The sequence below is a fragment of the Myripristis murdjan genome, chromosome 4, assembly GCF_902150065.1.
Source record: "Myripristis murdjan chromosome 4, fMyrMur1.1, whole genome shotgun sequence".
In the NCBI taxonomy this organism is placed as follows: domain Eukaryota; kingdom Metazoa; phylum Chordata; class Actinopteri; order Holocentriformes; family Holocentridae; genus Myripristis; species Myripristis murdjan.
This window is the reverse complement of record NC_043983.1, coordinates 11,234,821-11,339,490: the sequence shown is the minus strand read 5'-3', so window position 1 is coordinate 11,339,490 and position 104,670 is coordinate 11,234,821. Positions and strand designations below refer to the sequence as shown.

General features: G+C 41.7%; 3 protein-coding genes across 5 annotated transcripts; 2 read left to right on the top strand and 1 right to left on the bottom strand.

Moving 5' to 3' along the window:
* Positions 1-875: 875 nt before the first annotated feature.
* Positions 876-5,504, bottom strand: cdkn2c (cyclin-dependent kinase inhibitor 2C (p18, inhibits CDK4)). Its single transcript, XM_030049704.1, has 2 exons — positions 5,344-5,504; positions 876-1,241 (listed from the first exon to the last, which is right to left on the bottom strand). Exons 1-2 carry the CDS (start codon positions 5,359-5,361, stop codon positions 876-878), a joined length of 384 nt encoding a protein of 127 aa, XP_029905564.1. The 5' UTR covers positions 5,362-5,504.
* Positions 5,505-6,862: 1,358 nt separating this feature from the next.
* Positions 6,863-77,424, top strand: faf1 (Fas (TNFRSF6) associated factor 1). Its single transcript, XM_030050087.1, has 19 exons — positions 6,863-6,922; positions 12,271-12,339; positions 15,308-15,354; positions 19,193-19,458; positions 19,591-19,682; positions 20,527-20,618; positions 28,245-28,350; positions 34,020-34,106; positions 42,611-42,706; positions 42,962-43,085; positions 43,270-43,333; positions 43,451-43,532; positions 49,830-49,984; positions 58,007-58,143; positions 58,294-58,382; positions 64,091-64,171; positions 64,936-65,013; positions 69,390-69,605; positions 76,253-77,424. Exons 1-19 carry the CDS (start codon positions 6,863-6,865, stop codon positions 76,334-76,336), a joined length of 2,025 nt encoding a protein of 674 aa, XP_029905947.1. The 3' UTR covers positions 76,337-77,424.
* Positions 77,425-92,353: 14,929 nt separating this feature from the next.
* Positions 92,354-95,153, top strand: dmrta2 (DMRT-like family A2). 3 transcript variants are annotated; one of them, XM_030049864.1, is made up of 3 exons: positions 92,354-92,483; positions 92,657-93,146; positions 93,899-95,153. In XM_030049864.1, exons 2-3 carry the CDS (start codon positions 92,687-92,689, stop codon positions 94,780-94,782), a joined length of 1,344 nt encoding a protein of 447 aa, XP_029905724.1. In that variant the 5' UTR covers positions 92,354-92,483; positions 92,657-92,686; the 3' UTR covers positions 94,783-95,153. The 3 variants fall into 3 exon arrangements, with proteins under 3 accessions (XP_029905724.1, XP_029905726.1, XP_029905725.1); XM_030049866.1 differs by lacking the exon at positions 92,354-92,483 and adding an exon at positions 93,561-93,563 and having other exon boundaries at positions 92,544-93,146; XM_030049865.1 differs by lacking the exon at positions 92,354-92,483 and having other exon boundaries at positions 92,544-93,150; positions 93,906-95,153.
* The last annotated feature ends 9,517 nt before the right edge of the window (positions 95,154-104,670 follow it).

The following is a 104,670-nucleotide window of genomic DNA, read 5'->3' as shown; positions in this document are numbered from 1 at the left end:
TAGTTTTCGTTTCAAAGCATAAAGTTGCTGGTTGCAGCAGGCCTACAGCCATGCGCTATGCCCGTTTTAATAGGCCAAACCAGCTCTGTCAGTTTTTCCCCTCCAGAGCTCAGGCGTGATCAGGTTACATGTAGTGACAGAGTACCAAAGCAACAGGCAACATTTCTGAGTGTCAAGATTGAAGAATAAACTGGAATCAGGCTTATTAAAACGCGCTTAGACTTGACCACTGGAGCGTCCCGCAAATCAGGATTAGGCCTACACAGGTAGATAGAAAACCGGGGGAAATACTCTGCAGTCCTGGTAAATCTGTAAAACTGGTAGACTAAATGTTTGGGAATATGACTCTGTTTTGTTCACTAATCTGCTAACCCTTTGTAGAATCTGTTATCCTGTCATACTAAATATAGCCTATGCCACTCTTTTCAGGGTTTTTTGAACCCTAATGTGAAAATAATGCCATTACAGGATCATCGAAAATAACACATGGGTCTATTTTGCAGTCTCACCGAAATACCACAAGACAGTTACATTAGTCTTAACTGTTTATTAGTACTAAATGTTAACACACATAAAAAGACAAATCAAAGAAACGCATGTCCGACTTCACGTCCAATTATTTAGGAATTGGGCACGAAACGAACACTTTACTTGATATTGATAAAGCATGTGGCACATTAAACCAATATCATTTTCACATTAAAATATGAATCATATTCACATATTTACATGAAGCGTAGCCTATACACTTAAAGGTATAGAATAGGCTAGCTGCTCGCAGTTATAACCGATTATAGTTGCAGGCCTATATATTAATATATTCTGACATACTAAGATAGAGATATACTGTCAGATTTAAGCCCATACCATACAGGTTAGTGATATGCGATCATGTACTCGGCGATGTAATTGGCGGTGTCCGTTTTGTGGTAGGCGTGCGCGAGGTCCCAGGCCGTGTGTCCGTGTCCGTTGCGCCTGCCGGGCTCCGCGGTGAGGCCGAGCAGCAGCTGCACCACCTTCAGATGGCCCTCCCTGGCGGCCAGGTGCAGCGGCAGGTTACCGTCAAAGTCCACTGCGTTCACATCTGCCCTGTGCTCGACCAGCACGTGCACCATGTCCAGGAAACCTTCACGCGCGGCGTCGTGGGTCACGGTGAGACCGCAGGTGGGGTCCCGCGCGTTGGGATCGGCTCCTGCCGCTAGCAGGGCCCGGGCGACATCCGGGTTCCCCAGTTTCACCACCTGCTCAGAGATGAGGAGGAAGAGGGGGAGAGAGAAGCTGATGAAGAAGGGGCAGATATAAAAATGAGACAACAGACATCAACATTGCTTCGATAAATAAAGGATAAGGTTATTGATTTATGCATAAAGGCCCAAATATGCGCAACCATTAACGCCTACTTGTATTTGTATTGCCTTGATTTATTCGCACATGCACTGAATAGGTTGAAAAGACATAGAAATAGAGAAAACGTAGGCTATGTGCCACAAACCCCAGGCAGGCGCTTTATCACAGACATTCTCCGAGGCAGGCTACCAAAATAGTCATAATATTTCCTAACAAACGCCATCAAACCAGCACTCATGCATGCAAATTCACAGCTCTCTCTCTCTCTCTCTCTCTCTCTCTCTCTCTCTCTCTCTCTCTCTCACACACACACACACACACACACACACACACATACACACACATACACACACACACAAATAAACATCACGCATACTCTAGGTAAAAAAAGACATGTTGGAATATGTTGGTTGGAATATGTTCCAGCCCGCTTCAACATGAAAAAAAAAAAAAAAAAAAATCTTGCATCAGATAAAAGATACACAGGGAGGAAAAAAAAGCCTATTTAGGGCATGACATGGCCTACAAAGGTAGTCCGTTAGATGAATTATGGCTGTTTAGCAGAGGTGATTTCAGGGCTCTTTTCAGCTGCTTCAGAGGTGGGTCTATAAGACTGAGAGGTGGTGAATTCCACCTCTAGTCATACTAAACTGAGATTGGCAGCTGTGAGAATTGATAAACCTAGTTTTTTAAAAAAATAAAGGCTGGCAAGTATGACAGTAAAAATGATCAGAAATTTAGATTTCAGCCTTTAGCCTATAGAAAACACATTACAGTGGCTCATATAGGGCGTACAGATCCTATTTGCAGCTTAAATTAATACATGAAGATAACACACCACTGCACTCTCGCCTAGGGAAAATTCAAATCCCACAGCAGCAATTAAATAGGCCTGCATCACGGCAGCAATAATTAAAAGAAAGACACCGAAAGGTAAAATGTGCAATATAAGGTGGACTAAAGATAAAAAGATAAGGTAAAATGGGATGAAAATACAGCCAAACAAATGTATTATAATGTAAGGTAATGAATAAATAAATATCATAATGTGGTAAGGGAGAATCATTGCTTTTTAAAATCACTTTTTATGAGCTTGAGCCTCCATTTCCTGCTCCTCCACCATTTTAGGACTGAGCCTGCTAAGAGTGCACTAACTGTAACCAGAGCATTTCACCTCATGGTCTTACTTCCTTGCATAGGCTACATTTCCCTTTCTTTTTTCAAAAACACTGAAATGGGCTTATTATTTCATTAATCTGCTTCATTTAATGGATAATTTGTCTGTCCTATAAGCAAAAGTGCCAAATCCATGCTGAAACTGAACCATAAAACTAAACTGTAAACAAGATTTTTAGTTTGCAGTTTAGTTAATAATAATAATTATGATAATAACCATGGTTGTTTTTGAATGTTTACTGTATAAAAATGGATATAATTGCAAGCCAAATTCTTCCAGCACACAACAAATATATGCTACAGTGTGGAGTATTATGTTATAGCCACAAGTAAGAAATCCATTTTAGAGCAACATTATTTGAAAAGGCACAATTTAACCACATTATTATATACTATTTTGGTAAACTGCCCCATGAAAACAAAGAAGCTGCAGTCCAAACTTTGTTTAAATATTGCTTGTTGTATAGTGAGGCAATCCCTCTTGATTTTCTGGGTGTAATTTTCCACAGATTGTTTCAGCTGAAGTTAGGCAGTAATGCTATTTATTTCTTCATGACAAATATTGACTGTTTGACTTTTGAAAATGAAAAAGATGAATTTTGTTAATTCATATTTTGCCTAATAAGACAAAAAGAGAAATTTGAGCTCTCACTGTGTTAACTTTTTCACACAGGCTATGTTTGATAAGCTGCATGCAGATCCATAGTCTACCAGGATGACCTGAACAAGCTCATTTGACGTCCACTGAGACACAAATGATTTTGAAAGAGGTACAGGACTACTTTATACTGACCTGCAATGAAGTTCTGCCAAATTTATTGCATCCATTAACGTCTGCTCCATTTTGCAGCAAAAACAATACTTCAGGAAGGTCTCCCTTGGCAGAAGCACTGCACAGCTTGTCAGTTTGTGAACCTTCAGCCATTCTTATTAAGTAAAACAAAACAAAACAAAACAAAACAGTTATAAGATAAGGCGTTTGCCAGGCTTCGTGGTCAAAAGCCATTTCCAACATGCCAGTTATATAGATTTCTTTTGTTAGGCCTCAGAGCTCAACTGAAAGAAGAAGTCCCACCCCCTCCCTCGCATCATCTATAACTCCACAATCCGATAGGTTAGACCTGTGATATCAATAATAAATAGTGTGTCAGCACTGTAATGTGTTGCTATGACAAAACTTTAATCCAAAATGTCCTCAAATGCCCCAAAGGAGCTCAAAAATGAGTAGTGGGGCTCCATGGACTTTAATCCTGTGGGCTGCTGCATATGTGTGACGTTTCTATTTTGCGCAGGGCTTTACTCTGATTTCCCCAAGTTAGAGGGTGTCCTCTTTTTAGTTCGATAATATAAAAGGTTATAATTCATAATAATGCACAACTATTTTGAATACACACACACACACACACACACACACACACACACACACACACACACACACACACACACACACACACACACACACACAAGAAATAATTGATAGCATAACTAAACAGGATTCTTGTCTTTTTTTTTTTTTTTTTTTTTTTAGTGTCAGGATTCTGTCCCCATAATTTATTTTTTATAACCAATGGGCTAAATATAGGTTTCAGCTATAACAACAACAACAACAACAATAATAATGATGATGCATAAGTATATTCACTTTCATGCTCGACAGGCGTATATATACTGATAGAGCTAGGGTAATTTCCTGCATTGCTGCAAAAGTCTAAAAATATTTAGACCTACTGGCCAAATAAGGGCGAATACGATAGATAAAATTTATTTTTTAAAGTTTAACCAGGTCCAACTCATGCAAAAGAATTTATAGAGATGCAAGTTTCACAGAAAAATACCATTCACTGCTCATAGCCATATATGATATATAGGATCTATCTATTGGATCCATAGGATACGCATAAACATAGTATATTAATGTATAGCACATTTATTACATACACATATTGTTATATATAAACTGTGGATGTTATTAAATCCATTTTTTAGTTGCTACTGAATCAGGGACCAGAAACAGTGAAACGGCTGTGTTTATATAGTGCGATGATCTTACATTTTAACTCGAAATACTATGTAATCAGTAACCATTTACAGAAAAGCTTGTCTCCTTATGTTATTATTATCACTGTTATTATTGATGGCTCTAATTTCTTTATCTAGTAGCGCCACATAGGCAGGGACGCAACAATAATTAGTCAGTGCCACTGTACTGATCGAGCACCTTGGCTGTCAGGTTTGACCTTATTTGTAATGTTAATAATATATTTATTCTACTGTGGATCAGAGCGACGGCTATCGCTTAAATAATATAGTTTTCACAACAGTATGTGTTTATTTCTATTTAGCGTAATAACCACAGATTGACCGTGGCTAGTAGCCTAAACCTTATAAAGGTTTATAGTGAAATGTAGCCTACTGATATAACACCAGCTCGTTTCCATATAAGTCTCGATCGTTCACATGCCTGCGTAAATGCGGTCCAATAAGGACATATGCAACCATGCTCCATTCTATGCTACTTATCTGTGATCTGAAGAGGAAAACCAAATCATTTTCCCTAAAAATGCATCTCAATCTACAGGTTATCGAAAAAAATCGGCGACAATCGCGCCCACTTCCCGCTCATTTTCAAAAGATGTTGCCAAAATGTAAGTGCGCACATGACAGTGTGTTGCAAAAGCATCCTGTTAAGCCATTCAAAACCAAACAGTGAGACTACACGAAGGAACAGCTGTTTGCCCGCAGCGATCAACAACACTCATTTCGAAAAAAACATCTAGTTTTTCATCCGGAAAAATAATAATAATATATACATACTCCTACCGAATTAAAGATGATCATCGAGCATCAAACCATTGTCATTACGTTGTCCGATCCAATTTCTTTCCAGCTCTAGCCCAAACATAGCTTATTATCGGTTGTCGAAATATCATCAGCAACATGGCAAAGATCGTTCATTTGATGGGTAGACACGGGGTTGTATAGCCTGTAGGCTGCTTGATGTGCAAAGCCCTGTCAGCTTAGTTTTTAGTGAACAATTTTTGAAATAGTTACCAGAAACTGTGAGGTGAGGTGATTGGACCAGAGCTGGAGTGATAGGCGGGACTCGGGGGCACTGGGGCTTTAGGAGAGAAGCCATTGGTGCTGAGGCAACGTCCGCCTGGATGAATATGTATGCGCTGCCTGCTCCCAGCAACACAATGCATGAGCTTTGGTTCAGAGAGCACAGTCTCACCATGACACCAAGAATATCATCTGCTCAGGCTTTCGCTGTGACACTGCGCGACAACAAAAGGGAAATTAAAAGAGCTGTGTTTTATTGTGTCGTCTGCTGGCAGCACCAGGCAGCGTGTGGTGCCGCTTTCCCTTCACCACACTGCCCTCTAGCGTTGGAAAACCCCGCTGTCTGCTGCAGCCTTCATCCAGCAGACCTCCTCGGTACCCTCAGTGGGTCCCAAAGCGACCACCACGGGTCCTGGAGACGTCTCCAGCGGGATCCCACCAAAATGAGGAGTATAATTGCCCTTCCTCGAGGGAAGCACAAGAAAAAAATATTTAAAAATGTGTGCTTGGAGGACTATTTTGATAACAAGGTCCATCCCTACCCGTCCTCACATGCAGAACAGATAGCTATGCAATAACTCAAACAATAAAATCCTCATAGAAGTGGTGCATCTGGAAAAAAATCATATCAAATTCAAGTCTGTGGCTGCTTATGTGTTTGGGGGGTCGTGCCAGTGAATGTCAATAAATCCTTTAGATCATATTATTTATAGGCTTATAAAATCATGGAGTGCTGGTAAGTTTGCAAAGGCTAAACTAGGCACATTAAAACGATTTATGCACTTGGCTGCTGATCTTTAGGCCTACTGTACTTTTTTATATCATAGATGAATGATTGGGACACAACAGTTTGGGCATTTTGTTCAGGGAGACTGAAACAGCATCCATTATCTGTCTTATTCATTTGTGTGAACATGAAAAAGAGATCGGTTACTATTTAAATACAAACAAAAGCAGGCTGCAAAACATCCCGATCGACTCCTTTAACACAGCTTGTGCCGTGTGCTCAGTTTTCACGGCACCTGCTGTCACTTTACGTTCGCCGTAAAGCGATGGGCTAGCTGAGAATAATGATAGGAGAGAACTGAGTACTGTAGTTGACAGAATTGTGATTATCTGAATCTGGTTGAGCCCGGTAAAGTTTAGTATCTGCGGTTTGCGAAGGCCTCACACGTCGCCAGGTCTGAGTAAAAGTATTTTTGTGAATATCCAGTCACCCTCTGTGAGGCGAGAAGGCGACGAGAGCCAGTGGAAGAATCGCTTTTAGCCAGTCATTGCCATGGCCTCCGATAGCGGCGATAGCAACATGGACAGAGAAATGATTTTGGCTGACTTTCAGGTGTGTCCCCTTTTTGTGTCCCTAATTTTAACAGCTAGGAAACAAACATCTTGAGCTAATGTGTGTGCTGTTGTTGAATTGTCTCGGTGTCAACAACACACCACCTGACTCAGGTCGTAAACAGTGGAGCCGAGCTTTCTTCGGCTAGCAGACGAGCTAGCAAACTGACAGCTTACCGGTTAGCTAGCTAACTAGAGGACCATTATCCACAGCTAGCGACCTAGACAGAGGCTAGGACGGTGTTTTCTTGCTGGGTGCCCGTGTAGTAACTTAATTAACAGGATTTAACACAGCTCAGTGGTGTCTGTGGCGCTGACGGTGACTGTCAACTTGTTTACCCAGTGCCTTAACATTAATTTGTGGTTTAAGCTTAACAGTTACATAAGTAGCTCCCTGGTTTAGTTTGGCTTCAACTCTCAATAACGGCAACATTAAAGGGAGCCCAGATATCTATATTAAACGTCAACATGGAGGTTAAATGTCGGCCCTCTCGCTGGCTTTCCCTTCGTCGACGTTTCACTTTACTAAAATAATGTGTATTAGCAAGTTAAGTAATAATTAAAAGGCCCATAACCCATATAAATGTACAGCATATCTGCCCTAAATTAACTGGCTCCAGCAACTTAGTGCGTAGGCTGGTTGGCTACCCTCCCAACGCTAGCTGCTGTGCTGTTGTTTAGGTCACAAGCTAAACAAGACATAAACTATGTTTAGTAACAAGGGCCAAATCACTCTAGTTGATGCTTGTAGTTGGTCAACAAGACAAGTTAAACGCCAAGCAGCACACACACAGACTGTTTAATGTCATGAATTAAAATAAGCTTCAGTTAAATAAGCCACAATTTGTACTTCTGTCATGTAGTAGTGTGTAGAACATGCTGTCCCCTGAGCTGTCAGTGTGGGGCTCTGTGGAGGATTCTAGTTTTGATTGAGGTGCAAAGGTTGAGTAGTACTGGAAATGTCACGGGCTAACCAAGTTGGATCTGCCAGCACAGTGTTTTAGTTGAGTTAGGCCCACGGCATCTCCAGGTGGTAATGCAACCCTCCACACATGCTTGCAATATTGTGTTTAGCAGTTTAGGAATCAGGTTAAAATGGCAGCTTACTCTCCAAGCTTTAAGCAGCCTGTCAAGCAATCAAGACAGTGGTAAAGAAATGTGGCACTTTTTTTTTTTTTTTTTAACCAATAGTTGACTTTGGCACCATACTAGAAGTATGTCATGATGTAATATATATTTTCTGTTTTAGTTATGGGACAGTTCTCCATACTTAAGACCCCAAGTGGTATGTATTTTTCAACCACAGTTACTGGCAGCTCCTCAGGTACTTCACGGGCTGCCGTTGCAGCCTGTTTGTACTCCTGACTATCTACCCCTCACTGCTGGGGTGCCCTGGTAGTGAATAAGGCTGTAAATCCAAAACACCCTCCTTCTGCAGGGTTTATCTTAGCTGTCTGGCTTAACTACCCAGTCCAGCTGCTACCTCACTGTATCTCCTGCTTTCATATGCCTCACCTACCACATCAGTGTCAGTAAGTTGTTGGGCTTTATTATATTTAGCAATTTCAAGCTTTCCATAATCACTCTAACTTGTACTTATCCAGTAATAATTCTTTATTCACTTGTTTGCTTTGGCAGTATAAGTCAAAAGGCTCACTGTTGTAATAGTTTAAGGATTAATCTCTGTTTACACTTCATTGTCTTTCTCAGGAATCAAAGATTTAGTCTGACTTGTACCTCTGATTGCTCCACCCACTGTATCATCCTTGGTCATAACGGCATTTTCATCCTGACAGCATATAGGCTGTCTGAGTCTCACTGCTTATGAACACAGAGGATATGCGAAATCTTCATCTAGACAGGGAGTGAGGTTTTGGGCACACACACCTCCATAAGCCACTGCTCTTTCTTGCGAGGCCTCTTCTCTCAACTCTTTCCCGTTTCATCCAGTGTCCTTTCTTAGCTTGAGAAACTGTATTGACACCTCTGCCACCTTTTTTTTCTGTCAGTGTATTTGTTTCATCCCCAGTTTCTTCTTTTCTAATGGTGTTGTTTTGTCCTGTGCCATCACCAAGGCCTACTGCTTTTTTTAGGGACCATTTTCTGCCCAGTTGCTGGACTCTGTGCTTCACTTCTTACTCTTGTGTCTTAAGACTCTTTTAGTGTCCCCTCCAGTATTACTTTCACCCATCTAAATTCATTTGTTAGTTTAGACGGAGCTGATTTAATGACCCCCCCTCTCGGACAGTACTATACTGCCTAGACATCAAGGGATTCTTGGTAATTTCCTGATGCATGAGCAAATCATTCTCTTCAGCATTCACAAGGAGTGTTTTAGTTTCATAAGGAGGTTGTCTTCAGATACATGAGATCAGATAAAAAGAGAAAATTGGTCTCAGTCAAATATAGAAAATGTGGCTTCTGTAACCTTCATGAGTTACCCTAAAATACTAGTGAGAGTGCTTTTTTGCATGTTTTGTGATCACTGGAGTCTGAACAAGCGTGGTGTAAAAGTTACACCATATAAAATGGCCATAACACGTGGAACAGAAACTGGAACAGAAAGAGGTAAATGTGTCACCTGATGTACAAGCTGGTTCTAGACTATTGCAGAGTTTTACAAATCTGAGTGAGTGTGTTGACTTTTTCAGTCAGTCAGGTATGGTAGCCTGACCTCTACAGAGAGGAAATAGCTGGAGAGAATGATTAACACTCCAGCCCAAATAATTGGACACTCTCTAGCATCTCTCCTCAGTATATGAATCTACCACAAATGAAAAGGTATTAAGGTCACAGGTGATCAGTCTCATCCAGTTTTTCCTCCCTTTGACCTCTTTCCTTCTTAAAGGAGATTCAGACAGTTCAGTATGGAAGAGTCTTCCGGAAATTATTCCTCTTTGCCATGTTACTGTACAAACATTATTGTCACATCTTTGGTTTTATATTTTGAGCAGCATTGCTAGTGTTGAGTTACCTTCAAACGATGTTAGACAATGGTGAAATGTTCATATATTTAAAATGATGAAAAATGAAGATAATTTAAAATATTGTATACAGCATGCATATAAAATGATCACAGGTAGTTAAATTACTGCTAAGCACTATTAAACAGGCTGTAAATCAAAATTAGACTGAAGTTTTAAAAATTATAGTCTTTTTCAATCCATTTTATTATTGTAATGAGCCTTGATCCAGGGTATCTTAATGCTACATGCATTTTTAACTTTTTTATGATGCACTTCAGAGATTCTTGCATTGCTGTTTTCTTTTTTTTTTTTCTTTTTTTTTTTTGTACGACTAAGTTCATACTTTTATTCTTAAATTGAACTGGGATGCATGGTGTGTGTTTGTGTATGTATTAAGTATTCCTTGAATTATGTGTTTTTATGTTTCAGTATGCTGGTATCGGGAGCAAGACATAGTGCTTGTGGCTTGATCTCATGGTGTATCACAGAATTTGCCTAATTTCACACTGCCATACTCAAGATGTGCCATAGATATGAATAATTGAACCTGTAATTGGAATTGGTGCATCCTGACCTACTTTGCAATGTTGCAATCTCTTTGGCATTATGAAGGACTTTACTTAGCCTAGTTTGCAAAGGTCAAAGATGACAGTTTGTATAGTGCATGAGGCTCAGCAGTAGGCTACTGCTAATTTAGCATCAGTGCTGTGCTTTCATGTTCTTGTTAATAACTTGTAGAGTTTGGTGGGTCTGGAGGTCAGACAGGCAGATCTGATGGCTCTGGGTAGCACAGACCTTGCTGTGGAGCCACACTTGCTGGATAGGGCCGATATGTGCACAAGCTGCAGAGGTATGGAAGTTTAGGGATAGACTATCAGCCTCTCCTAATGAAGCAGGCAGAGCACAAAACCACAGGTTTCCCAGAGTCAGTCCCCAGGGCTTTGTGCCTGCTGAGGCATACATTTGTGGAGTACGCAATGCCTTGGCATGGGTATGGGTGGTGGCTCTCTTCTGCAAGCTAGTGTTTCTATTGGAGACGCTGTGCATGTGGTTGTGCCGATTCATACACTTGTGAGGGCTGGCATCATCCAGCTGGGACATTGGCTATCCTGTCCTGGTAGTAAACACCCCAGGGGCTTGCTCAAGAGGCTGGGTTTGATGTCCATGAGACAGCTGGAGGGGTGCATCAGGGAAGTGTTGTGTTGAGTGGGAGGCTCCTGAGTTCCCTGTATTGAGGGTGTCAGCAGAAACCTGGCACTGCTAGGAAGTGGGGAGGCTGCTGTCCTTTGTTAGTCTGGGATGAAGCAGTATGGTTTCCTATTCAGTTTGTGTTTGTGACACTAAGGACAGAAACCTCAGCATCTAGAGATAGGGCTGGGCAATCTATCGGTATTGTGATATAAGGCTAGAAATGGTCTGGGATTTTGGATATTGTAATATTGTGATATGTGATAGTGTTGTCTTTTCCTGGTTTTCAATGCTGAATTATAGTAAAGGGATGCAGTTGTCTGAACTTAGACTGTTGTGGCTGCTCTGTTGTTTGCCTCTATCTGCTTGGTCATTATATCCACATTACTAATAACTAAAAATGTCATCGTGTAAATGTTGTGTGAAAGCGCCAACAGTCATCCCTACAGTTTCATCACAATATTGACATCAATGTATCTGGTCAAATATATTGTGATATTTGATTTTGTCCATATCATCAAGCCTTATCCTTAGAGATACCAGTAACACCAGTTGCAGGAGGTGCTAGATAGAGAGGGCATGGTGAATTGGGATCAAAACTCAGGTCTGGACTGACCAGAGCATTTTTACTGCATGCATGCTGTAACCACCACCACCTGCTCTGAAATCACAAAGCCTCGGGGCTCAACAGAGTTATTAACTAGAGTCACTCATGTTATGTGTTTGCATACATATGCATATTTAGAGGATTGATAACAGTTGTATGTATGACTGAGTAACACAGCTGTTTTCAGTTATAACACTGAGCATCAAATGTAAAGTCCCGTCCATGCACGCACAGCCGGGCCAATTTGCATAGCAACCGTTGCAAGCTTTAATTGTTGTGTCTTGTTTTGAGCAGGACTTGGTACTACCAGTTGTTACTGTCATTAAGTATTTATTTTGATTGTATTTTTAGGACTGCTAGCAAAATATTGTTATTTTGGAATGTTGGTGGAGGTGTGGGATTTGCTGAGTTTTCAAGGTGACCTTAGTTCCTGTGTGAAGTGTTTGTTTTTGAGATGTTTAATTCAAGGAAAATCAAAAGTCTAGTTGTCCATTGTTCATTAAACTTACTGCAGCAAAAGCTTGTCTAATGTATTTGACCTCATTCTCTTTTCTCATTCTCCTTTCTTTGTGTTTCCCTTCTCAACAGGCTTGCACTGGAATTGACAACATTGCAGAGGCAATCACTCTGCTAGAGCTTAATAACTGGGATTTAGTGGTAAGTTCATTATCTGTAGGCTCTGACAGCCAGTCATCAAGAGCACAAGCATATGACTGCCATTAACATCCTACCATTCATACTATGCAGTTATGTAATGGCCTCATTATTTCTGCATTCTGCTCAGTCTCTCTAGTTGTTAAGCAGACAGCATCTCGGCAGGACTAACACCTGTGTTTGGGTGGCTGTGAGAGATGATGTGGGCATGAGAATGTTTATCTCAAAGAAAGATGCACTGTGAGAAAGAATGTGTCCTGCCAGGTTTGTGTTAAAACATGATGAGAGGAAGGAGCCCTTAATTTTTAAGAGCATATTGGAAGGGGGGCAGATTATATTTAGATTGGTGCTGTTCAAGAGGCTGGCAGGAATTCAAAGCAAGCAGCAGCAGCAGTCCAAGCAGTGGCATGACAGACACTGGGGGCTGGGCTCACTGCACCTGTAAATCTGATGACTTGCAGTTCCTCTGCGGTAGCTGGTGGGTTGCGTAAACCTTGACAAAAGAAATCTGGTATGGCAGGAGAGCAGTTTGGGTTCCAAAGTATCATAGGTATTGATAATCAGTGAACTGTACTGTCTAACAGAAATACCTTTCTCATAGTTTGTGTTTATGGTGGTCATAGCATTTAAATACACTGCAAGTACATGCAGTGAGTGGTTATAAAAAGCACTCACTCCACTTTTTAGTTTTTACTTATTTGCACAGTGATAATCAATAGATATAGTGTTACAGAAATTGATAAAACACAATAGAGAATAAGGAACAGGAGAGGAACAATTGAGTCGTTTGTGCGAGAGGGTAAAGAAACCTCGAGGTTAGAAACATTTCTTGCCTCCTAACAAATACCCAAACAAGAAAATAGTTAGCAAAACCCCATGTGCACCTGCATTTAACAGAGGAATCTGAATGGCATCTGAAGACAATACAGTTAAAGGGGAATTAAATGACCCTGATGCAGAAAATGAAATCAAGGTGAAGAGAGAGACTTTGGGTATGTGTATGAGACAGTTTCATTCTCACTTGCATTGAAAAGGTCTTAAAATGACTTAAATGCTGTTTTGGTTTCATAGGTTCACATAGTTTTTCTGAATTCTTTACACTTTGGTTGGTTAGAGTATTTAATGGACACTGTAGACAAAGAAAAACAGGATAAATGCATTTTGAATTCTGTACGAGCACAAAGTAATCTAATTGTACTGCTACTTCATAATCAGAGTAGCAAAGAGCAGCCAACTTATGTTTGCGTTTCTGCTAACATGGTGGAGGTATGGAGAGTGTTCGGGAGCACTCCATTCAGCTGCCAATTCAAACAAAAGCTCAGAACAAACTGACAGTGGTTACTGTCATGTGTCTTTTCAGCTCTCTTTGTTTTGCATAGACCTCCCTCCCTGAATATCCCCATTCCCTGTCGCATTTTGAGACTTGTTTTCTTCTACTTCCCCACTGCTTACAAAAAGGATACACTCTCCTTGTCAGTCTGACAAATGCCACATCATTGCCACGCAGGGTGCTAGACTCACATGATCCACCAACAAATTTGGTACATTTTTGGCATGTGGCCAGTTAGTTGGTCTGTCCAAACAGTCATCTTGTTATGTAAACAGCTAATTTTTAGGGGCAGTTTGGAAAAAAAAAAAGAAATAATAAAATGAATGAATCAATAAATAAATCAATGGACGTGGCAGATTAATTTTGAGAAATTGTTACAGAAATGTCATTTGTGAAATTGTGTCTGGAATTAGCTTCTAACCCTTTTTTTTTTTGCAGTAGATTGATTTATTGGAGACTTCATGATTGTGATGTTGATTATTAGAGCTGCAACTAATGGTTATTTTCATTATTGATTAATCTGTCAATTATTTCCTTGATTAACTGATTAGTTGTTCAGTCCATAAAACGTCAGAAAATGGGGAAAACTGTTGATCACAGTTTCCCACAATCCAAGGTGACATCCTTAAATGTTTTGTTTTGTCCCAACCAACAGTCCACAACCCAAAGATATTTAGTTTACTGTCACAGGGGACTAAACAAACCAGAAAATATTCAAGTTTCAGAAGCGGGAATCCAAGAAATTGGAAAATGTTCTTCTTAAAAATGACTCAACAATTAATTGATTATCAAAATAGTCGGTGATTAATTTAATAGTTGGCAACTCATTGATTACCTGACTAGTTGCTAGAGTCATTATTGCGCAGCAAATTGACAATATGGAACTGCACAAACTGTGTTAGGTAGCTGGTCAGCATTACAGGTCAGCACTTTCTTCAAATCATGGGTAAAATTTCACTGTCATCTCTACAGTAGCCAATGTTTACATTTTGCGTGTTGGTGACGGCAGTCAAGATCCGCTTTCATAGGAATATCTTTGCATACACATCAAGCATGGCATGTCCAAATGTAATGATTGTTTTAAAAGGTCATGCTGTTTCTGTCCTGAGGATGCCATCATACCAGCATCCTTCTTTGCTGATCAGTATCCTCAATTCATATCGAACTTAAAAGCCTGGTGGAAGTTTCTCTGCCAGAGATTCTCATTATCACCATTACCCTCACTGAATACCAGTGTTATAAGAATGAATGATTTTGCATCCTTTGCGATATAGATGTTTGATTGCTGACCATGACATGAGGATACCCACCAATACAGTCACTCAGACTACATTAAGAGGTTTAGTCTCAGTCTTTCTCTTCGAAACATATTCCCTATGTATTGGCAATTAATTCATTTGATCTGATATTGCTGTCTACTCATGGTCAGAAATGTACTTGAGATGGCTGAAAAATATATCAGGCGGGAGATAAACTTTATTGATCCCAGTGCAGAATCAGTGTTTTGCAGTACTTAAGAACTGGGTTACGTTAACATTGATAAAATTCAACAAATGAAACATGAGAATTACACAGTTGTACTTTTGTGACGGGTCCTGTCATCATGAAATAAATGTCTTGATTTTTACATTGTCATTTCAGGCAGCCATCAATGGAGTGATACCACAGGAGAATGGGATCTTACAAAGGTAATGCAGTGTTGCCACACATTTGCTATAAATCACAGACAGAAGCATCAACTTGAAGTTGTGCATGTTTGTGTCTCCAGAGACATGTTTGTGGCTTCAGAGAAAAAAAAACCATTTTATCATTTTAAATAAATGGGGAATGTTTTTGTGAGATTATTGAGCTGTGTCTGCACATTAGTCTGCCTATGATCAGCGGGTAATAAAATGAGACACAGGGTCGAAAATGTATTCAGTTGTTTCCTGGCAACAAGATGCCAGTGAGACTGAAGCAGAGATTGTGAGGTAACTCCTCAAGCACTGTTGCCCATCTGTTTCCCAGAACACTGCCCGGTGTAGCTCGGCCCTTAGACTTTGCTGCTCAGGCTGAAACTCCAGTCTCTGCATTAATTTAGAGGATCAAAGTAACAAGCAACCAAAAGTAAGGTGGGCCAGTGTCTGGAAGAAATGAGAACTAAGGAGAGAGGAAGATGGCGTATTTTTTTTTGGTTGATAGAAAACAGCATATATAATTCAGTGAGGAAGTGGTGACTTGAATTACTCCTTTAAAATATTGTTTCCAGCCTCTTAAAGAAGTATATCAAATAACCAGAACCAATAGAGTAAATATGAAAACTTCAGTGCATTCATTGCATCAGTGTATCAGGGTTAAATTGGGCCCATTCAGCTGTGTAAATCTGCTGGAAGAAATTAAATTAGACAGTCTGGTTTTGGCCTGAATTTCTGTGAAATGCTTTAAATTGGTTCATTCATGAATCATAAAGAAATATCTATGTGTGTTGTGTTTTTTTTCTCCAAATTTCAGAGGAAAAAGGATAATCTTATTGTTCGTGTTTTTTTAAATGGATTTAATATTTTGGCTAAAAGTGCTGAATTGTTGTCTTCAATTGCGATTTTCAAACACAAATCAAACTGAATCATTCCAAAACATTAAAAAATCATTTTACGGTAAATCAAATTGCCAACCTTGTGAATTGTGCCTGTTAAGCCAAAGATTCATACCACTAATGAAAACAAATTAAAATGGAGGTAGCACTGTGTAACACCTTCCAGACTATCTCTGCTCGGTTAGGTTTACTACTTTCTATAAAATTAAGCTTGCCTAGAGACCTTATTTTGCTGATAAGGACAATGAGTTTGTGTACTAGTTTGTTTTGTGAATATGTAGAATAGATTTTCTAGACTCTGTGTCTTTATGGTGAAATAGCATTTGCCCTAAATGTTCCAGTCTTGAAAATCACTAGTTGATTGAATTTTTAGGTGTCCAACTAGTAGCACTGGATGACACCAACTATGTGTTATGAAGAGGTCAATATAGTAGATTCTACTTGGCTGTGTGGAGGTAATTGTTGCTGCTATGTTTTCTATTCTGATGTTGAAGAGTGGAATAACAAAAAGACATTGCAACTGCAAGGAAACCCATCTGCCAAGAGCAGAGTTGTACACAGTTTCTAAAGCGAAAAGGTTTCTATAAGAGGCTTTGTGCCCTTCACTTTCCTTCAACGGTTAGTTGACACTCATGAATGCACTGAGCTGATCTGAACCCACTCAAGCTGGGGACGTTCTGTTAAACCGTTTTATTTTGTGTACACACTTGCGTGCATGTGTGCGCATGCATGCATGTGCTTGAGTGCGGGTCAGGCCCTTGGGCCATGAGAAGATTGCTGGTCTTTCGTAAGGGCACACATCGTTATGAATGGAGGCTGGTTGGCAGTGTGACCAGCAGCCAACACATTTACTAAGTGGCTGGCACTGGTATGAGTAGACTGGCATTGCCCAGTAAACAGCCCCTGATGACGTGACCTGAGCTGGAGCCAGCTGGAGGCTACAGCGACGTTCCAATCTAAAATGCGCTCCCCCTCCTCCCCCATGTCCTCTTTAGTTAGTGGGTTGAGAATTTTAAGAAGCTTGTTTTATTGATCACTCACCAAGACTCCTCAGGACGTCCACAGTGTTTTCCTGCCAGGACCTAATAAAAAATGCTGAATCCTCTGTTGAATTCATTCTCTGACAGTTTGTACCGGGTGAAGGGCTCAGCAGCTGTGCCTGCATGGGAACACCTCCTGGACTGCACAGGAGAACAGTGCCATCTAGATGTAGGGCAGTATGGAACTACGCCCAAACAGCAACAACGGCCGATTTAACGGCCCTCAGAGTTACTGTGCCAAGTTTTGGTGAAAGTGCCCTTAGGATCTCTCTTGTTGTTGTGAGAGTTCACACCATAAACCAAACTATTTTAGGTGCTTCCAGGAATCGGAAAAATCCTGTTAGCCAGATCTTCCTGTCCCCATTTTTTCTTTTCTGTCCTTTTCAAATGCAGTCCTTTTTTGTCTCACAACTGCATTTGTACATCATGTCCTCCTCTCTGCCGCCTGGAAGTTGATAATAAGATTTCTGACAAGGTTGCATTTGTTAGCTGCAATAATCCTGGTCCTTGTGTGTGTGTGTGTGTGTGTGTGTGTGTGTGTGTGTGTGTGTGCCCTTGCCACCTCTTACAGGTTTGCCACAGTGCCTATAACATGATGGGATCTTTTGAGTTCATTCCTCCACTTTGGGAAGCGTCAGTTAGCAATAAATTTATTGCATGGAGGTTGTAGAAATAGAGATAGGATGACTTGTTTGTAAGGGGTAGCTAAATATACAAGTGACACTTAAATCTGTCTCCAAGTCCATTAAAATTGAAAGTATGTGCCTCATAATTGTGCGCAAATATAGTACTGAAACATCTGTATGTAACTGCATGTGGTTTAGACAGAAAATTTGTTTCCTGGCTCACAGCCTGTGCTGTGCCAGCAGTGTGTTTAGCTCATATTCTTTTGTGTCAGAGAGACAGATTAAGTAATACTATCATAACCATTAACTCTGACTCATGGGTTTATAGCATAAAACGTAATGTTTGTGAGACACCATTGTATGATGTGTCTTTGGGGTTGTTGTAGTCTATTTTATATTTTTCTACCATATTTTTGCAACGCTAAGCAACATTAACTTAAGTACTATATCAAATTTGAGCATTAACCAATAGGGCAAAAAACTGTTTTTTTGGCTTCAGTGGCTGCTATGTTTCAAAATATTCCAGACACTATTTTAACGTTCAGCTACATTTAAAAAAGGCATGGCTCGTAGAGCAGACAGTCATAATATACCACCACTTAGTGGGTGTTAATTTCCCACCCTGTTGGTCTAGCCTTTTTTGAAGGCTACGCGGCTGCAGACAGTCAGACTGTTTCCTCTGTAATGTGGTGACACAAATGAATTTGGCCTTTGTTTAAGACCTTGAGACTGGCACTCACCTCTCCTCTTGTTGGAAGATAGTTGCTGCGTACAATTCAAGAAACAAAGAACAAGCCTTGTTCATGGTGAGGAGAGAAAAAGACATCACTTCCTGCTGTGTGGGTGAAGGAGGGGTCATACTCTAAGCATGGAGCACTGGTGGAGACAAACAAACAGAAAAGCATGAGATAGAGAGGAAAATGAAGAGCTGGTGGAGTAACGGAGGGAGGGAAACTTTTCGTTGCAATTCTGCAGTGATAAAAAACCCACAATATTTTTTGGTCTTACAGAAAATATAGCTTCTGTTGACTTTTGCCCTTAGGTCCCAGGTTAAAGACTGTAGCTGATTTTTATTGGACAATATGACAGCAGAGACCTGCAGCTATTGCTGAGTAAGCCTGTGTGTCTGATACTGTCTCTGATTTCATCTTACATATTTTTACCCATATCTTCTCTTTCAGTCCTTCATGATCTTCCATGAAACGCCGACCATGAGAGTTTTGAGCTTGTATTTGAAGGTTCAGTCCTTAGTGCTTCATCTTGTGTATTGCTTTTTCCCTCTTTTCAGTAATTTCTCCAGTGAAGCGAGCCAGGCCAACCTCTTTGGACCTCCTAACCAGTCAGAAGCAGCTGAGGCCGCAACAGGAGTTGTGGCTCCTCCCCCTTCCTCTTCATCTTCGTCCTCTTCTCCTCCATCATCCTCAGGCTCCGCTTTCTGCCCCATCATCCCCTCCTCCCGACACATCGTGGAGCGTCAGCCCAGGATGCTCAACTTCAGGGTGGAGTACCGGCAGCGGTCTATAGAGTTGGTACTGGAGGAGGGCAGCACAGTTGGTGAGCAGCACACACCCATGTACATTACAGTGTGTATGCATTTACACACATAGATAAAACATGTTGCATACTGCCATCTTGTGGATAAATGTTAAGCTGAAAAGTTAATCTATTTTGTATCTGTCCTCACAGGAGAAATCAAACAAATCCTTGAGACAGAGCTTGGGGTTCCAGTATCCAAAATGCAGCTGAAAGGCTGGAAGAGTGGAGATGTATCTGACAGTGTGAGTTTATGGCCTACAGAGATGATTTAGTCACAAGATTACAGTCACAGTAAAATCAAAAGAATGCAAAGAATTTACCAAATTATTTTTTGGTATTTTTTTAATATATTAAAATCCCATTAGTTCTACATCCTGGAAAGTGGTGACATGATGCTGATCCAGCATGCATAAGCAAAAATTTACATTACCCTCTACATTACATAAAACCTTTTCTCCCTAATTGACATTCAATTGGTTTGTGCAAGATGCTTCTCTGTGTCATGTCCTGTCCTAACAACCTGTTTCAACAGGAAATACGTCAAATCAAAGAAGCAAGAAGGTCTCAAAATGCATTTTCATCGAGACTTTAAAGGCACAAATACAAAAACACAAGGAAAAGACACACTGATGATAACATGAGCTAAAATGGTTGCATGTGTAGAACTTTTTGCTTTCTCTCTTCACTGCTAAATTTTGGAGTAAATTTTGTGTGGAATCTCTTGCCTTTTTTCTTAATCTGATCAACAGTCTGCAAATGGTATTCTTTTGTATTTAGAGGTAATTATAATATAAAAAATATAATATATAATATAATATAAAAATATTTTTTTCTAGTTGTGATGGCTAATGATTTTATAAAAGTCTCCTTTCTGTAAAGGGTGTTGAGTAGTTTTCTGTTCTGTAAAATGATAGTTCTACAGATGTCATGTACTAATTCACAACATAATGTGACACTGCAACTATAGAGCTTGACAAACCAGCTTCAGTTGTACTGAACACAGATTTAGTCCCAATGAATCACTGAACCTTTGCAGTGAACTGAACTATTTTAAGTGTGTTGTTTTGTGTTTGTGTGTATGATCAGACCGTGCTGAGAAGTTTACACCTGCCCAAGAACAACAGCCTGTATGTCCTGACCCCAGACATTGCCCCAACTGCCAGCACCAGCCAAAACAGGTATCTGTCTCAGGACTTTCTTCAACTCTTTTCTTTATGTGCATGACTCCTCCTCTTATCATACTTCAGCACACACACAAATAGATGCACATGAAATATAATGCCATTTATATGATATGGTCACTCATACTGAACACCAGGTGGCACTCTATATCCAGTTTTAAATTTTCTTGAAGAACCCCACTGACAAATACCATTTTCATTTGAATATTAGGAGACATTTGACCCATTGGTGCAAATGCATTTTCTTGCATCAATTGTGACATTTTGAAAGGAAACCCTTTTGCCGCAAACTCTGAGTGTTAGGTAAATAATAATTTCACCTGCTTTATTTGTATCTTTACGCCTGACACTGGTGATTGCTGAAGACTGTTGTGCTTCCTACTATTCAGCGATTGTGTGTGTATGACAGCCCTCCTACATATTTATTTATTTATTTATTTTCGTTTTCTAAAATATTTCAGTGTGTCACACTGGTGATGATACCTAGTGGCAATAGAGATTTGGTGAGAAAGCTCCATTAAGCCTGTGTTCTCCCGTCAGGGGTTACTCTGCTCATCTCAGTACATACGTGGCAGTATTAGCAACCTTTCCTTCTGAAATGTCAGGCTGCTCAACAAGCAGGTATAGCAGTAATCCAATCACAGGTGGCAGCTGACTCTGTGATCTTTCTTCCATCAGTATCAGGTAAACATTATCCCATGGAAATCTCTGTTATTATCACATTCCTGCTCCCATTGCATCTGCTTGTTTTAACAGTAAAGACTATATTTAGTTCAGTTTATGGATAAGAGTATTGGACTAGTGAACAGAGTTGTATTTGATTTTTAATATGAATACGTGTTGGTTTACATCTGAGTGAAAGATTGCATGTGGGTGCATACGTGTTTTGTTGCTGCTACTGCTTTTGTGTTATGTATTTGTATTATTGGGGTGTGTGTTTTGTGTCCAGATATGCATACTGGGTGTTAGTGTGTGTTGGGTGTCATCATTCATGTTTGATAACAGAGACACTACGAGGCCTAGTGAGGGGCCTGAGGAGGACATGTGCTTTGTCTCCAATAATTATTGAAGTTTTGGCTCATGAGTTTAAGAAGCCTGTACTATTGACTGATCAAGCTCCCTCTGAGAACTTTACATTTTTTTCCGCACCATTTTTGCTTTTTTCTTAGAAATTGGTACTGGCCTCTTGGGCATTTATTAACAGTTCTAGTGCAAGTCAAATGAAGAATGAAACTACTTCCCCTTATAATTGCATTCAGTTGCAAATGTTGAAATTTATCTTCTAATAAATATAACTATAGCTTGTTGAAGCTGATCAATTGGGTTTCGTATAATTTTTGAGAAATGTAGTTTCAAAACCATTTCACTCATGAGTGAGAAGGTTCATAAGAGCCTAGTGTCAGGTTCTCAGAAATATGACCATGAGCATGAAAATTTCTTGAATGAAGTAACAGGTGTAGTTGGTTACTGATCAATAGGATAGACTTCAAAAGTTTTGATTTCCTACAATTGGAGACCTTTTGACAATCATCTCATAAAGATGTAGTAGTTTTATTGTCAGCCACGTCACAGATTTACAAAAGACCGTTGAAGCATTGACTGGTATTGTATATGATAAAAAGAGTAAAGCCATTAAAAGCAGCATCTTCTAAAAATAAAAAAAACTAAAATCCTTTTTTTTTTTTTCAGGATTATTGCCAGTGGGGTAGGAACGACCTCTGGTGCCGCTTGTTGTGGCATCTTAGGATTGTCAGTTTGATTCCTTATATCTCACTGTATGATAATCATGATTGTACAGTGATCTGAATTGTAATGTCATCTTGTAGATTTTTCAGTTAAATGGAATTACTCACATCACAGAAAAAAAAGTTTATCTAGGAACACACTGATAGATATTTTAGCAGATTTTAGTGGTATTCCTCTCAGACGTTTCACCTTTATGGGCCAGAGGTAGTAGTGCATAATGTGTCTGGTGTGCTTGCGTCAACCTTGGACATTGTATTCAAACTTAAAATGGCTTCACTCTTGCTTTTCTTTGCTTTAATGTTACCAGCCACGCAAGGAACCACACATCACCGGAACAGTTGACAAGCACAAGTCATTTGGCAGTTTGCCGTTTTGCCTGCTAGTTATACTGTGTTGGCAGCTAATAGCCTGTGTTTCCCCAGTCCTCCCTCCCTTGATCGCTCCTCGCTCTCCTCTTGTCTTCTCACTCCCCCAGTAACTGCTATGTCTTTTTAGCAGCACCATTTCCATTTCTCCAAGTGTCATCGATATCATTTTGGGTGTCAGAAGCTCATTATTCTGTGTCAACTACTGTGGTCTTTGGTGTAGGACAGTTGGGGTTGAAATTGATGTGTGTGTGTGTGTGTGTGTGTGTGTGTGTGTGTGTGTGTGTGTGTGTGTGTGTGTCTGTGTGTCTGTGTGTCTGTGTGTGCAGTGACCCTGTTGTCATACAGGGAGAGCCTAAGTGGCAGAACACAGAGCAGGGAGGAGCAGTCCCCTGTAGAGGGACCAGACAAGCTGTTGGCATGCATTAAAAATAAACCCTGGTCACACCATATGCCCACAATACACACAGTCTGTGTGCAGTATGTGCAAATTTGTTGCAGTAGATGAAGCTCAGTCCCAGTACAGGGCTACAGCCCCAGCCAAGCTTGCAGGTAAGGATGCACAGGTAACACTTCTTCATTGTGATACCAGTACAAGGTACCAACATGTTATAATAAAGTTGTTGACGGTGACTGATCTCATCCATTACCTTTACTTAGAGCTCCACTGCTACTGCAAAACTGTTAAATCCCCACTATTTTCCTAAAATGAGATCACAGTTATTTGTCTCGTTTCAGAAACTTATTTTATGGCAGTTATGCCCCATAACACATATTTTCATTATTTCAATACAGTATACCTTGAAGTATTAGCAGAAAGTAGGACGTCTGGTTTTCACTTTTTACTGTCTTACTCTTGTTGTGCCTTTATTAATAAAATTAAAGTAAATTATTACCACTTTGGTATTTTGGAGCACACCATACAATCCCAAGACTTTGTCCAGAATATGGACTTGGTTGTCAGGGTCTGTGGTTTCTCCAAGTAACAGACATGGATGGACTTTGATTAACTAAAATAACATTTTCACATCCAGACTCAGGCCAGTCCATTCTTTTCCACTTTGCTCATCACTATGTTTTTTCACAGCAGACCCATATGAGATTTTCTGTCTTTCTCTCTGGCTGGAACAGTGTATTGCTTCATTTTAAGCCTCTGTTTTGGTCACATCGGTTTACTTTCAAAGGTTGTAAAAGACTATTGTTAATAGAAACAATTTATACACCACACTGGGTTCTTCGGGGGAATTAACACCCTGTCAAACATGTGTGTATGGCTAAATTACATGATTGTCAATCATGGAAACATAAGATCATTTGTGCATTTGTTCAACACACCAGAATTTTAAGCTAAAATGATTTTCATAAATTAATTATATATTTTGAATTAAATTGTAAAACTATGAAGCTGTTTTATCTTACTTGATTTTGAAAGGAATAGCTTTTTATCCCCATCAGTTGCAGTATCTGCCAATAATTCTGACATATCTGATATAATATAACCTAATACTTTATGTAGAGCATACCCAAGTTCATATTTGTTAGATTAGTTACAGACGGTTACCCACCCAAACTTTATTTCCCCTATTCATATCTACCTGCTTCAAATTGTTGCTGAATAAAATAGTAAATGTGCCATGGCTGATAATACCCCTGGCAATTACTTTGTAGAGCTTGTCTCATTCGGCTCACATACCTAAACCAAACTTACTGATTAAATAGTGATGCATTATCGTTATCATCCTGCAGAGTCGACTCATCTTTGCTCGCTTGTTTGATGAGAAATAAATCTCAAGGCTTTGGGAGATTTTCTGCTTTGCACCAATCCATCCCAGGTAGTTATTTAGTTAGCGATGTGAGGCGCAGTTAGTACTGCGGCGTTAAAGTCTGTTCTAAAGAAGGTTTTTTTTCTCTGTGGCCATGTTCACGACTGCCTGCGAATACAAGAGGGTGTTGAGGAGGAGCTAATCTCCTGCATAAATGATGAAGGCCTGATGAATATTTTAATGGCACCCTCTTTGCTCCTCGTTTATTCTCCGCTCCGGCTCTCAGGAAGCGTGTTTGTTTAATGAAAGGTTATTTTAATTTGAACTCTCAATGAAATTTGAAATTGCAAAATGATTCATTAGGCGTTGGGTGTTTGTCTCGCGGCTTCCTGTCCCTCCTCTCTCCCTCCGTGTGTCAGTTACCTTGTACTAGAGATACAGATGCTTTAGGGAGTTAGCTAGCTGGCTGGATAAAGCAGCACTGATGGAAAGTGTCTAACAGTTAGCATGCTTATTAGCTTTGGGACAAGATGGCAGACCAAAACAGAGCAGATCCAGAACGATTTCGCATCCGCCTGCTTTGTTGTGGATGCAAAATATGGAGGAGGTAAGAGGACCTTGTGTGTGCCTACTGATGAGACCTCCAGTGTATCGGAGGTTGGGCTCAGGCAAAGTGTTCAGTCAGCATGTATTCTCCTGGTTTGTTGTGGGTATGTGTTTTAACAGGGCTGATAAAGTCTATGGCTCTGTGTGTGTGTGTGTGTGTGTGTGTGTGTGTGTGTGTGTGTGTGTGTGTGCGCGCGCGCGCGCGAGATTGAGAGTAAGAGTGTTGTGCATGTGAGAGACTGTGTGTATGGGTATTTGTGTTTTGCAGGCACATGTCACTGTGTGTGTGTGTGTGTGTGTGTGTGTGTCTGTGTGTGTGTGTGTCTGGCAGTGCTAGTTTAATAAGGTCTGGAGTCTGCTCTGTGCCGTGGGGACCCACAGCGGAGGCGATGGGCTTACCTCAGAATGAAACCAATCTGTTTAGCCTGCTCTTCTCCCCTGCAAAACGTTCCATTTTCTCTGTCCATAAAGTTAAATGACATTTTCCTCCCAGCACCCTTATGCCATGTCAAGTACCTCCAGAGAGGTTGCAGGCCAGCCCAGATGTCGCTGTGTGTGTGTGTTGAGAGAAAGAAAGAGAGCTCTGGAGGCAGAAGCAAACACTGAGACATCCGCCCTGCAACCCTGCACTGCTTGAGGAGCCTGCTACTATCAGAAGACAGATGCTTTGAAAAACATCAGGGAGGGAAGCAGAGTGGATATTCTACCTGAAACATCTTTTTATCTGTCTTTTTACCCAACCATCAGAGATCCTCAGTCAGATGGGGACTGTGGTGGAGCCTTATGAATGACTTTTTTTCCCTCACATTTGATATATTGAGTAGCTATATTTGTACTATAGAATACGATGAGTGATCCAGTTTTGAAAGTAAATATTGAGCAGAACTCCACCCAGGCAGCCACCAAATGGTTTGTCAGCCTGCCATAAATGACTGATAAGATGTTCTTTTTTTCTTCTTCTTGCTTGCAAGGACAGAGTAACACTTCCACTCAGTTTACCCTCTATCTTTCTCTGTTTAGGAGTCTAGTTGCCTGCCAGCAGCAGCCCGGGACTGTGTCCAAACAAATCATGATGATATTAGCTAGATCCTTATTTATGTGTCCCTACTCCTTCCTCCCTCCCTCCCTCCCTTCCTCCAGCTCCTCTCTCTCTCTCTCTCTCTCTCTCTCTCTCTCTCCCTCCCTCTCTTTCTCTCTCTATCTCTTCATTACACACATATACACACACACACACACACACTCACACACACACAGATATTCTCTCTCTCCTCCCTTCTGCTCAGCCCTATTACATATGCATCCATCCTTCCCACTCCACACATTTCCAATCTTCCCCAGTTAGCTACAACAAACATTACATTTACATATTGATTTCGTAGTTTTAGTCAATGTAAATATGCTGTCATTACAGTAAATTTGAGCTTCTGTTAACATAAGCTCGTCCAGATCTGCGCAGATTAAGGCTGTGATTGCATAATTAATGTGTGCGCTACATATTAATTCCCCCGTCCCTCTCTTTCTCTCTCCTCTTCCTCCTCTCCTTGGGTTCTGAGCCCTGATTAAGTGCCTGCCTCGGCCCTTAAGCCTCCCATTGATATTCAGCCTCACAGACCCAGCGTTTGCTCAAAACGCTACTTAACCTCACAGCTTATTGTAAATGAAGCTTCCAAAAGTTGATTCCTCCCCCCTCCGCCTCTACGTGAAGCACACAAAGTGTCTGCTTTTGCATTGTTCACATCCTCTCCGTCACAGCTCTAATCTGCTGCTAAATCTAAGGTACCAGCCCAGAAACTCTGCCCCTTCAAGCCCTATCGGATAGGTCCTTCTCCAGCGCCAGGCCTCTCCTCAGAGAAATCAATGCATGACATCCACTGTGAGCTTGTTGATATCTCAGAGTAGCTGTTTCATGAATTACTAGCAAACTGAGTGTGAGTGTGTGTGTGTGTGTGTGTGTGTGTGTGTGTGTGTGTGTGTGTGTGTGTGTGTGTGTGTGTGTGTGTGTGTGTGTGTGTGTGTGTGTGCCGTGTTTGTCCACCAAGGTTTGTTAATATACTGTAGTGAAAAATATACCGTAGCTCTTGGTATCATATTAAATATATGTAATTGGTGTGTTTTTAACACCCCACCTATATTGTTTATCACTGTGGAAATCCACTAAAACTTAAAAAAAGACAGTTTCGCCATGTAAAATGTGATGCCTGTGGAGGTTACTGTAGCGTAGCTTAGTTTGAAGGGGCATCAAGTAATGTCTGATTTATTGCCCTCTGTCAACAACCAAGGAATTACAGGAAGCTCAACAACAAGTCTTTGACACAGCCACGTTAAGCTCCAGTCCTATTTTTACAGTAAAGTAAGCAGAAACATCTAGATATATCTAGTAATATAACACAATCCACAATAATACTGGTTCATCTTTTTTTTTTTTTTTTTTGTCTTGAGAATTAAATGAGATGCCAGCCCCTCTTTCACATTGCTGTCCTCCATCTTTGAGCACTTGTTTTGAAAGCCAGACATCTCTGCATCTGGCAAAACAAACATTGAATCATCGATGACAATCACAACAACCTCATTAACCCCCTGCGGATATCATCGGTCATTTTGTGCTGTGGGACAGTAAAATCTTCCTGAGCACATCTTCAAGGTTCAGAGTTGGGAGGATCTTGGAGCCTCCACTGGGTTTTTTCATTGCTTGTTTCATAATGATCAGGTTTGTTAGCACTAATAGCAGATTGTTGTGGACTCCATGCTGTTAGCGTGCAGGTGGTCATAGCTATGGTGGCCTGCTGTGCTGAGCGGAGCTTTAGCTAGGCTTGTTAAGGCACAGCCAGTCGAGTGGGCTACTCACCCCCAGAGGAGGCACAGCAGTCAGCCACCTCCTTGTGGCCCAGCTGGCTACCGCTAGCTGGCTAGTCTCAGCTTGCCCTTCACTTGACTCCACTGCTCTTAGTAATAATGTTTGTGTTTTTCTTTTGCCCCTTTTGTTTGTTCTTTCTTTCTTTCTTTCTTTCTTTGTGTCACTTCATTATTCTGCCCTTCTCTTCCCGATTTCCTCTTCTCTTTCTTTTTTACTCCTTTCTCGTTATTTCCTTTGCTGTGTTCATCCTTTCCTGTCATTTTCTGATCTCTCTTCTCTCTCTGTACAGCGCTCTCCAAGAGTCATTAAACCAGAACTTCCTGCTGGTCATCAGTCACCGCGAGGCCCAGCGGGACTACAGCCTCAACTTTCCTGGCTCCAGAACCATACAGGAGGTCAGTGACAAACAGATAAACACATACACACACACACACACACACACACACACACACACACACACTCATACACGGGGCGGCCTCAGTTCCTTTCCATTTCTCCTTTCTGCATAGGAGCTATAGGCCAGCATAACACAGGACATTCTGCAGTCTGTCAAAATTAACTAACTAAAGTGTCCACATGTACAGTCATTACACCCCCAGTCTGTCAGTCACACACTTTCCCTTCCTCACAGGCTCTCACACATGCCGTAATATTATTGTACCTGATTCTACTTTCCCATTATGCAGCTTTCATTCCACTTGCCAAACATTGCTAGTCTATCTCAGCCATCGATTCATTATTCATCACAAATGATCACATTTCCGAGCACATAATTACTCTCACAGCTGCGGTCTGGTACGCCCCCCTCTCCTCTCCGCCCCACTCCCTCCACCCTGCCTCTCACTCTTTCTCCCTTTCCCTCGCTCTCCATAGTCTCAACAGTCTAGGAGGCGATATAAATGACTGAACACTGTTTGATCTAGACATGTGGGAGCAATGGAGAAAGACTGAGAGTCCATTCATTTTTCTTCATCTGAAACTAAACAGTGGATTTGGTAGCATATGAAATATTCATACTTACTCATACTGGTCTCACTGTGAAGGCAGTCCACCCTCTTGTCCATCATTTATTACTGTCAAAGCAACTACATAACAGGTTTGAGGAGCGTGCATGTCTTTGTGCATGCATGTGTTTGTATCTATGGGGCAGCAAGTGTGTGTTTGTCCAATTGTTTGGTATTGTGTGTGCTTCCAGAGCTTATGTCAGCACAGCCCTTACTTACACGTGAATTAAAATAAACATCCTCATAAATGTATGTAGCCTCAATCTCTTGCTCTGTACCTTCACACCTTCATCTTTCTTCATACCTCCCACCCCTCCACCTGCGCTCCTACTCTTTTCTGCACCCTCCTGCCTTGTCCTGCCCTGTTCCAACCCCCTGAGTAAAGAGGGAGACCTGAGCTGGCATCATTTATTATTCACAGTGGGTAGCCTGCTGTCACAGGTGAGGGGAAACAAGCTCCCCAAGGACTGAATTGGTAGGAGATAGAGAAGTCCCTGTCCTGATCATATCTCACAGGCAAATGAAATGATCTCCCTTTGTACTTAATGCATGGGATCTGTTCAGACTGAAATATCAATTTAGTTGTATTCTTCTGTGCAGTGGTTTTAGATCACTTGAATTTTCTGTTTTTTCAGATTGTATTTCTTTATAGACTGTGTGTGCTACATCAGGGCTAATTATTTCTTCTGTCACTTACTAGCAATTTGATTCCACTCAGTTAAATAGGTTTGTCTTAAGCCGTGTGGCTTTGTCCCCTGTTCCCTACAGCCGCTGCTGCCTGGGCCTGGCTCCTCAGCGCTGGTGACCATTACAGTAATAATAATCAGGCTAGTAGCAGGGCTTGTAATGGTGCTAATTGAACAGATTAGTACAGCCAGCGTCTGAACTGGAGGAGGCAATCTCCCTCCTCCCTCACTCCTTTTCTCCCTCTCTCCTCCATCCTCATCTCTCCCTCTCTCTCTGTTCTCAGGCAGATGGTTTTGATGAGCACCCACTGTGAACCTTAAGTGTTTCTGCTGGGATTACAAACACTGGGGAGGGGTCCCTGTGGTGTGGGAGGGGGGGACCAGGGACACAGAAAGGAGGCAAAGGACTGCCGGCTTGGTGGGGGGGCTGTCAGGGGCCATAGGGGATGGATAGAGGACAATGTGGACTCAAACAGGCCTCCATGTCGTGGTCTTTTCCTTACGCATGCTTGTCTTTAGGCATCCTGAGGCCCCCTGTGGTGAAAATGAGGCCCAGAACTTTAACCTGCATAGATCTGAACTCTATTTGCTCCATGTTGACCATACTCTTCATATATTTACTCTTTAGTCAGGGCCTGGCTTCACTCTGTTTTTTTTTTTTTTTTTGTGCGTGTGTGTGTGTGTTTTTTAAATGCTGGAATGTATTAGGACATAGTACGTCATTGCAGCATATGCACACACCATCTAGAGGCTGATGAAAAAGTTCAATAACTAATTTGGAGAAGTACAGGTACAATTGGCTGTATGAGCAAAGGCAATCAAATAGTGTTATAATTGTGGATGACCTCACTGCATTGGTGTAACATTTAGCGCTCATAGTAAGGGCTAGGAGTGGTGAGTGGAGTGGTGAAATAAAGACATAAAACAAAGCAACAAACAAGAAACAAGCAACATTTTTTTCTCATAAGATGAAGACCTGAGAGTGCAACAAAGAAGTAACACCATATTCAGCCAGTCTGCCTCCCCTTTTTGCTCATACTGTGTCCACTCACAGACGCATATGGACTCCACTACAGAACACCTTTCTCTCCCCGGTCTCGCTTTTGTCTTAGCTGAAGACTAGCCAATGGTCCCTGCTTGTGCATATCAATAGGGATAGAGTCCTGTCTTCTTGTTTGTCTTTGCCAAAGGCTCTGGCTTTGCCTTGTGGCTCCCAGGGAACTGCCCCCCCCCCCCTCCTCTATTCCTTCATTCTCCATCTCTCTCCCAATGTCTCTTCTCTACCCTCTGCCTCTCCATCTCTACAACCCAGGGCTGTGTGGACTCTGATTGGCATTCCCAGACAAGAGTGTGGGGGTAAGTTGCTGGCTAGCTTGTGGGCTAAGCTGGAGAGCAAATGTTTGCCAGGGAAGTAGAGGGTAGAATAGGGGTGGCCGCTGGGTCCTGGGCCGTCCGTGACCAGACCAGTTGTCCTGGGGATTTCTCTCCTCCACTGCACCCTGGGGCTGGGCCTGGGCCCCGTCCCTACCCCGCAGCTGGGGGACATATAGGAACCAAATGCAGGCGGGACAACAGAGCAGAAAGAAGGAAGGATAGATAGAAAAATAGGAGTGAAAGAAAGGCATCTGGTGCCTAGGGGAGACAGAGAAAGAGAGCGAGAGAGAGAGCTTGTGACTGTTTAACGGCAACCTTTTCTTCTCTTTGATTTCCTTCCAGCCAGGGATTACAGGCACTTGGCATTTACAGTGATTGGATCATTAATTTTGCCGTGAGGGGTATTGCCCAGCAGTTCACCACCATAGCCAGTCTAGCTAATGTGGTGTACAACTGGCTCATACACCCTGCCTCATCACAGCCTTAGCAACAGCTCATGAAACAGCAGCATTTTATGTTGCTGATAACACTTTGATTTAAATTGTGTTATTCATATGGACATATAGACATATGTAGCCTTTGTATAATCACTATGCTGTATGTAGTTCAAACTCCAATACATAACATGCCATTTTGGTTGACACTTTATGAATTTCCAGATTCTTTCAGTGTTGGTGCCATGGTCTAATAATGAGCTCTGGAGCTCGGTATCCTGCAGTGATATCCAAACAATGGTGTAAAATTATGTGTAAAATGCGTCCGCGACCAGACCAGTTGTCCTGGGGATTTCTCTCCTACAGGCAGTAGCCTAATGGTAAGCTACAAATTATGTCAAATTTAAGAATCCTAAAATAATAAACATAATACTTTAATTTGTTGTAATATAACTTCTCACAAGTGAAATCATTTTTTTGGCAGATAGGGGGCAGCATTAGACAGTACTGGTCCCCATAGTATGGCTGCTGTGGCCAACATGTTAACACGACCGGCTTTTGTAACTGAGGGTTAGGCACTACAGCCAATACTTAGGTTACATATAGAATCCAGGAACAAGGCATTGTGTCACCCTCTGTCCAGCTGCTGTAATTTTTTGCATCACTAAATTTAAATGCTCTAAGCTACTTTGTTCTCCAAATTCAAGTCATTGATACTATTGCATCAGACACTGCAAATAATGAGACTGCCATCCATTTCAATCAGTTATTCAGGAAAAGCCTTGGCTGCAGCGTCTGGCTGTGTAGTGTCAGGTGAGAGGGCCGGCTGTGTAGCTGTGTTATTTTTCTGCAGTGAGGTCAGGTTATCCACTGCCAGGTGGGCCTTTCACTGTCGGGCTCCACTCTCTCCTCTCCCCTCCTCCTTCTCCGCCGCCTCTCACCTTCACTCTCTGTGGTGGGCGTTAGTTTGTTGTTTCTCTGATGCTGCTTTAACCTCTGACTGCAGCCTCTTCATTACTAGTGTTTATGCCTCTCCTCTCCTCTCTTCTCCCCTCTATTCATCGGCTGGCTGGCCGGTCAGTCAAATCCCTGTAGTGCGGCTGGTCAAACATAGATATTACACTCTGTAATAACACTGGCCACCCGGCCTGACCCCAGCCTGCTGTCCTGGCCATTGCTTCCTTTTATAAGGATAGGCACCGAGAAGTGTGATGTGGGATTTAGGATAGAAGACACAGGATGGACTGTGTCACTCATTTATTATTGTTCTGTTAATGGTTTTCTCAGTTTATTTGTAATGTGAATTGCTTTGTTGTGCCAGCCCAAATAAAATATTATTACTTTGAGAGTTGTGACTTAATAAAGAACATAATTTTGTATGCTTTGACAGATGGATAAATGCTGATTTTGGCCATCATAATCCTGATGGTGTTATAGCCACTTTGTATGTGTGCATGTGTGTGTTCTCAGACACACATACATACACACACATTACACACACAAAGTGCAGTAATGTTGAGTACAATAGGCTCAAGTGTCCAAGCAAAGTCCGCCCCCACAGTTTTCATAGTTCAGTGTTTTGCAGCTTCTTTGCTGCTTTGCTTGACATTGGCTTTGACTTTGTGTTTGTAGCGTTCTTGAAGTTTCCACCTCCGTGACCAGCAGCCCTGCGTATGCCCAAGGATACATCTCTCCCCAGTGCTGCTTCCAAAGACAGGATTTGACCTGTGTGTGGAGGGAGCTTTGCTCCACAATAGACAGTTTTCTCAGCATCAGTGTCCAGCCCCGCGGGCCTACAGGGCAGCATTCTGCGGAATTAATGCACTAGAATCCACGGCCGCCAGCACTCAGACGCCGACAGAGCTTTGATCACCTTCGGCCGGCGCACATCAGGCTGGCGTTAGGGCTTTAAACCAACAACCCACTGGACGGTGTAACACGGCACTCGGTGGGACAGGCGCTGCTGGCTGCTAACTGTTTAAAAGCACGGAATGTTATTAAGTGATGCAGATACAGGGTCCGCGCATGAATGGGAGAAGAGAAATACTGTTCATTTCAGAGCGTGGGGCTGTTGTTGCTGGGCATTAGCCGAGGCATCCAAAGAATGCCGATAACACTGGCTTTTTTCCCCCTCCCCTCACTTCTTTCGACTCATCTTCTCCTTCCTTCTCTCCTCTCCTCCTTCATCCTTGTTATTCTCAATGTTGCAGAACAGCGGGTACTACCATCTAGCTTTTGCCATGTATTAAAACATTGTAATTCCTATATGAAATTAATTCTCAAATTGCAGCAACTCTGCTTATGGAAACCTACTCCACACGCATATTTCAGCTTTTTATAAATATCAGTGAGGCTTAGTTTCTTCTGATTTGACTAGTCCCCTATTAAAGACAGAATTACTTTCACAGAGGGCAGGATGTTAAGGGGAGACACTTAGGGGTGACTAGAGATTTATAGTCACGCTGTTTCTTTTTTGATTTACCCTTTTTACTCATTTGTGTTGAGAATGTAATGTCTACATCATTGAATATGCAGTAATAGTTTTACCTTGTCTTTGTGTCTGCAGGTGAAGCGGAACATTTCAGACTTGACCAACATCCCAGTGCGGCACCAACAGTGGGAGGGATGGCCTGCCTCAGCGTCTGACGACTCTGTAAGACACACATGCAAACACACACACGTAAATATATATTCATGAATGAAACACTTGTGAGCCAGATATATAACAGCTCCACAGGAAAAATCTGGACATCTGTCTTGACTTTGCTATGGAAATCTGCCTATAGCACATGCTTCCATGTTTGCATTTGTCACTACTTTACATAGCCATCACCGGCTCTTGGATCAAGGACATCCTTAAAGGTTGTTAAAAGCCCAGCACAGATTCAAAGCTCATGGTTATACAGCTTAATGATTTACAATATGTTAAGGATAGTAAATTGCAGTTGAAACAGTTCCACACTCCTCTAATCCATACTAAAACCATCTGTCAAAAGCAGGAGAGTAAGATGTTGAAGCTAATTAAGATGTCAAAGAGGGTTCCCATCCCATGTCCTCTATCTGTGGACATTAAAGCTCACATCATTGAGTCTCCCTGACCTCTCCCGCCCTAGGGTCGCTCTTCCCAGCCATTCACTCAGCACACAGTCAAGCTGATCAGAAGCGGGCCTCATACAGAACCTTGGGGAACCCCTGACCCCTTTTGTCTCACCCCTTCTTTGACAGCATATGTGTTCCCATGCTAATTGTATGGGATGGTTTATTATGCTACATTTTCGAGCTGTTGTGCACACATTCCTGTGTTAACCCCATAGCTAATGTTTTTTCTTTCAAATCTCTGTGACTAATTGTTTGCTTTGGAATATTAGTTTTTACTGTTATGTTTTTTCTTGGTGTCATTATATTAAATCATACCTAAACTGGCTCTATCCCATGGAAGCAATTAGACTACAAAGTTTCAATTTTAGGTTTCAAATAACTGCATACATTCCTGTTTGTGGTCACTAATAACCAGTTATATGTATACACTATTTGATGCATACACTGAATTCTGTTTGACACCCATTATCCGTCATACAATACTCAGAACAATAACTGCACCTGTTTTACGGTTTTAAGTAAAGCTTTTAAGATTTAATGGTTGAAGCAAATAGATTTTACCCATTATTATGCCGAAAAGGCAAAGGACAAAAGGCTATGCGTCCTCTCACTGTAGCAGATTGTTTGCTTTATTTTGTCGTGTTATAACTAGGAGCAGAAAATTCTAAAGCCCTTGATTGCCTTGCAAACCATACAGCTATAATGTGGATTCATTATTGTTAACAATATCTTTGTAGAGCTCCAGTTAAATGATCAGTAACAACCTGGAACTGTAACAGAAATAAAGCTCATTCCTCATACATGAAAACACTATGTGGGCATGTGGTGCAGTCACTAGCCTAGTACTGTTGTATTATGGCACCACATCAATTTCTTTCCCAACTTGTGGGCATAACCACTGGCACTGTGACCTTTTTATTCATACTAATACTGGCAGAGTGCTCAGAGGATATTTGTGGTGAGAATTTAGGTACGAAATGTTTCCTCTCTTGAACAACGCAGCTTTGAGATCACATCAATGTGGACCCTACTTTATTAAAAATATTATAAACTGGATATGACAAAAGCATATATTACTATGTGATTTTCTTCATCTTTCTAATTTAATTTCTAATTTAATTTCTTAAATATTTATATAATCAAATTGTATGGTTCATGAACAGAAATTTCAGAAATTTACATTTCAAAACTGCACTTCCTATTTGCAATTTGAAAATCCCAGGTACACATATTTTAAGTAGATTTTTTAAATAAATGACTATTTAGTACACTTGCTAAAGCAGCTTGATGTATTTGGTCTATTTCTATTTGCGAACATAGAGATAACCTTCCCACTCAACAGTAAACCAGCAGCATGCTGAGTGAGCCCTCTCAAAAAGAAAAGAAAGAAAAAAAACATGCTTTTTCCCCTTTTCTTTGTGCTGATTGTCAGTGAGCCTCAGCCAGTCTCATTGGTAGCTGTAAATATTATGGCCATGGGATCATGAATAGATTGCAGCTCATTGTGGCATCACGGGCCCGTCTGCAGCGTCTGTGTTTCCTGGATGAGGAGATATTAAAAAGCACAGACACAGAAGTGTAATAATGGCCTGTGCTCGAGCCCTAGCCCTCTTATTGAAACGTCTGAAAGTATTAACAGAGAAAAGCCCAGGGCCCAGCAGGCCTAGCAGGCGCCTAGGCAGGCAAGGAGGCTCTGTTAGTGCCTCGCTCATTAGCCTAGTCTCATCTCCTGGGGTTTGGACCAATAAATATGGCAGCAATGGGCCTCAGATTACATTTAGCTCTGCAGACCAGCCCGCTCGCAGTCAGAATCGATTACTACTTAGCTCTGCTTTGCCTCATAGTGTGTGTGTGTGTGTGTGTGTGTGTGTATGTTTGCTTGCTTCCATTTGCCTTTGTATGTGTGCGCATATTTGCGTTTGTGTGTTTGCGTATCTGCCGGTCTATAAGTGTGCACACTGTGGTGATCACACTGCAGTTGCTTCCTTCAGGAAGCAGTTGACTTGAGTTGGTTGATCCAAGTTCATTTCTCAGACCCAGCTGGATGCCATCTCGGCCTGCCTTTGCTGCACAGGCTGCTATATGGCACCGCAGTTGCTGCAGCACACTCCTGTGGAGGTAAAAGTAGATCAGTTCTTCACACCTAGGAGCACAAATCTTTCTTATAATAGTTGTGCTAATTGATTAACTTGCTTGGGCTGTCTGTTTCCCTTGTTAATTGTTCCTGTATTCTGGGAAGGAGAAGAGTTGAGTGGGGTTATTGTTTGTTGCATTATATTATGTCTGGATCCAGTGTTGGAGAGTAGTTTGTTGGAAAGAAATTCTCACCTTTGAGAGAAACTAGCGTTTTTGTTTTACGTCACCCTCCCTGATACTGTCCCGTCAATGTGTTTCATTGTTTATTGTGCTCTGAACAATTCAAGCCCACAGAGAGAGTTGAAATTGGATCAGGATGGATAATACTCAAGTAGCACTGAACAACAGTTCAGTTTATTCAGTCCGCTGGGTTATTGTATGAGGTATAAGACTAAGGAGGTTGAATGAAAAAGTAAGCAGGAAGAAATAATAAGTCTAAGGCATGGCAAGATGAAGTGATGCTCATTTCTAGCAGGCAGATTGAAGGCCTGGTTCAGGTAGTAACTGCAAACATCTCTCAGCATTTCTGTAGAGTCACCATTGTGTCACCGTCGTAAACATTCAAATATACAAGCAAGATTTGATCTCAGTAATACCGCATTTATATTGATGTCCACAGCTAAGACTTTGCGAACTTGGACAGTGCAGCTCTCAGGCTGAATGCTGATTTCTCTTGTAAACCAGTCTTTCAAATGAGGCTGCTACTGCGAATGCCTTTCCTTTGCATATTCAAATGGAAGTGAACATGTTTCTTTTTTAGTTTCTTTTTTTATATGAAAAATCATTCATTCATTATCCATACCTGCTTATTCCTGTTACAGGGAGTTAGAACCTAACCTAGCATGTATTTGGCAGGAGCCAGGGAAACACCTGTGTTCAGGTTGCTAGTCAGGTTACAAGGGCCAATACATAGCTAGAGAAATACAGATAGACAAACACAGTTATGCTCATACTGAGGAATAGTCTTGCCATATCTTTGAATATTTTTGAGTGCTACCATGTGTACCATGTACCATGTACCATAATTTAAAGCCAGTGTGTTGTAAGAGTACCCAACTAAAAGGTTATATGAGAAAGCATACTGCCATCTTGTTGTGTTTTATTGGTATTTATATAGAGTATTAAATGATCAGAGTTCATTACATCAGAAATATGCCATTAAGTGTTTAATCCTGTGTTGCAAGTCTGATACTCCAAGTAGATTAAAACAAATACCTGTCAAACCTTGTTCTGACATTGTATCCCTCGCAATTCCTGTGGTTTTGGCAACACTTGATTTGAGAGTTTCGACAGAACATTAACTTCCCATGCTACTTGAAATATGCTGATTGAACCTCTTCCTCTGCCTCTGCCGTCTCCTTTTCATCCTCCTTACCTAAACATCCAGGGATACAGCCTGAAGCGTTCCAGGCAGGCCTCATCTCATTCAGACTGTTTTGATTGGCAGTCTTTCCTCCACACCTGTTGGAGTGATTGGCAGGCAGTGGGACATCCTTATTACATCCTCACATCTCTTCATCGCTCCCCCCTTTCATCCCTTCCTCCTACCCAGTAATTGCTGACATTTATGCAGTGTTTCATGGTGTTTGCTAATGTATTAATGCTACGGAGCCTCAGAGGTGCCTTGCCTTGTGGGCCGGTGCCTCCCTCCGTTCCCCAGCTTGCATTAATGGAATCGTCCTTTACCTGTTAGGAGCCTTTGGAACCGAGGGCTTATTGAGGGGGCCTGGTGGTTGCCATAGCAACAGGGCTCAGCATTAAGCTCAGACAGCCCCCCCCCACCCTGGTGTGATTGGCTGCCTTCAGGTGACATTCAGCACAGGAGTTAGTCTGTCTGTCTCATGCTCTCATTTTATCTTTCCCTCCTTCTGTTCTCTTTGATATCTATAATTGTTTCTGTCTCTGCCCATCTTTCTCTCCCTGTCTTTATGCTTTCTGTGAAGCTTAGTGAGGAGGTGTTGTTGTCTTTATATGTGTAGGAATGTTCCTTCTCATTAGCTTGGTCACCTTTAGACCCTCCTGCTGCCTGCGAGCACAGAGGCAAAACACCACGCTGAATGGAAGACATAGCACCATAACACCCGCTGTTAGGTATCCCACTGATCCAGCAGTCATTTATGCCTACCTTGGCCTCTAGCTCTCTGTGTGTATGTGTGTATTTGTGTGTCAGCGTATATACATTGCCTGGCTGAACCCTAACACACTCTGTGCAGGACCCCACAGTCTAATCAGGAGTGACATATCTTCAGAAGGCGCAGAGGAGCCTGAATCAGGGAAACCAACAGGTGTTGAGGGTGGGGCGTGCTCCGTCTTTCTTCTTTTCTTCTCTCCCCTCTTCACCTCAGGTCTTTATTTCCCAAACTTTCACAAGAGCTTGTGTTTTTCTCAGCTTGTGCACCATCTCTCAACCCCCCCCACCTTCTTTCTCTCTTTCTATCTGCTCTCCCCTTTCTTAATCACTTTCTGCTCCCCTAGCCCTCTTTCTCTCCCTCTCTCTTCTTCCCTTGCTCCATCAGAGAGAGAGTTGAGTAAGGTAGTAGTGGGGTTGTGGTCGCTGTCAGTGCAGCTGTCAGTAGTAATTATCTCACACTCACAGCCAGACACCTAATCCAAACACTGCCCACACTAGAAAAGAAAAAATGAAACACAGGGAGAATGAAGGGAGAAAAAGAAGGGGAGAGAAGGGAAGAAAGGCATAGAGGGGAGAGGGGAAGGCGAAGGGGGTGAGGGAGAGAGAAAATTCTTTCCCTGTATCGGCCCTTGAATGCTTAGAGCCTCAATGCAAGTGTTAATTAAAAGAATCCAAAAAAGAGGAGCCAGTTCCTTTGTGTGGAGATGTGGGAGAGGGTCATTTGGGGGGGGTTAACCTCATCTCCCGCCCAGTGCCCTGCGGCACTTGAGCCTTGTTTCCACGTTTCACCACTGAACCGCCAAGCTGCACTTATGCACCTCAACATCAGGAGAAGCCATCGGGTCAAAGCGAGGAAGAGGATTGAGAGACGCTCAACCTATTTATTTATTTTTTTGCTTTTCACCTCCCCTCTTTGCATCCATGTCAACCCAAACCCTCCAGGCTGCCAATTGACAGGGGAAGTGATCAACTTTATTTATACACTTAGGCCCTTAGACGAAAACCTCTCATTGTGACTATGGGAGGGGTAAAGGGTTTGTGGGGGTCCTCTCAGCAGCCATTATTAAGATTCTCACGTTTGATTGCCACTCGATTGGGGAATAGGCAGAACGGAGTTGGGGCTGTTTCTTGACATTCCTAAGACTCACACCCAGTATGTCTTTGTCTGGCTCAGTACACACAGCTCTCTTTCTCAGCACTAAGTCAGTCCTCAGAACTGGCACCCATCATTTCTCAAATGCACATTCCTTATCCACAGTTGTTCTGCCTCTCAGTTAACAAAAAGCATTTAAAACTCATCTTTTACTCTTAGGGAAGTTTTGTTTTTGTTCCATTTCCATTCATTTCTGAAGGTTTTTTCCTCTGGAAAGATATGAAGAACACAACAATATAATGGACCCGTCTTCCAGTGCTAAATTACCCTGGTCAGACTTAAGTTACATGAGCACGGAAAAGGCAATTCAGTTAAGTGTTCTTCCTAGGTGTTCCAGGGATACTCGGCTGTCCTTGCTCTGACACTTTTAAACTTCTCATTGCCATAAGTACATTTGCTGCAAATTACTAGTAGACAAGAAACACAATCTGTTTCTTCTGTAATCTCTGTATATGCATGCCTGTCTTACTGTCTGGGCTTATTGACTGTTTGGGGCCTCATGGAAATAGTTTTAATTTAGTCAGATAACAAAAACGGGGGGAAAATATTTCTCTTTGTCCATTTTTATTTCTGACACTTTTAATTTGATTTTTAAATTTAATTTTGATAGTGTGCTATGAGGCATTCTTGCAAGAAAAGCTGATGTTTCCAGCGTTCTGTTATCACTGATGTTATTCCCTTCTTTGCATAGTTTCAACCTCGCGTCTCAATCTAGACGAGGCTTTCTTGGGCAGCTTTCTTTACTTAAGACAACAGGGAGAAGGAGGAGTCAGGACCTAGCAGGATATTATTCATTCTCAATCTGTCAGGGGAGATACTGTATTTCTCATATCTTCTCCTCAGTTATTGAGCTGGTGGGAATTTAAAACACAATTGTCAATATTATAACCTATTTCAGTACACCCCTAGCCTATGTTTTTTTTTTTTTTTTTTTTTAACGTCCCAGTAAATGAAAAAATGATTGCCGCTCTCTTGGGTTACAATGAGACAGGGTTCATTATCTTCTTTTAGTAAAGGCTCTAAGTAAACACTTGATATAATTTAAAGTAAAAAGTGCAGGTATGGAGGTCCTTCGCTTGGTGGCAAACGCAGAACAGATCTTTTGAGAACAGACCTGGTCATACATTCAGCACAGCCATTATTCTACAAATATTTTAGATTTTGGTTTGTTGCTGCTTTGCTTTCCCAGATAAAAAGTATAAGGTATTGTGAGAAGATAGAATACAATCAACAGTGCTTTACTTTGTCAGACGTTTTTGTGCTTATCAGTAGTAGCTACCCAGCAAGTATTCACTACTAAGTCTATGTTGCTGATAAGGTCTAGTGGTTTCATCATCCTCTCCTGCTATATAAGCTAAGGCCAGCATGAAGAATCACTCTCCTTTAAGAGACGCAGAGAGAGAGAAACTCCAGCAGTCTGTGTCGCCCCTTTTCAGACTCAATTGGCGTTGCATGTAATCGTCTCCTGATTCAACAATGACCAGCTGCTCTTTGTGTGTGTTAGCACCTGACAATGGGGCAGATCACAGGACCTCTGCGGGGGACGTGCAGCTTCTCTGCCCCTTGTCTCGCCCAGCCTGCCTGCGCTGCCTCGGTCACGTTGTTTAGAGGTTCAGTCTTCCAGACAAATGTTTGCATCTGTCGTTTTCTGCTTCACTCTGCCCAGTTAGTAGTTCATTGAATACACTGTTGCACTTGTGGAACAAGAATCAGGACATTCAGGGTAGAAGTTGACGTTGATTCACCAATCATGTTTAAATGCCTACGTGAATAAGCAAATATAACCTCATGTCCAGAGAGGATAGACATTTAGACACATCTAATTGAAAATAATGAAGTGGTATTATAAAATAGGCTACACATATGGCAGGAATAAATCCAAAATTTGGAATGCCACTGTGTACAAGGGAGGTATCTTTGCTTTCTCACTGCATCCTGTCACAGTCTTGCCTGTATTTGCTGCTGTCCCTGGTGTCGAGGCCTGGAGAGATTGGCTGTAATGAGTCCCTGCTGAACGCTGACATTTCCAGTCCTGGGTTTGGGTTTGGGAGCTCATTAGTCAGGTGTTCTCTTACTACAAACCACCACCACGCTAACTGCTACTGCAGGTGAAGGCAAACCTCATCAGTGTTCTCTCCTGATTAGAGAGATGGGCGAGCCTTTGTCTGAAAGTCATATTTGCCAATATGGACTGTTCTTGTGCCAGCTGGGGCATCGTACCTTGGTTTTAAATGGATTTAAATGAAGACCCTGGGCAGCTACTTTGTAGCTGACAGGTCTTTTTGAAACAAGCAGTCTTGAGTGATCTTTTTTTTTTTTTTTTTTATTGATGTCATTGATGAGCAGATTGGATACAAACGTATTTGCTGTGAAGCTCAAATGTAAGAGTAAGGTTATGCCAAAAAACAAAGTCTCATGTTTCAAAACCTTGATTTATTGGTCTAGCTTGTAAGACTTGACTAGCTTGACTGGAATAAGTGTTGATTTCTCTCTTTAGTTGAGTTCGAACCTGCACATAAGTGGGAATGAGAGCATTTCACCCTTGTCTTCAATCATTTTACATGCCTGTATTGGTCTGCTCTGTACTGAAGTGAACTGAAATTAAACAGGATGTTTGTGTGTTTTTCTCTGTCTTTAGATGACACTAGCTGTCTCTGGCATCAGTTATCCCTGCCATCACCTCAGTGTGTGTCGAAGGTCCTCACCAGCCAATGCACAGGAGCCCACAGAAGAGGTGCGTGCACTCACACACATACACTTCATGTCTCTCTCTCTCTCTCTCTCTCTCTCTCTCTCTCTCTCTCTCTCTCTCTCTCTCTCTCTCTCTCTCTCTCTCTCTCTCAAATACTTTAGTTTTGTGCTGTGGATTACTTTCCCCCTGGGCCATGTAAAAATATGTCTTAGCTAATCAAATATGGTAACAAAATACTCCTGTTGAATGAATGTGTGAAAATAAGTCTGCAAATAAATGAATGATTTATGTCTGCAGTGTCCAGATGTCCACATGATCAGTGATAGTGAGGGGGATGATTTTGAAGATGCGTCAGAGTTCAGTGTGGACGATTCAGAGATGTTCGGAATGGGCTCATCAACCTGTCGGAAATCACCCATGAGTACGTAAAACAGTGTTTCAGGGACAGATTTTGTCATAAGAATTATTACTTTAATGTTTTTTCCTTAGCACCAGCCATATATATTTCGATGCTTGCTTATTTGTTTTTATGTTTTGTAACTATTAATTAACACATATTACACATATGGCAAGTTTAAGCATTGACTTGTGTTGTCCCCTTGCAGTGCCAGAAAATAGTGAGAATGAAGGTGATGCCTTACTGCACTTTACTGCCGAATTTTCTACAAGGTCAGTAAACCATCGGGTACTGCTGATGTTGTTTTAAAGAGCCTTGCTTCCACTGAGGTTTAACAATGTGTATTATATTGCTTGCCTGTCGTGTGCGTGTACATGTGTGTCTTGTAGGTATGGAGACATCCACCCAATGTTCTTCATTGGATCTTTGGAGGCAGCATCTCAAGAGGCCTTCTATGGCAAAGCTAGAGATGTAAGTAGCACACTCCCACACCCCCCAGATCTATATTTTACTCTGCTGCGGAGGCCTCAGAGCCACCATTTCATATCATTTCATCGAAACCCTCATCAAATTTTCACCCTGACAGCTGAGGCTTTATTTTTAGCCGTCCAGTTTTCCCCTTGTTTCTCGGCTTTTGTCCTTTTAAGGAGGCTTGTATCAACTGACAGCTTGTGCGGATTACAGTCTTATTAGACTGTGAGGACACAGCAAGATGTTAGGGGGGTTCAGATCACCAGACACAGGGAGGGAGGGAGCGATCGAGGAACAGACAGGAAGAGCAGAATAGCAAGAACGTGGTCAGAATGCCGAGAAGGAGGGCACGAAAAAGTAAAACTCAGAGAGAGAAAGACTTTGGTAAAGGATAGAAGAAGAATGGGAGGAATAATAGTATGAGAGAACAAGGGATGGAGAGAGAGTGATAAACAGATGAAAACAGAGAGCAAAAAAGGAGCTTGGCTTCCTGCCTGCTTCCCAGCTGATCTTCTCTCCTAAGCCAGCACAATATGGCCAGTGTCTCCCTGGTGTTCACACTCTCTGTACTGTACCACTGTACACTGCGCAGCACAGGGGGTCAAATAGCATTCATTTTCATTTTATTTAAATTTATTTTATGGTGAGCTTGATTTAATTTTTATGGTGAGCTTGATTTAATTCATGTTAAATGAAACTTGACAAAGACTTGTATAACAGAAAACATTTGATCTGTCATAACCATCAGACCAAAATATGCTGCAACAGTTTTATTAAACAGTAGCATATGGGAACACTGTTACACACTTCCATCTATCCATCCATCTCCACTTCTGTTCTTCTCTTCCTTTTGAAAAGAAGTCTATTTCTTTCTGTTCTCACAGAAAGCCAAGAGCCTACCTCATTAAGTGTATATTGGAATAGGACAGATTTGACAGGAGGGGGAGGACTCATTGAGTTTATATACAGGGGAATCAGTCTCACTCTCTCAAAGCCTGGGAGAGGCTAATCACTAAGCAAAACACTACATTTGATGAAGTGTTTCTGAAGGTGTGTGTTGGGGGCTGTGGAGATGGACTCAATCCATCCTTAATGAAAATGCTTTGGGCCGTAGAGCTGAGCTGAGCTCAGCTGAACCCTCTTGGGGATCAGTGGTTAGTCAGAGTGTACAGAGAGATAGGCCACCCATCACTAGCCACGATCCTCACTAAATCCCCATCAACGCAGCGGTTAATCGCACTAACCCCACTCTCCTCCGCCCTGCACTCCTCTCCTGTGTCTGCCACACACAAAGACACATCAAAATTCATAGCCTTGCTAGAGAGGGGAGATCAGGGGTTTATCACAGCCAAGTATGCGCTTTAAAGCCCAGTGACAGCGTCACAGAGTCAAGAGGAAAGAGCATCATTGAAGAGAGAGTCGGTGAAATGGATACCAGCAAGAAGAGCTGTTGGTCACTTCATGTCGACCGTGACTCTCAGGGTTGTTGGCTTTTGCTGTGTTTATGCAATACAGTGTTCATCTAGAAAACATGAGAGAAACTTAACTATTTGTCAGTTTCACTGAGCAAATTTTTAGTGGCTGAATTAAGCTCAAACATAATTGTAATTGGATTTATGTTTTAATAGAGAGAGTTAACTGAGCCTGCTTGCTCTGTCCCAGTCTCTGTTCACATTCATACAGTCCTACACAGTCACAGCTGGGAGCTGCCCAGTACAGCCACAGTCTTTCACTGTGCTGCTGGCGACTGAGCATTTCCACACCAGCAGCTGGAGGTGAATTGCTCAGCCAGTGGCATCTGCACAGTAGTTACTGAGGGAGAGAATTTGATCATGTCATTTCATGGTCACTAGGCCGTTTCCTGAAGCTGCAGTTCTTAAGGAATAATATATTAATTTGTGTTATTTTTTAAATCAGATTCTTGTAAAATACGCAGAAATTTGCTCTAGAAACCCCCCTCACAGGTGGCAATATGGAAAGTTCACGTCACCCCAACTTGGATGCCATATGGCATTTTGATGTAAGTCATCAAGATCTAATGCTATAAATCACTGGGAACACTGACTCATGAGTTGCGGGCTGCACCCACCAATAGATAAATTAAGAATGAAGTGAAATTATTGTGCCATCTGCTCAACTTTAGCTTTTTGGGGTATTTGCAAAGTGCAGTATGAAAGATATTTTAACTATTTGTTCAATCGATAATCAGTGTCATCCATACACAGATAACTGTTCGGCTTTAAACATGTAATGGAATTTGATTCGTTTATTCACACTTAGGCAACTGTCCGAAACAGGAGGGGTCATTCTGAATTTGTGTTTCTATGTTAAAAAGGGGAAATGTGTTTTCAGTGGGGTGTTGAGAGCCTCCAGTGTGGTTGAGCATTGATCTGAATGTGTTTTCCCACTGTGTGTGGGAGGTCACCGGATCAGTCATTTGAGCTCTTCATTTTGATGTGTTTGTTTTTCCAGACTGAGCCTGCCATCCGTGGAACAATCACTTTCTCAACTTCTCTCCTCCTCTGTACCTTTCTGTCTGTGCGTGTATCTCATTCACCGCTCTCCCTGTGAAACATGCTTACGATTAAAAGCTTCCCCTCAATGTTTCATAAATAACATCCACTGAATGTTAGTTCATTAGGACTGTGCCCTAATTAAAACCAGTGGCCACTGTATCTGTCACAGGTGACATTCTTTTCACTGTGTGGTCTCATCATCAGATACTAAATGGTGGAGAGTGATAGCAAAGATAAGAGTAAAGGATGTTTGTTTTAAATTCGTAATGTATTGGTGAAAATAAATAGAAATGTTGTGCACTGTGATACGTTAAATTTAATGCAGGTTACGATATTCCTAAATGAAAGCGCATCATAATGCATGATGGGTGTTATTTTCTTAGAAACTTGTATTTGTGCCACCTACTCAATTTCCTTAATTAAAATATCTATAAAGAATGTGTATAGAATCCGACATTTTGAGGTGGTTCAATACATGTTGATTACATTTGATAAATTTTTGATTACATTGTAATATTTTATTTTTATTTTTTTGGTGATGCAGAGTCTTAGTCGTGAGGTGGTTTTATATGCTGATTACTAGACAGTGCAGCATACCCTGGATTACCCACAGAGCATAACAAGAGCCTGTAAAGTTTTCTTTTGTGTGACACACCGAGGTATCTGTTTGTGTGAATTGTGTCTTTATGGGTGCATGTCATGGAAACGGGAAAATAACACCTGCCTGTCCTAATGACCTGCAGTACAGAGATTCATTTGGTAGAACCAGCCAAACACTTGTTTCACAAGTGTCATGTTGCCCCAGCAAAACAAACCAGCCATATCGAAGGAAAAATGATGTGCGCGTGCGTGTGTGTGTGTGTTCTCAGACTCATCTGATTGCAGCACAGACAGAAGAGAGAATTGATTTTCATGTTACAGATAATAGCACAGTCCAGAAAATGTCCCTTTTGGGTTCATGTTCAGCTGTCTTTTCAGACAGTTTACATGGAGTAGGACAAAATTACAGTTGAGCTGTTGTGAGATGTAGCATGAAAGAGATTGCTTTTGCCATGAGGGCTACAAAATTTTTTGCCTCACTTTGTTTTAGAATGATTCACAAATAAAAAGGAATGGTGTGCTTTCCTAAAGCATATCTGAGACAGTCAACATATACCATATGCCAGATGTCTTTAAAGAATCTGTATTGATGAAACGTTAGATAGTAAATCATTCGGATTTAACAATTCATTCATTGCATTGAGGCATCAATTATAAATACTAACGATTCAGCTGAAATCTTTCGGCCAAAAACATAAATGGAATTAATCACTCTGACTTTGGTCGTCATCTATATAAAATGCTTTGATTCAAGTCATTCACAATTCTTAGTAAAAAGAAAGACCTAACATTGCGGTGAGTGAGCAGAATACTATATACTACAACTTTTTTTGGTTAGCTGTGTTTTTTTATGTAATAAATAATGTTAATAATTCTGTTTTTTTTTTTTTCCAGAAGAAAAGGGGTAGTCGTACATTATTGCCCGCATTTATTTAATAGATATACAAATTTGGATAAAATCAAATCATGGTGGTTTTGCAAACTTGAATTGAATTCAGTCATTCCAAAAAAATAAGTCTAGCGTAAGTTAGACTGCCAGCTAGTGAATGAAATAGAGTCAGTGTTAAGCCAAAGATTCTCACTGTTGTACATCATGTGTTCAGTGCTCTCTGGGTCTTCTAGTGTGTGTGTTTAGCCTGATAAGGGAGGCCCACGGCTTCCAAAGATGTGAGTCAGGCTTTGTCACTTGGTCAGGATACGTCCTGCAAGACCAATAAGGGGCAGTTCGAACCGGCATACTTGATACATGATACAAAACCAATAGCACCATCAGTGCTGTGTCAAAAGCGTATGTGCAAGATCCACTCTGACTAACATGGGAGTTTGGGCAAACAACACAATGAAAAATCTTCAGTGCCTCTGCCTCATTTACACACAGGTCAATTTTGAAACTTTAGAAAAATGTTGGTACCGTATGAATGGGAGGCTCTAAGATTTATACCAGATGTGGGATTGATGATTATACAGTGGGAGGCCCTGAGCCACGTCAGAGCTGACAGTATTCTGCTGTGTGCAATCTGTAGTCACACACACACACAAAGCAAGCTAAGTTTTAGGTGAACAGGTGTCAGGAAGGGCTATGGGGTCACTATCTCGCTCAGGTTGGACCTAGTAATTTAGCTGAACTGGGGATTTGCTCCTCCCTGCTAAGAAAAGCAATACAAAAGATCTGACTTGAAAGAGAGGAGAGAACAGAGGGCTATGGACAGTTTAACTAAGATGAAGGAGCTGATGTTATTTGAACCTTCAGTTGGCCAAAATGCCCACTTTGTTTAGTCTTTACACTTGCTCTAATTGAGCATGTATGCGAGTATGAGTCCTTCACTTACCGGTACCACACAGCCGCATTTGTGCGTCCGTGCATGTGTGTTGCCGTTTGTGTGTGTATGGGGTTTTTTTTTTTTTTTTTTTTTAATGCTCTAAAACTCTCCCTCCCCTCTCTCTCACTCATTCCTCTCTCAAGACTGAATTTGCTTGTCTTCTCAGCATGAGTGTTTAATCTTTTCAGGCCGTTGAATCGGTCCAATGAATGAGCCCCCAGCTCCTTCTCTCTAGGAGCCCGGGAGATTATTCTAAAGCACTAATCGTTGAGCAAACACAGCAGTGCTCTCCCACTCCTATTCTACACAGGCCACAATATAGCACAACTTCTTCTTTCACTTTCTCTCACTTTTTATGCCCTTTGTAGATTTTCTGCTTTTTTACGTTTGTAGCCTAGTTTACTGCTCCCGAGAAACAGACCCCTTGAGTCCCCCTTCAAAACCATTAAAAAAAAAAACAAAAAACAGCGAAGTGGAGACTGAGAGAGAAGTTTTTATTGTTGATGTTGTTTTTTTTATAGCAAGAGAAGTCACATGTAATTTAGAGAGCATTATTTCCTACATCGCCCCCTGGAACCTTTTATGTTTGTGGGTGTGTTTGTTTTTTAATTAGTTTGTCAGTGGGGAGAATCTGCCAGGCTTATATGATGGTGTCAATATCCTTGGATTTGGAGCTTCGTCAATATTGTCTGGCCCTGCCGCTACTAACCTGAACAGGCCGCTGGCATTTGGTGTAAAATAAATAGAGTGATTTGTCTGTTTTGTTTTCTCCATATCTTCATCGCCTCCAAGAGAAGTTTTATTTACACCGCTCTCCATTTGATTTTGTGTGGTATTTGCTTTTTTCGCCAGTTGTGGCCCTGCTTTGGTCTATGGGAGCAGTGCTGCCTCTGCTCCTAATGGTGTCTCGTGTCATTTTATGGTCATGTAGTGTGGAAATATCTCTCAAGTTATGAGACACACGGTTCAGAGATCTCACGCTACAGGGACATACAAGGCAGTGCTGAGAAGGCTGGATTTTTTGAGAATATCAAATTGTTTAAAATAGCCATTTGTTTCTGGTGGGAGATCCTAATTTTCCAGATGTTTCCCCGTGTTTCTGTCAATTTTCCTATTTTGCTTTACTGAATTAGAAAATAAAATATTTACTAAAGGACCTCTAAAGAAACTTCAGTTGTGTTGGTTTCAGTAGAGTTTTTGTGCCACATGTTGTTTTAGTGGCTGTTCCATCCTGTCAAGAAAATCATCCAGAACGGAACCACTTGTATGTTGACCTCACGTCTTTTCCTTCTCCATCTTTCTCTCTTTCTCTCTCTCTCTCTCTGCCTCCTTTTCTCTCTTCTTTCTTTTCCTCTCTGCAGAGAAAGCTGCTGGCCATCTACCTCCACAATGATGAGAGTGTCCTCAGCAACGTCTTCTGCTCCCAGATGATGTGTGCTGACTCCATCGTCTCCTATCTGAGCCAGAACTTCATAACATGGGCCTGGGACGTCACTAAAGAAGCTAACAAAGCCAGGTACGGCAGACAGCCAGCAGGATCTTTGATTATTTGCTGGTGGCCTACTGTGAATGGAGCCGCAGAATTTATCAATAATATCATACTGTTTTCCCCTTCAAAATGAATGTGAACACAGATTTTTAATGTAATCTCAGTAATTATAATTTAAAATGAACTTTTTCCCTAATTCTCCCAAAGATTTTATGTGTGTGCGTGCGTATGTGTCTCAGTAAGAAACATACACTCTATGTCCACTATATTAAGTACACCAAGCTGCAGCTGCAGCTGCAGTGCAGGATAAGAGTCCCTTTCATCTGTAGAACAGGCTCAATTCTGCAAGGTATAGATTCAAGAAGGTGCTAAAAAGGTCCCATAGGGAATTTTCATCCTGTAAGCATCCCTTTTCACTTCATCCCAAAGGTGCTTGACACGGGGTCGTGATCTCAGGACAGCACTGGAGGAAGCTAAAGTCACTGTCTTGTTCCTGGAACCATCTAGAGTCGATGATGTATTTTTCATCTTGAATTATCCCCTTTCAAAATGGTAAACTGTAGCCATAAAGGGAAACACCTGGACAGCACAGATGTTTAAATAATAAATGATGCTCACTTGATAATAATGGGCCCGATGTTTGCACAGAAAACATTCCAGAAGTATCCATAGATTCAGGTTGGTCATGCCAGTTCTGATTCTGCCATTTGCACATCACAATATTTTTCTACTCCTCTGTCATCTGATTATCACTTGCCCGCTGTACCTTCATCTTGCTCCAAGCTGACAGGTGCAGATCTTGTTATAGTCTTCTGCTGCTAAAGACCAACCACTTTAAGGTTCAGTGAGCTGTGCGTTTTGAGAGGTTCCTCTGAGCACCGTTGTTGTGTTGAGCTGTTATTCGCATTCTTGTGGCCCTCCTGTTAGCTTGAACATGTCTGGCCATTGTCCTGATCTCTCATGAGCAAGCCGTTTCCCATAGTATTGCCACTAATGTTTTGTTAATAGCATCATTCTCAGCCAACTCTGGGCACTGTAGTGCATGAAAATCTCAGGATAGTGGACTTCTCTCAGATACAGGAAACAGCACATCTGTCACCACTGATTACATAATGTTCAAACTCACTTAAATCCCATGTCTTGCCCACTGAAAAGTTTAGTTGAACAGTAACCAAGCTTCTCATCCCCAACTACATGCTTTATACCTTTGCTTTATTTATATGTGGCTCACTGTCTGGAGGAGCAAGCCGTTTGCATAAATAGGGAGCTCTGCCAAATAAAGTGGATATTGAATGGCTTTCAATAAATGATATTCCCTGAGTCAAGAGTCAAGATAACTTTTATTATCTCTGAAAGGGTAAATTTGGTTGGCAACAGGAACTTCCATTTAAATACCCATGTAGACAGCAGAGCAATAAAGACAAAGGTATACAGACCTTAGAAACCATAAAGATCAGACAAAAGCAGAGACATTAAAAGAGATATTAAAGATGGAAGGAAAGTTGAAAAGATAAAATCAAAATAATGGAAAGGTAAAAAATGAATAAAACATTAAAATACAAAATAAGAAAAATACTAAAAACCAATAAGAGCCTCTGTGTTTATTAAAGTGTCTAAGTACTGTGGTGGTCCCTTAGTCTGAAGTGAAGATGAAACCTTAGGGCAGCTGTCATGAAACGGTTGCTAAAGCTTTGGGTGAATATTTTTTGCTCTAATGGGTGCCCGCTTCCTCACTTGCTGTGCTTACATACACTATATTACCAAAAGTATTCGCTCACCCATTCAAATGATCAGAATCAGGTGTCCTAATCACTTGGCCTGGCCACAGGTGTATAAAATCAAGCACTCAGGCATGCAGACTGTGAAACAAGACATTTGTGAAAGAATGGGCCGCTCTCAGGAGCTCAGTGAATTCCAGCGTGGAACTGTCATAGGATGCCACCTGTGCAACAAATCCAGTCGTGAAATTTACTCGCTCCTAAATATTCCACAGTCAACTGTCAGCTCTATTATAACAAAATGGAAGCGTTTGGGAACAACAGCAACTCAGCCACGAAGTGGTAGGCCACGTAAAGTGACGGAGAGGGGTCAGCGGATGCTGAAGCGCATAGTGCAAAGAGGTCGCCGACTTTCTGCACAGTCAATTGCTACAGAGCTACAAACTTCATGTGACCTTCAGATTAGCCCAAGTACAGTACGCAGAGAGCTTCATGGAATGGGTTTCCATGGCCGAGCAGCTGCAGCCAAGCCACACATCACCAAGTGCAATGCAAAGCGTCGGATGCAATGGTGTAAAGCACGCCGCCACTGGCCTCTAGAGCAGTGGAGACGCGTTCTCTGGAGTGATGAATCACGCTTTTCCATCTGGCAATCTGATGGACGAGTCTGGGTTTGGAGGTTGCCAGGAGAACGGTACATTTCAGACTGCATTGTGCCGACTGTGAAATTTGGTGGAGGAGGAATTATGGTGTGGGGTTGTTTTTCAGGAGCTGGGCTTGGCCCCTTAGTTCCAGTGAAAGGAACTTTGAATGCTTCAGGATACCAAAACATTTTGGACAATTCCATGCTCCCAACCTTGTGGGAACAGTTTGGAGCGGGCCCCTTCCTCTTCCAACATGACTGTGCACCAGTGCACAAAGCAAGGTCCATAAAGACATGGATGACAGAGTCTGGTGTGGATGAACTTGACTGGCCTGCACAGAGTCCTGACCTGAACCCGATAGAACACCTTTGGGATGAATTAGAGCGGAGACTGAGAGCCAGGCCTTCTCGACCAACATCAGTGTGTGACCTCACCAATGCGCTTTTGGAAGAATGGTCAAAAATTCCTATAAACACTCTCCTCAACCTTGTGGACAGTCTTCCCAGAAGAGTTGAAGCTGTAATAGCTGCAAAAGGTGGACCGACATCATATTGAACTCTATGGGTTAGGAATGGGATGGCACTTCAGTTCATAGTATGAGTAAAGGCAGGTGAGCGAATACTTTTGGTAATATAGTGTAGATAGCTGTGGAATGGGTGATTGTTGTTCTTTATCTGTCATTATCTCTAAAATTTTGATTAACATTTGTTTATACAGGTTGGACACAGATTTTTGACTAAGACCAGGTGGTTTACTGGTATAGCAAACTGCACACTCTAATTTGTGCCTGTGCATGGATCTGATAGGACAGACAAGGCCGAGGGTTTGTACACTCTGCACAACAAATGAATATAGTAATGACGTTAGTCCCCGTCTGACATTAAAATACTTTCAATCCTTACAAAATTAAACTGTTCTTGCGTCCTCCTGTACATTGTTGCTGCACATGCATCAAATTTTAATTTGCCATCTGCCTCAATACCAACATGTTTGGAGAGGTGTAGATTTTCTTAATGACAGACACCACTGTGTAAATGAGAGAGGGACTCGTGTTGATGCAATTAAAACTGATCATCATATCTTCGGTGTTGCTGACATTTATCTCAAGGTGCCGCTGGTTACACTAGTTGGTGAAGTGCATGATTTCATTTGTAAAGCTGTTTTAAAGCACTGGTGGTAAAACACCACCTCGGTGGGGTCCTGTGTTAATGGGCAGTCAAGTCGACCTGTTTGAGTTCTTTATGTCTGGAAATTGTTGATGTATTTGTAAGTCTAGGATTTTACCCAAATGGAATAGCTTTCTGGCCATCAGATATGACTGTTTATCAAAAGCTCTACTGAAATCATTTAAAATAACATTAATCATGGTGTAAAGTGACTGAAGGCATGCCAAAGTAAGATGTTGTGATCAGCACATGTAGGGCGATAGGCAAAACGAACCCCACCAACCTGCTACTGATGGGTGTGACAGTCTTTGCAGTTACAGTCTTTTGTGTACATTTCATTGGAGCAGAGGTATGTGCGATAGATCACTCATCTCCTCTGGACAGGCTTTCTCTGACATGCAACTAGATTTGTGAGAAAGGAGCTCTGCAAAGCATTAGAATGGAAACTGTCTGAAAAATCTTCTGGCTGAAACATCCATACCTGGTTGTAGAGCTTCCACTAAGAGAATTTTAATGGCTATGGAAATTCATGTAGACAAGCTTTCAGCAGTGCCTTGCTCCATCCACCTCATACTGCAGTGTAGCTGCCGTAAATTTCAATTTGAAGAAGAAAAAAGTGACTTGAAAGCTTGAAGATGACATCTTAATTGCCGGCATTCAGCCCCCACATTAGTGTGCACACACTTTCTCTGCATCTTCAGACACCCTTTTGAAGCAGGGCGGTGGCTTGCTAACAAATGGTGGTGTGTTTGCATTATGAGGCCCCTGATTTGGAGATCTTGTCTAAGCTGTCTGGACAGAGGGTCAGTGAGAGAGATACAGGGCACTGTTAAGAGTCCAAACATCTCTATCAGTCTAGCGATAGTCACAGTATCAGCATGTTGCAAATTAACTCTCCTGTGTTGGTAGTGAAATGGTCTGTATACGTGTACACACACATTATACACGTTATACGAATTTAAATTCAGCCTATGCTATCAAAGTTTCAAATCAAATCATACCCAGGTTTAGCTATGGTGAGGTTTGACTGTGCCAACTTATTAGCCTCAGCTCTGCTCTGTTTCCCTGTTCCCCTCATGTTGCCTCTAGCTTTTTCCTCTCATCTCCTCCCTGTTCTCTCCATCTCTCTCCATTCCCCCATCTTCTCTCTGTCTCACCACCTTCCTCTCTCCCTCTCCCCAGAACCTCCCGAGTTAAGCCTGCCCCCCTGCTAGGAGCCGTTTAACAAATACTCACACCCTGACCTCACCCCACCATTATTTCTTTTAAGAATATTCTCTCATTCCCTCATTCTGATCTCCTTTCTCTTTCTCTCCCGTTCGCCTCCTTTGCTTTTTGCCCCAGCTGAGCCTTTTTATTGCACATTAAAAAGCAGGCAACATCTGGAGCTTTTCATGACACACAGCTAGTCACAGCTTTGCTGCTAACACATGCATGCACATGTGCACACTCACTCGCACACACTATTTCTGCACATTCTCACGCTCTATGGTCGATCCAAAGTGACTAGTGATTGGCATTAATCACAGAGACTTTTAAGGTATCCTGTGTGTGTGTGTGTGTATGTGTGTGTGCGTGTGTGTGTGCGTGTATGCGTAGTGTGCCTGTGTGTGTGTAATTTTGCATGTTTGTGATGAACCTGCTGCTGTTGGAATGTGCCTGTTGCTTTGCCTCGCTGCATTCTCACAGTCCTCCCAGTTAAATGATTAATTATGCATAAAAGGAGTTCCGCTGATTGCATGCCAGTGTAATTGTCACCCATGGGAAATGAATGTGATATAACATACAGGAACTGTACTGTCTTGGCACATGGCAAACACTGAAACTATCAGTAGATAAACACTCTTAAATCATTTTCAGAGTGCAGTCAGTGCTCCTTCAAATGTCTTACACGTTTGCTTCCATGTGAACACGGCTCCTGATGAGTTTTTTTTTTTTTTTTTTTTCCCACGCCAGTCCAGTCTTTCAATCTGCTGGATTGTAGAGTTCAGTATAGTTTGTCTGTGTAACAAAGTATTTTAGGGCTGTGCCAAAAATCTTGTCATGATAAAATGTATCATATCAGGCTATCAATAATTACCTACCTATAATTATCAGATAATTATTATGTCACATTTAAAGGCTACTTTTGGCTTCTCATTGAAATCAGAAGAATTCAGAGGGCTTTTAGTCTTTTAGTTAACCAAAACAATCCAGCATGCAGTTTGTGTGTGCTGTGTGTGTCTCCCTCGTAACCGGGCATGCAGCTGGACCGTCCTCTATCCCTGCCACGTGACTGACAGTTTGTCTGCCATTTGCGTGCCTGCTATCTATTCTTGCCACGTGATTGGCTGTTTGTGTGTCTAGCACAGAATATAATTATGTTTAAATTCATTGACATTTTTATTGAATGTTTTTTAATATTTGTACTGATGAAAAATACTGTATATTGCAGTCATTTTTGCAATTGTTTTATTGCCCAGCTCTAGTATATTCATACATGCCATTTTGGTTGACCTTGAAGTGCAACTTAGTGTCTTTATGACTAAGAGTGGAAATTAGCTATCAGGTAAACCTTCTCTGTACGCTTGACTAGTCACCTTGACATCCTCAGAGCTGAAAACATGATTACCGTTTGAGAGGAAAAAAATGTCATTTTCAAATCAAAACATGTCCATGTTTGCTCTGAAACAAAGTGAGTATTACATAGTGAGCAAGCAGAGCATCCGGTTCCCATACATATTGCCATACAGGTGGCTGGCAAAAATATTCCCTGGAGTGCTACTGTACAAGCCTGACTCATCAGCTGCCCAGTGAAGCAAATGGCAGGTCCAACCATTCCATTCACATCTTCACACACTACTTTGACATGAACAAATTCAACTCGACAGTCCAGGGAAACATTAACTATTTTAGCTACCTGGATGTGCAGTGAGAGATGGAGGTGGGGTGGGTGACAGATTAGAAGCTGTCAGTCATGTTAGCCAGCCAACCAGAGGCTCACAGTAGTTGTAAACTTCATGCAGGTGTTTCCTCTGCACTGGTTTACCTCTGAAAGTTCTCTAAGGGCTTGGTGTATAGGCTACATTCTTTACCATGTTATGTTATGGCTGGATGAAACTCTGCTGAACTGTTCACCCTAGCTGCCGGGGTAGCCTGACTTCCTCCAGTACCTCATGTTGTGTCAGTACTTGTTCTATAGGTGGATTTGTATCGAGTGCCTTATGTCCCAATTACAGCAGTTTTAACCTGTTTTTGTGACAGCTGAGTACACGTCTACTCTCGTTTGTGTTTCCAGAGAGCTCAGTTTGTTTTTCTTGTAATGATGAATTTTTACTGACTCTTTAGTCTTTAGATTGATCCGAAGGAGGTTGGCTTGTGCTTGATGGGAGAATTAAGATTGGGTTTCCCTTCAAGTTAGTGTCCATTGTTCCGTGGTCTTTCATTACAGGTTAGAGTTTCCCTGTGGGCTATGGTTATGGTCTGCCTGGAGTTAGGTCTTTACAAGGACAAGTGTCAGGGACAAAATGATCACCAGGAATTAAGGCACCCTACCCCTTCCTTCCAAGATGTAGGTCACACAAAGTTCAACGTTTTGGACAATTTTCATTTAAATCAAATTCCTAAAGCATCATAGCATTCATTCTACTTTTACCACAGTGTCTTCTTCTAGCCCAGGGGTTGCAGCTATCCCTTGAAGCTCACTGCTCTATCAGTCTGCCGATATTTTCACCATGCACTGGAGTGATCATAGTGTAAATAGTACCACAGTGAGCTGATGTGCTCCACTTTGCAGTTAGGAAAGTCTGCAAGTCGCTCTCTCAACTTTGAATTCATGTTTTAATGAGTTACACCCCCTCACAGACCACATCCCCTCCATTCATCCTTCTCCCTCTGACCCTCCATCCCTCCATCCATTCCATTACTTCTCTATTTTACCAGCAAGTTATTAAAGTAGATCTTATTAAAAGGTGGGAGAAAAAGCTAATCTATATTTGCATTCAGTCTATAGCAATTCATTAATATTATGACATTTACAGGGAGCTCGGCAGGGCCCCGGCTGCCTGCTACCCTTTTCCCTCCCTGAAATGTTAATTTAAAAAGTTCTGTCTTTGTAATGGAATAAGAAATCCTCTCTTGCCCTATCAATTCTGTGCGTCTGGTGAGGAATACTAATTCATCTGCAGTTCCAATTTAGACAGCATGTCACTCTGATGGAATAAGAAAAAACAGAATTGGTTTTAAAGTCCTTAATGCCATGAGTTGTGTGTATTTCTCTTTTCTGCTGTGCATGGGAAATGATAGAGCTCTTTTTCCATATCTTGGGAGAGTGTTGGTGCGCGTGTGTGCACGTGTGTATGCGTATGTGGGAGTGTGTGTGTGTGTGTGTGTCTTGTTGCCTGATGGCCTGTGTATTTTCTGTTGCTATATTTTTTTAAACTCCAGGCTCCGAAGTATGTGTTCAGTGCCAAGAACAACAATCAAGCGATTTAAATAGAATGAAAAATAAATTTGAATTGGATTGATTCCTTTGTCTTCCAGACTACTCACCATGTGTACGAGGCACTTTGGCAGCGTGGTCGCACAGACTATACGGACATACAAGACAGACCAGTTCCCCCTGCTCCTCATAGTCATGGGCAAACGCACATCCAACGAAGTTTTAAATGTTATTCAAGGTAATTATTTCTAAGTTAATGTAAAAAGCAAAGTATAAAGCTCAAATCGCATCACTGTGTCCTTTCCAGACTGTATGGGTGGGGTTTTTTTTCAAGTTGTTTGGTATAATTCTCTTAATTGTTTTGTTTGTTGGTTTTATTCCTTATCAGGTAATTCGACAGTGGATGAACTCATGATGAGGTTAATGGGAGCGATGGAGATCTTCACAGCACAGCAACAAGAGGACATCAAAGATGAGGTGAGGTTGGAGCTCAGTTCTACATCAATGACAAGCTCTGTCTGTTAGAGATGTGGAAAGTTGTTTGGATTAGTTAAAAAAAAACATGCAGGTTGATTCTGTTTACCGCTGGTAATGTTTTTTTCTGTTATGGATGCTCTTTCATTTCAAATGAAAATAATAAGAAAAATAACAATAAGAATAATTCATTACAGATTATTTGCAGTAATTTTAACTTTAGAAAGTTTTATATTGATTTCTAACACAAGGAGCATCTTTTTTTTTGCTCATTTTTTGGTGATTATTTGGTACCGAGCTTGTAGAAGTGAGGGTGACCTTCTCTGTGGTTGTGTTTTTAACTGAAAAACAGTATTTCTGTTATTGGGCAGCTATTACGTTTTGGAACTTCATGAACATTTTGGTTACTGTAGTTTGGCAAGCACCTGCCTGTGGTGTACCTCATCATAATGTTGACCAATCAAATTGTCTCCATCAGGAGATACACTGGAGTTTTAAATCTGTTGACAACCAAAATGAGAGTTTTTCAACTTTCTGTTATGATAACACAATAATTTAGGCGACTTTACATCCTGCATACATCAGGTCCTTTGTTACATTTGTTAAATCTACAACTGAGAAATCAGATTCTCGGTGCAGTGTACTTTTCTGATGCTGCATTTAGGCAACTTTATATGTTGGAGTCTCTGCTGGACAGTGAGAGATAACTGTATAAAAAATTGTAACTTTAATGTGCAGAAAGTGTGTAATGTGCTCCTTGTATAGCTTGTATAGCATTGTATAACTCTACACAAGGTTTGCAGGAAGACAAATGCTTATAGATTAAAGTCGTCCTTCTGCTGGCTACATATTTTCTAGACTTAAAGTGGCATCAGACCCTTACAAATAGGGTGTGTAAGCATTAGCCACCACATGCCACTAAATCTTTGGACATGGTTTGTCAGATTGCCTGTTCCACCAGACACTTAAGTGGGTAAACAATCTCAAAATTTTGACGTCCAAAACTTGACTTTTTATTTTTGCCTTTATTTGATTTTTAGCAAGTCACCATGGCCTGAAGAATAAAAATGTTTGCCTCCCTTCCTGCTTTCAGAATCAGGTGTACATTTTCTCTGGTCAGAGCCTCAAACATTTAGCTAAGCATTTGAAATTCCACCCAGAGATGTGAAGCTAAATGGGAAGAACATGAAAGTGGTTTAGACAGTCCTCCACTCTTGGGTTCCCATCCAAACCACCTGTTTTTGGGTTGAATTTAAACATTCACATTCTGTTTTTGCTGGCCCCACTCCACTGTTAATAGACTTCAAAATGGTTACCACATGAAGTATTGTAATGCTAACATGTAGCATTTGTATTGCTAAATGCTAAGCTAAGGTTTTCTAGACAGAGTCCTAACAACCCAAGCTGCACCCTCAAGTGCCTGGACCGGTCATTTGTTTCTGTAACTACAGTCATAAAACATAACCTGTCACTTAATATGAGGTTGGGAAGACGGCCTGTGGTTGGGACAGCTGAGCTGCTCTGGTACTCTGGGTAATACAGTGGTCTGCTGGAGAGATTCATGCTGGGACAGATCAGAAGGCATTGTTAGACTATGGCCTATTTGGAATGACAAGCAGAGAATACATACCATTGTCGGAAGCAGAGAAGGCCTACCGCACAATTCACCTCGTTTCCATTTAGTTTTAGTTTACTGTGCCAGCTACAGTCTTTGGTCTTTGAATAGGCACAGGATACAGACTCCGCTCTCATTCAGTCTAGTGTGTAGGCAGCGCTGTGCTGTGTCTGTCAACTGCCTCCGTTAATCCAATAGAAAGTGGACAAACACCATTAGGGCTCACACTCCATAGAAGAAAGTCAGGGAAAAGTGGTGCTAGTCTTTCATGTCGGAGACAGGAATCTGGGACAGTACGACAGGGAGGTCCCCTCTCTGTCAAAGACTTTCACCTGACCCCCTGAACCACTTGTCTTTGTCACAGTCAAACAGTCAGCTCCTCCTTTAAACAGATGTTTACTCAGTGACATCAAACAAGAGAGACAATACTCTGTATGTTTTTGTCCTATATTCCACGCAGGTTCTCTGTAGAGTTTTGTGAGTATTATAGTAATCATGCTCTGTGTCTTTTTCTATATATATGAAATTTGAATAATTTGAGATAAGAGGTCTACAGGTGACTGTTTTGTTCGGTAGCTGCAATAAGAACCATATATGTTTCTATTCTACTGCATTTGCATTTCAGCTGACACGCTGCCGAGTTGCTTGCAGTCAACTAAGTGCAGTCCAGTTAGATCTGTAGATCATTCCTAAGACTCCAGTCTTACTTCTCACATCATATACTACATATGAATACTTTGACTCCAACAGTGCGCAAGTGATTAAATCTTGCTCATACTCTCTTCTGTTCCCACGCTTTTCTGTTAGCTTTCTATCTCTTGTTTGACTACAGTAGCTGTTGTAGGTGTGTGTCACACCATATTACGAGCTGAACAGTTAAACAGTCTGCCAGCCAGCTAGCCTGTCACAGCTGCACAATCTTAATAATGCTGATGTGACAGTGGCCATAGCATCTCAATCATGGGAACTGTGGTTGAGGAATGAGTGCTGTCACACACACAGCCTGAGGGTTAGACTTGCTCAGGTGGGTGTGTGACTCTTGAGTGACAACTATTCTGTTTGTCATTATTATTGCTACTTTATTCCAGCTTTATATTGGATTAGTCACTCTCAGCACACGTCAAATAACCATTAACTGCAACAAGCAGCAAGTGGTATTCAAACTATGAGCAGTGGTGTCAGCTCAGGTTGTGTCAACTGTACGTTCAGTACTTTCTTACAGATATACACTACTCATAAAAAGTTAGGGATATTCGGCTTTCAGGTGAAATTTCAGGATGAACCTAAAATGCATTATAACCTTTACAGGTGAACTTAATGTGACCTTCTGTAAACTTTTGAATGCACATATCCAACTGTTCAATGTTTCAGTACTTTTTGCACAAGTTGCTGTTCTCTAACAAGGAGTTTAACGGCAAAATTCACATCAGGTGTTTGATGTTCCAGCTCATCGAGGTCGTATCATTAGGGAACGGCTGCTGGAGACTGGGGTACCTCGAATGGAGTGGCCTGCACTTTCTCAGACCTGCATCCCATAGAAAACCTATGGGATCAGCTGAGTCGCCGTGTAGAGGCTCGGAGCTCTGTACCCCAGAACCTCAATGTCCTGAGGGCCGCCCTTCAAGAAGAGTGGGATGCCATGCCTCAGCAGACAATAAGTCGACTTGTGAACAGCATGAGACGTCGTTGTCAAGCTGTAATTGATGCTCAAGGGCACATGACAAGTTATTGACACTGACATTTTTTGTTGTGGTATATCCACCACTGTTGTTGGCTTTTGTTTCAAGAAATTGTTTGAGATGAGGAAATCACCAGTGTATGCTCCAGTGTATATAATATCACTGTAGCGTGAACTTTTTACATTTTCCATAAATTTCACCCAAAAGCCAAATATCCCTAACTTTTTGTGAGTAGTGTATATACATATATAAATCACTCGATAATTCTGAAATACCTTTATATCATGTTGTTCAGGGTAGATATGTAAATATGAAGCCCTCCATCCAGTACCAGCCTTTCATAACTCTGAATAAAATGTTTGTCCAAGGTTATGTCCCAATGAATTCCTAACAACCTAAGATTTGTTGTGGTGTTGTGTTTAGACAGCACCAGACAAAACCGTCACTTGTGTTTTAGCAATATAGTTTTAACACTCGTTTTTTAGCACTGTTAAAACATTAAGGGATGAGTCAGATAAATAAGAAATATGATTTGGACCATTGTAAGGTTATACAGGTTGTACAGCTGCTGAGGAAGGATATGAAATCTGTCACCACTTCACAATGAGTGAAGTGTGTTAATTTCCCAGGCGTGGCCTGGCAGAGGCAGAGGGAAATGGGCTGTGATAATGTCACAAGATGCAGCAGAGAGTATAACTCATGATGAAAACATGATTTACCAGTCTGATCATTCATCATTAGTACTAATAACCACAGTAATTTCAATATATCCTAAAGCTGACCAGACCTATCCCGTCTCCGGGGTTAAGTCAACCATAAGACTGCACTAATCTCGTCTTCAGTGTACCGTTCTCAAGCACTGGTGAACTTACTTGTCTCCTGTCCTTTCCTTCACTCTCTGTCTCCTGTCTTTCTGCTCTTCCCCTCCTCTCCTCTCCCAGCACAGACTCAGACACGACCACAGACGTCTACCCAACTCAGACATTCCACTTTGACATCGACTTTTGTGTCTGTCTGGAAACGCAGCAGCTGGACAGCCACATTCCGACCAAAACCAACCTCACTGACTCCTCAGTCATTCCTATGGTTGTCTGTATTTTAGCTTAGTAGTTAGTAACCGGCTGACTACTCACAGCAGATTGCTGTGAGTGTGCTGAGTGTGCCCAGCCTCAAGGGCCAATTTCAGGTCACTTCACATGCACTTCATGTGAACAGCAGCCTTGTATACCCCCAAGCGTGTTAAAAAAAAAAAAAAAAAAAAAGTGGAGCTAAAGATATAGAAATAAATAATACATAATAAATAAACATAACATAAAAAATAACATTTTATCTAGTTAGAAATTATATATACTCTGGTTCAATACAATAATGTAATGTAATAATTAGCAGCAGTTAGATTCCAAAACACTGGATATGATTTGGACTGTCCAATGTTAATATTCAGCTTAATATCAACTGACAGAAAGTTGGTAAGCTCAGGATTTTCATTGGACAGTCCAAATAAAGTGTGATGCAGTGCCTAATCTATTTCTTTATAATGAGCTATTGAGCGGATTGCCATGAAATTCTCCCATAATCGCTTGCATTCCCCCAACATGAGCCAAGCCAGCAGGGCAACACTGTTGGAGGGTCCATGTGAGTTTAATAACTTTTCATACATTAGAATCGTACAACAACTGTATCACACACAACTTTTTCTCACCAACAAGTGTGTGACCTTGTTGCATGGCTCAGCAGCTGTGCATTGTTGATGGTCACTTTGGTGCTTTTGTCCCTCTCTGCTATTCTTTTACTGTTTCCTTTCAACAGTCACCTATTATGTGAACCAAAAGCACAAATGTATCCTTTGCATTTTCAGATTCAGTATAACAATACACACTGTCCTTTCGTTTAGCACCGGCCTCACTGCGTGTTCGCCCTCTGATCACTACAATACGCTTACCTTGCCACATCCTGACTGGCGCACAGCATGGGCTTTCAGAATATAGGAAACAAATGACTGTGTGCTATTAACACAATGGGCACACTTGTTTAGTCCCTGTCTTTCTAAAACACTTTGTAGCCACAGCAGGTACAAAGAGAAAAAGCGCCTGTCCCCTTCCCTCTGTACAAACAGGAAGAGAGAGGCAGCGTGAATAAAAGAGGAGGGGACGGTGAAATGGAGACGAGGAGGGAGAGCATAAAGGAGGCTCAGGGTCTGGTAAAGGAAGACCTGGGCAGAATGGATTCCTCTCTGGTGCTACTCTTTCATACCTGGTGTTTGTACATAACCACACATGGCATTCTGGGTTTTCTTTTGTTTGGCTCTTTCTGGCTCCCACGCCCAGCCCCTCAGCTTAGATGTTTTGTCCTTGTGTATTTTTTTTTAATGGTGTCTGCTAATGGGCCCCCTTTTCTTTCTGTCTCCCTCTACGCAGGATGAACGTGAGGCGAGAGAGATGGTGAAGAGAGAACAAGATGAGGCCTACCGTCTGTCTTTAGAGGCTGATCGCAAGAAGGTACATAAATTAGGGCTCAAATCTGCCTCTACTGTATGGCTGGCATTTGATCTTGTTGATAAAGTACACAATGCATGTACACCATGTGCTTTCCTGATTTAAAAAAAACAAAACAAAAACAAACGTTTGGGGTTGGTATTGACACTATTGCTTCTCTTTGGTAGGAGTTTTAGCTTAAGTGTGCCTCTTGTAAAACTGTTTCCCATACAGTGGAAAACAACAACTGTTTGAGTGGCCCACCAGGGTGAATTGCCATCCCCTCAAATAAATATTTGTCTTGGATTCATTTTGGATGTTTCGATTCATGAAGTAGTCAGTTCTCTACAGTGTAGTTTTCAAACAGTCAAGATTTAATGCCACGTAGCACTGATGGCATGTTAGTAAACTGCATTGATTACTGTTCATTACACCTATGAGGCATTATATCTGTGATCATTTGGCCTGTGGTGTTTTTTTTTGTTTGTTTGTTTTTTTGTTTGTTTGTTTTTTGTTTTGATTTTTTTCCCAATCCAAACATAGCTTTGATAATCAGAGGGAAGTATAGCAGGTAATGTTGCAATGCCATTACCTCATACTTGACTGGGACACTTTAGTAGCACTTTTACTACCCCATTCACTGAACAAAAAGAAAGTGAAAAGACACCCTGAATGAAACATGTTAACAGTAATAAAGTATTGCAGTCCAAAAGGCATTTTGACTTGGACTCTGTTCTCAGATCCCATCTGATGAAATTCAGACATACTTGAACTTGATTCTGTTGCAGAGAGAAGCCCAGGAGAGGGAAGAGGCCGAACAGGTGCGCCTGGAACAGATGAGGAAGGAGCAGGAAGAAGAGAAGGAGGTAAGGACAATTACCTCCTGTCAGCTCAAACTCACACTGTACAAATTAGTCCAAATAATATTTAATCTCTCTGTATTGAGATATAGATAGATAGATAGATAGATAGATAGATAGATAGATAGATAGAGATGTGTGTGTGTGTGTTTTTTTAATTTTTATTTATTTATTTAATTGTTTTTTTACAAAGAGCACATGTTCTCCAAAAGAGGCACTCTAGGAGCCTAGGGTATAATATAGGCCAAATGCAGAGGCATTATCTGTGAACATAATTGAAACTGACAAATAAAGTTTTAAATGATAAATTTCACATGCTCTATTTTCAGTTTTATTAGCAGCATGAATGCATTTTAGGAGCTAGTTAAACAGGAAGACTGCAGAACCCAGCAGTCAGTTGTCCCGCTGTCACTTCAAAATAATGAGTCAATTAGATTGTGGTATTGATAAAAGCTGCCAGGCAGTGAAGCATGCTGTACTGGAGTTGTGTGTGTGGTGTAGGGGAGCACACTTCAAGCTGTTTTAGATCTGAAAGGCCCTAATTACAGTGAAGCCCATCCCCGCAAATACCACCTTACATACACACAAGTTATTGTTCCATTTGACTTCCATTTAAGTTATAGTGGTACAGCACGCAGCCTCATATTGAAATCCAAATGAATAAAAGACTTGGGTAAATTATACACACACATACACATATATGCACGCACGCACACACACACACACACACACGGCCTGAGCAAACACATATTCACTTGAAAACAATTATTGTATGTGAAGAGGGGGCCAACACACACACTCTCTCTCTCTCATGCACACAGGAAAACAATAATTGTCTGCGAGGATGGCACCAGTGTTGTAATATAGTCCATAGTAATACAGTGTAGTGCCCGCTGATTGTTGTTTACTCAGCAGCAGTGAGCCTCGGGGCACTGGGAGGTATCGGGTGACCCGGCTTGCTCAGGTGATTTGTCACTTAAGTTAAACAGACAACAACAAAAGAGCTGCAGGCCAGGCCTTCTTAATTATATCACTGTAGTCCACTAACCAAACCATGTGTGCGCACATGTGTGTTTTAAACAACAAAAGCCATCATGACCCTGTCCTTCTTAATTATATCACTCCTGTCTGACCGCGCTTCATGGTTTCCATGCTTTCTCCTGTGCCAACAGACTAGCGTTGTGCTACAGTCGAGATAGTCACAAATATGAGACCCAACGGCAGCTGATTTCTTAAACTGTCGGTCAGGACTTAAAATGGTATTGCATGAAATCTGCGCACAAAATAAAGCTGATGAGGTGTTGATCACCGGCACAAAAAACTCTCACCTCAGTGAAGAGTTTAATCATGTTGCATGCGTTGCTAAAATGTAAACTGTTGCCATGTATGTTGTCATGAGCTGTCTTATGTTTTCATTTGACTGGGTAATTGGTCATCAGTTTATAATAATCACCAGATGCACAAACCTCTAACTTATAAGTACCTGTTGTGTTATTCTCATGTCGAAGACCAAGAAGAGGGTTTTATACTGAAACATCAGTGAAGAAATCAGGCATTTGGCAGGAGTTTATGATGCTTTTATCCTGCTTTTTTCGGGACTTAAAATGAGTCAGAGGTACAGATCTCCTTTTGTCCAAACTTGGCAAGATTTGTTGTCCTCTGCAGTTGCAGTTCTATCTGTTTGATAGACAATCAAACAGATAGAAAATTACTAACTTTATCTATCCCTGTGTGGCTTTAGGAAAATTCTGTTGTCATGATACCAACAAACAAACAAACAAACAAAACATTAAAATGCTTAAACTTCTAAAAAAAAATGAACAAAACAAATGTTGAATATATCACCCAAACTTCTGACATATTAACATATGACCAGTAATCACAAAGGTGGTGCTGTGGTTAATCATTTTTCCAGTTGAGTCCCTTGCAAAAAAAGAATTCATGTTAGCTTTTATTTTTAAATAATTTTCAGCTGTGACTTATGAGGCAGTAACCTAGTACACACACTGCACACAAAAACAGCAGCAGCCACCAGAGAGAGGACAATACCGCTGGGAAGGCTTTCTCTGTGATTTTGTGCCTTTGTTCAAAGAAGAGGCAGATGAAAGTAAGAGTAAGTGCATCGAGGGAGGGAGCTCTCTGTGTGTGCATGTGTGTATGCTCGTGTGTGTGTGTATGTTCCATGTGGCTGTGTGGGCTGACATTACTATTTACCACCTTCAGGGGGTCTTAGCATACAGTAGTGTGGCTGTCAGGTGCGTGTCTCCTTCCCACCCCGTCATCTGTTTGCTTTCTGTGGTTAGCTGAGCAGAGCAGGGGAGGTGGATAAATGGATGGATGCTTCTGACTGCGTGTGTGGAACAACCAGGGCTCCAGGCTCGACCAGGCGTGTGTCCTGTGGTTTCTTTAGGGACGCTACTCCTCATTTGGGTGTGTGTCTGCACTTGTGTATGTGGTTGACTAACAGAGTGTTTCTTTGTCGTTGTGTGTCCACCACCACACATGTCCTCCTGTGTGTGTGTGTGTGTGTGTGTGTGTGTGTGTGTTCGTCCCTTGGGGCCCCTTTAACTCAGTCAGCATCAGCTCTTACACCTGAGGGAGCCGGGATAACGGAGCGGCACGCGCCCTGCCCTGCCCACCCAACACCAGAAGCTGCTAATGAGCTACTGTTGTACACTCTTATGAAATATAATTGCATTATGGTGTGTAAATAAAGCCGGGGCGTGTTGTCACAGCATATGCTCCCCGGCTGGCCCAACAGGAACAACAAGCTGGGGGGAAGGAGGGGAGTGGCAGGAGCAGAGAGCAGGAGGGGGGCTCGTGGGACAGGCTGGAACCTGGTCTTTGGGACACAGGAGAGATGATTAGCTTTGCCGTTGAAGATGACAGTTGAGGGTTTTGCACCAACAAAGCCACCGTCATTGTACTGTGGTGTAAACGGTCTTGACTTTGTGTTGGTGTTGAAAGGTGAATAAACCTTGTTTGTACAAGAAGATATCAGGACTGATTTCCTCTTATGAGACAAGACTTTAAGTCACACAGTATAGGTCATAGACACAGAGATATGAAGCAACTAAATCCAAAATCTCTTGAATTGGCTGATTAAGGAACAGGAAGGAACCACTTGGTGTATGCTGAACCATAGTTTGACACACTGAAATGCTAGTTTGCAACCTGTGGAGCCCTGGCAGGCATCAGGGAACAGGGTGAGACACAAGACAACTAATTTAATCACATTTCTCAGGACAACAAGAGCCTCAGATCAGTGTGAGGCAGTAGTGCTGTCATTTCATTGGGGGCAACTTTTTGGCTTGTTTGCTGTCCACAGTTGCACAGTGTATCATCATCTTTACAATTACTAATATTATTGATGAATCTTGGGTAGGTTTCATAGAGGTAATCACAAAGAGGTAGTTAAGCTGGAAAAATATACTGTACTAAAGAGTTAACCACTTCTTGTCTGCTCGGGAATTCCCATCTAAACTATCTGCTCTTAGATCATGTCAGCATCTGTGTAATGCTAATCGCTATATCTCAACTGTAAGGTCCATGTGTGTGTAGTAGCTACACCACTGGTCTTTCTCCCTCCAGTCAACACTCTGGATTAATAGGTAACACTTTATTTGGACTGTCCAGTGTTAATATTCAACTTAGTTTCAACCATTTTAGTGTGGTGGGTACCACTTTAAATGACCTCCCTCAGCTCCAGCTCAGCGAGAGTTTTCAACAAGGCCCGAACAATCCTTGCTGCGCCATCTCACCCTCTGGCTGTGGAATTTGAGTTGCTCCCGTCTGGCCGCAGATACAGATTGCCTTGGTGCAGGACAAACAGACTTAAGATCTCTTTTGTTACTGCTGCCATCAACGTCCTCAGTGTGTTTTGTCTCCCATTTGTGGAAGTGTTGTTTTGTTTATCATTTGTGGAAGTGTTTTTTGTTTTGTTGGTTATTGTATTCTAGATGTGATTGCTGCTGGCTGTACTACAGTTTTCCCCTCAGGGATAATAAAGCTGACATTGACCTTGACCTTGAACTGTATATTTAGCCTTAAGTGGTATAAAGTTGATACTCTTGTGAAAGTCAACTGACACTAACTCGAGTGTCTGTATTGACTCACTTATGAATTCAACTATTACAAAATTGACACTTGGATGAATATTAATGTTGGTTAGTCCAAATAAAGTGTGACCATGGTATTTCTTTACACATTTGTCTTTTACAAAGGAAATCCACCAGAGGGTTTGCTGCGTACAATAATGGAAAGAGTAATAAGTGGTCTGTGATTCTGAGGTGTCCCAAATCATATTTTGAAATATGCAGTTGGCACCCTGATCTGTGTTGTGACTGCAGCCTAACTCTTTATTGTCTTTCCTCTGGTTGCAGGCCATCCGCTTGTCGTTGGAGCAGGCCCTACCGCCGGAGCCCGACGACGAGCCGGGAGAGCAAATCAGCAAGCTGCGTATCCGCACACCAAGCGGCGAGTTCCTGGAGCGGCGTTTCCTGGGCAGCTGCAAGCTCCAGGTCCTCTTTGACTTTGTGGCCTCCAAGGGATACCCCTTCGACGAGTTCAAGCTGCTCACCACCTTCCCCCGTAGAAATGTGCGTGGTACACTCACTCTCTTCACACACACACACACACACACACACACGAGGACACAAAGCATTCACCACTTTCTCACACAGACATATACATATCCACTGAAAGGGCTTTCTAGACTAACACACTAAAGCTGTTAAATACACAGCAGGGAAGGGAAAGCCATTTTCACCAAGATGGGAGATGAATTATCCCTTCATCCCCTGTCGTTTTAGTGAAGTCAGTCACTACAGTCCTCTGTCCCTCAAGCACAAATGAGTGATAAATTTCTCTGTACCAAGGCAAGCAGCAGCAGGCTGAGCAGTGCTCTCAGCCACAGCTAGCGTCTCTGCTGGAGAGATCCACAGTTGTAATTGGCTCTTTCCTCATGACCTGCAATCTGCTTGGTGTGCTGCCACCTCGACCTCAGGCCACAGCCGGCTGAGGAGGGAAATAAGGACACTAGTTAGAGGATATTTGGTTGTTTTCATATTTTTGTTAGTTCCTCTTTTTTTCATAATTATTATTTTGTCTTTAAGTTTGAGCGTCTGCTGCATGCTCTGATGCGTGAGTGTCTGTGTTTACTCATACCTGTGACTGAGAGAGTTAAGCCAACTGTAAATCCATCCACCTGCGCACATGTGTTATTCAGTGAATATTAATTAGTATCAGTCCGCTGTGAATACAGTACATTATGTTTGTGTCAGGAAACAGTTGTCAGCACTAACAGTAGTATTCTCTGTGGCTCCTCTGCTGTAGCCTGGTAGCAGCCAGCTAGCTACAGCCAGTCATTAGGGGGCCGGGTTGTCGTGCTCTGTGGAAGCTAGCTAATGAGCACTGTTTTAACTACCAGCTTAATTAGCCATGCTGCTAGAAACAAAAATGGGATTTCCATTAATCGAGAGGAGTGCAAGTGGAGGGCGGATGGTGATAGTTGGGAAGAGGTGTGCGCAAGTGTGTGTGTGTGTGTGTGTAGGCTTGCCCGGGCAGTGTGCCATTGTAGTCTGTAGGGACCAGTGGGGCACAAACACCTCCAACTAACACACACATTAACGACTAGCTCACACACTTCATTTCGTCACAATCACACACTTCAACACATACACAAATATTTTCAAGCAAACACATGCCCCGCTCACAACTTTGTCACTTAAAGGATTCACAGTTGTCTCTTTATAATCAAGAGTAAACATGTGTTTGAGACAGAGATAAAGATGTGTCTGCATCGCAGATGAAATTCCGGCAGAAACAGGATGGGAGGATTAGGGGGGTAGAGAGGAGAGAAGTGGATGGCGACAGTGCAGAACTAGTGGAAAAAGAACAGAGATGAGAAAAGCTTAAACAAAGAAATGATTTAATCAGAGAAACAATTTGAGAGAGGGGAGGATAGAAAAAGACAAGCGGAGAAGATATTAAAAAGAAGAAGATGGGAGATAATTCCAGAAAACAAAAAGGCAGGAGATTTGGGGAAAGAGAGGAGGAAAGCAGATCAGTGGCAGTGCCAGTATGAGGCTGTGAACACAGGCCCTTGTCTAATCCTGCAGCTCTGTGTTGTAATTAAATGAGAGGGAGCAATGAGAGCCTCCATCCCGTCCAGACGCTCTCACTGTTGCTCTGCCAGGATCAGAGGATAGAGGATAGACCACTATTGCATTTGTAATACACCACAACTGTTGAAACCTTCTTTCCCTTTTCTAGTTTTCGACGGCTTTGTTCAGTGTCACTCTTTCTCTTGCTCTTTTCCATCTCTGTCTTCCCACCTTATTTTCCATCGCATTTGTCCAACTGTAGCAGCAGAAATTAGTTGTCTTATTAGTTTCAGTTTGAGAACTTTCAGTTTAGTTGGGTCTAATTTCTCTGGCGGGAAACGAGCAGGACTGGCAAGGAAGAAAGGACTGTGGTGAGTCAGTAAATGAGTGTACAAATGTCTGGTAACAGTTTGATTCTCATCTCTTAATCAACTTTTTGACACTTTTTTGAGAAAGAAACAGAGAGCCAAATCGGGTATCTTTGTCTTGTGCGTGTGCCACCTTCCTGTAACTTAGCCAACAAGGGGTCTATTAGTCTCCGATTTTTGGATTCAGTCTCTTCCTCAACATTTGGTATCAGTGGCTTATCTCTTCAGTACTACAGCAGGCCTTACATTGGCATCATTTGTACTAGGCTTAGCCGTGCTCAGGGAACTAACCCTTTCTTCGTTTCTATGACTGTCAGAGAGTTTGAGAAGAGGGGGAGACTATTAGTGTTTCAGTTTTCAGCTTTCAAGAATTTCCTCCCTTGTCTTTGACACTGGGTGATCTCAGATCGCTGCTTGGAGGCCTAAAATGTTCTTCCCTCAGTTAGCGGTGAGCATGTTTAGACTGCCGGTATAATAACCAATCCAGTTGTTCGCTCAGCAATCATAGACACGCAAACACTGCCTAACTAGTGTATTTTTCCTCTCGCTGTGATACTGTACTCTGTTCCTGGTTTCACCTTCTCTTAATCCATCTCCCAGCTCTGTCTCAATCTAATGTAAGGAGCATGTGAACCAGCCCGAATGATTCTCAGACAAAACTTAAGATGCAGAGAAAATAAACAGTGCTATAGAAGAAGCTCTGCGCTGTACCGAAATAGGTTTTACATCTGTTACACCAGTGTGTTTTTCCTCCAGTATGTGGTATCTGAAAGAGTCAAGTTAACAGGACCAACTATTGCAGTTTATTGTTAAAGTAGTTTCATTCATGGCTGTTTCCTCGAGACGGTCTTTATAATATCCTGTCCATGTATCGTGACGCCAGCTCTGTGGCTCCTGTGATGTTATAGCTTCATTTAGTCATATGGCATTATGGATATGGAGGGAATAAGTGTATGTGTGTGTATGTTGCCTTGGCTCCATCCTGGGCCGTGTACAGAGGCCAGAGTCTCCCCTTGTCTCCTCATGTTAAAAACTGTTCTCGCCATCACTTTCCCTGGGGATCTCATCCCCCCTCGCAGCCTTTAGCCGTCTCCCTCCCCTCTTCCCTCCGTTTTTCCCCCATCTCCCTCCCGCCTGTTCCCTTCTCTCCCTGCGCCCATACCTCCTTCTCTCCTGCTCATGCCTTGAAACATTTTCGTTGCCTTTCTACCCTAATTCCCTTATGTGCCGTTTGCCTCTCTACCAGCTCTCCATGCCTCTATTGCATTTTTACCCTGACTTGTTCATTCTTATTTTCTCCTCTTCTCCATTCCCCACGTTTCTCCTCTACCCCCTCCCTCGTCTGTGCGGCGCAGTCCTCCCTTTGAAGTGCCGTACTCTGGTCTGTTCTTTTCTGTTCACGCCCCGGCGCTACGTGTTGTCATCGCTCCTGGCACCAGATAATGATCTCCCACTGCTTTTGTAATTGGCCAAATAAACACTTGACAACACTAGTTTAAAACAGACAAGTTATTTGGTTTTAATTAACATAGTAGGGCCTGTAATGGCTTCATTAAAAATGCGTTATTTCAGCTGCGCGTTTGATTATGTTGGAAACGGACATCTTGAGGGCCTGTGTTTATTTTCCCTTTCTTTCTCTCGCTCTCCCTTTTTTTCCCTCTTGCTTAGCATTGCTTAGCGTCGCCTCCCCTCTTATCAATGTGTTTTATTTGTCGGGATGTGGAAGTGATTCACGGCGATTCTGCCATGTATTTTAAACTTCACCTCAAGCGCTAATTAACCTGAATTAACCATGAGGAATTCTGTTATTTGCTAATGAAAATTACATGGAGTTGATATTAGCCGATTAATTTATTGGCAGATTATTTATGATACATCCAAATATTTTCATACAATTTTTCATAGGGAAAGAAAGACAAAATATCTAAGATTGCCGAGAGATGCCATCTGTCTTTTTGTAGGGTTCCAGGTTTTAAAATTAGACTTGCCGATAATTAGTTCTTTCTCACTGTATAATATCTTCTGATTTTATTATTTCATGCATGCCGAGTTCAACTCAATTTTTATCCATTCAAATTATGATGCATTTTTAATTAACAAGCAGAAAAACCTTGTTGTATAAAGGCTATTTAGTCATTTGGAAATCTTTTGAAATAATTCACTTTCTTTAATTAGTCCGGCAATTCCCCTAATTCAACAAGTAACTGATTGGTTTGATCCAAATTGGTTGATTGAATCTATATTGACTCAAGGTTGAGAACAAACTGCAAACCAGAGAGCTAGATTGTGTCTGTCTTATGAATGTATGTATGTATGTATGCATGGCTGTATGTAGTTGCAGGAGGAGAGAATATGGCTTAGGCAGAGCAGAGGAAAAACAACAGCTTTGTTTGTTGACAGATGCCTCCATGCTTATGGTCTGTTAATTGGATAACAATGTAAACAATCACCGATGGCGCCCGTCTCCTGTGTCAGTGTGGCATCTTGTTTCCCTACTTTCTTTTTCAGAGTCAGATGCTGCTTTTCCCCCGTTTCCTCTCCCCGGTGCACGTTTGCGCACCACGAACACAAGCTCGCGCCTGAATTCACTGTGGGCACACACATCCACACACACCTTTGCTTAGTTTGCATACATACACACACACGCACGCACACACACACACACACACCTGCTCCACCCCAAAGCCTCATTTACTCCTACCTGATGCTGTGGTGTCATAACAGCCTGTCGGGTTCATTAGCATGGCAGCCATTTGTGAAGCGCCGCTCCCGAGGTGGGAAAAGGAACTAAGCAGCCGTGTTGGTCGCTTTCCCTGAATCTGTTTGCTGCATGCACGCACGCACTCACACACACACACACACACACCATTTTATTTCTCAGCATGCCGTCTCGGCACCCCGCGGTGCTATGAGGCGGTTAACTAGGTGAGGTGCATGAGGTTGATGTGACAGCCCCTCCCTGTCAGCACCAGGCTGCCCAGGACCCCGTCGAGAAGTCAAGAGTCTAAATGACACATTGAAATGAAGACAAGGAGATGAAAAACATGAAGTCAAAGACACTTCCATCGGTGTGACATTTCCAAGCACCCTTGGGAGTTGGATAGATTGCCTGATGTTGATATGTCCGCTTCTCCTAATTTCATTACCCTTTACCCTCATCTTTTCTGTCTTACCCTTTTCACTGAATTCTCAGATCACATTTCTGTTGTTAGATGCAGCTGATCTCTAAAGATGGTCGTTTTTGAAATTTTGAAAAAATAATAATTTACACATATCCTCACTGTTGGGTGAAAAACCTGCATCTCCAAAATGTCAACTTTTCACGAACTGAGAAAAACAGCCTTTTCTTTAGCTTGACCAGGTAATTTAGAGTTTATCCAGTCAGCCCTCTAATAGTTTCATGAGGACCATGCATTGCTGAATTCCCTAAACCCGTAGAGGGGCATGTAATCCTTCAAACTAAAGTTGAAAAATAAAATCAACAAAATGAGTATTTCATGTGACAATATCAATATGTTCATTGACTGGAATTTATGTACAGAGGACAATTCACTGTGGTAATCTTACACTTTTGCGTTAAACAGTCTGATTGTCCTGGTCCTGATTACAGTGACGGAGACAATCGGCGCTGTCTCCAGAAGCTAAAGGTGAAGCTAGGTGAAGTTCTCGCTCGGTTCACGATCAGAGTTCACGTTTCATTCCCTACAATGGAAGGCCTTACACACCTATCACTGTGTCTGCTGTGAGGTTGACCTTTACCCATGCTCACATTGTCCTTTGACCTTCTGGGGCAGGTACAGCGAGCTGCTTAATTATCTTGCCACGGTGTTAGAATAGGAGCCCTAATCAGAGGTGCTGACACCACAGGCACCAGATAAGCCCTGGACGCATCTCGATGTCACACCGCCTCACTGTCACATGGCCCGTTCAGCCCAGGTGTTAGACCGGCCCTATGTAACACGACCTCTTCAGTGATTAGCTCACATAAGCTAAGAGGCCCACAAGCTGGGTGGGTGTCACAGTGTGTGTGTGTGTGTGTGTGTGTGTGTGTCTATGTCTGTGTATCCCATTTTAACAGCACAAGTTAGACCCCCTTTACGTCAAAATGGCTAACTTGATCAGCTCCGTTGTGGGTGGTACTGGATTATTCCTGTTCCTCCTTGAGTATTGAACACCGACATGCTGTGTTTCTCTGTCTGCCACCACAGGCTACGTTACTGTTTGACCTTTATAATAGGCAAATTAGTCATTATTAACCGCCGAAAAAACAGTTCTCCCAGTTCGCCTCTCACACACTCGCACACAAGCAATAAGAGAAAACACACACACACTCTCTCTCACACCAAGACCGGCCTGTCCTGCAACCTTCGGTGGTTTGTTCTGGATCGGAGCTTTCTTAAGAAAACAAACCCAACGGACCTCTTAGGGAAACGAAGCGCTGGCTGCTCAGATTACTGCCTCCCTGTCTAGCCTTTTAAACATGATGTTAGAATAATACACAGCGTACACACACTCTCACACACACATTCACTCAAGGCAGTGGGCGCTAACACACTTTGCTCTTTTCTAAGCTGGATGGTGGAGCATATATGGCGGGACAGTCACCGGGGGATTTAACCCAGTGCTGAATGACTGAATGTAAGATATTAAAGCGCTGTCTGTTTGGTGATGGTCTAATGTTCTCTCTCTAACCCCTCTTCTCTCTCTCTCTCTCTCTCTCTCTCTCTCTCTCTCTCTCTCTCTCTCTCTCTCTCTCTCTCTCTCCCTCCCTAGATCACCCAGTTGGATCCAGGGTCCACTCTGTTGGAGGCCAAGTTGTTTCCGCAGGAGACGCTCTTCCTGGAGGCGAAAGAGTAGGAACTGGCCGCCCTAAAGGCCAAACAGACTGACTGACTGACAAACTGGCTGACACACACTTGTCACCGAGCATGGGCCCCTCCAAATCTGGGCCTAGAGATACACACACACACACACACACACACACACACACACACACATACACACACACACACAAATCCCACCACCTCAGACATGCATAAACACACCGGCATGCACATACAAACAAAGACACACACACACACACACACACACACACGTTAAGTAAGCTTCTCTGCTCTCGGCCTGGTCGTGGTACATGAATGCCTAGTGTACACGTAACGCACAGAGGAGCAAAGACTGTTTCACAAGCACACAGCCAAACACTCGTTTCTCCTCTCCCTCCCTCCCTCTCCTGTCTTCTTCTCCCTCTTCCTCTCCCTCTCTCTATCTCTTTCTGTCATCTTCCCTCTCTCCCTGCTTTCCTTCCCCTCTCTCTCTCTCTCCCTCTCTCTCGCCCCTTCACCTAAAGACGACTGTGGTGTCATGGTTTTCTCTCACAACACGAACACAACACAGTATGATAAAAGAATTAAAGAGACTGAGTAGACAAAACATTGTCACGATTTCAAAACAAAAAAAAAAGGACTTCCTTCTCTCTACGTCCAACACACCAAGGCTGCTTTTTTTAGAACATGTTTTTTTGTGTTTGAAGTAAAGAAATGCTAAAAAAATAAAATAAAATAAAATAAACAGCAAGAAGAGACGTTACTCGGAGAAGGATGGACTCATATCCACCTGTATTTGCCTCCCCGTTGCCCGCAGACTCCACCTTTCACTCCAGCAGTGATGCCCCCTCTGCCCCTCCCCACCCCATGTCTCACCCCTTGCACCCTTTGGTCCACTATCAGCCAGACGGACCGGACGTCCCGCCCCGAGGATCTACTGTGCCCTTTTCTCTCCGCTTCCCCTGGTTTTAACATCTGCTGCTCCACAAGCCAACAAATTGCTCAGTTGTTCAGTTTTCTTTTTTCTTCTTTTTCTTTTCTTTTTTTCTTGATCCTTTTTAAGTTTGATGCTGTATTAGTTTTAGTTTGATATACATTATATAAAATATATATGAACATGGATGCGTCTCACCCAGAAATCTGTTGAAATGCATCACAGCACACACACACACACACACACACAAATGATCAATTCTTTCCTGGATTCAGACTGTGAAGTGTTTTTCTTTGGTAAATGGAGGTTTTACAAAGGTTCTTTATGAAGTTATAAAGGGCATAAAAATCTTGTTTTAACCGGGCTCCGAGTAAATAGATTAAATATTATGACATGCTCTGGTGCTCTACTGTATGGTAGAGTTTTCATAAAGCTGTTAGTGGAGAGAGGAGGGTGGGTGGGGGGTTTCCTTTGAGAGTCTAGGCCTCATCAAATGATAAATGGAAGTGTTTGCAGAACACGACGTACACGTCAGCAAACTCATGAGGGTTTCCTTTTATAGAACAATCTCAAAGGGTCAAGATCCCAATCTTAACAAATTTGTGGTTTCTCGGTTAGCTGTGAAAACTTGGTGTCTCTGTCTTAATCTCTCTCTCTCTCTCTCTCTCTCTCTCTCTCTCTCTCTCTCTCTCTCTCTCTCTCTCTCTCTCTCTCTCTCTCTCTCTCTCTCTCTCTCTCTCTCTCTCTCTCTCTCTCTCTCTCTCTCTCTCTCTCTCTCTCTCTCTCTCTATAAACACCGACAGTTGTTTGCTTTAAACACCTGAGACACCAGAAACTGAAGCCTGAGTCAAAAGTAAAGTACAAAGGCAGTTCTGTGACACTGGCTTCTAGAGTCCATGATATCTGGGAAAGAAGGTGTTCATATTGATGTTCAACTTATTAAGGTTGGAGGTGGGTTGATTTAATAGGAGTGCAGACATCACAGAATTCACAGGCTGATGAGAGTCAAGTCATCCAGGACATCGGGCCAGTCATGCTTCACTTTTCTGCCTCTATTTGAGGTTTGAGAGAGAAAAAAAAATTCCACATGTATCATCACAACTCTGTTGGCACTGACGAACTCCATCCTCGCATACTTTTGCATACTTCTCTTAACCGGTGTTTTAATATTCCCACCCAGACACCACCTGGTAATATCAGCCCCACCACGGCTAATTTCCTGCCGTCGGCGATGAGAGATCACGCAGGCTTAGCCCTCCATCTGCAGCAGGGCTCCTCTGTCAGCAAAGGCAAAGTTTGTGAACCCCAGCGGAGCGAGCGCCAGAGACCTCCTGCTCAGGAAGAACACTTCTCTCTCATCAATAAACAGACAGGCAGGCAGATCACAGGGGCCCAGATTACAACGAGACATGTCTAATGAGACGGGCCCAGAATAGACTCGGCCAGGGGTTCAATCATATGCGCCAAATGTGCCATTTTCACACTTAATAAGTCTGCAGTTTACATAAGGAAGAGCAGCGATGAGGTGATAGTTGATGCTGGTTTTTGGATCATTTTTGGAACAAAATTGATGATACTTATATCAATTTTCCTTTAAAATTCCCATAATAACCATGATCCAGTTAAACTTAAAAGGAAAACAAATAGGAGACAGGAATGCGCCTTATCTTCTAAAGTTAAAAATTGTGTGACTTGATCTTTTTTAAATACAAAAGCAGGCTATGGTAATCACTGAAAAATAGAGATCCAAGGCACTCCAGAAATCTGCCAGAAAACCTGTTTAACTTACAATTATGACCAACCAAATACAGTAAATGGTTTAGGACAGGTTTTTGGACGGCAGTGGACTTCAGTTTTTTCCATATGATGCTAAAGAGTGTGTTTGGAGTACTGGTCCTGTATGTTGGAAATGATAATGCTGAAAATCCCTGCCTTAATTAAGAAAATGTGGGATTTTTATCTCTCAAGGTTCACCAAGAGAATGCTATTATTTAAAATAGTGTTGGTATCATATAACAGTATTTATGCAACTTTAATGGAGATGGAAAAATTTAGTTGTTTACCTCTGATAAATGAAGTCCATGACTAATAGAGTCAACAGCTGAAAAATGATCAAACTTTGAGGATGTGAAATTTTTCAATTTAATGAAATGGATTTAATAGAAATCTGTTATTTAATCAGTGTCATACTTGAGTAAGCAATCACAACTGCATTATTACAGAAGCACTCAGCAAAGTACTGTGAAATGCTTGGATACCAAAACTTTGTTCAAACATATGATTATTATATGATGCTCACTTCTTTCAAGCATAAATCAAAATCCGACTACACTGGATCTCAAACACTCGAATAACCGCAGAAGTTATATCTGTCTCTTCAAGGGAATAACGCAAGCCTTCATCTAGTCCCAGAGTAGTGCTAATCTTATTTGTGATCTGGATTAGATTAATGTAGACTAAGCTATTTTGAAACCGTGTCTGCAGAAGCTGTTTTAAGTTAGTCTAGTTTCAGATGGGAGTTCTACAGGATTTCACATAATCCCTGTTTGTGAAATAGACAATTATCTCATGAATCTCACTGTGAATATTTCCCATCAAACCCAGTGGTATTTATTGCTGAGAAATAGGAGCTTCGGATTATCTTGTTAAGTAATTCACACCCTCATAGCCCTCTCACATTTAATGATAAATTATAATGAAAGTTATATTCATGCTCGGTACAAAACTCTTGGACTTCTGTGACACACACGAGTGGGATCAGGAGAAGAATGTCTGGCGTAGTGTGTGTTCATCAGCTCGACTGTGGCTGTCTTGGTTCTCACGCGAGGAATGAGTCGCCCTAATGTGCTCAGCCACTCGCACTTCCCCAGGTCTGACCAGACAAGACGAACAGCTGAAGGCACAGAGAAAACGCGACAGGACACATCCTCTCTCTGTCTCTCTCTGTTTATCAAACACGTGAATTTGCCCAATAATGCTGAAGCTCATTGTGAAACAAGACTTGGCTGCAAAGCTTAGAAAGTATGCATCTCATTTAGATCCACACCTACGAATGACACACCTGTTATTTGGAAATTATTGCTACTTTGCATCCAGTGTGCCACTTTAAACGGAACTAATTTTCATTACTTTTTTTTATATGTCCTTTATTAGCTTTTATAAAGAAAATAAAATCAAGGGGGAAGACCTTTTTGATCCACGAAACCTGAATCTCTCTTACTTGATAATATACACTCAGGGATCCCACATTCCTTGAAAATCATTGAGACGCCTTGAAGGCTTTTGAAAATGCTCAGGTGGCCTTGAAAGTAGTTTATTCCCTAAATTGTATCTCTCAGCTGTTTGGACCGGTGAAAATTATGGAAATTATCTGACAGCTGCAGAGTTAACTGAGTAATAATTTGGCTGTGATTTTGTCAGTATATCAGGCATTTCTTACACAAACTTTAGCGAGTTTGAGTCCTTGAATTTCACCAAACAAGACATTGAAAGTCAGTGAAATATACTGATGTCCAAGTTGGAACACCTACTGTCTCATTTCAAGAGGAATTTTAAACCTCAGTGCAAACTTGAAGGGTTCACCTTGAATGTTTCTTGGATGTAAAAGGAAGTGGCCACATCCAGATCATGGAGTGGGCACCTCTTTGTCCAGAGGTGTGTGTGTGTTTGTGTTTGTAGTCCACAGAGCTCGGGGCGAGGGAGGAGGCCATGCAGTTCCAGGTAAGGAACTGGCTGAGCATGAAGCTGAGTGCACTTGAGCAACAGACATGTGCATCATCTCTCGTCTGTCACTGTGTGTCTTCCTCAGGGAATAGTGTACATAGTGCAGCTCCTCTCATGTGTGAGATTACAGTTTCTATCACTCACTTTTGAATAATGCGCACAGGCATGTTCCTTTGTGCTGCTGCAACTGCTGACGGTGATGTGCTCAGAAAAGCCTGTGAGACATAATGATATTTTTCTCCTACCTGACCAAACTTGTCATCTGTTGTTGTGATTCGCACCCTAATGGGAAAAGGTCACCAAGGGTTAACAGTGTGAAGCAGAGGCACAGCATGACAGTTGTGTAACAGGATACCTTGTCAATAAATCAGGCAAGTGCACAACTATTAGTCATATTAATTAGAATTCTAAGGTTGAAGCTAAAACTTAAAAAAAAAAAAAAAAAAAAAATAGTTGAGATATATTCAGTTTTTCCTGTTTCACAGCATCACAGTTTTGGACTGAAGTCAGCTGAGATTCAAAGTTGGGGACCTTGAAGGGCTCCCAGAAGGTCCTCAACAAAATGAGGAATAGTTTTAACCTCATGTGGACTTTGTAGAAAATATTATGAAAAACTAAAATAAAAACGTAAAGGTAGTTATTTTTAATATGTTTAACCTAACCACACTGAATGTTTGTCAGTGTGACATCTAAATAATTCCAGCATAAGATCTTTTCCTGTGAAGATCCCTGCAGGGAAAAAATCCCCTCATGCCTAATGAGAGTGAAGCTGGGAGTCTGGAATATGAAGAAGTTTTGAAATAATTTTATGTCGACGTGCAAATGTGATTTTTACTGTTTAATTGCAAAAGCATCAGCAGCCACTGGGTGTGTGGTGAGCTACGCGACATCCGCACCAGTTGTCCCCTGCATCGGTCAAACACGGGCTGGATGTCTCAATCAGCGCGCACCCCGTGTGAGCGCCTCCGAGCAGCGCCCCATAAATCTGACCCATAGGGAGACGGGAATGCGTCTGTGTGATAATGAGCTTATTCTGCGGGCTCCCCTGACACAGATTCACTGGTGGCAACATCAGGTTGCTGTGTTGATTCTCCGATGACAAAGAGGAAAGCGTCCTCGGTGTTTAACCAGCTCCGTCGGGGTCAAGAATGCAGCCCGCTGGCGAGGGAACAAAATTCCTGACACAAGTGATCTCCCCTCCCTCCTTTTGAAGTGGGCCAGCGCTCCGGGAGCCGCTGCGGGTCCCAGAGCGCGGAGGCTCCCTGAATCTCGGGGTCCCTGCTTGTGTCCCAGACTGGCCTAACCTGGAGGGTCACTTAAAGTTTACTTTCTCAGAGACGCCGGCCCGCTCAGTCATTGACGGAGCCCAAAGAAACAGAATCCATGCAGCTTAAACTGTTGGGCGGCCACAAAAGGAGGGTCATCTCTCTCTCTCTCTCTCTCTCTCTCTCTCTCTCTCTCTCTCTCTCTCTCTCTCTCTCTCTCTCATATAAAGACATGGATAGAAGGACTACTGTAGTATTACTGTAGTATTACTTAGTTTTACAGTGAATGTTTATGCCACAGGGTTTTGTGCTTTCGATAAAAGATTTTTTTTTTTTAAGAGAGATAGAGAGAGAAAAAACTTGTCTCCAGCCTTCTATAGCCTGATAAGCAGCAGCGACTGTTCTTCCTTAGGGATCTAACTCTTCATAGGCTGAGGTTCTAGGGTGCAACTTGTTCATGATTACGTGGGCTAGTATAAAATTATTATAATAATTAGGCTATTATTATTTTTGCTGCGAGGCCCTTTTTGTCACTACAAATTAACAGATTCAATTCAAGTCGTCTTTTTTGTGAAATGGAACAAACAATGAATGGCTTAATCATAAACGAAAGGTCACTCGCTGTGACCAAAATAAAAGGGCGAGTCAAGAATTAATAAATAATTAAAGCTGTGCGTGCATTTAAATGCAGGAGAACGTAAATGGTTACATGTATTTCATTGTTACTTTTACTTTCCTGAAATGTGTTTTGCTGCGTTTTCCCCTGAGATGGACCATGACATGTTGAGTAAAGAGTCACATAGCCGGTCTCTGAAGAAAAGGACAAGTTCACCTTCTGACACAACAACAAAAATATAATCTAATAACAACAACGGAACTATAATACAGTAAATATAGGCCTGCTCATTTCGTGGTAAATGTATAGGCTGTAACTGTCTAAGTGCCAGGTTAAATGTATCGAGGCTATATCTTTGAAGAGTGTAGGGGGAATTGATTTTATAACTTTTCGTTTACGGAAAAGAAAAAACCTTATTTAATAAATTATTTATTTATTTATTTACAAACGTTTTTGTTGTATTTGTTTGTTTGTTTGTTTGTTTGCTTTTCCAGCAATGGCCCATTCAGTCCGTGAACCATGTGACAATAACAGTGGTTACTGTAGCCTATATTTTGGTAGACCCGTGGCCTGTCTCTGAACTCTGCTTCAGCTATGAAATGTGATTTTGCGCCCATGTTTCGTTATGTTAGGCTATTTTGTACCCCAACACAGGCTTTGTTACTCTAAAAGATGTTTATTTAGTAACTGGGAAAATGTTTCAAAACGTCCCAGGACGGAAGAGATTGTAACATTTAGTTATGTTGCAAAAGGGAATTATTCGGAATTTGATTCATACGAACAAATAGTGAAGGAGATCTGTTATGGTTGTCAAAGGCGGAGTTGTAAACCTTTGATTCCTCCCATCATGAAGAACATCTCCTGATGGACTGGGTAGAAATGCTCCTTACATTTCCAAGAAAGAGGCTGTGAACATAACTGGACAATTTTGAGGTCAAATTTCTGATTTAGAAGATGATAATAATAATGTAAAATAATGTAGGGGAATAGCTGCAACAGAACAAACATGTTACAAAGTGACCTAGTTAATTCACATAGAGAGCTCGCACACACATGAACATGGATTGGACAAACATTATTAAAATGGCACAATAGTTTGCTGGATTACATTTATTATGTATTTGCGACCATTCATGAAACTCTCCTCCAGCTTCTGGAGTTTGATTAGCCGAAATATTTTCTATGAAGCTATCTATCTCACATTTGTTGGTTAAGCTTGCTTTTTTTGTAGCCGTGTTGTGTCTCTTGTGGGCTTTGCTTTTAGCTAAATAGTTGTTTGCCAAACAGTCTGTGCAGTGAGTCTGTGCAGTCGTGGCTAGTGTCAATAGTCAAATACATAAGCTGCTATTGGGGCGACAAGAGTTTGCAGTGATGGAATTATAACTAACAGAGAGAGGAAGAGAGATTTTGTTCCTGGTCCAAACCATCCAGCCATCCAGTGACAGAAAGACAGACACATTTTGTCAACTTAAAGGTGCAATGGATACAGTGCAAATACTCCAACAAGTCACATGACACATGCAGACATCATGTTACTAAAGATGTATGACCACGACACTCAAGCAGTCCTCACATTTATAAAGCTACTTTGTTGAAGGGACACAGCTCCTGTCCAGAAGTGCTTTCTGCAGTCTGAGGGAACATGTCTGTCTGCCTGGGCAGAGCCTGAAACATGGCTTGAGGGGAGCTTATGTCCCAGTGAGGGCTTGGTGTGGGACAGCATGGCTGCTGAGCTCAGAGAGGTCCACTCATCATATTTGTGGATGTGTGTTTTTTTCAGGTATTTGTTCCTGTAGCTGAATGTGAGCATGGTGAAGAACCACATGTTGCAGTAGAGGAGGACACCCCAAAGCCCCACCCTGGATGGATGCTGGTGTCACACCCTCTCCTTAGCATTAGGCGCTAGCCCGGGGCTAACTTTAGCCTAGCACCTGTGATTAGCTGGTTAGCCACCTAGGTAGTGCTGGCACATGAGGCAAATTTCACAAAAGAACCTCATTGTCACTAACTCACCAAGCCCTGATCTTAAATACTAGTGTTTGTGTCACAGCAGCCATTTTGATATGAAATAGCAGGGTAAACACAGGTGTAACTAATGACTCTGATTAAGGCCCTCTTATACTGAAGTGGACCAGAGCGTTTCCAGTGAGCCAGCATGCACTTATGGCTAATACTGGCTCTTACCATCCAGTGAATTTAAACCACTGCTGTAACATCGATTGGTAGAGTGTCTCCTCTTAGACGGCTAACTGTTAAAACACTTGCATTCAAATGAGCAATGGCATCTGTGCATTGCGACTCTACATGATCCCTTATGAAAAAATTACATGTGCACACACATGTCAAATAAAACGTGGTTTTGGAGTGATTTTCATAACATGTGGTCTGACACCACATGTTATTATTTCACATGTGAAAAAGCAACATTAAAACCACATGTGATTGTTTTCACAGGTGGGAATTCTAGTTCAGAAACCAGCAACATGTGAAAATACTAATTCCACATGAATTTGTGTGACCAATGTTCTTTTCACATATGGAAATTTTCAATCATGTGAAAATCTCTAGTTCACATGTGAAAACTGAATCACTGAAAAGCAAATGACATGTGAAAAGTTCACGAGACATTATTTTCTTTTCACGTGAATTTTGCCAGTCACGTGAAAATGGTAAATTCACATGTGAATTCAAATTTTCACATGCAAAAAGGCATATTTCGCATGTGACATTTTCATAAGGGCTGAAACTGATTTAAAAAAAAATTATATTAGGACATTAGGGTAGCCTACTGACATTAGGAGAGAGGTTTAAGAGGTAATGGCGTCCATGGTTACCGACCCATTAGGAGCACATAGCCTAAACAATGTTTAACCATGACATTTCATTTTACATGAGCCTGTCATTATCATATGCACCTCAAATGTAACTTACAAGACTCATCGAACATTGTCAGGGAAAGATGACAAGTAATGTTTGTGGTTAATGGGGAACAAAGTCCATTCAGGGTCAGGAGACAGAGTCCTAACAGGCCGCCATCCTGGGCAGTGGCCCCATGCTGATGTTTATGTTTCAGTCAGAGCTGGAGGCTGTGCTCGGGACTCTGCATCAGAAATCTGAGTGGCCCTGGAAGCTGTAAGTTTGCACCAACATGAGAAAACCACTGGAGTCTGAACTGTTGCCCCATTCACACCCATTCACTTCTTTACTCACTTTCACCTGTTGTGCCAGGGGGCGCTCGTGAGGGGTATAGTTTATTAATAAACCTCGGAGCAAACAAAATGTAATACCAAGGACATTATCAGTGCACTTAATAACAAAACATAATTTTTCAAAATAAGAAAACAGAAAAGAGTTTATAGGTTAAATTCAGCACTTCGTAGGTTAAAGCCAGAATAATGATATGGAATAATTTATTAACAAATATAATCAGTAGGCTATTTCATAATTAATTGTTTTTCAACTGTTCTAACTGTTTTGTGACATTAAGATGAATTTAACATGGCATTATGATTATTTATTTATTTACATAATTAATCAGTATAATTAGGCCCATTCACTGAACCAATATGCTTGACACGTCAGAAAAATGTCAGATAAACGCATAGCTGTGACCCATAACAGGAAACTGAAAATGAATGCGCTAACAGGAAATCCTACTCAGCTAGGCCCGATTTATTTATTTATTTTTGTATATACATTTCTTGAGCATTTGCGTCCTCGTTTTTAAAATAGGCTACAACAGTATTTGGAGAACCATTCTTGACTAAAATGGCCTGTCAGATGTTCAGTATATTAATATATTATATTGTAATATTGCGTATTACCATATGTACTGCAAGGCTTTTTCGTTTTCTTTTTTTTTTAATATATATAAATGTATCTCACCCTGCACCTTGCACCTTTTAAATTTGCCTCCTGAAAAAAAAAAAAAAAAAAAAAAAAAAAAAAAAAGTTATGGAGAGGTCCTATAAAAACCTGTGGTATTCGGATTATCGGCAGCATGGGATAAAGCAATAAATGGGCCAGTGGGGGCTTGAATGGGTGCAGTGGCGTGAAGGGGAGTAATTATAGCTTCATATTAATTGTGTTTTTTCCCCCCAACACACACACACACACACACACACACACACGCACGCACACACAGTGAACAGAGGCGCTGGTGACATCTAGGAGGGCCAAGTCTTTGTGCTGAACACTTCAAGTTTCAAAAACAAGGCCAATTGAAGCGGCGGAGCTCAAAGCCGGCACCATTGTAGGCGAACACATTGAGTTTTGATTGGGGACAATGGTGTTTCTCAAATTTCTCGCTAAAAAAAAGCCATACTCCATCTGTGATCTCAATGAGTGCCTATTCATGAGCTTCCTTCTTTTCTGCGCCATTCGTTTGTAAAAGGAGGCAGATGTGGAGGGATAGAGCAGGGGAGAGCGCATTTTAATTGGCTGGTGTAGTGTGTAGGTCTATCTCTCTCTCTCTCTCTCCCCCTCTTTCTTTCCTTCTCGCACACATACACACGCACACACTCTTACACACTTATTAGCCTACAACTGACTAGGCCCCTAGAGAATTGTTGCTTAGATTAGATAATGGAGTTATCATTATAGACCACTATAGGCCTTGACTAGCAGAAGGGAGAGTCAGAGAGCCCAGTAATCTCGTCGTGTTGATGAATACTTGTAGCCCATTCAATAAAGCAAAGATAATCCCTGCCAACCTATCCTGGGGGCACAAGAAGCGGCATTTTCAGTGTGTGAGTGTCTCTGTGTGTGTGTGTGTGTGTGTGTGTGTGTGTGTGTGTGTGTGTGTGTGTGTGTGTGTGTGAGTGTGTGTGTGTGTGAGTGTGAGTGTGAGTGTGTGAGTGTGAGTGTGTGTGTGTGTGTGTGAGAGAGAGAGAGAGAGAGAGAGAGAGAGAGAGAGAGAGAGAGAGAGATGGAGAAGGAGGGGGCGCCTGAGTGCTGGCCAACAGCTTTGGCAGAGAGGGACCGCTCCAATCTTTGAAATATTCATATGCCATGGCAGGGTTATCCCCCATTTACAAATAAGTGTTATTCTAGCGGGTGAAGAGTGAGGCTGGAGAGGCCTCTCTCCCTGCCTCTTCAGCTCAAGTGTTTGTCCAGGAGCAGCACACGACTGCCTCTTGCTTCTGCTGAAATTCATAGGCCTGCAGCCGCTCACTTTGTTGATGCGCTTCTCACGGCATCACGGGCTGTGGCTGGGAGCTAACGCGGTTAATTTGCCTCAAATGATAAAGGGAAACTACTTCGTTTGAGCCTCCACTTCTAATGCGTTCAGTGGAGAGTAGGCCTATTTAAAAGCGGATAACCACCATCGCAAATTATACAGACCTGCTCGTTAGCCAACTGATGGTGTGATGGAAAACAAAAAAGGTATCATCACCTCCTGTCAAATACACCCCCGGGTAATTATATAAATGGATAAATACATAAATAAATCAACACTCAAGTTAGTATAAGTGTGTTTGCCCATTCAATGCCCCCCATGTTCATTAACCTACACTACATCATAGGCCTTTCACTGTTTTCTGTCTTCAGTTAATTTAAATGCTATTAAGATTTGCAGAGATTTGTGTCAGCCTCAAAAGTTAGGTATGAAGTGCCCAAACAAAAACGGAGGTGAAGTGAGTTTATGTGGCTTCCCCCTCCCCTACCTCTCTCACTCCGCCTTTAAAGGAATGCATTAGTCTGATCCATTTCCCCATCGCAATGGGGCCGGTGTGAACTGCAGGTTAACAGCCTCATGTCTATAAGCCCAGGCCTACTTGGTGAGCTCGTCAAGCGTGTAAATACTTCCCTTGAAAACCCGTGCGTTTCTTTTTCCGCAGCCCCTTGTATAACTGCTACTCTAACCTCTGCCTCTGTTTGAGAGACCCGGCTGCTGCAGCGGGAGACCCCAGGAGGGGATCCGGGCCCAGCCGAGCTGCAGGCGGGGCAGCGGCAGTGGGAGAGGCCGCTAGAAAGCCGCACCAGGGTGCAGGGCAGCGGAAACATGCTGCTACATATGTTGGGTCAAGCATGGCCTTTGTTGTGATCTTAAAAGGGTGTAAAAACCCACTCGTCTGTAGCCTTCCTGAAAGAAATGAAAGCTTCGCATAGGTTTTTTGATGCATAGGCCTAATGAAGTGGTTAAAGAATGTTGGATTTTTTCTGAAGTGCTCACAGCCACTTTTAATTGCGTGGGGGGCATTTTTAATTGGCCCAAGGAGAATAATAGTAAACTTAATCCTTATGATAAAAAATCAACTTTTCATACTCACACCTACAATTTACGAATAAACCACACTAATCAAAAGGATATACTATGCCTTGGTTATGAGTTTATATTATTCTGAACATAATAGGCCTCCTTGCACTGGCATAATGAAAACTAATTTCATTACGCCAGTGTTTAATTAAGTCCATACCCTTTAGATTTGAATTTGAACCGCCGTCCCAAAGTCATATAATTCTGTGGATGGACAAACAATCACTTGACAAGTCCAAACAACTCAGAAAAATACACATTTATCAATATGATTACATGATTATCAACACAGGAAAAAAAACGATGCGTAAAAATAAAGGGTCATAATAGGAAAACTAAGCTGCTCTCTTCTCTTTTTCTTTTTTGTTGTTCCATATGCACGTGCAATTATGTGTGTTAGAAATCCAACACCCTGCTCCTACAAATGCATGTTATCGGGTGGCCCATTTTATATTTAGATCATTCATCAGATCCCTCCTGAGGTGAAATAATCTTTCCTATATAAGCGTCTGGCCCACTCCGCAGTTTTCCGACTATCACTTTACCAGGACAGGCAATTTCATTCGAGAGCGATCGTCGCTCATGCAGATAATTACTTTGAATGTCAAAAAGATGTAGTTTTAATATCGTCTCTATTAGCCTGTTGGCTAGGTAATTAAGGTGCAGATGACAGCGGCGAGGGAAACAGATGGCATTTGCTTACAGTGATTCAGAAAGTAAACAATGAGTCTGGGAGGGGAGAGAGGCAGGGCTGCACGACTCACTGGTGCAGACTGAGCAACCATCTCTTTCTTCAGCAGCCTCTCCTGTCGCCAGTCGCTGTTCACTAAGACTGCTGCTGGAGTCCTCAAAGGGGCCGCAAGGCGCTGATTTAAAGAAAAAAAATCCATAACTTTTTAATCTGAGTTCAAACAGCTGCATAAATCATCTGCGCCGCTGACAGGTGAAGAGGCAGGTGGTTTGCACACGTTGCCCTTTTGTAGCTTTTTAGCCTTGTTGGATGTCTGGAAGCACCACACTATTATAATTACTCAGTTAATATATGCAATAATACGCCGAGAACACAACCAGTGCAGAGCTCATTTTATCTAACCAGGCCAATAACTTATACTATAAAAACTAGGCTACGCTATATAAAAAAAAAAAAAAAAAAAAAAAAGGAAAAGGAAAAAAAAAAAGAAAAAAGAGAGAGAAAGCTTTAATATGTAAAACCTCATTTCTACCACTAGAACTTTTTAAATAGCCCAACATGCTGGTAAAATTATACTACTGTTGACAGGAGCTGTTTATGCAGGCTTTGTCAGAAATGAATGAATGCAAAGTGAAAAATGAAGTTGAGATGCCGGAGCCCAGATCCCCATCTCGCACTCACAAGCTGTAACTCCTTTCCCAAATTAGAGATAGGCCTATATTTACTGTAGATTATAATGAATCTTGCTATTTCGGTTAGGCGTAGACACCATGAGGAACCTGGAAATTTAACTGAATTAGCCTAAATATATGAAGGTATACATCTTGATTTTATACGCATTTTTTACAACTATTGTTAAAGTGGTCTGGAAATATTATTATTATTATTGTTAGAATAATAATTATTCATAATATTATTTGCTCGTACGCCATGATACGGTTAACACGTTAACCCATCTTTAATCCGAAATTATTATTTCACCAGGCAAACAGGGGAAATATTTATTTAGCTGAGAATAAATTAAATATGATGAAGAGAATAAAACATTATAATATTATGAAAACGATTATCAATATAATTACTCACAACACACTGCATTGTCAAGAAACTGCATGAAACTGGAGTCGATGATCACAAAAAAAAAAATCAGTCTTTTAATAAATATGTTATTTTATTTCCAATGCGAATTTAACTAATAATTATTTTTTAAAGGCTGTGAATTTTGCACATGTGGAGCAAACAAATATTGTTTTTCATTGTGCGGCATCCATGGTCTCAAGCTGACAGGTGAAAATTAAAAAAAAAAAAAAAAAAAAAAAGTTAATGACAATCAACATTTGTAAATATGTCAAACAGAAGATCACAATTTGTGCATGGAGGTGTAAGATAATACTTTTCCTATTTTGCCTGGAGTCATTTTCAGCACACACTACTGAGTTAGAAAAAAAAAAATCAAAGACAGAAAGAGAGAGAGAGAAAAATACTTAATACTCGTGCTGATTGATGATCACATAACTCCACATGTACACAGAAAAAAATAGTATTTCTACCTGACTTCATTTATTGAAAATTAAATTCTGCACTACACGGGGTGAACAGGTCCAATAGGCTATAAAAATGTCTCTACACTGGACAATATAAAACAATTTTCCACATGTGTTAACCCACATTAATAATCATCTTGTTAAGATTACATGTTGTCTAGCGATCATAACTGAGGCAAGATTGCACTATCATTTGGACAAAGTTAAACAGAAAGCGATCCCCTATTATTTGGCCGAGTTAACCATCAATATGCTACACATTCTGCAGCCCATATAACCTGCGGAAAATTGACTTTATCGGTAAGAGCAAATTTTGCTTCTGGAATCAATAAAATAAACGATAGCCTACTTACCTTGCAGGTTGATAGGATTAAAACAGTGACGCCAACGACATCTTTATTTTAGAGAGGGAAATTTGACAGCATTGACTACACTGGGCTATATAGAATGAAAAAATAAAATAAAATAAAATAAACCTACATACAAGGGTTGTATTGTCTCATAGTAACAATGAAGTCAGCTGCTACAGAATATTTTGATGTTCTTTCAAGGGCTTAAAAGTTTTCCTTGTTCTTAAGCCTATGATTTAATATTTTGAATGTCCTACTTGACAATAGGCCTATGCAGCGCACAGGCTAAAAATAAGCCTGTGCCTACAAGTTTAACCCATGAATGAGCCTAACATATTCTTTTAAATCTATAAAATTCTTTTTGGGAAATATAGGGCATCGATTTGAGCTTTCCGGGATCCCCCTTCAGATTCTAAACACTTGATATTTGAAAAAGAACTCAGGTGGACACAGTTGAAAAAAGAAGCAAGCCAATCAGATTGCTCCTTCCCCCTTTGGCCAATGACAGACGCCACATTGTTGTCAAATTTGTCTAATGAAAACGTAGGAGCAACAATAGAGAGGGGAGAGAGGGATCTGTATCCACTGACAATCTCTGGAGGAAGTTAGTGTCTCAGGCTGCTGCGAGTAACAACCTCGGCTCCTCCTGGACAGTCTTTAACTTTATAACGAGGAGGAATGAGCGCTGCTCTCGGCTTCGGCGCTTTTGGATTTTAATTCGACTGTAACACCTTCAAACTTCGCCTCATCACACCATAACTCCGCCAGGCTTCTTGTACATTTCGGTAGAGTTTTAACAGTAGGTTTCTTGCTTGATTTTTTTTTGTCAACAGTCATCGCACCAACTTCACCTGTTGCCCAGATATGTTGAGAACTGTTCAGCTGGTGTGAACTGCTCATCATTATTACATTAACACGAGCTTGCGCCTGAAAGTCGTCGTTAAAACAGTGCAATTACTCTGTTGTTCACAGCGTTAGGCTGCATCAGTGAGGAACACGGGCATGGATCTGAGACCGGAGCTTCCCACAGCCTCCTCGTCCTCCCAAGTCCACCCCGGGGCGGCAGCGGCGGCCGCAGCAGCCTCCATCCCGGTGTCCATGGCCAGCAATCTCCTGCGCGGCCCTCCGCTCCTCCTGCGCGCCACAGAGAAGTACCCCCGCACCCCGAAGTGTGCCCGCTGCAGGAACCACGGCGTGGTGTCCGCACTCAAGGGCCACAAGCGCTACTGTCGCTGGAAGGACTGTATGTGCGCCAAGTGCACCCTGATCGCCGAGAGGCAGCGGGTGATGGCGGCGCAGGTGGCGCTGAGAAGGCAGCAGGCGCAGGAAGAGAACGAAGCCCGGGAGCTGCAGCTACTCTACGGGACGGCGGAGGGACTCGCCCTGGCTGCCGCCAACGGCATCATCCCGCCCCGGCAGAACTACGAGGTGTTCGGCTCCGTCAACAGCGAGACCAGCTCAGGTCAGTGGGCCAGCCGAGCTACAGCCATGACGTTTATGAAGTTAGCCACCGGAGGCAGGAGTTTAGTCATCTTAAAGTAGCTACGAGGCGTAGGGTTAGTTAGCTTACAGATTTGGTAGCTGCTAAACTGTGCATGTATTAATTAAACACCGCGGAGATAATTTTTTATCGTTTCTAACAAGCAGCAGGCTCGGTCTGAATAGTAGCCTAGCTAAAAACAACGTGGTTGCTATGCAACACACCGGGCTCTGAATAGTAATTTTCGGACCGCGCATTAATATTCAGATTTTGTAATGCGGTCACAGGTGTGCGTTTATCGAGTATTTTACGGCGTGACTCACCCATACAGCACTGAGGACTATAACAACAAGCTTAATGATGTAGGCCTAGGTTGTTCTAAATCGTAGATATCAGCTGGTGGGTTTGCTAGCTGTGACATTAAAATTATGTGTGAAGAGGAGTATTAATGTAACGTTATTTAATCATAAGAGACATAAGTAACTTGCAAGCCGAATTTGTTTATGTGCCCCCTGTTTAATGGCTGCTGTCTGAAATGGGTCAGTCTCTTTTGTTTTGTTAGTGTATTTAATTCAGTCCTACACATCAAGGCAGTAACATTGGTCTGTTTTTCCCTTGTAAGCCGACTTTTAATTGATGCCCCTCAGATTTATAGGTCCTACTGCTATGTGCAAGTGGCATATTTTCTGTGTCAAAGCAATAGACTGATTATTGGTTGCTGTTTATGTCAACAGATTCAAGCATCCAGAAATACGAGCTGTTTCCTAAGAGCCAGCTGTCCGCCGCCACCCCTCAGCAGACTGTGGGGAAGCCGGTGTCCACAGACGGCGACTCGGCACCGGGCATCTCCTCCCCAGATGGCCGACATGCAGGCTCCGGCTCGGAGAACGGAGACAGCGAGTCATTCATCAGCTCGCCGGTCTCCAAGCCCCTGAAAGACGGCGAGGAGACTCCGGGCTCTGTCAGCCCGCTTGGCTCCGATACCGGATCTGAGACCGACAAAGACGAGCAGGAGCCCTCCCCGTCCTCCACGGCCTCCAGGCACATGAACGCCATCGACATCTTGACCCGGGTGTTCCCCAGCCATAAGCGGAGCGTCCTGGAGCTGGTCCTGCAGGGCTGCGGCAAGGATGTGGTGCAGGCCATCGAGCAGATCCTCAACAACAGCGGCGCCCAGGGCCCCAACAAGGCCGGCTCAGAGGAGACGTGGACGGCCGAACGGATGCTCCAAAATGCCCACCAGCCTGCGCTCTCCTCCTCAGCCACGTCCACCCCCACCAGGCCCATGTTACCCGGGGCCATGACGCTGAGTAACCGCTCTGCATTTTCCCCGCTCCAGCCAAACGCACCGCACTTCGGCGCCGACCCCAGCACCTACCCGCTGGGCACCCACCTGGGACTCAACCCGCTGCGGCTGGCCTACTCGGCGCACAGCCGGGGACTAGCTTTCATGACGCCCTACTCCACCACCGGGTTGATGCCCACTCTGGGCTTCAGACCGCCGATGGACTACGCCTTCAGCGACCTGATAAGGGACAGGACAATGCTGCACAAGGAGCAGGGCTATGCCAGCGGCCTGTACGGCCCTCTGGTCAACAACACGCCGGACAAACAGTGAGGCGACCCCCTGAGCCTGGACTCACCCTGCACAGACACACATTCCCACCCAAATGAACATTGTATTTGTAGCCACAAGTGTTGAATGTTCACGAGAATTTCTGTGATGTGTTTTGGCTACGGGCTGCTGTAAATAATAGGCTTATTATCTGGCTTGTAGTCAAATGGTCTGAGAGGGAAACTAAACTCACTTAGCCTACGTGTAATTTTCAGAATTAATTTTATATGTATAAAGTTGTTGACGATATCCCCCTTGCCAATTTATGAACCCGAATATAACTTATGTCCTCGGTAAAATTAGCCTATGTGAAACTTAAAAGCTATTTGTGGCATAGTTTCCAAAAATAAATCAAGATGAAGCTGGTCAAGAAAAGAGCAACCAACTTAATTATTACTTAATTACTGTCATACATAAATGATAAAAAAACAAACAAACAAAACACTTTTTCTTTCTTTTTTTTTTTTTTTTTTTTAAAGAGGAATTGACCATTATTTCATCTCATCTTCTTACATAAAATAAAGAACATTTGATATACCAATTAAAAGTTTTGTCAGGAAGTTTTCGTTTTTAATTTTTTTTAAAATTGATATTATTTTTATTTTATTATTTTTAAATCTTACCAAACACAGTCAACATGTGGTTGGTCTCATAAATAAGGTACAAACAAATTATCCTCAAGAGGATCAAAAAACGACGGCTGCGTTTCTCTCATTATGCACACGCTCCTAAGTGCGCCCAGGCTTTGAATGTTGAAAGGGGCAAAGTTAAGTTATTATAACATATACCTAGCTTACGGATGTTAACCCTATAAGAGTTTCCTATTGTACAAGTTGAACTAATTATGTGTAATTGCCGCCCCTCTTTCTTACGTCTTATTTCACTTATTTTCCGTTTGTTTCCAACTGCCTGTATTATATTATATTGCATTTGGTAATATGAAATACTATACTATAATTGACCTTTCATTTATCCATTATTAGTCAGCTGCAATATTTTGTGACATTTGTAAAGTGCAGAAACAAGTCAATTCCTTTTCAAATGTTGCAAGCTGTGCTGTCACATTGTATGAATTTGCTGGAAATAAATGTTATTTTAAAGAATTTTTGTATTATTATTATTATTATTAGTAGTAGTAGTAGTAGTAGTAGTAGTAGTATGCTGCTACTACAGTGCCTATTGTTACTTGTATTTCTACATACAACTTATTTGCTGCATCATTTTGGGGGAGAGGAAACCAACACTGTCAGGAGCAAAAGTGATTTTACATGTAAATGGTGCATCACACTGCCATATCTCATGACTCGTCATACAAGTTGTGAGGCGTCATGTTTGTGGTGTTTCTGAACAACGTGAGAACATCTAAACGTCAGTCAGACCTCTGGCTGTGGTTTCTGCATCTGAACTTCAGCTGAACAAATCACTGCAATTCACCCCCCCCCCCCCCCCCCCCCCCCTTTTTTTTTTTTTTTTTTTTTAAATTCCCCGGAGCTATTTAATGAGGATAGTGCCAAAGGCGTGTTTTCCCCATTTTATTTTATTTTCTAATTATTCATTTGATTATGTATTTTGAATTATTAACATCTGAAATAGGGCATCTCAGGCTTTTTATCCCTTTTTTTGGCGTGATATCTGCTACTTAGCCACTAACCCACATCACTGACAGCTTGTAGACAGACAGACAGACAGACAGACAGACAGACAGACAGACAGACAGATAGACATCAAAAATGCTCCATGTGCATCAACTTATCTTCAGATCCCAGTTTTCATTCACACCCATTGCCTTGTAGGCTTCAACTGGATCTGTCAGAAAAGGTCGATCAAAAAGTTGATCACATCACCGCGACAGAGACTGGGCTGTGATGCTGGTAGCTCTTCCTAGTTTGAATCATTGAAAACAAAACTTGCTCAGTAGGAATGAATCAGTCATACATGTTGATGATTGCTAATAATAGCCCAACTACAATTTGTAAAGATAGCATTTTTTTTTAAGTGACCTCACTATCTCTGTAGCTAATTCTGATTTATAAAATGCGCCCCTGTAATATATTTTACAACCTGCAGGCTGCTCAGCCTCTTCTCCTGATTTTTTTCTCCTGACCAGATGATGTAGGCTATAGGCTAAGTTGTATAAGCCACAGAGAATACTACCCCTCTTGTAATATGCTGATATAAATTTGTTCCCCGTCCGTGCCTCCAGCATGTCAACAAACTGCTTGATTTCTCCGCCTCACACAGCACAGCCAAGCGAAACAGGTGAAGCGCCGTGTTACACACATTTCATCAAGTGTCTAAAACCTTCATAAAAGAAATGCCCAGCCCACATGGGCATTTGTTTGTTTGTTTGTTGGCTCCGGAATACAGAGTTGATTTAGCCTATGTCTTTTTGAAACCTGACAATCTGAGAGATAAGGATTTTTTTATTTATTTAAGATGATTTTTTTCTTTATTTTTAAAATGTATTTATTATTATTCCTTAAATACATTTCAGTACACATGTATGGCTCATTGGCCTGTTGAGAAACCGCCTGACAGCCAAAAAGCATCTGGCAAAAGGAGGCGTGAACACCGTTAACATTTACATTTTTCCTTTTTAATTTTAGCCTATATGATTACAGTCTTTCGGGAGTTTAATTTCAGCTGATGGACTTAGGCATTCAGCATCCGATTTATGTCACAAAATAGCAGAGTAGTTGGAGCTCATCTTAACGAAAAACAACTATAAATTTTAAATGTTGTTCAATACAAATGAGTTGAAAAATGTCACCGCAAATATTTAAATTAAAACCTATACATTATGTGAGACATTATTAAAGAACTACAGCCTGTGAAATGTCACTCGTCTAGTCAAAAATGATAAGGCCTATAGAAAATCTTACACCAAAAACCTACCAGTGAGAGAAAAACGCATGAAGTGCGTCAGTTTAACTATAAATGCATTGCCACATGCAGACACACTGCTTTTGTTGAGGCTACATTTATTATTTTCAACTGAATTCTGAAGAAGAAAAAATGTATGGACCACTGGGTTATTACGGCGTGTTCAATCTGTTAAGGCAATGACAGCAGCTTATATATTTCTCAGAGTGGACATAATTTTTTAATATAATTCAGAAGGCCGACTTGCTATTAAATTGTTGTAAATTGGAGAGACAGAGTCTATGAAGAAAAAAAGCAACATAGGTGTAAAAGATTGTTTTTTCTGATTGTAATGCTTGTTTGAGGCTGATGAGCGGCTTGAGCTCCGGGCCTCAGCGGCTCCTCATCGCTGCGCACACCGGGACGGACTGATGAAGCACCGGCCTCACATCTCCACCCGCAGCCACAGCCAGCACACCGTCTGAGAGAGGTGAGGCTGCTTCCAAGAGACGATGGCGCCATCTACAGGTGAACCGATGTCAGTAACATGGACTGTCTCATACACTCATTGACTGACCAACAGTGCCACCAAGCGGCGAGATTTGCACCTGAAGTGTGGTTTTCAGTGAGTTTTCATAAGATGACCTTTGCCCCTCACACTGGCTGTGCTCCCGTCTGACAGCCACCACAAAGAATGAATGTTATTTGTTATAGTCCACCTGCACTGCCGCCATGCTGATGCTGATGCTGATTTCATCATTTGCTTAAATATAATTAAGCCGCAGTCAATCATTTATTTTGATCCCCCCACCTTCATCTTTCAGCATTTCTGCCTTGATCAGGGTGGCACAACAAATAAGATTCATCAAAAAGTTAAACAGACAAGAGTCCACAGCTGGTGATGTCACATGTTCAGCGCCTGTGATTCATGTTTTTTTTTTTTTTTTTTTTCTAAGTTAAATGAAATAATATGAAGTCAACATGACCAGTCATGTGACCAACAGAAACAATTCTTTGATCCATATATTATGTCTTCTGCGACAAAGTTGTAGCATATGGGTGAAAAAAAAAAATCAGTGCTGAAACATGTTAACAGGTGATTGAAATAAATTATATAATGTACATGAAGAGGAGAGTGAAGCCTCTTATGTTTGAGGAGGTGAATTTGACAGTTAGCACTTTATTTTGGAGGTGCGCTCTGACTGAGCTGATTTCATCCTGAACACAGACAGCACAGCGGGTCTGTGTAGCCTTTACACACAGTCATGGAGGAGCTATTATCCTCAGTGTAGGCTACAGAAGTGAATTAATTTTCTCTCTGAGGTATTAACTCCTGCAACACTGTTTTTGTGATTTATTGGAATTAAAATAATTCTACAAATCACAAGTCCTTATATGACCATGTTTCCCTTTTTTTCCAGTTTTGTGAATATTATGATACTCAGGCAGTGATCACTCAAAAGGTATTTATTTATTTATTTATTTGTTCAGGAGGTCTGTGTTTGGGCAGGCCCTGCCGAATCTCTAAGTAAAGGGTGGAAAGAGTGCCAATACATCCTAATCAATTATAAGTATTGTTACCTTTCTGAAATTATATTTAGATGTAAAAGCACTGGTGCAAAATGTATTTGGTATGATTAACATGCATCTTGTTTAGAGTACACTCAATGTAAAAGTTGCTTTTCAGAATAGAGGGCATCGTCTTTCTCATGCAGCTCATGGGGACAGAGTTAAAACTTGATACTATGATTTGGAAAAATAAGACATAAGAAAATAAAGAAAACAAACAAACTAAAACCAGATTACTCTTCTCTTCTTTGCTCAACCTACGAAAATCATAATCTGTTGAAATGCAATCTTAACAATTTAGTGAGGTACAACATTACAGCACAAACATACTTACATAAAAGAAAAGAGAGAAAGCAAAGAAAAAGCATCTGGGTCATCATTTCAGCCCGGTAGCATCTATTAGTTGCAGGCGGATTATCTGATGAGGCTGCTAAATGTGAAGGTGTATCGGTATCCTCCTGTCTCCCTTGACAACACCACTAGATGACAGTCTTGCCTTACAAATGATATCTGCCGTATTGCTATAAATTTTTGTAAGAGCCACACACTTTGATTTTAAGGCCCCATTATAGCAAACAACAGAAGCTCATGCTGCAGGCTCCTGTTGTAAAGAGGTGGAGATGTAGACACAATCTGAGTTAATAACCTAAAACCTTCTGTGCACGTGTTCTCTATACTTTCTCCTTCAAACTATATCTACATGTTTTCATATACATCCCTTTGGCTTGAAGGGATAGCAACAAAAGAAAGTCACTCGACATGTCCACTTATATTTATTTTTGTGTGTGTGCATGTACAGTATGTCTCAGGTGCCGCTTAGGATTCCCATTCCCATACCTCTCTTTGCATAGCGTATAGAGTGCCCTCTCCTGGCCACCAGTGTGCAAAACACCAACTAAGAGTATTCAGATTCCCCGAGGAAACTAGTCCTGCTGCAGGTACAGGCCTAATTAAGATCATAGTCACTGTTTAGGTTTTCTACCCATGTGATTTGACAAGTGTGGTATCTAAAGATGAGCATGAAGTGTATTTTAATCTCCCTGAATGGTAATTTCATCGCGGTGCACTGCACTCAACATAGTATATTGTTACAGGTTTTGGACTCATGACCCCTCCTGCTTCAGTGTGTGAAATTCCAAATGAAGCTGAAGATAAAACGCAGCGTGTAAGAAGAGAAGGAACGACGCAGGAATAGCAGTTTGGGGAGGAAAGCTGCTCTGCCACAGTGACTGCATCACTACGTTTTCTGTGTTCCTTTCTCTGTGTTCACTAATGAATAATTAGACACAGGCAGATAAATAGCCACAGGCTCCCAGAGCGGTGCAGGGAGAGAGAGAGTGAGAGAGAGAGAAAAAAAAGAGAGAGAGAAGCACACACAGAGAGAGAGAGAGAGAGAGAGAGAGAGAGAGAGAGAAGCAGAGAGAAAGAGAAATCCATTTAGGTTATTACTCCATACATAAAACTCATTTTCATTTTCAGTGCCTCTGTTCGGTTTACTGTCAGAATAACAAATAGATAACAGCAAACAAACCAACACTGAGGAGAAAACAATTGTGCACATTCGAGACTGAATTCAGAGTGTCAACTCTAACAGTGCAGTAAACTCGCAATAAAAAAGACAGTCTTGTCAGGCTACACGCTCAAATATTTTACAACTTTGTTGGTTTAACAACAGTGCTGTCAATAATAAAGCTACCAGTGTTGAAAATAACTAATACCAGTGGCCATAAACAAGAGCTGAGCTACTGACAGCCAGACTGCTTGTGTCTACTCTAATATCCACTGTTCCATATCACCGTGACATATACATGCATAAATTAGTGTTATCCCACATACCATTACGAAGGCAAATCTCTAACTCTCCACCAGAAAGTGTAATTTAGGACTGGCCATATACCAAGGCTCTGATGTGTTCTATCATGCATTTTATTTGCTTTTCTTTCTTTCTTTCTTTCTTTCTTTCTTTCTTTCTTTCTTTCTTTCTTTCTCTCTTTCTTTCTTTTTACTTTTAATTCATTCAAAGTGAAATAAAAGGCAATGGATTCGTGACAGCAAAGACTCTATTCTATTCTATTCTATTCTGTGTATTAGTTGATCAACATGGACATTAGCAACGTCTAAACTGAACCAGATTCAATTCAATTCAATCCAATTCAGTTCAATTCAATTCAATTCAATTCAATTCAATTCAATTCAATTCGACTGAGTTCAATTAAATTCAACACAGTTCAATTTAATTAAATTCAATTCACTCAAATTAGGTCATTTCAATTCAATAAACCCTGAGGGGAAATGAAGGTGGCAGGCATAAACACACACAGCAGCAGGGTCTAAATTTCAAACTCAGAAGCAGATTCAGTTTTATTGGTACTGGTACGTTTGCACATACAAGGAGTTCAGAAATGTAATCACAACCAAAATGTAACACAACACAAATGTGACAAGTAATTATATATATATATATCTATATCTATATCTATATCTATATCTATATCTATATCTATATATATATATATATATATATATATATCACCCTGATCACCCATGGTTTCTATTAAGCTTGACTGATTGCACTGATCAGAAGTCAGACAGAAAGACAAGAGGAATATACACAGATCAAGTGAATATTCTGCTGGTTTCCACTGAGTGCTTTGAACACTGTGTGCTTTAATTAAGATTGCATTTTCTATTTATTTTGAGCTTAATTCTATTCTATTCTCATCTTTGAATAGTTTTAGGCATTGCATCCCACTCAGCAATAAAACACACCGAGGATGGAGGGAAAGGAGAGGAAAGTTGAGGTAGGAAGTGGAAGGGAGGAAAAGCATGTACGTGTGTGTGTGTGTGTGTGTGTGTGAGAGAGGGGTCTTGAGTTCACTCAGGTAAGGACTATTGAACGTCAGCTGCACTCCGCATGCGTTACAGTAATAAGAAAACACCAGTGGATGTTATAGATCTTGGAATCTGGTTCCCAACTGTCCTGTGAAAGGTCCCTCCATCATCCTGCCGCCTCTCCTGTTACCATCTGATCCTGGCTCTTAAGGTTAAAGGGGACATTTGATTGCAGAGGTGGAAAGGAAACAGGGAAGAAAACCAACTTGTGGGATACACACAGTACTCATATTCTCATCTGGGCAATGTACGTTTAGATCATCGTCACATCAGCCTTGCTGTCTTTGACATATTCAGCTGGACTGCAGCTTTCCAGATTGTCCAGATTGTAATTTATGGCAGGGTGGAATACAGATTTTTTTTTTCTGATCATAGGAGACAGGGCGTCCATCAGATTATAATAGGAAAATCTGAAATGGTAAAAGATGGTGGCACATCAGCATAAAACACGCCATCAGCCAATCCCATGTTCAGATTTTGTGTTGCTGCACCAATTTTGATATTTCCGTCACACTGTTCAGGCAGTGGGTAACAACGCTGCAAGCCCCCACAAAACATCTCAGCTTACCTGACGCAACAGAACTGATACAGGTAAAAATCAAATGTACTGATTTAGAGAACAGTGGTTCTCAAATGGAGGTTGGCATACCCCTAGGTGTACGGTGAAGTACTGCAGGGGGTATGTGAGATTTTAAAAAATACATATTACTTTAAAAACTATGAGTCATGCATCATTCCTAAAATAATTTGCCTATGCTATAATAAGTTCAATAATGGAATGTAAACGAAACTTTGATAAACCACATTTTATATCCGGTTTTCCCTCTGGGTTTCCCGAAGGTGTCAAACGTGTGTGTTTGTGGTTTAAATCTGCTGCCATGGTCGTTGAGCAAGGACGTTTGTTCACTGCTGTGGTCAAAACGTAGCAGCAGTACAGCTGAAAACAAAAATAATATCTTTCTTTCTTTCTTTACACTGGCTTTTTTTTTTTCCTTTTTTTTTTTCTCTTTTTTTACCAAAATTTATTTTGCACTTTTCCGGGGGTGCTTGGCTGAACAAAAATTTCAAAGGGGGTGCTTTATTGACAAAAATTTGAGAACCGCAGTTTTAGAGTAATAACCATGGCTCAACTATGTGCCTGATGTGACAGCTTACAGTTGTCATGGCAACGGCAAAGGCTGCCACAAAGCAGAATGTCGCTGTATGTTGCGGCAGTGGATAGCACGTGCTTGCAAGCCTCTGTGACCGAAAAATATTGTTTTTCTGTGGCACAAACACACCCTTGGGACAGATTTTTCGACTGCATATTGTGTAGAATTTGACAGCGTCCCTAAATATGAAACGGCAATAATAATATATACACCAAAAGTTTAGAAACAGACAAGCGCCCGCTCACAGAGAGAAGGCTCTGGGGCTCTGGTTGGTTCCTGGTGCACTGGGTGTCTCAGCCCGAGTGACTTGACTCCTCCTCTTATTAAAAAAAAAAAAAAAAAAAAAAGTTGTCCAGTGGGAAAGCCTCTAAAGCAGCATGTAGGATTAGATGATAAAGCTCTCCATTGCTAATGATTTTTTTTTTGGCCTGTTAGCAGCTACTTGAGGGGATGGGAGGCAGGTTTCAATGCAGCTGCCACCGCTGAAGCTGTTACATAAAATCTCACCCTCCCTGCCCGCACATCAGCGGTGGATGACTCTGAAAATGGAGCCAGTATCGGCTCAATTTATCGCAAAGCAATACATCGGTCTCGCCTCACTGTCAGCAAACTGTAAAATGGTAGAAATTAATAATTTAGTAATGTTAAGAGGCATAAAGAGACCGGTTGCACTGCCAGAGAGTTATCTGTACCCTGCAAGCCCCCAGATGGCCTGTGTATATTTATAGTGTGGTGGTTAAATCTACTGCGCTTGGAACAACAAATACCACAAGCCTCCTTCCCTGCACAGCAATTAAGCAATATAATACTGATGTTGGCCAACATGCACATACCTACAACATGTTTTCCAGGAATGAAGAAAAGAATGCTTGTTTTCTCATGGACATTCCTTGTGTTTTTAAAAGCCCTACAATGGGTTCTCCGTCTTTTTCCTGGGCCCAGGGGTCCCGACACAAACTCAGCCACACAAATGACCGTGCAAATATTCAATTCACGTGAGAGTAAAGAGCCCACCGAAATTGCAGTTGTTGATTTTGTGTTCATTTCCCATGACGGCAGCTATTATAAAGCTGGTGGTGTGGTGTGTGTACAGTGAAATTTTCGGAGCGTGCACATGGTGGGTGGTGGGCGTGCACCCGGTTGGCACGGAGCTCATTGGGACGGTTCATATGAGTTTAAGGATAAATGGACGTCAAGCTGTGCCGACACAGCATGAGCACAGTTAATCTCCTCAAGTGGAGAGTGTCAGTCAACTCTGCTGGGCCAGATAAGGTGTATGGGAATGTGAAAGTATGTGTGTGTGTGTGTGTGTGTGTGGGTGTGTGGGTGTGTGTGTGTATGTGTGTGTGTTTTGCCTGTTTGTGTATGTGTACATGTGTTATTGTCTGTTTGTGTATCTGAATGTGTGTGTGCATAA

Coding starts and splice junctions, on each gene's coding strand:
- faf1 (XM_030050087.1), top strand. CDS start 6,863: ATGGCCTCCGATAGCGGCGATAGCAACATGGACAGAGAAATGATTTTG. Junction 12,340..15,307: donor TTAATAACTGGGATTTAGTG/GTAAGTTCATTA, acceptor TTGTCATTTCAG/GCAGCCATCAATGGAGTGAT. Junction 43,086..43,269: donor CTGTCGGAAATCACCCATGA/GTACGTAAAACA, acceptor GTCCCCTTGCAG/TGCCAGAAAATAGTGAGAAT.
- dmrta2 (XM_030049866.1), top strand. CDS start 92,687: ATGGATCTGAGACCGGAGCTTCCCACAGCCTCCTCGTCCTCCCAAGTC.